General features: G+C 43.7%; 14 protein-coding genes across 14 annotated transcripts in view; 6 read left to right on the forward strand and 8 right to left on the reverse strand.

The window, feature by feature from the left end:
* Positions 1-3471, reverse strand: part of ABHD16A (abhydrolase domain containing 16A, phospholipase) — a 16160-nt gene extending 12689 nt beyond the window's left edge. The window contains exons 1-4 of the mRNA XM_044673862.1: positions 3325-3471; positions 2175-2231; positions 1277-1343; positions 986-1072 (exon numbers count right to left, since the gene is read on the reverse strand). Of these exons, the coding sequence (XP_044529797.1) occupies positions 986-1072; positions 1277-1343; positions 2175-2231; positions 3325-3456 (343 nt within the window). The 5' untranslated portion in view covers positions 3457-3471. The remainder of the gene's footprint in view (positions 1-985; positions 1073-1276; positions 1344-2174; positions 2232-3324) is intronic.
* A 14713-nt stretch (positions 3472-18184) lies between these two features.
* On the forward strand, positions 18185-22877 carry LOC123245482 (lymphocyte antigen 6 complex locus protein G6f-like). Its single transcript, XM_044674383.1, has 6 exons — positions 18185-18248; positions 19239-19568; positions 19864-20127; positions 21824-21970; positions 22255-22318; positions 22468-22877. The coding sequence occupies exons 1-6, from the start codon at positions 18185-18187 to the stop codon at positions 22490-22492; spliced, it is 894 nt and encodes a 297-aa protein (XP_044530318.1). The 3' UTR covers positions 22493-22877.
* A 6797-nt stretch (positions 22878-29674) lies between these two features.
* On the forward strand, positions 29675-30730 carry LY6G6D (lymphocyte antigen 6 family member G6D). Its single transcript, XM_044674384.1, has 3 exons — positions 29675-29729; positions 29864-30004; positions 30507-30730. The coding sequence occupies exons 1-3, from the start codon at positions 29675-29677 to the stop codon at positions 30728-30730; spliced, it is 420 nt and encodes a 139-aa protein (XP_044530319.1).
* Positions 30731-31619: 889 nt separating this feature from the next.
* LY6G6C (lymphocyte antigen 6 family member G6C) lies at positions 31620-34571 on the reverse strand. The gene is made up of 3 exons (XM_044673866.1): positions 34505-34571; positions 32829-32939; positions 31620-32540 (listed from the first exon to the last, which is right to left on the reverse strand). The coding sequence occupies exons 1-3, from the start codon at positions 34554-34556 to the stop codon at positions 32338-32340; spliced, it is 366 nt and encodes a 121-aa protein (XP_044529801.1). The 5' UTR covers positions 34557-34571; the 3' UTR covers positions 31620-32337.
* A 771-nt stretch (positions 34572-35342) lies between these two features.
* MPIG6B (megakaryocyte and platelet inhibitory receptor G6b) lies at positions 35343-37175 on the forward strand. The gene is made up of 5 exons (XM_044675263.1): positions 35343-35400; positions 35773-35964; positions 36217-36307; positions 36744-36912; positions 37071-37175. The coding sequence occupies exons 1-5, from the start codon at positions 35343-35345 to the stop codon at positions 37173-37175; spliced, it is 615 nt and encodes a 204-aa protein (XP_044531198.1).
* A 302-nt stretch (positions 37176-37477) lies between these two features.
* On the reverse strand, positions 37478-41102 carry DDAH2 (dimethylarginine dimethylaminohydrolase 2). Its single transcript, XM_044673865.1, has 7 exons — positions 40874-41102; positions 39600-39949; positions 39363-39462; positions 39155-39228; positions 38355-38474; positions 37979-38128; positions 37478-37778 (listed from the first exon to the last, which is right to left on the reverse strand). Exons 2-7 carry the CDS (start codon positions 39897-39899, stop codon positions 37662-37664), a joined length of 861 nt encoding a protein of 286 aa, XP_044529800.1. The 5' UTR covers positions 39900-39949; positions 40874-41102; the 3' UTR covers positions 37478-37661.
* Positions 41103-41543: 441 nt separating this feature from the next.
* CLIC1 (chloride intracellular channel 1) lies at positions 41544-47478 on the reverse strand. The gene is made up of 7 exons (XM_044673868.1): positions 47464-47478; positions 47163-47241; positions 44546-44655; positions 44101-44226; positions 43863-43969; positions 43178-43359; positions 41544-41963 (listed from the first exon to the last, which is right to left on the reverse strand). The coding sequence occupies exons 2-7, from the start codon at positions 47199-47201 to the stop codon at positions 41802-41804; spliced, it is 726 nt and encodes a 241-aa protein (XP_044529803.1). The 5' UTR covers positions 47202-47241; positions 47464-47478; the 3' UTR covers positions 41544-41801.
* A 5639-nt stretch (positions 47479-53117) lies between these two features.
* Positions 53118-71877, forward strand: MSH5 (mutS homolog 5). Its single transcript, XM_044672232.1, has 25 exons — positions 53118-53184; positions 53876-54014; positions 54144-54267; positions 54582-54662; positions 54897-54959; positions 55210-55331; positions 55529-55638; positions 56105-56140; positions 56399-56481; positions 57115-57160; positions 63627-63765; positions 64272-64334; positions 65483-65611; positions 65972-66044; positions 66408-66517; positions 67137-67217; positions 67501-67588; positions 67775-67964; positions 68102-68228; positions 68637-68786; positions 68956-69030; positions 69275-69418; positions 71217-71354; positions 71486-71559; positions 71652-71877. Exons 2-25 carry the CDS (start codon positions 53889-53891, stop codon positions 71761-71763), a joined length of 2484 nt encoding a protein of 827 aa, XP_044528167.1. The 5' UTR covers positions 53118-53184; positions 53876-53888; the 3' UTR covers positions 71764-71877.
* A 671-nt stretch (positions 71878-72548) lies between these two features.
* SAPCD1 (suppressor APC domain containing 1) lies at positions 72549-74340 on the forward strand. The gene is made up of 4 exons (XM_044675912.1): positions 72549-72665; positions 73021-73161; positions 73676-73759; positions 74067-74340. Exons 1-4 carry the CDS (start codon positions 72549-72551, stop codon positions 74172-74174), a joined length of 450 nt encoding a protein of 149 aa, XP_044531847.1. The 3' UTR covers positions 74175-74340.
* A 112-nt stretch (positions 74341-74452) lies between these two features.
* Positions 74453-85158, reverse strand: VWA7 (von Willebrand factor A domain containing 7). Its single transcript, XM_044673188.1, has 17 exons — positions 85106-85158; positions 84356-84604; positions 83181-83462; positions 82777-82873; positions 82253-82363; positions 81601-81796; positions 81309-81478; positions 80455-80567; positions 80097-80213; positions 78440-78616; positions 77580-77712; positions 77245-77397; positions 76842-76934; positions 76447-76736; positions 76009-76148; positions 75206-75377; positions 74453-75046 (listed from the first exon to the last, which is right to left on the reverse strand). The coding sequence occupies exons 2-17, from the start codon at positions 84587-84589 to the stop codon at positions 74864-74866; spliced, it is 2661 nt and encodes an 886-aa protein (XP_044529123.1). The 5' UTR covers positions 84590-84604; positions 85106-85158; the 3' UTR covers positions 74453-74863.
* Positions 85159-85629: 471 nt separating this feature from the next.
* VARS1 (valyl-tRNA synthetase 1) lies at positions 85630-105282 on the reverse strand. Its single transcript, XM_044676902.1, has 30 exons — positions 105202-105282; positions 104010-104439; positions 102411-102545; positions 102075-102213; positions 100673-100797; positions 100493-100577; positions 99968-100068; positions 99653-99780; positions 98981-99145; positions 98464-98545; positions 97051-97170; positions 96794-96902; positions 96620-96714; positions 96028-96118; positions 95520-95644; positions 95195-95298; positions 94941-95099; positions 94740-94830; positions 94226-94331; positions 94056-94126; positions 93708-93833; positions 93113-93217; positions 92590-92658; positions 90343-90421; positions 90026-90153; positions 89505-89660; positions 88419-88625; positions 88180-88291; positions 87644-87969; positions 85630-85786 (listed from the first exon to the last, which is right to left on the reverse strand). The coding sequence occupies exons 2-30, from the start codon at positions 104397-104399 to the stop codon at positions 85718-85720; spliced, it is 3798 nt and encodes a 1265-aa protein (XP_044532837.1). The 5' UTR covers positions 104400-104439; positions 105202-105282; the 3' UTR covers positions 85630-85717.
* A 10972-nt stretch (positions 105283-116254) lies between these two features.
* LSM2 (LSM2 homolog, U6 small nuclear RNA and mRNA degradation associated) lies at positions 116255-121320 on the reverse strand. The gene is made up of 5 exons (XM_044672522.1): positions 121194-121320; positions 119687-119754; positions 117054-117084; positions 116842-116901; positions 116255-116746 (listed from the first exon to the last, which is right to left on the reverse strand). The coding sequence occupies exons 1-5, from the start codon at positions 121194-121196 to the stop codon at positions 116621-116623; spliced, it is 288 nt and encodes a 95-aa protein (XP_044528457.1). The 5' UTR covers positions 121197-121320; the 3' UTR covers positions 116255-116620.
* A 4154-nt stretch (positions 121321-125474) lies between these two features.
* Positions 125475-128140, reverse strand: LOC123245130 (heat shock 70 kDa protein 1-like). Its single transcript, XM_044673885.1, has one exon. It carries the CDS (start codon positions 127746-127748, stop codon positions 125820-125822), a length of 1929 nt encoding a protein of 642 aa, XP_044529820.1. The 5' UTR covers positions 127749-128140; the 3' UTR covers positions 125475-125819.
* An 880-nt stretch (positions 128141-129020) lies between these two features.
* Positions 129021-131503, forward strand: LOC123245132 (heat shock 70 kDa protein 1). Its single transcript, XM_044673890.1, has one exon. It carries the CDS (start codon positions 129233-129235, stop codon positions 131162-131164), a length of 1932 nt encoding a protein of 643 aa, XP_044529825.1. The 5' UTR covers positions 129021-129232; the 3' UTR covers positions 131165-131503.
* Positions 131504-137854: the final 6351 nt, after the last annotated feature.

Raw genomic sequence — 137854 nt, forward strand, 5'->3', positions numbered from 1 at the left:
GATAAAAGTCTTGGTTCATGGGAAAATAAAGAGAAGCTGATCTTATCTCACCTTTTAGTTCTTTCCCACAAGTATTTCCTTCTTTCTGACTTCTTCAGAGTCTGTCTGTCTGTCTGTCTGTCTGTCTCTCTCTCTCTCCCTCTCCCCCATGCTCAGGTCTCCCTTATCTTAATAATTCATGTGGCCCTACTTATGCTAGATTTCTTCTTCCTTTCACTGTCAAATTTCTTCCTCGACTTGACTACTAAAAATTTGGGTTTTCTAATTTCTGTTTATAAGATTGCTGCTATCCTAGTTATTAGTACCAAAACCTCTTTGATGAATTTTTATCACTTCCCTTTGAAATGTCACTTGCATTCATCCATCTCACTCTCTTCTATTCCATCACTCCAATTCAAGTCTGCATCATCTCATCATTACAACAATCTTCTAACATCCCCCTTTAATTTATCACATTAATCTTCATAAAGTATTATTCTCATCATTAGTCTAATTAATAAAATCCAATCTGGACTTTCAAGGGCCTTGTATAATCTGATCCCAACCTACTTTTCAGGCTTTATTTCACATCACTTCCCTAAAAACACTAATCAAACCAATATCCTCATTGTCTCCTAAATGTATCATTTACTATCTTACCTCCAGTAATTCATATTTTTTCCTGGGAACTATGATGTCTTCTTCTATCTCTTCCATTTATCTAGATCCTTTCCATCCTCCAATTCAAGTTCTATCTTTTCTGAGAATCCTTAGTTAAAATCTCTAAACAATACCTTCATCATCTGTACCACTCATTTTACATTTATTATGAACTACCTTTTACTATTATCTTTTCTTTCACATATATTTTATCTCCCCAAATGAGCTCTAACTTCCATGAGGGAAGGATCTCACCTTGTGTTCCTCAGCATCTCTCTATCCTTCCCCTCCCCTGGCCTACCACAAGGGCTGAACAATAAATATCTGTCTTTTTTGGATCACTCACCTCGAAGACAGGCCACACCTGCTAGTAGGAGTAGCAATGTCCCAGCATAGTGAGAAAACGGCACCACCTTTGACATACATAAGTAACCTGAGAAGAAAAAAAGATCTGAGTTCAGGCTCTGCCTTCTTTGACTGCTCCTCCCCTCTCTCTTAAGGCTAACTTGGGACATTTGCTGGCCATTCTGGGGAGTATTACCCATATTTACTAACAGAAGGAACACCCTTCTACTCCCTGAGACAAGCTTCTCCATACCACCCCAAACCCCACCCAACCATTTAACCCCACACTGACCTTTCCTGTACAAGTAGAAGAAAGCCAGAGGAGAGGTATAATAAGAGATGGACCAGAGGACTGAGGCCTACAGTAGAGAAATAGACAATCAGCTTTTTTCTTTCACTTTGTTTTGACTATTCCCCCATTTCCAACTCTGGATTTTGACCAATCTGGAGTAAGTCAGGTATATACTACATTCCATACTATCAGGAAAAGAATGGTAGAACAGACCATGTTGGGAGCAGGGGGAAGAGGCTGAGTCGTGAGCTTTCTATATCAGAAAGTATGTTCCATTTTGCCAAAAATGCATTCTTCCTAGAATGATTAAAAATGGTGATGAGAAGGCTAAAAGATACTGTGCAAACTACCATACAGAGAAGTCAAAAAGTTGGAGGAAAGGAAAATAAGACATGGAGTAAAAGGGTAAAAAAGGTAGGGATAGAGAAGTGTATTGGGGGGGAAGTCAGCCAGCCTTAAGAATATCATCTGCTCAAATTCAAATGGCAAAGCCTCTCTTTTTCTATCATTTGTTTGGGTCTTTTCCATCATTACTACTTGAAACCATTTCCATTCTGGTTCCCAAATGACAGTGTAAATGATGACATGGGAACCCTAGTGGAGGGAAGAACTGTCATAGAAACAAAAGATGCTTAGTGGCTGGAGGAGATAGATCTATGGGGACCATAGTATTCAGTACTTGGGGAAGGTCCCAACTGAGAGTAAACATGTTTTCCTCATGACCCAAGCTGTGCCCTGAGAAAACTGCATGGCATACCAGAAGGTGAGGAAGAACTCCTCAGCTGAGGCTCTAAACCATTTGCTCAGAACTTAATCAGGTATCTAGCCTGGGAAGGGGTTGATAGAGCATAAAAAGCAACTGGGTCTGGAGAGGAAAGTGTACAGAGGCCCAACTCACCATAGCCAGGATGCTGTCAGCATGTTTCTCCAGAGCCCGGGGCTGATAATAGGACTCCTGCAAAAATAGCCCAGTCAGGGACCTTTCTTCTACCATTTCACCCCCATTCCAGTCCATCCCACTTCTTTTCAGAGCCTCAGGCCCCTATTCTCCCATCCCACCCCTCAAGGAGCTCCACTCCTCTTTCGACTCCCAAGCAGAGGGTCTGCTCTTCCCCAGAGAAGACCCCTCAAGATCTGACTCCCCTTCTCTGTCACCCCAATCCAAGGAAATAGGAAATAAAGAGATAAGACTGAAGAAAGCAAGGAATGACTTTTGACCCCTTTCACTGAAGTCTAGGGAATGGATGAAACCATGGGGGGGGGGGGACGAAGGGGGGACTAAAGGGAGAGTAAAAGATATCATGGAGAAAGCGGAGGCTTTTTATGAATTAAGAATATAGACTTTGGGAAAGCCTGAAAATATGGGCGAGATTGTAAAGAGACCGAGTGTCTGTAACAGTGAACGTAATTAGGGAATAGATATTAAAAATTCTCCCCCACTTCTGGAAATAGAATTGCCCTGTGGGGCTCTGTCCAGCTGAGCGGGAAGGAGGGGGCCACTGGGCAGAACCAACACTGCGATGGGGGGAGTGGTACCGATAAGTTAATTCAAGGAAATCATTTTGAGAACGAAAAGTCGGAGTGGAATAAAGGAAAAACACTGAAACGGAATAGGACAAAGCGACAGCTCTAGCAGAGACATGCTGAATTTTAGGGCCTCTCCGTTTCCCATTTCTACAACATCCTTGCAGGGTCTTAGACCTCGTAGCACCTGGGGTCCGGCGTGAACATGACAATATAGATGGGTGGGGGTGGAGATGGAGGTGGGGGGGGGATGGGAGGGGGACACATTTAAAAAAGCAAACAAGACAAATGAGAAACAAGAGAGAAGTGAGTGGATGGATGGAAAGGGAGAAAGGAAGAAAGGCTCACACCTATAAGCACGTAAGTTACACAGGAAAGACCCAGGTGCGCAGTACTTGTGCGGAAATAGGCAGGCTAACAAGCTCCCCCCAATTCCAACTATGGGTGCTTCCGGGGGGCAAAAGCAGCAACGGGTTTGGGCCATACCAAGACTCCAGCCGGGGGGGGAAGAAGGAGAGACTCACCCAGGAGCCAGCTGGGGAGGTGGTGATGGCAGCTGGCGTTCCGGGAACGCTAGCCTGGGCCCTTCCTGGGTCCCTCTCCCGATAGACCCGGTAGAGCCGGGGACCTAAGACGCAGCTCAGTAGCTTCGCCATCACCCCGGCCCTAGCCGCTGCTCCTCCAGCGGCAGGTTACTCCCCACCCCCCCAGTGGCCCCGCCTTCTCCCTAGTCTCTTGGGTGTTACGTACTTCCTTACGTCACCACGTATAGTACTGGCGTCCCCCTTAATCGCTTGAGCCGGGACTTATTTATCAGTTCTGGGAAGGATTTCACGCTACCTTATTTTTTCTGGGCACAGCTGACAAGGTAGAGAGGGAAGGTTTAGGAAAAGACCGGACTTGACAGCCAGGATTGAGCTTGGAGCCATTCAAATTCAGTAAGCAAAGTATTAAGTAGGGCTGTGTGCAAATCACTTTGCTATTGGCACTCTGATGGATACAAAATTTAGGTTAAGCCCGGCTGTGTACGAAGCACTTTACTAGATGCTGGGAAGGATACAAGGTTTAAATTAGCCCGGCACTGTGCAGAACTATTTGTTGCAAAGAATACAAACTTTAGATTAGGCACAGTTTCTGTTCTCAAGTACTCAGACATCCAACGCTTAGACTGCTCTTCCTTCTCACCTCCCCTTGAAACTCTCCTGTAGCCTTCAAGATTCAGCTCAAGTACCATCTTCTACAAGTGGTGTTTCCCACTTGGAGTAGATGAAATATTTGGTTCTACCGAAACATTTAAAAAGTAGTAGATAGGGGGCAGCTAGGTGGTTCAGTGGATAGAGAGGCAGGCCTAGAGACGGAAGGTCCTAGGTTCAAATCTGGCCTCAGACACTTTCTAGCCGTGTGACTCTGGACAAGTCACTTAACCCCCATTGCCTAGCACTTACTGCTCTTGTGCCTTAGAACCAATACACAGTATTGATTCTAAGAGGGAAGATAAAAAAAAAAAAAGTAATAGTGACTGAACAAAATTGTGGAATTGAAGAAAGAACCATGAAAACAACAGTTGTTGGGTGGGAAAGATAGAGAACCTTATCTGAAAAATTTGTAAAAGACAGATGAAGAAATAATTTCTACTAACAAAAAGCTAATAAATGAGATTTAAATAGCAAATCTTTCAGGGGGAAAAAGCAGCTACTTGGAGAAGCACAAACTAATTGACATCATAATAAGCAGAAACTTCCAAATTATTTCCAACTAATGAAGACAAAATTTTTGGAATACTCACCATCCCATTCTCATCGCAGAGATTTCCGTTTAGTTTATATCAATTTATCTTTGAGAAGGAATGATTCACAGTTCTGGTCTCAATACAGTCCAAAGCAAAAAAACAAATTGGAGGTTGAATTTGATATACTGTTAAAGCTTTCAAAAACTATAACAAGGATAAAACTTGGTTGACAAAGAATAGCTGAGCATCACTCATTTATTTCACTCTGTTCTGATAACAAATTTATGTGATACTAAAAATGCTACATAAATTTTAAAAAATTAATCTATTTCAAATCATATATATGCATGACAAAATTATTTCCTCTTATATTAAATATGGAGTATAGGTATGCTTACTGAAAGTCAAAGTGTACAGAGGACATAAAAAGTGGAAGACCTCTTTTACAAAAAGTCTTTCTTGGGACTCCCTGGCAACTGGTGTCCTTCCTCTCTTCCATAGGCACCTTTTGTTTGTTTTGGTATATACATATTATTCCCCCCCCCCACCTTATTCCTAAGGCTTGCCACTCTGCCTGGAACATAATTAATTCATAAATGCTTGTTAATTGGTACAGAGGTAATTAAATCTATTCAAATGTAACTTGGGAATGTACAGAGCATTTGAAAACTTGTCCTTTCTGATGTGGGCACAGAATATGAGAATGGCTAAGCACTGAGGGAAGGTAGTACATGTAGATAATGTAGCAATCTCCTTCTTGGCACTGAACAAAAAAAGTGGATGACTGGATGGGTCTTTAAAAAGGAAATGACCTCACCTTTTGGTGTTCTTCTCTTCCAAAGATCATAAAAAGAACTGTTAGAAGTCACTTTTTGTGAAAGATGGTAAAAGGACAACTTGTTCTCTTCTACACTTTTGCATCCATGCTGCAGTGGGCACATGGCAGCTAAAGCCCTCAGAAATTCTGATCCTGGGGTTTGGGCTGATTTTTTTCTATTTTTTTTCTTTCCTGATCTTAGATAAATGAGTACCAATCATATACTTAGGTAAATGAATATCAACATTTGCATGAAAATGTCCAAATTTGGATGCTTGTGGGTTAGAGAGGTTCTATGGTCCCAAGTCCTTTGGTTGGATCTTATTAGCAAGTGGCAAAAGGAGTCTGGAGTGTTCTTAGAGCAGATGACCGTCATGGAGAAGATGAATCCAAATCCCTGACCAACATTGTTCAAAGACACGGACCAGTAGTTGTTTGGGTGGACAGGGCAGAACCAAAGTGAAATGTAGAATATCTATTTAGTAGTTCCACAAACTGCTTCAATTCCAATGTTTATGATTTACTCTTTCTGAAGATTTTAACAATAGTTATATTACTGATTGCTTAAGTTTTATCAATGCATGATGAGTCTTTTGTGTCTTTTAGCATTTCTTGCGTGTAGGAAATAAATACCTGTCACATATCTGATTTATATTGTGATTCTTCCTTTTGCAGAGATCCTAAACTTGAGCCAAAGACTGAGCTGTACGAAGAATTTCTCAAGGGCACTGAAGTAGGAGTGTAAAAAGCCAAAGAATATGAAAGAAAGGAGCCTAATTAATTTCAATAGATGCCAGGCTTCTCCAGGATGAAACCCAGTATAGATCACCATGCACTGAGTCCACAGCAAAGGTATTCCTTAATGGAAAAGAAGATTGCCCCATCCTCCCTGAGCCCATCATTTCTATTTTCTGCCTCTTACCATCCTTGTATCTGAAATATATTCACACTTTTTTTTTATTCTTACCTTCTATCTTAGAATTGCTACTAGATTGGTTCCAAGGCAGAAAAGCAATAAGGGTTAGGCAATTGGGTTTAAGTTATTTACCCTGAGTTACACAGCTAGGAAGTGTTTGAGGCCAGATTTGAAATCAGGACCTCCTGTCTATAGAACTGGTTCTCAATCCACTGAGCCACCTAATTGCCCCTATTCATTTTATTTTGCTCAATTCTATTATCTTCTGCCTTGAAACCAATCCAGTAGCAATTTTAAAACAGAAGGTAAGGGTTAAAAAAAAAGAGTGAATATTCTCTAGGCACAGGGATGGTAAGAGGCAGAAAATGGAATGAGAGGAACATTGCCAGCTAGTTTGGCCGGAATGTAGAGAGTTTGGAAGGAATAAATGTAGAATAAATCTAAAAGGGTGAGGTCATCACATAATACAATGTTTAACATATATGCCATGTTGTCCATGTTTAGCAATAACAACCCCTCCTGGGTTCAAGGAAGATGGGACAATCTTCTTTTCCATTAAGGAATACCTCTGCTATAGACTCAATGCATGATGTTTAGTACTGGGTTTCAGACTTTTTCCAAAAGAATTTGTCACTAGAGCTCTGTTCATCTCAGGCAAAACTTTCATTAGGGTTATTAGAGAGAGGTGGCTTGGGCTTATAGTAGTGGAGTTGCTATTGCTTTTTGGGAGTAGATCTATCTTCCCCCAGAGTAGTGGTGGATTTTAGAGGAAAAAGGAGGAAAAGGTCAAGATCCCTCTACCCCATCCCCTAGGCTAGGTTGGATATCTCTATACAGGCAGAAACTGATAGAATTCCTCCTGATGAGTATTCATTGGAGGGAGACAAGTGCCCCTAGCCTTGGACCATGGTTCTGGCTGATATCATTTAGTGGTCAGGGCTTCCAGCCCCCATAAGCATCTTTGGCTTTGGATATGTGCAGGTACCTGGACCTGGGCCTAATCTGATGTCATTTGGTGCCTCACTCAAAGGTCCAAGGGTTCCAGCTCCCATAAAAGCCCTTGGCCTTGGATATGTACAAGTACCTGGACCTAGACCTAGTCTGATGCCATTTGCTACCTGACTCAAGGGGGCCCACCCCCTATCACTCTGAGCCAATCCAGTTAAGTACCCTGAGTACATTCATTCTTCACCTCCACCTATTGGCATCCTTCAAGGTTTGGCAAAAATGCCCCCCACCCCCGGGGGATGCTTTTACATATCCCTAGTTATCAATGTCTTCTCCTTCCTCAAATTATCTTCCCTTTACTTAATTGTATATATTGTGAATACTCAGTGTGGCATAAGTTCCTTTTGCTCCTAGTTTGATGTCTGGCACTTAGTAATCAGTAAGTTAACAAACACTAATTCAGTTTTTACTATATGCTGAAAGATGGAAAAGGGGGGTTTTATAGTTGGGTGAATATATTAATATTTAAAGGTGTGGTCACCAAGGAACTGAATAAATACCAATTCCTAAAATGATTTTAGTAATTTATTTACAAAATATAGGAGAAAGTGGAAGTAGAGAGATGAGAAGAGGGTAGAATAAGAGATCTAACTTAACAAACTAGATTTGTATTCAAGTCTGGGTTTTACTCCAGCAGGGCTCCAGAGGCCAAGCCAGAGAGGCTAAAAGTCAATTAACAAGGGGTTTAGTCATCAGGGCTTCTCCCAATCAAGGGCCTCTCTGGAGACTAAGGTAGTCAGCCTTCTTCATTCACCACGTGTAGTTCTAAGAGAGAGATTTAAGAACAGTCTCACCAAGATCTCAGGTCCAGCAAGCAGCATCTCCAACTCATCCTCCAACTCCAAGAAACAAACAAGACTTACAGGAAGTTGTCACTCCCTTTTAAAGAGGCTTCTTTTGTGTCACTTCCTATGCCTTCCTCTTAGTTTACGTGTCCATTCGCAACAGATGCTTTTCTTAGGACTGCCCAGGAGGCAGTCAATAAATTTTTATTCCTCATTCACTCTAGCACAGGTGGGTCACAGACCTGCCAACTTGTGAATTAAGTGGGGATGTTCTCACCTTTGGTAATCAAATCTAAAGATAGACAGGGAAGATTTAATTTCATTATCACAATGCCAAGCACTGTGCTGAGTGCTGAAGATACAAATATACAAATGGCCTTTTTCCTCAAGGAATTAATATTTTGCTGAGGAGACAACATGCCAACAAATGTGTATATGTAAGATTATATAGAGCATGAAAGGTAATCACAGAGGGAAAGATATTTGTAGTTGTAGGGAACTAGAAAGGCTTCTTGCAGAAGGGAGAATTTGGACTGTTTTTAGAGAAGAGGAAAGGGTAGAAAATATTCCAGGCCTGTAAGGACTGCAAGTGAAAAAGAATGGAGGGGACAGCTAGGTGCTCAGTGGACAGAGAGCCAGGCCTGGAGGCAGGAAGTCCTGGGTTCAAATTTGGCCTCAGACAATTCCTAGATGTGTGACTCTGGGCAAGTCACTTAACCCCAATTGCCTAGGCCTTACTGTTCTTCTGACTTAGAACCAATACTTATTATCAAGTCTAAGACAGAAGGTAAAGATGAAAAAGAGAGACAGGAAAAGAGAAAGAGAGATTGAGAGAGACACAGAGAGAGAGAAGATGGAAGATATCGACTCCAACCACAGAGATCTGTCTTTGGCCCTATGTTGATTTTATTAGTGATATGAATGAAAACATAAATGTCATGTTTTTCAGATTTACAAATAACCCAAATCTAAGAAGAATTAACAAACCGAGATGATAGTCAATATTCTTCCAAAATCATTTCAACAAACTAGGATAGTGGAATGAATATAATAAAATTTTGAGAGGCCAAGTTCCACCAGGATTGAACCTGGTCTGCATGCATGAATCCAGTTAAGGTCAAACATACCTAGTTCTCTCAATCAAAAATGTAATCTCTTTTTCTCCCTCTCTCTGGCTCTTTAATTCCCTCATTTTATAGCCCCAATGAGATTCATCTAAAGCTTAGATTTCTTTAAGGTCTAGGATCTGCCCAAAAAGGAGTGAAATGGAAAGCTATTCAATATACAATGTAAATCAAGTCTAGGACAGCTAATTTTTTTCCTGCACAGCAAAGTCATTAACAAACATTAAAAGAAATGCTCAAGGAGCAGCTAGGTGACTCAGGTAAAAGAGAGCCAGACCTGGAGAAAATCCTGGGTTCAAAACTGGCATCAGATACTTCCTGTTTGACCCTGGGAAAATCATTTAACCCGCATTGCCTAGGCCTTACTGCTCTTCTGCTTTGAAAACCAATACTTGGTTTTCATTTTAAGATAAAAGGTAAAGGTGTTTTTAAAAATGCTCAACACATGAGACATGTGTGTTAACAAAGACTTAAGCAGCAGTAGTAACATATAACTATGGTTATACTTTGCTTGTTGAAAACCAGTTAAACTCTACAGTCATTTACTCTTGAATCCCTTTCCCACGTGTTCTATTGCTCATCACACCCCGAAAACCCCAATCCTAAATTACACCTATCATCTGCTTCCTTCAGTCTTATTCACATGCTGCTGCATGAAACATGGAACCAAAGAAGTCACTAAACAATGATAACTAGATACACTATAAATTATTTTATCTAGTTTTAATTGACCTTCAAGGCAGTAATGCAATATTACTACTCCTCTCTAATGGATTCACTATCCCACTCTCTTGGACAGCTAAGTGGCACAGTAGATAGAATACTATGTTTAGAATCAGAAAAACTCATCTTCCTAAGTTCAAATATGGCTTCAGAAACTAGCTGTCTGTCCCAGGACAAGTCACTTAACTCTGTTTGCTTCAGTTTCTTTATCTGTAAAAAGAGCTGGAGAAGAAAATGGTTATCACTCCAGTATCTTTGCAATTTTAACACCCTTCTTTTCTCTCCTCAAGCCTCCCATAATACCTTTCCCCCTACCATCTTAGTTGGAGACATTACTTCATACTCCACCCCCAAAATTGAGGTTATTTAGTAAGAAAGTCTTCAATCCAATCTCTGATGATGAAGTAGTAATCCATCTCTTGTCATAGCCTGCAGGAAGCCATCAAAGTTCATGATGTTTGCACAGCTCGCAAGAGTTTTGGAACCCTCATAGCAGGCAACAGAAAGATGGTAATTCCACTCAGATTCCCCTATGTGACTCTTTTCTCACTAACATTCCCTTTTATTGGAATTATTGTAATCAATATCTCTAGCAGCGGGAACATATAGAGGAACATCATATGCCATTACTAGAACCCTCACAAACCCCCTACAAACTCCTAGGAAAAGCCCCACCTTTATATGTTATAATACAGAAATTCCCCTAGAAGTCATTTCACAACAAACCAGCAAATAGTGAGTTAATGTTAAAGATTTTAAAACCCTAACTTAGGCCTCTCACTCCCATACACAGGTGCTTGCAAAAACAGGCCAGAATAGTCTCCAAGTTTCCCTCCTCCCTGATTCGGTACAGTATACATAAAAGAACAATGAGTGAAATTTGGAGAAATTGTCTCCCATGAAAAAGCCTGTACTTTCCCACCACTGTAGCCCAAGAGATACGTCAAACACACCTAACACATTGTCTCTAAGAAAAGATGTATTGTGAGAATGGATTTCCATGCCAACTTTATGTGTGATCTCAAAGCATATAAAATAAACATAACCCAAAAGCTGACCAGAGCAATCTTTATGATGCCTGGCTCTGGCTGAAACCCTGATTGCTCTCATTCGTCTCAATCATGTCTCTGACACTGCCCCACCACCGAGATTTTCCTGGACCTGTGGGAGTTTTTTACTCCTGCAATAGCCAATCTCTCCAAATGGACCCTTGATCCCATAGCCTCTTATCTTCTCCAGAAAATTATCCACTTTTAATCCCTACTTTCTTTTTTCTTCTCTCCTTATCTTATTATAACTCCTATTTGCTGCTTGCAAACATCCCTGTCTCCCCCATACTTAAAAAACACTTTGATCCCACTATCCTCACTAGCTATCATCCTATATTTGTCCTCCTTTTCTCAGTGAAATACCTTGAGAAAGCTACTATTATTGGGTGCTTCTACTTCCTCTCCTCTCATTCTCTTCTAAACCTACTTCAATCTGTCTTCTGTACACATCATTCATTTGAAGTTGCCCTCTCCAAAGTTACCAGTGATCTCTTCATTGCCAAATCTAATGGCCTTTTCTCAGTCTTCATCCTTTTTTACTTCTCTTTAGTTATTTGAAACTGTTGATCATCTTCTCCTTTTGGATACTTTTTTATCTTCAAACTTTTGTACTGCTACTCTCTACTATTCCTCCTCCTGTTTGTTCCTTCTCTTTCTCCTTTACTGCTTCTTTATGCATGTTATGTTCATGAACCAATGATGTCCTCCAAAAATACCCTGGGTCCTCTTCTATTTTTACTCTATACCATCTTATTTGTTGATGTCATCAGCTCCTATGGAATCAATAATTGACTCTGTGCAGATGATTGTCAGCTGTTCTATATATCCAGCCTTGCTCTCTCTCCTAAACTACTTCATACTTCAATTCATCCCCGACTTAGCTAGCAAGGTGATTTTTCTTTTTCTTTTTTTTCAAGGTGATTTTTCTAAAGCATAGGTCTCACTGTATAAATGGAGATTTTTGAACCTTGGACTTCATCCCCCATAAATCCTTAGTTTTCCCAAAATTCCCTTCAATCTCCTGCACCTCCATGTTTTAGTGGTCACGTTATTGTTTTATGGTTGGCTGTAACTCTGCCCTCTCTCTCTTTGGTTCCTGGGAGCAAGCAGGTTAGTACCTTTTAGTTAGTCTCTTTTGTTAGTTTATTATTAATAAATTATTTAATATATTGCATATTAATTTTAATTTCCACATCACCATGTCACTCTCCTCCTCAATGACCTCCAGTGTCCCTATTATCTCCAGGGTCAAAGAAAAATTACTTTGACTTTTATTTCACTTTTTACTTTTTTATTGTCATGCAAAACACACTTTCATATTGGTCATTGTTGTAAGAGCAAAATAATACATAACCAAAACCCCAACATAAAACCAAAAACACACTGATGTGAAAGATGATTTTAACAGTTCTTTCTCTAGAGGTAGATAACATTCCCTGTCATGAGTCTTTCAGGATTGTTCCGGATCATTGCATTTCTGAGAGTAGCCAAGTTTTCACAGATAATCATCTTCCAATATTGCTGTTATTGTGTACAATGTTCTCCCAGTTCTGCTTATTTCGATCTGCATCAGCTCCTGCAGATCTTTCCATCTTTTTTCTGAAATCATCTTGTTTATCATTTCTTATAGCACAATAGTGTTCCCTGACCATTTGTTTGACGTTTAAAGCTCTTCATAACCTGGCCTCTTGCCATGTTTCTATGCTTCCCTCCACACATTCTATAGTTCAAATCCTGCTTGCTATTCTTCACCCATGACCCTTCACCTCCAATCACCATACTTTTGCCCTGGCTGCTCCCCATGTCTGGAATGCCCAGCCCCTTCATCTCCATCTCTTAGAATTCTTGGCTTTTCTCAGCACTAAGTTCAAATATTATATTCTCCAAGATGTCTTTCCCAGCTACTAGTGGCTTCCCTTCTGAGATTTATTGTTGTTGTGGCTGTGATGGTGGTAGTGGTGGAGTTTTCAATTGTGTCCAACTCTTTGTCACCCCATTTAGTGTTTTCTTGGCAGAGATCCTAGAGTGATTTGGCATTTCCTTCTCCAGCTCATTTTGTAGATGAAAAAACTGAGGTAAACTGAGTGAAATGACCTGCTCTGTCACCTAGCTAGTGTCTGAGGCCTGCTTTGAACTTACTGCGCCACCTAGCGGAACTTCTGAGATTACCTTCATCTAGTCTACTCCAGTTAAGTAAAGCACTTTGCAAATCTTCAAGTAGAATATAAATGTTAGCTATTATTGTTATTATACATCCCATATGTAGCCATTTACATGTGGTGACCCACATTAGGATGTAAGCTCCTTGTGTTTTGTGTGACAATACAGGTATAACCCAGATTGAATCGCTTGCTGACTCTGGGAGAGGGGAGGAAAGAAGGGAGGGAGACTGTAGAACTTTGGAAAACTGATGTGGAAATTTGTGATTACATGTAATTGGCAATAAATAAATAAATAAATGAGCAAGCAAACAAACAAATAAATAAATGAGCGAGTTCCTTGAGGGCAGGACTTGTTTTTGCCTCTTATTTTTTTTATTATCTTTTATTTTTATTATCTATTTATTTTCTTATTTTTTAATTATCTTTTGCCTCTTCTTACTGTGCATAGCACAGTACCTGGCATATTGTACGTAGTAATTAAATTCTTGTTAATTAACCAGGAAGGTGATAGTCCCATTGTCCTCTTCATTGGACAAAATTTTCAATTCTTAGCACCACTAGGACTTTCACAAATCTGAATGGTTCTATAAGAGGGAGACCGAACATAGAGATCTTGAAGGTTAAAGTAATGGGAATGTTTAAGTTGGGAAAAAGAACTGTTACATAGAAAAGAGGTTAAACTTGTTTCATTTTCATCCAAAACTAGTAGCAAGGAATAGAAATTGCAGAGGCAAATTTCAAATGAATATTAAGGAAAAACTTTCTACCATTCAGGATTCCCCCAAAGTATTAGAGGTAACAAATTCCCATTACTTTAGGCCTCCAAATGAAAGTTAAACAAACACTTGTCAGAGAAGTTTTAAGTAGAATTCCCTTTTCAGGTACAGGATGGTATAGGAAGTAGTGTGGACAAAGGTATTCCAGGTATAGGGATTGGGATAAGAAAAAGAAAAGAAAGGGAAAGACTAGTGTAGTATAGTTTTGTTATTATGGGAAGTACATGAAGGAAAGTAGTATTAGACTAAGGCTAGAAGTTAAACAGAAATATATTAAAAAGACAAAAATGAAGCAAAACTTGCCTTCAAATAACATACTTTAGGGAGCATCTGGGTAGCTCAGTGGATTGAGAGTCAGGCCTAGAGGCAGGAGGACCTAGGTTCAAATCTGACCTCAGACACTTCCTAGCTGCGTGTCCCTGGGCAAGTCACTTGACCCCCCATTGCCTACCCTTACCACTCTTCTGCCTTGGAGCCAATACACAGTTTTGACTCCAAGACAGAAGATAAGGGCTTAAAAATAAATAAACAAACAAATAAATAAAAATAACATACTTTTGGGTTGGATCCAGTTTGGAAATAAAAATAGCATTTAGTTAAGCCCCTAAATTCCAATGCTAGGGATTAAAGAGAGACAGAAAGGTCCCATATATACCCCAAATGATTTAAAGTATTGTTTCTAATGGCAAAAAAAAAAAAAAAAGCATGGTAGATGCCTCTGTTTCCTCACCTTTGAAATAAGCTAGAGAAGGAAATGGCAAACTACTCCAGTATCTTTGCCAAGAAAACCCCAAAAGGGGACAGCTAGGTAGCTCAATGAATTGAGAGTTAGGCCTAGAGATGGGAGGTCCTGGGTTCAAATTTGACCTCAGACACTTCCCAGCTGTGTGACCCTGGGCAAGTCACTTGACTCCCATTGCCCACCCTTACCACTCTTCCACCTAGGAGCCAATACACAGAAGTTAAGGGTTTAAAAAAAAAAAAAAAGAGAGAAAACCCCAAAAGAGGTCACAAAGAGTAAGATACAACTGAAAAAACTGAACAGCAAAAATAAGTAATGACAAAAATACAGATAAGCCTGATAAGACACATAAACTGACAACAATTGAAGTAAGCAGAAACAAAAAGATGACTTGCACAATGACTTCTAAATAACAATAAAAACATAAACCTTAAAACTGAAAAGTGTTTAATTACAAGCAACTCTGAAAGACTTAAGAACTATTTGACACATTGACCCTCCATGATTTCAGAGGACTGATAAAGCATGTTACCCTATATGTTTTTAGGATAAGGCCAATGTATTTTTTTGCTTTGTTTTGTTTTTAGAATCTATACTGGGTATTGGTTCTAAGGCAGAAGAGTGGTAAGGGCTAGGCAATGGGAGTTAAATGGCTTGACCAGGGTCACATTGCTAGGAAGTATCTGATGTCAAATTTGAACCCAGGACCTCACATCTCTGGGCCTGACTCTCAATCCACTGAGGTACCCAGCTACCCCCAGTATATGACCAATGTTAGAATTTATTTTGATTTATTATGTATATTTGTTTCAAGGATTTTTTTTTTAATGGAGAAGATAAAAAGGAAAGAAAATTGACTTTTGTTCAGTAATTTTTTTTAAGCAAGAAAAGGAAAGCTGTAAGTTAGTCTTTGGGATACCTCCTGCAGGATTCTGGGAACCAGTGGATATCCAAACTAGGATTTTTGCCATTATTATGTTCATAAGAATGTCAATAAAGCCATAATTTAGCTGTGTGACCCTGGGCAGGTCACTTAACCCCAAAAGTCACTTAACCCTTATTGTTCTTCTGCCTTGGAACTGAAATTTAGTATTAATTCTAAGACAGGAAGAAAGAGGTTTTGGTTTTATTCTAAAAAATAAAATTAAAATTAAAACTTGTAAGGAAGAGAGGGAGAAAAAAATTTAAATATCAAAAACATTTTGAATAAAAAATTTTAAATAGCATTTAGATCTCCACTCTTCAGAGAAACTCTTAGGGAACAAGAGATATTCCCAAGAAACAAGTCCTGACCAGTTCATTTTATTTTTCTTTCCTAAGAAAAATTCAGAGACATAGAGGGCTGGAGCCAGAAAAAAAAAAAATTAGAAATGACCTCGTGCTGATAGAAAAGTGAGAACTGATAGAAAGTGAGAACAAGAACAATATACACAGTAATAGCAATATTGTACAATGATCAACTATGAATAGCTTTAACTATTATTAGCAATGCAAGGATCCAAGACAACTCCATGAGATTCGTGGTGAGAAATGCTATCCACTGCCATAGAAGGAACTGATGGAGTCTGAATACAGATCAAAGCATATAGTTTTTCACTTTATTTCCTTCATTAGTTTTTTCTTGTATGTGTAATTTGTGTCTTCTGTTACAAAATGACCAATATGGGAATATATATTGCATGATAGCAAATGTGAAACTTGCCACCTTGGGGAGAAAAGAGGGGAGGCAGAGAATCTGGATTGCAAAATGTCAGAAAATAAATATTAAAAATTGTCTCTACATGTAATTGGAAAAAAATACAATAAAATATAAGATTTTTAAAAAAGGGGGGAAGCTGGGTAGCTCAGTGGATTGAGAGTCAGGCCTAGAGATGGGAGGTCCTAGGTACAAATCTGGCCTCATACACTTCCCAGCTGTGTGACCCTGGGCAAGTCACTTGACCCCCATTGCCTAGCCCTTATCACTCTTCTGCCTTGGAATCAATACACAGTATTGTGTATATAGGTAAGGGTTTTTATTAAAAACAAACAAACAAAAAGATTTAAAAAGAAGAAGAAAGAAAGGAATTATCTAGTCCAACCTCTCATTCTGAAGATAGAGAAAAGGGAAATAAATTGCCCAAGTGATTCAGCAATTGAGTAAATTGAGAATAGGTCAATGAGAGAGTAATACAGAGTAGAGATAAGCTGTTTGTCCATTCTAAAGGTAAGATATGATTATTGTGCCTCTGGAGTGTTACTCTCATTCAGAGGCTGTCTCCATCATAATAATTGCAACTTATCCACCATAAATACATGTGTATTTCAGGACTCTTTGGCATTAAAAATATGTGCTTTAATTTAAAAAAAGATAATTTTAAAAAGTGTCTCTTATTTTGCCTATGTGCTGTATCAAAACTAGTTGCCTGTTCCTAGTCCAAGCTCTGCACAGGCTTGAGAATCTTTCAGTATAGGATAATTATCTATCTACTGCAGTCCTTTTTGGGTTACAGAAAATGTTCAAAGGACTCCTCTTTGTTTCAGTAATAATGATACTAATGATGATGATAAATAGCCTGCCTTTACATTTTAAGTTTGCAAATGTTTTAAATATATTCTCATTTGATCTTCACAGCAACTCAGAGGCAGGTGCTATAATTATTTTTTATTTAATTATTATTATTTATTTAATTAACATTAAAAATATTCCCATTTTACAAATGAGGAAATTAAGACTGAGAGATTCCATGACTCATCTAGGATCACAGAACTACTAAGTGTTTGAGATAGGATTCAAACCCAGGTCTCTCTGGATCCAAATCCAGCACTTTATTCACTTCTAAGATACTATTCAGAGGAAGCATAATATCGTTGTCATTGTTGTTTTTAAAATAACCTTTACCTTCTGATACTACACTGAGTATTGGTTCCAAGACAGAAAAGTGGTAAGGACTAGGCAATTGGGGTATGACTTGTCCAAGGTGAGCAGCTAGGAAGTGTCTGAGCCAGATTTGAACCCCAGAACCTTCTGTCTCTAGGCTTGATGCTCTATCCACTGAGCCACCTAGCTGCCCCAACAACTTTTGAATGTTATTTTTTTAAGTCAATGGTATTCTAAGAAACTAAAGAAATTTATTCATGCAATGAATAATATTTATCCAATATCTAATATGTGTAAGGCACTCAGATAGGTTTCAAACCAGGGATCTTGTATCAGACCTAGTTATATTCTTATAAGGATAGAAATTAGACCATAAAATGAACTTCCAAGCTTGAGGGAAGGGAATTGTAAGAGAGATTGTAGCCAGTGTAGAGAGGAAGCCCAAGGAGTCCATGAAGGGCTGGAGGGACAACCCCCCCCCCCAACACACACACACTCACACACACCAGAGAGGCCACTATCCTCTTATCTCCAGTGGACAGAATAGCTGTAGGTTTGTTACTGGTTGCCTTCTCATCCCCATTTGCTGACCAAATCATCCCAGCCTCTGGAACTGAGGTCTATTATCTAGCCCCTATTTCTGTCTTAGGGCACCCATCTCTCTGCGAAAACATTCTGGTATAGACACTCCCTATGGCTTGCCTACTCTTTTACTTCTCGTTTCTCCTACTCCCATTCATCCCTCTGATCTCATCAGGTAAGTAGTGGCATGAGAGGCAGAGACTTGAAAATGTTTCCAGGATTAGGGTCGAAGAAGGGTTGGAGAAGGAGGGGTGGCCTGACGTTAGTGAGGAGGTCTTCACTGCCCGCAGCAATAAAAGAGAAGCCCCCATTACTACAGCCACACCCCACATCTAGCGATAAAATCAGGTCCAGGAGGCTGTGGAAACAATTAGGGTACAGGGCATAACCATTCTGATCCAAGAAGAGTAGGAGGGACTGCCTGGGGGCAGAGTGGGGGAAAGAAAAAGAGAGCAACTCAAATCTCTTTATCTTCCACTCTGTGGCAAACTTGTCTCCCGTGATGACTCTCTTTTAAGTTTCCTTTAGTTCACTCATCCAGTGTTTTCAGACTGCTTTTGGAAAAAGTCTTGAAAGGAAATATCTGGATCAGGTTTGGCCCATTTCCCTATTTTTTCCCAGTCTCTTTGCATAATTCTATTCTTGGGAGAGGGAGATAAGAAAGGAAAATCCATCAATTTTTGCCTTTCTAGCTAGAATTTGGTTATATCCCCCACAACATCTTTACACCTATATAAGGAAGAAACTTTTCTATTCTCTCCTCCAAGTCCATCCTACAACTTGAGGCATACTGTCCCACAGATAATAATGATGATGATGATGATGATGATCTAACATTTATATAATGCTCACTATGTGCCAGAAATTGTGCTAAGTAAGCGCTTTACAGTTATGACCTCATTTGATTCTTTACAACAGTTCTGGAGGTTATCTTCATTTTACAGATGGGGAAACTGAGTCAAACAAAAGCTAATTGACTCATTCAGAGACACATAACTAGTTAAGTGTCTGAAACAAGATCTTGATAAATCTAGACCCAGTGACACCTGGCACAACAAAGCCTAGGAAGGAGAAAAAGAAAAGAAGTAGGGCAGTCAGGTAGGGGTGGGGTGGGGTCTGTTCCCTCTTCTTGGACTAATCTCTACGATACCTCCTTCTTACACAGATGATATCTTGTCCTCCTATGTGGCGCTCAGGGAGTCTGTGGAACTCCCGTGCCCTGAACCACCTACCTTGTATGGAGATGAGATGTTATCGTGGTTCCGAAGCCCCGTGTCTGGAGCCCCTACTATCCCAGTGATCCGTGTCCAAGTGACCAAGAGGGGAAACGAAGCTAGGAAGATCTTGAAGGAAGTCAGGCTAAGTCTGCTGGGGAATAATTCCCTGTGGCTAGAAGGGGCTAAGGAAGAAGATGCAGGACGGTACTGGTGTGCTGTGCTCGGCGACTATGCCAAGTATCAGAACTGGAGGGTGTACGACCTCTCTGTGATCAAAGGTGAGAGGGACTGAGAAAGTCTCTTGGCTATGGGAAGAAGAGAGGATGCAGAGGGCCAAGGTGGGTCTCAAAGGAAACAGAGAGAGGGAGAGGAGAAAGAATGTGATCTTGAAGACCCGCGCCAGGATCCTCTCTCATCCCGGTGATCCCTTTCCCTGTGAACCCTGGATTCTGAAGATGATGAAGAAAGCCAGGCAAAACGCTGCTGGCTGTCTGGGTTGTTCCCTGTGGGTACAGGAGGAGCTTGGTGAATACAGGTAATGTAGTGGGTCTTTTTTTTTTTTTCCCCCAACAGGCTCCCAGCTATCAGCAAAGACTATGGATGGTTCTCTCTGTTCGATCCTGGTGTGTTCGGTGGTCTCAGCAGGGTTTCTGGACTCTGTGATTTGGGTGGAAGGGAAAGGGAAAGTCAAGGGGAAGATGGAGTCTTTCAAAGGAAAGGATGCCTCTCTTCTCATGGTGTGTCCTCTGGAGGGCCCCTCAGAGTCTCGTACCCGGAGGACCAGGAGCATCCGTTGTATTTTCCCCCAGAATAAGGGCATCAGTTTCAACTTGACAGGTGAATTTGGGGAATGGGAATAAAATAAAATAATAGTTCCCATTTGTATGGTTCTCTAAGATTAAAAAAAAAATCCTTTCCTCTCAATAACTGTGTATAATAGATAGTGATATAGAATTGTATTATTACTGTTATTATTATTGTCAACCCATTTGTAAGAGTATTGTTGTTGGGTCATTTCAGTCATGTCTGACTTTCTGGCCCTATTTTGGGTTTTCTTAGCAAAGATACTGGAATGCTTTGCCATTTCCTTCCCCGCCTCATTTTTACAAACAAGGAACTGAGGCAGAGTTGAATGACTTACCCAGGGTCATCTAGCTAGTGTCTGAGGTAGGATTTGAATTCATGAAGATGAGTCTTCCTGATTCTAAGCCCCAGTGCTCTATCTACTGTGCCACCTAGCTGCCCATGATAGTGTAAAAACTGGAATTGTGATCCTTAAAGTTATTATGAGAATAACTCATAGAAGGGAAAGGATGATGAAATCCAAGGACTTTTTAGTGGAACAGTCTGCAATCTAAAATTATTAAATGCAATGCATTTTTGGAAGAGGAGTAAAAAAGGAAGAAAATAACCCTCAAAATATTTTCAGATGGAATTGCTGTTATAGAAGGGATATGTGTTCACTGAGACTAGAATGGCAGAAAAGAGTGATGTCATAAGGTTAAGTGCAGCATAATCCATTTCCAGAGATTGAAGAAGAACCATGGAAAGGAAAAAGAAACTAGCCACTTATTTCAGGAAGAAAGGATCATAACAGAAAGTTTTCAATGGGATAGTGTGAGATAGGGGGAAAGGTAAAATTAATTTTCATGTACTATTTCCTTACGAAAAGAATTGGCCCTTGTTATTAAGAAGTTGGGACATAATAGGGTTTTTCTCTTTGAGATTGAGGTGCAAACAGTAGAAAGTGTGGAGACAGGTTGTTCTAGTCACACCTGCAATTTCACAGAAGGTAGAAGTCTTCTATTGTGAGAAGAAAAATAAGGTAGTGGAAAAAATATGACCCGGGATCCTAACTAGCTGTGTGACCTCAGGTAAGTTATTTTACCTTTCTGATATCCTCTGTAAAAAGACAGGGTTGGAATAAATGAAAAGATCTCTGCCAGTACTAGAATTCTGTAAATCTGTGCTATTTAGGGGAGCAATTCCCTAATCAAAATGACCTATTTTTATAAGGAATATAATTTGGAATGAGGATGAAGGCCTTTCCATTGGCTTCCACACATCCCTACCTGACCCCCACATTCCTCATCCTCATCCTGAGTTCACATTCCACTTCAAACACTTACTAACTATTTGATCCTGGGTAAATCACTTAACCCCTTTCAGCCTCAGTTCCTCTATCTATAAAATGGGGGTAGAAATAACACCTATAATGCCATGGTTAACTGGGAAGGGAGATGCACATACATACCTGGGAAGGGGGAGGAAATAAGAAGGTGACATTAAAGGGCAGAGAGAAGGAGACTAAGGAGCAAAGAGAGAATGAAGGAAAGAGAAGGGCCAAGAGAAAGAAAGACTGAGAGGGCAAAGAGAACTGAAGAGATTAAGAAATAGATGGATAAGATAGAAATAACACCAAATAGAAAAAATATGAGATTGCTGCAAGGATCAAAATAGATAATGGTATAAAGTACTTTGTAAATCTTATGGAGACAAATAAAATTATTATTATTTTCTTTTTTGGTTGCAGCCTCCCCAGATGCCCTTCCTGCCCACTGTGTGGTCTCTGTGTCCTGGGATATCCAAAAGATTCTGTTGCTGCTTTGTGTTCTGGGGCAGGGGGTTGCCATCTTGGCCCTGGGAATAGTTCTCTGGAGACGTTGGAACCAGTACAGAGGTTTGTCCACCTTCTCCAGTATACACATGAACAAACGCAGACACATACGCACACAAGCACCCACCCTGAAAGAAGATATATTGGCAGAGAAGGAAGAGAAAAGGCATTTGGACAAAGATAGAGAAAGGGCTCTGGAACCCCAACTTTTTTTTGTTCCTTAGCCTCTAAACTCCCCATAATGTCTGATTGTAGGAGAGAGTGGGCAGTAAGAGGTGACCAGGAGTACATTTCTGATATGTGTGTATAAAATTCTCATGTCATTTCTTTATACTCCTTTTTCCCAGATGACTCTACTCATTTCAAGCCAGAAACCCAAATTTATGAAAATATTCATTTGGCCATCCCCAGGTAAGGAAGGAACTGGAGGACCTGATGTATTAGTTCCTAATATAGTGGGATGAGGAGACAAAGACCCCAGGTATTAGAAGAAAGGAGGGTTTGCTAGTAGTTTATTTCTCTATTTTTCTTACCCATCTTCTCCTTCCCCTATCTCTCAGCCCACCTGCTCCCAGGACCATGTGATATCTATGAGAAGGGATCTGGAGGTCTCCTTGGAAACCCAAGATGAAAGGAAGCCCTGTTACCTCATCAAAAACTTGGGGGCTTGGGAGATTGTACTATCAACCATTCTTCTTGTCTCCTCTGGAGAGAGCTGTTGAAGGGAGGGAAGAGAGGGAAAAGGATGTTTCATAAATGAAATGATGTTGTTATTTGTCTCTTAGTGTACACCCAAGCCAGTCTCAACACGTCGGGGAATGCTATGCTGTGGTTACCTGGGAAGGGGAAGGCACATAATGCAGCAGTCAGGAGATAATATTAAAGGACAGAAAGAAGGAGACTAAGGAGCAAAGGGAAGAATAAAACTGAAGGAAAGAGAGGGGCCGGGAGAAGGAAAGACTGAGAGGGCTAAGAGAAGAACTGAAGAAATAAGAAGGAAACTGAGAGAGAGAAACTAATGGGCAGATTGAAAAGAAAAACTTAAAGGTGGACACATCTCACATTATCTCATCCTCCAAAAGTGAGTTATGAGAGAAAGCAAAATTATCAGGTGCTGGCTAATCTCCTAATATTATATATCTAGAGAGAACTAGAGGGACAATTGCCACTTTACCAGAAGGATGGATGAATTCAAGCCATAAAGAGCTTCAGCAAGAAAAATCCCACCAGTTTTGTTCATAATTTCATTCTCTACATACTCAAATATACAAATATATATATATATGTACATATATATATATACATCAACAAACACCTATATGCACCCTTCACTTTAATTTTCCCAGAGAGTAAAGTCCAAACCACAGTTTCTAGAACTGGTATTACCCAGACCCTCTCCATTGCCCATGAATCTCCCAGTTTCCTATCATGTGTCCTCACTCTTCTAGCCACCACATCTTCTGAGGACTTGTGGACCCATGGATTGGATGTCGTGGTTACTCTTTTGAATATTCAGGCTAAAGAGGACAATTTATCCCCTTCCCCCTAGGACTTTAAGGGATAGTTGGCCACTTGCCAGCATCTAGGTTAACTCAGGCTCCAAAGACATTATCTCCACGATACCGGCTCCCTTTCCAAAGACAACTCCCTCATATCTCTTTCCCCTCCTCCTCCAATGGAAAAACTTGGACTGGAAGTTTGGGATAGGGTGTGGGGAATGTGACACCCACCTTCTGTAACTCCTGAGGACCTCTAGAAAAGAAGAAATGTGCAGAAAATGAAACTCCCCCTATCTCATGATCTCACCCCATGGAAAAGCTCTCTTATTGCTGTGATTTAAATTCTGTCCTGGGAGAGAAGGGGAGAAAGATACTCAATGACTGGATCTTGCCCCCCACCCCCTATTTGGGGTCCACAGCTTAGAGTAGAGGTTCTTAGGCTTTATGGGTCTCTGTATTCCTTGACTTTCAGTATACTTTCCCATACTCCTTCCTATTCAATTTAAAAGGAAATAAATTCTAGTGTTTACCCTACATGTATAAAGGAGAAATAAAGTAGAATAATTTCAATAATATGACATAGTTACCTACCGATATTCCCCATACCCCTTGACAAGCTTCTCCCATGGCACTTCCGGTACACACATCCCAGGTTTAGAGTTTCTTTGACCTTCATCACCCTACTCCCTCTTCCCCAGCTTCCAAGTTACCTGAACCCACAGGAAGTGACTTAGAATGAGGAGAAAGGGGAAATGAGGTCCCTTTGAATTGCAATCTCTGGAACTGGAGAAGGGAAAGGAATTGGATTGTGATATCCTCCCTTTTTCAACATATTCTCAATCCCTTTCCTGCTCCCCCCAAAAAATTCATCTCCCACTACTGAGAGTTCTGCTAGCTGCTCTAAGCCCAGAAGTCATTTACCCTTCTGAAAACTTCCTCAGGATATATATGGTCTCTCTTTATATGGCAGCACCCTATCCCCTTTTCTTTCTCCTGCCCAAATCTTCCCATTACTACCTTCCAAACCTCACCCAGGCTCTCTACCTTTATATACTGACCAAATGGATTAAGTGATTGAATAATTGATGTCTTTAGTAATATCTATAGAAATGGGAAGGGTGCAGAGTATTTCTAGGTTTCTGAGGGGACGCCCTTGGGAATATCAAGGGTCTCAAGAAATGCCTTAGGATAGGGGGTCCATAAGATTATATAGAGGGATACTATAATAGGGAAATAGGAAAGCAGATTTAGCCAGGCAGGCTGACAGGAGCTGTCATTCCAAACATTCTTTTCAATACTACTGCCTATGAGGAAATAACAATGCTCAATATGTATGCACCAAGTGGCATAGCATCCAAATTCATAAAGGAGAAACTGGCAGAGCTCAAGAAGGAAATAAATAGTAAAATCATACTAGTGGGAGATCTAAATATTCCGCTGTCAGATCTAGATAAATCAAACCAAAAAATAAATAAGAAAGAGGTAAGAGAGGTGAATGAAGTCCTAGAAAAATTATATTTAATAGATATGTGGAGAAAAATAAATAGGGACAAAAAGGAATACACCTTCTTTTCAGCTGCACATGGTACATTCACAAAGATTGACCATGTAATAGGGCATAGAAACATTGCAAACAAATGCAAAAGAGCAGAAATAATAAATGTAACCTTCTCAGATCATAATGCAATAAAAATAATAATTAGTAAGGGCACCTAGACAGGCAAATCAAAAACTAATTGGAAGGGGCAGCTGGGTAGCTCAGTGGAGTGAGAGTCAGGCCTAGAGACGGGAGGTCCTAGGTTCAAACCCGGCCTCAGCCACTTCCCAGCTGTGTGACCCTGGGCAAGTCACTTGACCCCCATTGCCCACCCTTACCAATCTTCCACCTATGAGACAATACACAGAAGTACAAGGGTTTAAAAAAAAAAAAAAAAACTAATTGGAAATTAAATAATATGATTCTCCAAAACCAGCTAGTCAAAGAAGAAATCATAGAAACAATCAATTTCATTGAAGAGAATGACAATGATGAGACATCCTACCAAACTCTGTGAGATGCAGCCAAGGCAGTACTCAGGGGGAAATTTATATCCTTGAGTGCATATATTAACAAATTAGGGAGGGCAGAGATTAATGAATTGGGTATGCAACTTAAAAAATTAGAAAGTGAACAAATTAAAAATCCCCAGATGAAAACTAAATTAGAAATACTAAAAATCAAGAGAGAAATTAATAAAATTGAAAGTAAAAGAACTATTGATTTAATAAATAAGACTAGAAGCTGGTATTTTGAAAAAAAAAACAGATAAAATAGACAAAGTACTGGTCAATCCAATACTACTGCCTACTAGAATAGGATGACTGAAACTGAGATCAAATGGACTAAAGCTGAACTTGGCTCAGTTTAGCTCTAGTCCTTGGCAGCACTAATGACCACAAGTTATATAGAAATTCCCTTCCCAATAAATAGTAGGTAGTCCAAGAAAGCAGCCCAACATCTCTATCTTTAGAAACATAAAGGGAGTGTGGATCAAAACTAGAAGAGGAAAGAGGGAGAATGAGCAAAGTATGGATTGAGGGCAGAGGAAGTCCCTGGGAGTAAGGTTGGGTAAGTTTGACCACCTATGCTTACTTCTCCCACAGAACCTGAACAAAGCTTCAAGTCGAATAGTGGAGCCAATTGAGCAGGTGGAATAGAGAGTCCAGTTGGGAGAGTAGGTCTCAGACTACACAGGACAGAGAAACAGACAAAGGGTTGTGGGAGAGACAGCACAACGAAAATATAGAAAGGAAGAGAAAGACTTACAGGGGAAAGAAACAGACATAAGTTCGTCAATAGAAAGTCATCATAGTATTGAAGGATTTAAAGATGGAAGGAATCATTGGAGATCATTTAGGCCTAGCTCCTCATTTTTCATTTGAGTTATTTGAGGAGATAGAGAACAATTGAGAGGGAGGAAAAGGAGAGAGAGGAGAAGGAGAGAGAAAGAGGGTGTGAGGAAGGAAGAGATATCAAGGAGGGAAGGAGGAAAAGAAGGAGAGAGAGAAAGAGGGTGAGAGAAAGGAAGAGATGTCAAGGAGGGAAGGAGGAAAAGAAAGAGAAAGAAGATATCAGAGAAATTAAGAATGATACAGAGATAGAGAGGGAGACAAAGACTTGGAGATACAGAGAGATAAGGAGACACAGATAGAAAGAATGGAGAAAGACATCTGAGCCAAGACAATTTTATTAACAACATTTTACTTATAACTTGGAACTTAATAACTAGATTTTATATAGCATTTTAAAGCATTGTGCATGTTATCTCATTTGATCCTTCTAAAAACCCTGTGAGACCTATTTCTCTACCAGCTCACTTTCCTTCCCAACATAGGCATGAGGGTGACTGTATGCACAGATACCCATTCATCTCCTGGTTCTCACATCTCACAGTCACCTACTTCCTGCTTACTTAAATAACCAAGGCCTAATATCCTTCTCCCCTCTTCCAATACTACTTTCACCCATCATTTCAAAGGTTTCCAGGTTCATTGCTCCACAGCTAGAGAAAGCTGGGGAGGGGAGAGACTAGTGGTATATATGGAAGCAATATGGCTCAGCTCTCACCCACTATTCCAACAAAAATGAGGAAAGAGCACTGAACCCAACAGTGATCTAGTATTTCCAAGGAGAAACCACTATGAGTCATTTTTCTAGCTCATGTCAACATAAGGAGATAGGCAGAGGAGCCAGGAAGACCCTTACAAAACTTTCTAGCTTCTTGGCCTGAGCTGTCCCTGGGGTCCTTGAAGAATGCAGCATTCAATGTATGAGAAAAAAAAAAAAAAAAAAAGCAACAAGACCCAGAGAATACAGAACAGGAACAAACAAGATCCTAACATTCTCTCCAAAAATGGGGAGAGGCTAGCCCTAGCATCAAGTTCCAAGGAAGGAAGGAAAAGAAAGAAAAAGAGAGAAAGAGAGAGAGAAAGAAAGAAAGAAAGAAAGAAAGAAAGAAAGAAAGAAAGAAAGAAAGAAAGAAAGAAAGAAAGGAAGAAAGAAAGAAAGAAAGGAAGGAAGGAAGGAAGGAAGGAAGGAAGGAACAAAGGAACAAAGAAAAGGAAAAAGGAAGGAACAAAGAAAGAAAAAGAGAAATATAATAGAGAGCTACCATGGAGCCAGAGATGCCCAAATTAATTTAATTTAATTAAAAAAAAAGAGAGAAGAAAGGAGAGCACTAAAGTGTTTAGTAATAGATTCCCAAAAATTAGAATGCACCAAAAAAATGAATATACTACATGAAAAATAAGATTAGAACAATGTTCAAAGACTGAAAAAATGTACTTTCACAAATCAAAAACAACTGGTCCATAAAATGTTTCAGAGAAAATTTCATAAAATATCAAACTACTTTGAAAGCCACAATCCATCTCCACCTATGCTTTTTTAAAAATTAAAATAAAAATAAAAAGCCTGAGTACCACAGGTCAAGAAATCATGACTGAAACTCCAGGACAGAGTAAAAATACAATGAAAATCACCACTTACCTCCTGAAAGAAACCCTAAAATGAAAATTCCAATGAACATCATAGCCAAAACCCAAAGCTTCAAGGTCAAAGAAAAAATTTGCAGTCATCCCAAAAGATTTCAGGTATCTGAGATCACACAAGATTTGGCAGCTACCACCAAAAACAAGAAGGAAGGAAGGGGATTTCAAAGGTCAGAATAAGAAATCTCTGAATCTGATAGTAGTGTATCATCATGTGTCCTGGGATCCTCAAAACTTGGAAAGTCACTGGGTTACATTGGAAGGAACAGACAGATAAGCCCTGTCAGAGTATCTGGGAGAGAAAAAGCCTAGTGTTTCCCACATTCCTGCTCCTCTTAACCTGGGCAAGCCCTTTTCCCTCCCTCTATACTATATATTCTATAATATAGTCTATATTCCTCTTTCCTCTAGTCTTTTACTCTAATGATATTGTCTTCTTTTCATATTATCTATCCACCTCAGGTATAAGTATTTTTTTCTTTCTTCATCTGTCATTTTTACCTTAATTTTCCTTCCCTTTGTCTTTCTCATTCTGTTCTTTTTTTCTCTCTCCTCTTCTCTCTTCTCTTCTCTTCTTTTCTCTATTACATTTCTTTCTTTCCCATCTTGCTTCTTTTTCATTTTTCCTTCCCTTCCTATAATTTCCTTTCCTCACCATTCTTATCTTCTTTCTTCTTGTCATCTTTTTCCTTTTTTGTTCTCTTTTTCCTTGCCCATGTCTCTTATCATCTCCTCTATTTTTCTTTACTCTATCCTCCCTATACTTTCCCCTTCCCTCTTTCCTCTCCTTACTCTTCCTTTGTGATCTCTTGCTGTTCTTCCCACTTTTATTTTCTCTTCTCATTTTGTCTTACCTAGTACTCGCATCTCCTCTTTATTAATATTTTCCCCTTTTTCATTTTATGATTATGTTTGCATCTTCCTTCCACCTCTCCTCTATTTTTTCTCCCTCCCTCTTTTAATATATTGGTACTTCTATTAATCTTTTTCTCACATTGAATTGAGATGTCCCCTAAATGTCTCTAACCTAAAGATATATGTGAAGAATGTGGGAACCTTTGGGAAGGTTATTAGGGTGTGTGGGGTGGGGTAGGGAAATGACCCCACCCAGCCTCAGTTTCCTTTGATTCATTGGAGCTTCTATGTTTCTAAGTTAAGCTATAATTACTCCCTCCCAGTTTTACTACTATGAAAGAAAGAGTTAAATCATTGTTTTGTTTGGGGGAGATGGAGTTTGTGGAGAGACTAAGTAGAAGGATACAGAATATGGAAAGCTTAGGAGACTCAGTCAAGGGACACTGAGATCTCTTTTGGGATTGGGAAGGAAGGTGCCATTAATCAAGAGATAGGGAAGGCAGGGGCTTACAGTGCCTAGCACATAGTAAGCATTTAATAAAAGTTTCATCTAAAAAAAAAGGTTGAGAAAAGGCATGACTTTTTAGCAGAAGGATGTGAGGTTGGGGAACACTGAGATCTCTGGGAGACAAAGAGCTATCTGGAAAGGATTGGGGTGGGTATCATAGGGGCTTTAGAAGATGCTAAGGTCTCCTTCAAGTGATTACAGGCCCCACCCAAACCCTACCTGAGGCCCCCTGGCATGATGAGGTGAGGCATGACTCTGCCTCCTTTTTTTTATTGCCCTGTAAAGCCCAGCACCAGGGGTATGTATATAAGCCACTTGCTTTGTCGTGGAGGGTGGGAGGGAGGGAGGAAGAGAGACTAGAGGAAAAGTAACAGGATGAATTCTGAAATCTTCTGGATCCTGCTAAGTATGCTGTTGGGGAAGACCCTAGGTGAGGAGGGAGATCCAAGGATATGGTTCTCCCAACCCCCTACTTTACCTCTTCCCATCTCCCTGTCCCTCCTCTTTTCCCAAGGACTGGGGTATTTGGGTCCCTAGCTCACCTTTTCCCTGTCTTTGGGTCAGGCAATCGAATGCGATGTTATGACTGTAGTCCAGATGGTCCCTGCTCTGAAACCATAAGGACATGTGGGGAGGGCGAACGCTGTGGATTCCTGGAGCAGAGACTCCACCAAGAGAAGGAGCAGATCAAGTTTCCAGGGAACCGTGAGTCTGTTTCCTCTTTCCACCCCCTGGAGAAGGAACCCAACTCCTAACTATTCATCTTCCCTTGAAGATCTAAGCATATATATATTCTTATGCTCCAAGATCACACTGCCTTTTCCTTCCCTTCAAAAAGCAAAGAATATGATAAATTCATTTAGACTTATTAGAATTCAATCTTTCCCAAGAGATATGGGGATTGGGATGGTGAGGGGACTGATCAAATTTTAATAGAGGCAAATCCTTAAGCTAAATGAATTAGTAATCTGATTCGGGAATTTCAGGCATAAGCTGGAAAATCAGGCAGACATTGAGTGGGGTGGCCTATAACAGGACTTCCATACTACCCTTGAAATCACCTCAAGTACACAATCCATTCATTTCACCTATATAAATCATTCTTTAGCCACTTGTAAAGAATAGTCTGGAGCCAGTTTATCTCCCCATCTTCTTTTCCTCAAAAATAAATCTCCCGACTCCAAACAGTGCTTGTTCTGTCCTACAGCCACAGTCACCCTGGTCCATCACCGCCCTACCTGTGTAGCAGTCCATCGATGTGAACAGGAGGAAATAGAGTTGGTGGGTGGTGTGCCCTACACCTCCCACAGTAGCTGTTGCCATGGTGATCTCTGCAATGGTGCTGCAGCTACAATGGTTCCTAGCATGGCCTTGTCTACTTTGGTGGTCAGCACCCTGGCCTGGATCCTTCCAGGACTATGGGGAGGGTAATGCATTGCTCTATGGGCAATGGAGTGAGTGGGGCTAGGATGCCATCTTCCAATGTCTATTAAACTCTACTGACTGATTTACAGCTGAGTCGAAAATTCACATTGTGTGATAGAAGTCGGGGAGAAATATGAGGGAAGAAAATGGAAATAGGGCTTGGAGGCCTCAGAAAATGATCACATCTCAGCATCCAGAGACCCTAAGAGATGATGAGGGCACCTAGAGGGTCTCAGACTCCCTAAGACAAGGTATGTGGATGGTAAGAGAGACTCTGAGTGCTCAGTGAGGGTGATGGAGGCCTTCCGAGAGCAAACAATCTGGGTCTCTTCTTACATCAACACACACACACCTTAATAAGGCAAGTTTGTTTGGAACTCAAGGAAGACAAAAACAGATAGAAGGGGCTTCTATTAAGGACATATTTCCCAGGTCTGAGACCTTCTCCTAAAAAACTAAGCCAGTCTCAGAGTTAATGAAAAAAGTGGTGGTACTGGGGAGAACTTTCTACTAGATTCCAAGGGGATAGTAGGGGATTGCCCTCACCTCATTCTAATCCTTCCTACCCAGCTGAAATATCAGGCCAACCCCTGAAGCTCTAGGTGGATAGTTCTCCATGGGTGTGGTCCCCATATGGTGTGTACAATGTGTTCCCCCAAACATTAGGTCCCTTGTGCCAAATCTCCAGGCAATGTAGGGAGGAATAGGCCAGAAAAACTTGTCAGTCCAGCTCCTCCCTTCCCCACCCCAATCAGAGAAATTCCCTGAGGGAGCATCAGGGATAAACACCTGGGTGTGCACCCAAGGTTATCAAGAAGTCCAAGGTATGAGGTAGTAATGCCAGCGTTTAGGGGGGCACACCTGGAATCTGTGGATAATAAAGTACAAGATTTTTTTTGAAATAGACATTTATTCCAAGGGAGCTGGGCTAGAGTGAGGTTAAGGGAGTAGTACCTGTTGCCAGGGTTCAGGGAATCAGACCCTACCAAGAAGGGTCATCACATGCCTCCTGGAACCTATATTGAGGACTGTATAAGAACTCCCACTTCAGATCCAGACTTCAGCTTCCCTCCTGAAGAAACCCTGGTGGGGAAGAGTCCTAGGTAGATGAATGGAGGTAGGTGAGGGGGGAGGTAAGAAATTGGAGAGAGACAATTCTGGGAAACTGGGGAAGATCTGGGAGGCATACTATAATAGAAGAAAGGATAGCCTGAATTCCTTGATTCGAGATAATCCCTAAGAGCCATTACAGCTTTAACATTCTACAGTTCCCTGACCATGAGAAAAAAATTAGAAAACTCATGAAAGAAAGGAGTCCAAAGAAAGGTCATTAATGGAACTACATGAATCATAGCATTTAAAGATGGGAAAGTTAGAAATTACCTAGTCCTGCCCTCTCACTTTTACAAAGGAGCCCGAGGCCCTGAGAGTCCAAATAACTTGTCCAACAACACACCATTGTTAAGAGAACCAGGACTTCTCACTCCAAATTCAGTGCTATTTCCACAACCCTAGAATGCAGGAAGGGACTCTAATGGAAGCAGGGATAGGAAGGAGCTAAGAACAGAATTAAGTGAGAATGGGATCTGAAGCTGGGCAAACTCTGGGGAGTTTCAGTGTAGGAGCCAGATGCCAAGGCCAGCAAAAAGGCTGAGGAAGCTGAGGTTCTGCATTGGAGAAGGACGGGGTGCACTGTTGCAGGAGTCTCTACTGCAGCAAGTGGTGTTGTAGGTTATCTCATTGGTCTTGTTAATACCCGGTCTGCAGGGTTTTTTCTCTGAACCACAGTCATAGTTGGAGTAAATCCACATCCTACCTGGGGTGGGAGAAAGATACAGAAGATTAGCCAGAAGAGACTTTCATGCTACCCCCATCTTCTTTACCCTCTTGAACTCAGACTCAAAGTTCTGCCTTTCATTCTCCATCTCTCTCCTTTTTCCTCTCTTCTCCCTATTGTTCCTAACTAGTTCTTTCTGTTAGTCTGATTATCAGCATCAGTCTCAGCCTCTTCTCTTCCCTTTTGCCATTTACCATTCATCCCACCTCCACTCCATTTTCCCTCTCAAGGGAGTCCTTTTTTTTTTTTTTTTTTTTTTTTTTTTACCTAGATAAGCATCTGTGGTCATACACTGGTGTCCATCTGCCAATTTACAGGATTTTCGATCCATACAGCCAACCATAGGGAACTTGTAGCAGGAATGACAACGAATATCAGCTGAGAAGATAGAGAGTAAGAAAAGTTCTGGGGAAACCAAACTCAGATTCCTGAAGGGAATGGGAAGCTAAAGAGAGGCAAATCATGCCCTGGCAACTCTACTGTGAATTCCTCACCCTGACTGTTCCAGTGAGATAGAGCCTACAAAAGATATTAGGGAAGGGTTCTCAGCAGGTGTGGGGGTTGGAGCTGCTCCTTTTGAAAAGATCTGCGCCTCTTTGTTAGCATCTGTCCCCTTTACCTCCACCCCTGCCCTAGTGGCTGAGTCAGAAGAGGGACAGTACTGCCAAGGAAAACAGAAACCAAGGGAGGAAGAAACAGAATGAAGACCCACCATCAGGGAGAATGGGACTGGAAAAAGAAACCTGGAAAGTGACATGATGGGGGCAGGAGAAGAAGAGACCACAGGAGAAGAGAGGGAAAGATGGGACTGGACACTATGAGAAGAAAATAGGATGGAAATTACAGTAAGGAGGGGATAGAAGGAGATAAGGAAGAATTGATATGTGGGATACTGTAAAGGAAAACTAGAGGGAACTGGGAAGGATCATTATTGAAAATAAGAGTTGCAGACAGAACTTAGAAATTGGTCTAGGTGATGATTGTCTTCTGGGGATAGTCAAGGGAACTATGCCTTGGAGTTGCCAGGAGAAAAGGGAGAACAGCTACCTTCAAATTCCTCATTCTGAACTGCCCCACAATCTGAAGAATGGAATTGAATGGAGATAATCACCTAAGTAGTCCCTTAGAATATTCTAGAAATGGAAGCAGAGTAAACTCAAAAATCTTTGCCCAAGCTCTACTCCTCAGCTAATTCCAGGCTTCTGATGAGAAATTACCTCATTGGGGTGGGGTACTTGGGAGTCTGATACTTAGAGAGGTTGACTACCTGGATCCCACGCTGAGCAGGGAGTATGTGAAATGAAAGCCCACTTGCTCCCCACCCAAAAAATGATTTGACTCAGGTATCCCCCTCCACAACTATGACAATATCATCCAGAAGGGTCCTAGGTGACTGAGAATCTAAAAGCTATCTCAAAGGTCCTTTTAGCCTCAATATGGAGATAGAGCTGCTCCAAACGTAGGCATTTGAAAAAGTGTAGGGGGGAGTTCCAAGGAGAGAAGGGGATACAGGGGAAACAGCAAGGGTCAGGAGAACCATTTATCTTGACCCTTCAAAAGGTGGTTGCTAGTTCAGGAAAGAGATAGAAAGGAGAACAGAGAAGAGATACAACACTATCTACCTAAGAACTAGAATAAACAGAAGAATTGGAGAACTTGGTCCTTGAGGAATGAGAGTTGGAAGAGGGAGGAAGAGATTTGAGAACACCAGGGAACTAAAATATAAGATATCTAAGTCTTTAAGAGGAGTGTTCACTGGAGATTGGCCAGGAGAGCAAGGGGTTTGGGGGGGCCTGGATCCCTTGAGCCTTAAAAAGAGTGCTAGAGGAAGGGGAATGGAGATCCGGAGCCTGAGAAGCTTAATGCCTAGATTCCTAAGCAGAGAGGAATGTGAGAGCTAGGGATGGAAGCCAATTGGACACCTGGGTCCCCATAGAGCTCACCTGAAGCCCAGCAGACCAGAGCTGAGAGGCTGAGGAGCAAAAAGACATTCATTGTAGTGTTGTTGGAGATGACAGAAGCAGATAAAGATTTCCAAGGATCTCTTGGAAGGGTGAGAAACATTTGGGATTTATAGTTATAAAGGCCCCTCCCCTTCTGACCCAAGCAGCACCTCCTTTCTCAGTTTCATCTGATTGGGGAGAGAGAGTGAGGATGGAGAAAGGGAAGTCCAAGACTGAAGAAATGAGGAAGCCCTTCTCTCTCCAAAAAGATTTTGGGGTCCAAAGAGTGGACAAAATCCATCTACAAGTCAGAAATGTTTGTCCCTCCATCCTTTTACCTTTTCAAGAGAAAGAAATAAAGGGGAACTGTGCCATCATCAAAGCCCACTGTGATGTCATAGTTCCTGGGGCAGTATAGGCTTTGGAACAACACCCAACAGGGTGCAAGCTGACTGGTGAAGGAGTGAATCCAGCCCAGCCCTAACCCCATCTTCCCTTGGAAACGGAGTGCCCAGCTGCTCCCCCCACCCCCCAGCTCCTGGGGTCCACATCAATTCTGGTGTGGACATCTGCCCTGATAGTCCCAATGTGGGAAGCTTTAGGGTCTGTAGGAAGGGTGAGGAAGGCAGCAGTGAGGGCTGAGCCTGAGAGATGAATAAGAAAGTTAGGCTACCAAAACTCCCTTTGGGATTGGATGTCCAGGAGACTTAATCCCCGCCCAGTCCCCCTTATCTGTGTCCCCCAACCCAGCAACTGCTCCCTGTCCCTAGCCTACTTCCTTCCGGTCTCTCTTGCTGACTCAGCTTCCCCCCATTTCTGTCCCACCAGATGCCCGACCATGATCCTAGTCCTGGGACTGTTGCTGCTGCTCTCAGGGACTGGAGGGAACTTGGGGGGTGAGCAGGGTTGGGTAAGAAAGGTGAGGATCGGGAGGGGAAATAAGAACTGGAGCGGGTAGGGTCGTCCCCTGAATCTTAGGAACAATCCAAGAACAGGGGAGGGAGAGGGAGAAATGCCTGAGTTCTCCATGAGAACGGGGTTTTGGGAGAAAGACCTTTGGTGGAAGGTGGAACTCTAAATCCCACCCCCACCCTAATTTTCCGCAGTTCTTCTGGAGGGACGCCCAGGAGATCGGGTGATTATTTCTTGCACTGGGGTCTACCACGCAACTCGCTGGGCTTGGGCTCCTAGGTTCCCCTACTGTGTGGGCTTGCCTCGGGGCCGCCGCCCTATCTTGTGGGCCTCCTCCTCAGGAACTCCCACCCTAGCCTCCACCTCCCCCTTTGCGGACCGCCTGCGTGCAGTGGACCCCAACAGCATTGAGCAGTTGGAGCTGCGCCTGGCGCGAGGAGATTCCGGGACCTTCTACTGCATGGGAATGGGAGGCCGCCGTGAGAGCAGTACCTCGCTCAAGGTGTTTGGGGACTTGACGGCTTGCCGATCCTCAGGCTCCACGTCGGGTGAGTAGGGGACAGGTGACCACACCACGGTTTGTTGGGAGAACGATCATGATCCTCCCGGGTGAGAAAAAGTATTTGTTTTGGCTGGTTGTGTATCCCCTGCGCCTAGCACAAGGTCGGGCACCTAATGATTAATCGAATGAATGGACAGAGATGGCTTTAGTCCTGATGTGCGTTGGTTGGGAATAAAAGAAGGGTTGCTTGTAAAGGGGACTTCTAAACGCCCTCTTTCGATTCTTCCCCTCTCTTTAGGGGCCTCCTATACTCTGCTCCTGTATGCTCTGCTGGGCGTCGGGTTGACTTTAGGACTGGTGGGGCTGGGGATGGCTTGGAGACTTCGTCAGTAAGTGCCAGGAACTAGAGGGTGGGAAAGCCAAAAAGGGCAAGAGGCAGGCCCGGAGGTGAAGAGCTCGAAAACTGAAGGGCGGGGTTACCCCAAAGTGAGGAGGCAGAAGTGTTGACAAAAGGGCGGGGTCAAAATTTGAGAGGCGTTAGAGTCGTGAGTCAGAGGCTAAAGCTTGGCTGGGGATGAGGGGAGGGGGTTGGAGGAGGAGGGAGTTGGAGGAGGGAGAAAGACCGAGGGGGAAGCCCTGACCAAACAATCAATAAAAATTTATTAAGATAACTGTGGGTTGGAGGAGGTGACATGTTAGATAGCAGAAGCCTTCGTTTTGAGATTTTGTGCAAGAAATTTAAGGAAATGGGGAAATGGATTGACTAAAGATAAAGGAATACATGTTGGTCAGAGCCCCAGATTTCCCTTTCCCATCCCTTTCTAGGATGGCCTTTTCTGAGCCAACCAGAACCATCCCAGAATACGGTGAGATTATTCCCTCTCCCCCAGCTCTGCCCCCATCCCCCCCCACAAAAGCTCCTCCAGTGAACCCCGAGACCCAGAGTCCGTGGAAAGAAAAGCCAGAGAAAAGAGAGGACTCAGATGTAGAACAGGTAAGGAGTGAGCTCCGAAGATGGTACAGTGAGGGTACAAGGGAAAAAAAAGTGGGTTGAAGGGAATGTGCATGAAAAGGGCCAGACGCCTGAATCCCCAACGGGAGTATAGTCTGAATGATGAATCCCTGTTTTGCATCCTGTCCTCTTTTCTCTAGAACCTTCTCTACGCGGATCTGGACCATATTCCCCATAGAAATCCTAAATGGTTGCACTCCAAAGTCCCCAAGGAAACTGCCACCATCTATGCGGTCATGGTTTGAGAAGACCTCATCCCAACATATTCAATGTGGTACTCCCAACTTTCCCTGCTACGTGCCACTTTCTCACCCCCAAAGAGTCATCAGGAGCTAATCTCGAACCCACCTGGGCCTTGGAATACTCCCTGTTCCCTACAGTTCTCGAAGATAGACCTGAAATCTAAATTCCACCCTTTCCCCAAAATGGCCTTCCGGGGCCAATCCAGCCTCGCCCCACCTTGAGTCATTCCACCCCACGGTCCTGCACCGAACAAGACTAGCCCCGTACCCAACCCCATCTTCCCTAATCAGACACTAACACACAATGAAGTCTAAAAGGTTAGTTCCATTTTATTCTCGGGGAGAGGACCAGCGCCTTCCCTTTTCCCTCTGCCCTACCCCAAACCCTTGCTCCTACCTCCCACCTAGCTTCTATGCATCATCCTATGAGTAAGCTAACCCTCCTCTTTCTATTCTCTCCATTTTCCTGTTCCCGCATTTGGGGGTCTCTTAGCTGTGGGGGCGGGTGCTGAGGACGAGGCAAAGGGAGCTGAGCCCTGCCCCAGCCTTCTCTAGCTCCGAGCAAGACACAGGTACGAGAGTTACATCAGGTAGTTTCTGCAGCACCTAGGGGAAAGAGGTGGGGTTAACGGTAAGCCCCGCCCACCCCTTACCCCATAGAGCCCAAAGCTCCCGCCTTCCACAGCCTAGCAATTCCAGAAATCCCACCCCTCTAGACTTGGTGCCTTATTCCTGCTTATCCCTTTCCTCGAGCCCAAGAAATGTTCCCTTCCTTTTGGGCTTCTGAAAAAACGCCACCTTCTCACCTCCTGGCTGTTGGGCAAATCTCCACTCCCACGGTGCAGCAAGAAAGGGGAAGCCCCAGGGAGGCCAGTCCGCAGAAACAAGCAATCCGCTGCAGCGTCATCTGGGAGAGTCAGTGAGGCATAGGGGTGATCGGTCAGCGCTGCCATTGCCTAGGGTACAAAAGGAAAAAGGATATAGAATTCGGTCCCTAAATTACCAGGCTTTTCATCTCCTACAACAGCCAAAGGACAGGTGGTCCGGGTTATTTTCAGCAGTTTCATATTTGTGTCCACCACGCGCATCCCCATCCTGGTATACAAGGTTTCTCACTCTTCCAATAGGCTCCGCTCCCGATCCTCACCTCCCGCCCACCTGTTGTTCCCAATCCCTCCTCACCCTCACAGCTTTCTGGGCTGCTTCGCTACTGCCAGCGACCACAGTGCGGGGCCCCCCCATTCCGCAGAACCCCCGCAAATGGGAGGGGCCTGAAACCGGTACTGTGGAGACTGCAAAGTCCTAGGAAGAAAGATACACGGGGCGGGGGAGGGGGGGAGGGAATATGTATTGGAAAGGCAGGACTGTAAACCGAGTCCTCCCTTGTTGGGCCTAAAATTCAGCGTGACAGACTAACTGAACTATTATTTCAGTAAGCTGCCTCCTGAATATCTTCCTGAGTCTCCTGGGCAAGAGACTTCCTGACCCCCTGACCCCAACACCCCCTTGATGGATGGTTACCAAATGCTTCCTGACCCCCTGACCCTAACATTCCCCCTTGACGGATGTTCCCAGACCCCCTTCTCCAGAAACCCTATAAAAACCCTTGGCTAAGAAATCCAATGAGTCAGTCAGGCTAGCCTCTCTGCCTACTGACATTGTTGCTAGTAGATAAATGAGCCTCTTCTTGCCTACTGCATTGTCAGTGTGATTTCTCCGGCCACAACCGAATCTGGGCCAAGTATTAAAATTTGGGTCCAACACCCTGAAACTCTATAGCGGGCATATTCCGCTCCGTTCCCTTCTGCCTTGCCCTTTGCCGCTCCTCCTAACCCCGCTCCACCCCCGCCCCCTCCGGCTCTTCAGATTATCAATCCTTTCACTCCAGGCATCACCCCTCCAACCTCCAGTTCTCCAGTTTCATAGCCCTTGGACCACAACCCCCGGGGACTCTGTTTTAGGGATTAATCAATTCCCCTCACTCGAAATGTGTCGGCAACAATTTCAGCTCCTCGGTGATTGGTCCACTTAGAGAGGCCCACAAAAAATTCACGGCCTGGAAGGAAGAGTTCAAAAGAGAAATCTATTTCTCATCTCCTTCTCTCCATAAGAACTTTGGTGTCCAGGACCCTGCTCTCCAGGGCACCCAAGCATACTGTCCTTCCTCTCCCCAGTCCCTCCAAGCTCCACCTGTGAATAGCACATCTGTCCCATCCAGTGTGGCATTCTCGTCTTTGATCTCCACAATCCGAAGCCCCAGATCCTGTAGGGCTTTTCTGACCCCATCAACCTAGGATGGGGGAAGAGAATTTCAGCTTTAAGATCCTAGTGTTCTGCTACTGCAGCCCTGCCCTGCCCTCCTGAAAACTCTGCACCTCGACTTCTCGTTCTCCCTTTCCCGATCCACTCTTCCTTTCCGGTACTCACTTCTGGCCGCCTGGCAGGACTCCAAGGTCTAGTGATGAGGGCTGTATCCCCGTGCACCACAGCTATGTCTCCTAGCAGGGGTCCAAAAGGCAGTTGCTCCTCGGGGGGCAATTCCAATAGCTGAAGTCCCAGGCGCTGCCTCAGTTTCCCTCCCAGCACCCCGTGCTCTCGCTGCGCCTTCGCCAGGTCCAGGGGTGGGAGATCAACCGCCACTCCTTCCCCCTCTCTACCCAGACTTCCTGGGACCCCCCGGATCAGAGCATGGGAACATCGGCCCAGCCCCTCCCCTGGGGTCCCCATCCCCACTACACACTCTTGCTGTCTCGCTCTTTAATCGTTTTTAACTTCACCTGCCAGAAGGGAGAGACAACCAATTGAGAAAGATAGGGAAGGGTAGGGATTTAAGGATTTCTGGGTCTCCAGCCACCCCCTCCTGGCTTTCCATCTGTCATCTTAATTCCACTTTGATCCGACAGAGCCTGCACTAGGGAGAAAACTGCGACCTCTTCCTCCCTCCTCGACCCCCAAACACCTGTTGTCTTTTCCTCGGTGCCTCCAAAAACCGTTTCCCTCCTGCCCCCCCACCATATTGTAACCCTCTCCATTAGCCTCTCCCCTCCCGGTCACCGCTAGGATGCGCTCACTCCCTAAATATGAGACGGACCCACCCCCTTAACCCTCCGTTATTCGGTGATGAAGGGGAGACTCCAAGATCAAGATGCTTAGGATTCAGAAGGAAGTAAGGGCTGCGCGGGGTGGGGAAGGGGAGAGGAGAGGAAAGGCACGAGATGAGTTGGATGAGTTAAAGGAAGCGAAGACTAGAGGAAGGAAAGGAGCAATTGGAGGCTATGGAGTTAATCTTCTACCCCGAGGGCCGGTCATGCAGCCCTTAGTGGACCCCAGTATAAATCAAACCGAATCCCACGGGACTGGGAGAGGTCCGGAATGAAACTAGAAAGGGCGGAGAAAGTGGGGGTGGGGGCAAAGCATAGTTTCCGACAATGATACTTAGTTCTCCCCTTAATCGAGCCCCCCACAAATTTTCTCCAAAAGAATCTTCCCTTCCCAGTCCTGGGATTTCAGGCGTTTGGCCTCTCGACCCGGCTTACTTTAAGGTTCCAGGCATTAGACTCCTCTACTGCCCATGCCCTTTCCCTTCAGGACCCCAGATGTCCGTCCGTTCCTCCCCCACCCCTCCAGGACTATCGTTTCCCTTAAGATCCCAGTCAGTACTTACTCTCCCGCTCCCCAGCCCTGCTAGTCAGGTCACTCACCGCTGGCTGCCTCACCCCGCCCCTTCTCCCTTCCGACAAGGTTTGGGGGTCCCCTCCCCCCCACCAAGTGCAGGGAGTGAGGGGGAGGGGAATTCAAGTCTGTAGGCGTCGGGAGGGCTGTGGCCTAGAATTGGGGTGAGGGTCCCCCGAAGGTTCACTGGGAGCAGAGGGGTGGGGGCGCGGCGGGCTGGCGGCTTCGGGGCATTGTCTGATCGGGGACGGGCTGGACTCCGGGAGGCCACGCCCCTACCGCCCCTCTAGACCACACCCACTCCTCTGGGGCTTCCTTCGCTCCAGCCCATAGCCACACCCCTTCCCTTTCTGGATTTCTCCTTTGGCCCAAATGGAGCTCTCCCCAGATTCTAGATTTGGGACAAGTCACCCCCATCCAAGGTTTCCTCATGCCCCTGCTTTGCCGACCACACATTTCAAATACAACCTGAACAAGAGAGATGAGAAATTATTTCTCCCCTTCACAAACTTTTGACCCTCCTGGCTTTTACTTCAAAATACCCTTCTGGAACTCAAGGGTTCTGCCTCCCAACTCTCACAAATAACAGTTTTACTCCTTGAATCTGTATTGACTTCCCTCAAAACCTCAAAATACATCTGTCCTCTCCTATCTGATCCAGGCTTCCAACCCCCCAATGCCCAGTTAGGAAAATATCACTATATTTTGATTCTGTTTTATTAATGAAATACATTTTCATCCTATCCCCTTCAAAAAAAACACAACAAAATGCCACTCATTTTCTTCCCCGTCCCATCCCCAACAACCTTGTCTACCCTCCTGTACTTTATTTCAAAATTCGCTGTCCAGTGGCTATCTTGAAGTGTGTTCATTGGGCAGCCAATTCCATGGAGTGGTTCTGAAAAGCCATTTGTGAAAGCAGTAGGGGGTAGGGAAGGAAAGAAGCTCTGTCCATGGTTACTTTAGGGCTTTGGCTACTAGCTCATAGGCCAGCTCTATCTCCTCTGCATCTGGACAAGTAGAGGCAAACTCCTCTCTGGCATAAGCATTACGCAGGTATCTTTGCAACCCTCTGAACTCTTCTGGGATAGAAAATCCCCGATATTTCTTACATACAACCTGATGTAAAAAGAGAGAACAGAAACAAATACATTATTAGCTAGTGTTCAGTATTGATAATGGAGGTCCACTGTAGATTTCTCTTACTGCTCAAACACTCTAAAATGTTTAACATCTCTTATAGAATTCATTCCAAGTTCTACAACCTGACCCCTCTTCTTTACTACCTCCTTGCTCAACCTTCCACCCATGTCAAAGTACTATAAGTAGTCCACTCAGCTATCCTGACTTGCTCACGTAATTTACTTAAAATGCCTTTCCACAATTTTTTTCCTCCACTCTATTGACCTAATTCCTACACTTTAAGGCCCTGCTAATCAAGACTTTATTATGAAATTTTTGTCAGCTCAATTAAAAATGAGATGTTCTCTAAACTCCATCCCTAACATTCATTTAATATTTCTTGTAAATTGCTCTTTGTGTGAATGTTCTATCTCAACTAAATTGTAAGATCTTTGATGGAAAATATATATGTGATTCATACATCAACTGCTGCTTAACTTATATTTGTCAACTGACATTGGGCTTCTCTTTTAAGGAGGCCAATACTATTGAAGATTATAACAAAAAAGAGTAAGTCATTCATATTCCACCAGGGGGAGCAGATTGATATTGCTAAGGGAAAGATGGAGGTTAGACCTCAGAGAGGAGAAGTTTCCAGAAAGAAGAGATATCCTCTATTTAACAGAATGAAGGGTAGTCCTACACAAGGGAACACAAGACAACTTCAGTGGTGATCCCAGGACTGATGAATCTTTTTTATGTCATGGATTTCTTTAGGAGGTTGGGCCCTTCCTCAAAAATGTAAATGTATAAAATAAAATACAAAGCATCACAAAGGAAACAATTATAATAGTATCAAAACATAAAAAGATTTGTGCAATATCTTATATGTTTATCTCATAGGTTATCTCACAACACTATAAGGTATTCTTATCCCCATTTTACAAGTGAGAAAACAGACTTGAGAAAAGAGATTTGAGACTTGCTCAGGATCACATAGCTGAGCTATCTCAATTGAGCAGAAATAAGAAATGAATGTCAAGACATACTGAGTCCATATATATACCATTATCAGCTATTCTGGAAAGTCACCATCAAGGAGATACCTTGCTGGAGATGAGAGGGGATGTGGTCCTTTTGAAGACGGTTGTGGTGAGAGTTCACCAAAAAAAAATTACCTTGGCAAATTCTTCCTTCCCCTGGCAACCTACCTGTACAATATGGAGCTTGGGCAGCAGGTTGCAATCAGCCAATGTGAGCTCATCACCATCCAGAAACTTTCTGTGGGAGACACCCTCATCTTCTGCACTTGTCTCATCTATTTCCTCAGGAAGTGGTGATGTCAGATAGTTGTCCAGAACCTTCAGGGCTTTCAACAACCCTTTCTCCAGGTCTATTGAATAATTAGGACCAAAACAGTGAGGAAGTTCTCTCAGAAACAATCAGGACAGAAAATAATATAGGCCAGGAGAAAAATGAGCGACTGCCAATTAGAAGAGGCCAGAAAGAAGTCCAGAGAATGAAGCAGTTTATGATAGTCAATTAACTTGGTCCAAATGCCTAATTATGGAATGAACCATTAAACACGGGTTAGGACCAATAGAACAAGGAAGCCTGGGGTAACAATCATGGAGATTCAAAGGGCTGAATTAATGAAAATGGAAGGAGAGACAGGTACCTATAACAGAGATTTTATAACACAAGGTTAGGAGCAGAATGTTAGTCATTCACTGATCCCTAACTTATAAATCATTAGTATTCTTTTTCTTCTTCTATCCTCTGTTTTCCAACCTTTGTTCTCCTGAGGCATCTAGGTTCTCCCAGAATCTGACATTGCCCATCTGGTTCCCACATTCCAACCAGACAGAACCCAGGCCTCCGGCCCTTTGGACTTACTGGCATTGAGTGCTGGGTTTGAATTCTTGATATAGGCAGAAAATTTGGCAAAGACATCCAGGCCAGCTGTGTTGGATTCTGGGTTCTTAACTGCCAACTTGGGGTACCTGAGATCAGGTGGGAAATGAAACAATAAGATATCCAGACATCCCATCCCAGGCATTTCAGATTCTCACTACTTCTCTCCACATTCCCTTGAACATTCTGCTCTTTTCCAACCCAGGTCCTCCATACATACCTAGGAGGGCTCAGCACTGCCTCCAGAAACTCTTCAATCTTGTTAGTGTCTGTGTGCACTTCTGTGCCATACAGTAAAAATGGAAGCTGACCTCCAGGACACAACTTCTGTACTGTCTCTGTTCTCCTGCAGTAGGAACCCAGGCATCAGGGGAATGGGGAGGTGGCTTGGGTTTGTCAGAAAATCAAAGTCTTAGGATGGGGAAGAAACTAGAAATAAGAGAACAAAGAGGGGAAAAAAGGTAAGAGGAGTGGGGAGATCAAGTCTGGGAAAGAGAGAAGATTTTAAAGTAAGAAGTTACTTCTCAAGAGAGAAATTCAGCATAGCAAAGGGGGGAGAAGGGTGAGATGAGGTATAGAGAAGGAAGAATAGAGAGCAGAGCTAGAGAAAGGGCTAAGTGAGGAAAGAAAGGGTTAGGCAGGAATGGGTAGAAGCAGGTTCTCACCTTTTGGTGTCTACAGTGGTGACATTGAAAGTGACACCCTTAAGCCAGAGCACCATGAAAAGTCTTTGGGAGAAGGGGCAATTCCCAATCTTGGCACCATCGCTGCCAGCCTGAAATATATCCCCCCAAAAGTCAGAAAGGGCTCCTTTAGAAGAGCCAGGACAAGGCCTGGGCAACAAAAGGTATTCATGAGGGGCACTCTTAAATATTACTCTTAATAAATACATGTTTTTTAATGACAGAAAAATCTTTTCTCAGCACATAGGGATTAATCTCATGATAAGTTTTTATATGGGTTATAGTGAAGGCTCATAAATATCTGGTAGATTGTCATCAGGGAGAGAGGTAGATGTTGGCTAGGATGACATCTTCAAACATTCTAGGTGTTTCAAATGTCCTAGCATCACAGAATGCTAGAGCTGGAAGAAACCTCAGAGATTACTTAGTACAACTCCTTCCCTTGAGGGGAAATGATCTGTCCAAGGTCACAGAACTAGAAAATATCAGAGCTGGAAAATGAAGCTAAGTCTTTTGAGTCTTAAGTCCAGTAGTCTTTCTACTATACCATGCTTCTTTCTAATATAAATACTGTTTCATCTCTGCCTCCACCTTTGCTTACTGTATTTCTGCCCAGAAGAATGTTGAGATAGTAGATTTGATTCTCAAGGAAGCAGGGGATGGGGAAAGGAGAGCTGGGACTTGGTGCCCAATGCCTAGTTTTCTATAACTCTTCTATTACCATCTATGCAGCTGGGTGTGGAAGAAGGGGTCCCAGTTCAACACTAGGGATGGGCAATTATGGAGAGGCCATCCAAAGGGGCAGTACCCTCTGATTGGCAAGTGGTGACCTCATCCCCCGGGAACTCCCCCCTCCCCACTAGACTGAGGGTGATTCATTTCTCTAAGTCTCCGGTCTGAGCCCACTTCCTTCCTGGAAGGAGGGAAAATAGCATAATTTCTGAAGCCTTAGTAGCCTAAGGCTCATGTGACAGTCCTTCTCTTTCACTAATTTTCACTATATATATATTTTTTTTAAACACCACATAGGATCCCTTAGTCTCCAGATCTACAGTCCTGGGGACAACTAGGTCCTTAGTAGTTTCAACCAGATCTCAAACTGAAAATAGCCCCTGAGGGTGGTATGAGAGTAGGGAGGTAGGGACCACGCCTAAGCCAGCACTTCACCCTTCTTTTGGAGGTGAGGTAGAGGAAAGACACAGAAACTGAGGCACAGACACTGAAAGGAGGGGGAGGGGGCAAAGACAAAAAGAGGAAGTGGAGAGATGGAGGAAGGAGAGACAAAAGAGAAGGAATGTAAGAGGCAGCAGAAGATCAAATGAAAGAGACAGGTCACCCATAAGAGACAGAAGGCCGGGTTTGGAGGGAAGGTAGGTTGGAGAAAGGGTGGGGAGAAGCAGAAAGGAGAGACTAGCTGAAAAGGGAGGGGGAGGAAAAGAAGGGGGAAAAAAAGAGAGAAGTCAGTCTACATGGGGAGTAACACAGAAATGACAAAGAGAAATTCGTAGGGGAAGTAGGTGGGGAAGACATTGTGAGAGAACCCCAGGGTGGGGTGAATGGAGAGACAGATCAGAGGAAGAGGAAGAGTTAGGAGACATATTAGTAAGGGAAATAGCCCAAAGTCCAATTCTCACCTTGATACTCAAACATTGGATACTATTGGGGGGTCAGGGGGTGGAGAAGAATTTTCTTAAAATTACTAAACCTCTAACTTCACAGGGAAGGGAAAAAATGAGATCGAAGTCTTTTCTGATCTTCTCTTTCATCAATCACCCTCATTTCTCCCTTTTTTTTTATTGTCCCATACCTCACCTCCTCCCTCCTTTCTCCATAAGACTATTCCCCTAAATTCTTTGCCCTCCAGCAAGGAATCTTATCACCCCCTTTCCTTTTACTCCTCAATTCCTATAATTGCTGTCACCCATTCCTCCTTTCCATTTCTCCCAGATCCTTTCCCTCCCCAAGCCTATTTCCTATTAATCCCTTCCTCCACTCTGCCTGGTTCTTCTTCTCCAATCTTTCTCAAGCCTAAAGTCCCCACCTTCTTCCTTCCCTAAGAATCACCCGGTGCCACCACTTATTTGCTTACTTCTGTCTCCCCACTCCATGCACTCCTATATTTCATTTCCTCTTCCCAACTCCTCATATCCTTTCTAACCTTTAGGAATATGGGGGCAGGGTGGGGAGGCATATTCCCGTCCATACTGCAGAATATTCTCTTCCCCCCACAATCCCCAGTTGTCCAAAAGGGCACCTCTTTCCTCGGAGCCCAGATTTGCTATCTACCTCTCAACATGTCTGTCCTCCCAACTCTCCTTCACTCTCACGTTTTCGGAGAATCTCCACTTTTACAAACTTTTCTGTTTGTTGATGAACCAGAGGGATCCAAGGCTTCCCAGTGCCACTTTCCATTCTCTACCCCACCCCTCAAAAAAACCCAGCCCCAGAGGCTCCTTGCCTAGAGGCAAGTCCAGACAGGGATTGGAAGGAAAAGAGAGCGAATGGACCTGGGGAGGGGGAGTGGGAGAGAATGGAAAAGCGCAGAGTTGAATTCCTTGACATGTGTGAGGAACAGAAGGACAAGACACGATGTTCTTACCTTGACGAACAACTCGACCTGTGCCTGTTCTTCAGCCATGGCTGCGACTGGGACCAGGAAGCTGCGGGTGCTGGGGGAACTGGGAGGGGCCGAGATTGGAGGGAAGGTGGGTTGTGAAGTTTGGGGAGTTTTTCCCCCCCAATGTCCTGGGACTCTCTCCCCCTCCCCCTTAGCTCACCAGGAGACACGCACACACAAACACACACCAGCTAGGTCCAGATCCTCCCCCACCCACCATTCACCCCCAGCTCCTCCTTTACCTTTCCCCCGCCCAGGCTAGAGCTTGGAACTGATGACTCACCAACCAACCCCGCCCAGGAGAGGGGGGGGGGATGACTCCGGGAATTTGGAGGGAGGGGAATCCGGCTCCCAGAGAGGGTCCAATTTGGAGGAAAGGGAACCTGGGACTAGGCACTGGGAGCTCCTTCGAACCTGGGGCTTCAGCTCCTAGACCCCTTCTTGTCTCATTTCCTAGATTGGTGAAAAGGAGAGAAATCTTGCTTTTCTCCCACTCCATACATGTAACCTGACACCTTGAATTAGGGAGTCTTGGAGAACTGGGGTAGAGGCATTTTAGGAAGTGAAAGGGGAGCTTCTTTCCACTACATCCCTACACCTGTCTCAGCGCTGGGTGGCTGGGATTGTAGTCTGGGTCATAGAAGTTAGAACAAGACACTGGGTCGAGGTAGGCTGGCGGAAAGGTAAAGCATTCCTGCAGAGTGCGATGGAAACAATCGGGGACCCCTATGTTGAGGGGATCAGGCAGTTGAGCTACAGGGTCCCATCCCAGGGAGAGGATCCCCTCAAAGGTCTTCTCCTCTTCCCTTCTCTGCTGCTCAATCAGTAATCCTTAGTGTTGACTGGTTGCCCAGGGAGAAAGGATGATGGAGTGAGTGGGTAGGGTACATAATTGCTTGTGTTGTAAAAGTGTATGTGAATCCTGGAGTTTGCTTGACTGATTCCACACCGGGTCAAAGTAAAAAATCAGACAGATAAAATGAGAAAAGGTAACAGTGAAGAAGAGAGAAGAAAGATCTTTTTCCATCAAAGTATAACTATGGGATATTCTGGAGTAGGGTGGGAGGGTGATGGTAACAGTTTACATCCTTTTGAAATAGACTATTTCACAGTGTTGCCCCAGAGCCTGTCTTCCTAGTACATGCTCCCCTGCCACCATCCTTGGATCCCAGTCTTTGGAGCTCCCCTTCTTTCTTGTTACTTTGCTAGGCATCCCATTTCCCTTTTCAGTGCTACTTCCTGTTATGCAGAAGTAGGCAATCTTGGTAGTGAGGAGGGATAAAGGGTGATAAGGTGATAGAAGGAATGAAGGGGATAGCTGAGTGTAGGGATGAATGGGTTGTATGTAGGAAGGTAAGGGAATGAATGGGAGTATAGGAAGGGCTGCTCAAACAGGATAGTCACTGAGGCTTGAGACAGAGGGTACTGGGAGGAAATAGGCTGGGTTCTTCAGGCAGGGAAAGTATCTCTAAGGTACAAGAGGAATTGGGCCAGTCAGAAATGTTTAGATCTGGCTGGAGGGTTTTCTCTTGTTAATTTCTAAGATCCCTTTGAGGGAGAAGTCAAAGGTTCCTCCCTGCCAGTGAAATAGATATCTGCAGGAAGTCTCAGCTGGGCACTTCCTGCCCAAGATGGATGCCTAGGTTTCCCTCAAGAAATAAAGAAAATAATTTCTTCCCTCTTCAGCCTTTGCCTTAATATTCAATACAATGATTCACCAGAGGCTTTGTGTAGGTAACAAAGGGGATTTATTCATGTTAGAGGTAAGCCAAGGGAAAGAGGGTTTCAGGGTTTGTAGCTGCTGCTAGGGAGAAAGCTGATGCTGGGGGAAGGGACATAGGAGATAGAGCCTGTCTCTCTCAGTCAGGAAGGCTTCACTGCCCTGAAGTAAAGTATTAATCAGATCATTAAATAAGGGGTGGCTTGATTTAGGATGTCCTACTTGCCTACAGAAACTAAACCCACGAAATCCAACCACCAAAACCACCCTTCCTCCCAGGGCCCAAAGGGAAATTCCAGGGAAATAGCAGGGATGTAGATGGAGAGATCAGGGAGAGGTCCAGAGAAATCAGGCTAAGTCCAAATGCCCCAAAGACAAAGGCACAGGCCAAGGCAAAGCCAAAAGCCAAAGCCAACAGACAAAAGCCCCTCAGCTGGAGCTTCAGGACTATTTATAGCCTTAGGCTCCAACTGTTTTTTGTGAACATTCTAAACTTCTAACTGCCTGGGCTGTTACAGTTGAGTTTGCAAAAGCAAAAAAGCTATTGCTGCAACCCTGCATTACATTCCCCAAGTGGAGAAGCTCACTCCAGGAAGGAAGAAAAGGCGTTAGAGGAAGAAGGAACAGAGGAGACAGGGAGAAATGTGGATGTATCAGGCAAGAAACCAACAGTTGGTGGCTTCCTCTGGTTTAAAGATGTCCCTCCTCTGTTTTTCCTAAGCTTGAAGAGCACTTTGTATTCTTTTACCAGCCAGAAAGAATGTGTCCCTGGATTGTTGTTCTAAATTAAAGGCACAGGGACCAACCACATTGTTTTAGAATATGGTTTAGACTGCTTGTGGATGATGTCCAAAGTTTGCAATTCTTTCCCAAGAAGAAGGTGGAATCACATCACATACTCTTAGGTATTTGCCCTCCAATAGATGACCCCAGTTAGGGGCAGTGAGGGAGTAGCAAAGGAATGGGGCCACATTCTGGGCTAAAACAGGTCCTGCCGCCTCTTTCATCTCCCTTTCTCCATCCTAGCCTCCCCGACCTCCAACTAGCAAAGCAGCTTCAACTGTCTTTATCATCAATATTGTCTTTGGCCTGCAGCCTTGGGCTACTAAACTTCTTCTTCCTGATAGGCAAGTAACTGCCATTTCTCCCTGAGTCATCCATTAAAGTTTCTTGAATTTGAGGGTAGAAGGCTTCCCCTTTATATTTTGTCATCAGAGGCGAACCCATTTCCCACCTTTCTGGACACATCTGTTCCCACTTCTTTTTTTCCTTATTTCTCCTATGTTTCTGTCTGTCTCCAATTCTCTGTCTCTTATCTGTCTGTCACCACACACAGACACACGAAACTTCTTCCCCCGATAGAGAAACAACTACCACCCTCTCCATGGGCCATCCATCAAAGTGCCATGAGGGTAGGGGGTTTCATCTCTAAACTGTGCCATCAGAGGCAAATCTCATTTCTCATGTTTCTGGATATATCTCTTCTCCTTCCCCCCTCCCCCCCCCCCCCCCCGCCTTATTTCTCCTATGTCTCTGTGTCTCTCTCTGTACATTTTTCTCTTTTTCTAATTCTGTTTCTCTGTTTTCTTTTTCTATCTCACAAACCTTCAGCACATATTTGAAAAAATGTTCTTCCCTTTTTCCCCAGTTTTCTCCCAGTTTCTACTCTTCCCTTACCTTTGTATAAATCAGTACTAGTAACTGCAAACCAGTCCTTAATCTATCCTCACGCCCATTTGAGTTGATCTGCCAAGGTGTGGCCCTCTGCCCATCCCCCCATTTGACATGCCTTAGCTCTGGTGCCGGCCTCCCACGTGTTTCCACAGTGTTATTATTGCTCCATAACTTTTGTAGGGTAACCATTAACCCAGGTCTCCTAACTCCCACCACTCTCCCTCTAGGGGATTTTCCTTCCACTAGTTTTTTCCCTTAGGCATTCCAGATTACCCAAATGCTCACACACTTCCCTAATCTCCATCTCTTTCTTGGGGGTCATTTTGGCCAACTATTTTTTAAAATTAATTTTTATTAGTATCTTTTGTTTTTACATTACCAAAATTTCTTCTAATATTGCTCACCTTCACTTTCCAGAGAGCTATCCCATATAACAAATAATATTTTTTAAATATAGGAAGAAAAGATGAAAAAACACCTAGAAAAACTGGTTGAAAAAGTCTGAAAACATGCTTGACCATTGTAATTTTGCAACATTCACTTTTGAGTGTTTTGTGTGCTTTTTTCCACTTACATAGTATTGTCATTATGTATATTGTTTTCTTGGTTCTACTTATTTCTCTCTTCATCAGATCATCCAGTCTTTTGATTATCCTGCAGATGACAAATTATAGAGGAAGAAGAGGACTTCGAGGGAATGTTTAACACCTGGTTCTCTAAAAATGCACAACATACTTTAAATTTAATCTGCATTATGAACATTTTCTCCATCACTTTCTTAAGTCTATACAATCAACAATGCAAGAAATGAGAAATCAATAAAATAACTCACTGTATCATTTGCAGATTTCTAAGGTAAAAATGCTCACACTGAAAATTAACAATCATCTCTTAGGCTAGCTCCAGCACACTAATGTACCTCACTCAGAATATAGGGTAGTTATTTTGGGAAGGAGTATCTGGGTGGAGTGGAAGGGATCTTGGGGATCCCAAATTACAGTTTAGCTTTAAGGGTGTCTTCTATGGAAGAGGTATGTGATATGCTCTGTATTGGAAAGGGACATCATGTGAATGGTAAAAATAGGAGATTTGAAGCAGACACTTTCATAAGTCATCTAACTTTGTCAGAGGGGATGATCTTGCTTTTGGAATGGGTTTAATTTAGCTATCGTCCATAAAGACTAAGTTTGGCCCTAATGCAGAAAAATAAGAAAATGCCCTTTCCTCCCTTGTTCAAGAATCAGACTCTGTTCGGTTATTTCATTTTTTCCAGCTACTTTTAAAAAAATATTTCTTTGAAGTTAAAGAAATTACATTTCTTTTTTATTATAAGGGATGGCTCTCTGGGTAGAGATGAGGAGAGATATTTGGACATGATGGCACAGTAAAACAAATTATGTCAATAAACAATAAAAAGAATGGCAAACTCATTTCTAAGGTAAATTTAACATTGTTATAAACAAGAAGTGCCCTCTTTTTTGTTTTTGTTACTGTCTCTTATTTTTATTCTATTCTATTTATTTTTTAAATTAAGAAGCTTTTATTTTTCCTCCTCACCACTGACTCCCCCTTAGGGGGAAAAAAACAAAACAAAACCTTAGAACATATATACATAGTCAAGGGAAAAAATTACCAGGTCCAAAAATACATATCTCCTTTCAAGCATCTTGAGTCCATCAGCTCTCTGACAAAAGGCAGGAAGATACTTAATGTGCTTCATTCATTGATGTTCTCAAATTGTATGTAGTTGGTCTCTACTTCGATCAGAGTTCTCAAGTCTATCAAAGTTGTCTGTCCATGTATTGCAAATTTATAAATTGTTCTGACAAATCTTCCTAACTTTCTCTCAAATCATCCCCTTCACCATTTCTTATGGCACTATGGGGACCCTCTTAGTTCACAATTCTTTGCCACTACAAGCATTTTTTTTTTTTTTACATAGAGGTCCTTTTCTCCTTTCTTTGATCTCTATGGGATATAGGCCTTATATTGGTATTGGCTGGGTGAAACGGTATATACGTTTAGTGACTTTGATGACATCAAGGTTTATATGTTTTAAAATAAACCCAGGAATTTTATTTTATTCATTCACTTATCCACTCACTCATTAATTTATTACCTGATTAATTAATGTATATATGTATTGTTTATCTATTTGCCATAGGAGTTTCCTCCCTCCCCAGGGGCCTCTGCCCCTTTAAGAATCCCCCGCCCCCTTCTCAGCTTTCTAGGCCTCCGCATACATCCTCCATTCCAACTCCAGGCGACTCCCTTTCCCCACCTCCCTCCACCTCGAAAAGGCGGGAAGTTCGAAAGCTGAGCTCGGCCCCCGAATGCGGAACATCCAATCAGCTTTTGGCCTTGGGTCACGCGCCTCCGTCTCCAAGCCTAGGAAGGCAAGAACGAACTCTTCCCACCTCGGCCCAGCCCAGAGAGCTTCCGCTCAGACTCACCCCACCCAGCAGGCCTGTCCCTCGTTTACCCCACCCCCGGTCCCGAGTGAGCTGCGCGTGCGCAGCGGATTATAGCGCTGAGTAGCGGGAGGAGGGGACCCCTTCCCTCCGAAGGTTCCGAGATAAACTGTGGGTGTGGTCGATACCCGGAGGAAGGGTAGGGAGGTCGTAAAGAAGAAAGAGAAGGGGGGGGGGCGGTTTCCCACGTGCTAGTTTGCACTACTTAATATCTTCAATGCCCTTTATTCCCCATCTCCCTAAAATAAACAGATTCCAAAGTCAGCACCCCAGGGCGGGGCCGATTAGGGGCGCTGCGATTTTGCCCCAAAGCCCTGGAGCAAGTCCTCCTCCTTCCTCCCTCCGTGCCATTTCTCGCTGTTCACCTCCCAGAAGGTCTGAACGCCAACCCCAGGCCACAGTTCTGTAGCTGGCCAAAGGATCTGGAGTTCTTGGCGTTTGTTTTGTGACTGGGCAAGTCAATCAATTGTTCCGAGTCTCTTTTTCTTCAGCTGTAAAACTGAGGGGCTTGAATAGATGAAGGCTTTAAGTTTCCTTTCATCTTGAAATCTAGGATGCTCAATTCAATATAGATTCAACATTTATTAAGCACCTGCTGTATACTAAGGGGTTCAGTGCCAGGTTGGGGGAGGAAAGAGAAGATACAAAAATAAAAATGACTTACGCCCTGCCCCTGAGCTTCTGGTACATTAGCTCACACTTTGAGTGTTTCCCCATGCAAATCCACATTTCCACAAAGAGAGGTTTTGTCCAGAGAGACTTTTGGAGAGGGGGGAAGCGGAGTAGACAAGAAAAGGAAGCTCCAGCCCTGCACTTTTATCTTTTTCTAGACCCCCAAGCACCATGGCTTTATTGGAAGCCCAAGTCAGTACCATCCCCCAGGAGCAGAAGGCAGGAGCATCTTCTGCTCCACTCTGCCCCCCAGTCTTCATGCAGGATGGAGAGGAAGAAGAGGAAGAACAAACAGAGGTATTTGGGAGGAGAAGAGGAAGGGGGAGCCCAGGCAGAGGGATAAGAGGGAACCAGGGGCTTGTATTCCCCAGAGGAGAGTTGGAGATGGTGGGACTGTGGAGATGACAATGGGCCCTTCTCTGACAGACCTACCTGTGTGTGCTGTGGAATTCTGGATGCCTGGGCATAACCTACTATGATACCGCTGATTCCACCATCTATTTCTTGCCAGACACTCCTGACTGCGATAACCTCAAATTTCTCCAGAGAGGTGGGAACAGCCCTCTGGAGATGCCAGGACTACACCCATATTCATGTATACATGATAATACCTGCCCTATTTTGTTGTACCCTTCTTGTGTAGTGTATTGTAGGAATTCTTCAGGGAGGATCTCCACCTAGATAACTTTACTGCCTTCCCTCCCCATGTTCCCAGTTCCTAGCTCCTGCCCAGGTCTCAACATTTAACTGGGCTCTTGGGGTGCAAGTAAGAGTTGAGTGCTTTGGCAGAGAGTGGGAGGATCTCTATGCTACATTGAAGAGTGAAGGTCTACTTATTAACCAAGTCTTCTTTCTCCAAACAAGTGGTGGATGAAATCAACCCAAGATCCATCATCACAAGTGCCAAGCAGGATCAAAATATGGCTCAGTTTCTGGGGGGCCTGGGTAAGGGCTAGAGGGAGAACTTTGAGTTTATATGGAAAGGGCTCTATTGAGATTAGGAGTCTGAGAGCCGAGGTTTTGGGGTAGTACTAGTGATGGTGTCTAGGAAAGGACTGATATATCTGGGAGACAACTAGTTATATCTAGGAAGAGTTGACAGAAACTTGGGGGAGGCTGAAGGTGTCTTGTCAGCATTAAGGGGAAAGCTGAAGTCACCTTTCTCTCCCTCTCCTGTAGGCTCGGCTGACCACAAGGAGCAGGAGACCCCTGAAACTGTACTGTTCCCCAGTGCGGATTTTGGTATCGGCCCACCCACAGCTTTTGCCTTGCCTCAATATCTGTCACCTCCACCCTTGTTCTTTAGCTTCTTTTCTTTTCTTTTCTTTTCTTTTCTTTTCTTCTCCATCACTGTCCCCTGGGGTCCCTACCCCCTTCCCTCAGCCCCAGGACCAATCCTTAAAAAAAAAAGTGTTGGATTAAATAATCTCTGAAAACACTATCAGCTTTGACATTCTGTAACTTGGCTCTCCAATCACCTCTATCCCCACAGGTCTAGAGATCAGCAAACAGCGGATCCTCTCTGGTAACTTTTCCTTCATGCCGGAATCCTTGACATGCACTGAGAAAATCCTCTTCCTCTCTTCCATCATCCCATTTGATTGTCCTCTCATGGTTAGGAGGGTCCTTGAAGAGAGGGAGAAGGGAAAGTTGGTCTGGGAGGAAGAAAACTGCCCCTGGGGCACGGGGAACCTAACTCATCCCCAGAAAAGCTCCTCTTTGGGTTCTGCCTAGCATTCATACATGTCTCCACCATGACCTCCCTGGGAACTTGACACCTCTCCCCCTGCCTCTGATCCTGCTCTTACTAGGTACGAGCTCTAGGAGGGTTGTTCAAGTTTTTGAATCGAAGAAGAGTCAATGTGGAACTGGAAGATGGTAGTGTCAGTGTACCAATTCTAGGCTTCAAGAAATTTGTCTTGTAGGTAACTCACCCAAAGTAGGGGTAGGGGGCAGGGAGGGAGCAAAAGCCTTGGGGAAGGTGACAGAGGACAGGGTTATAGAATCTTAAGAGTTTTGCAAGGGATCTCAGAATCCACCTGAAGCCACTTATCCCTGAGCAGAAATCCCCTGTCCAGCATTACCACCTGAAAACAGGTGTGATCCATCCCCTACTTAAAAGCCTCCAATGTTGGGTGGCTCATTATTTCATAATGGCACTGCCTTTTTCACCTTTCTGTAGCTTCTAACTTTTAGGAAGTTTTCCTGCATAGACTTTGGGAAGGATGACAACACAAGGACAACATAGAAAACACATAGATGATGAAAGGAAAAATAGGGGACACACAAGGGCCAGAAAGTGAGGCTTCTGCCTAAGATGACATTGAGAGAAACTGGAGTCCCTCTGGTCTCACTTGCCTTCTTTCTGCTTTCTTTCTTCTCTTCAGGACAGATCTAGTGAGCATAGACCAGGACACATATAGGTGAGGACATAAAGGGACAGAAGGATCTTAAGGGAAGGAAAAAAAGGAGGATTAAGTCTCTAATCCTCTAAGAAGCCTAATGAAGCTCCTTTCCTAACCATGGGTCTGTCTGGAGGAGGAGGGTAGAAGGGATTTATGAGAGGTAAATAAATATATCTTTTCATCTTTTCCTTAAGGGAAAAGAAGGATCCCAGGGTTCATTGTCCCATCCCCACCTATATAGAGATTTCAGCCCCTTCGATTTTACCTTCCCCACAGTGTCCTGCAAATATTTAAGAGTGAGATCCACCCATCTGTGTACAAAATGGCCAGTGGACTGAAGGAAGGACTCAGTCTATTTGGTAGGTGGAGGCTCCTTCACTTCCCTTCCAACCTCTGGGCATTCATTCTTTCACTCCTCCCACCATGGTTTTGTCTGCTCTTTGTTTGTGTGCACAAGTCTAGTGCCTAGCAGCTAGCTGGGTGCCATTTGCAAGTTGCTCATTATGTTTAGCAGCCAGTTTCTGGGCTCCCTTTGTAGGAGTGTTCCTGTATTGGTACTTCTCCAGATTTTGTGTTTCTTTGGAGGGAGGCAATAACCTTGTGTTTGGCTAATATACGTCCTTTCTTCATCATCTTTGCTTTTTTGTTTACCACCTTCTGGTAATATATTCTTATTCTCTTTTATCCGTGTTCCTTTTCTGTATAGAGCTCTTGTCATTTATGCATTTGCTATCTTTATCAGATATGTGAAATTCTGTGATTGTGTGTGTGTGTGTGTATACACACCTCGCCCTGCCCCTTTCCAACACCCTGTAATCCTGGCTCTGGATGTGGCCTGGCACCTGGCACTAGCTTCCTTTGTGTCCTAAATCCGGGAACGCCCCTGAGCATGCCTCACCACCACCAGGGCCCCAGGCACCGATGCCCCAGCCTTAATCTCCCTGCTGGGTCATGCCCCTGCTTGGCCTGACACACCCACTCCTCTTTCTCAGGAATTCTCAACCGCTGTCGATCCAAAGGGGGTGAGAAACTGCTCCGGTGAGTCTGTTAGAATCGACATACCTTATAGCCTCACAATTTATAAGACATATTTACATCCACTATCATACTTTTTAAAAGTTAAAAAATGTTCATTTCTGTGGGGGAAAAAAAGTGAGCAACTCTAGAAGGCTACCCACTGAAAGGCCCCAAAGGGCAGTCTGGGAAAGAAGGAGCTCCAGTCCCCTCCAGCTGTGCTGATCAGCACCCACAGAAAGCAGAAAGGGTGGGAGAGATAGCACCACCTTGGCTGCAGTTTCTGGACATGGTGAGGGCTATTGGGCGAACAATGTGCATAGAGCTAGGAAGGGCAGGATGATTATCCCTATTTCTTTTCATAAAGAAACCATGATCTAGAAATTTCCACTGACTTTTTCAACGTCACCCAGTTAATAATCATCAAGGCTGGTACTGGAATGCAGGCTTCTTTCTCTTCAGTGATACACTGAATAACTTATGTACAAACGAAAACAAAACCACACCATAATATACCTACTGAGCACTTACATGTACAAAATGCACAAATACACATGGAGGAAATGAAAAATACATGTAGAACATGCCCCCAAAACACCAAATGAACATACAAACATATACAATAATATCATACATAAATACAAACATGGTTTATACTAGTGACACTCATTGTTGCACCCAGACTTATACCATCCACCCACAAATGGTTACCTGTTTCTTCCCTTGTATGATGAGGAAATTTAGCAAATCTTTAAAGTTTCTTAGATCATTGGATGACCTGATAGTAGGTAACATTTATATAGCACCTACTCTGTGCCAGGCACTATGCTCGGCACTTTATTTTAATCATCACAATAACCTTGAGGTGCTATTATTATCTCCATTTTACAGATGAGGAAACTGAGGCAGACAGATTAAGTGAGTTGCCCAGGGTCAAACAGATAATTGGATTCAAACTCAGGCCTTTAAGACTCCAGCTTCTGGGCACTCTATCCACTATACTTCTTGGCTTACCTCAGAGCCAAGAAAAACGAGTTCAAGTACCTTCTCTGATATATACTGGCTATATATGAATCCTGAGGATATCAGTTAGCTTCTCAGTGCAATAGGTCAGCAATGTCAAACACAAGGCCCGTGGCCTGGGCTAGCAATACTCCTGAGTGACCCAAACCAGATTAAAATGTAATTGGGGGTGCAGCTGGGTAGCTCAGTGGATTGAGAGTCAGGCCTAGAGACGGGAGGTCCTAGGTTCAAATTTGACCTCAGATACTTCCCAGCTGTGTGACCCTGGGCAAGTCACTTGACCCCCATTGCCCACCCTTACCACTCTTCCACCTATGAGCCAATACACAGAAGTTAAGGGTTTTAAAAAAATGTAATTGGTAAGAATTCAACAAAATAAATAAAAATACAAAGTAAAGCAGGTTAAATGTGATTTTTGAAGTTAGTATGCCCTCACAGGGATCTCTTAGTGTTAGTGGTCCTTGTTTCTATTTGAGTTTCATACCACTGTTCTAAAGACTTGAAGTTGCAGAGAAGGAATTTTTTATACCAGGGAATTCTCTGTTATTGAAATCACAGGTTCAGTTTCTCTCCCTGTTCAGTTCTGATAGTCTGCATCTGTGAGTTGGGTGGCAATTGAATTAATTCATATATATTTAAGCACTATAAGATGGATCATAGATCCAGAGCTGGAAGGGACCATGGAGACCATTTATTTAAGTTTCCTTCTTCTTACAGAATCTAAAGGTCAGGAGGCAGCTAGATGGCACAGTAGATAGAGTGCCAGGCCTGGAGGTGGGAAGGTCTGGTTTTAAATATAATCTTAGATACTTCTAACTGTGTGACCTTGGGCAAGTCACTCAATCCCAATTGCCTAGCCCTTGCCCTTCTGTTTTAGAGTTGTTATTAGGACAGAAAGTAAAGGATAAAAACAAAAGAGAACAAATCCAAAACTCAGGGAAATTAAGGGACTTGCCCAAGGTAGTAGCATCAAAGGTGGGATTTGAGCATGGATTCTCAGAGCCTTTCCACTCTACCCCTCTACTTCTTTGTCATGCAATAGTTACAAAACACTTTTCTCCCAGTACTTTAAAGTAGGCAGCCCCAAAAGTTTTATGTTTATTTCTCAGATGAAGAAACTGAGGCCCAGAACTAACAAATGTCAAACCTGTGATTGAAACACAAGACTCTACTGAGATTTATTCCACTACAACATTCTGCCTCCCTTGATACTCAAAATGAGCCCTTTAGGGGCAGCTAGGTGGCTCAGTGAATAAAGTGCAAGGCAATCCTGGGTTCAGATCTGGCATCAGACACTTGCTAGCTGGGCAAGCCACTTAACCTTAATTGCCTGCTCTTCTGCCTCGGAACCAAAACTTAGTATTGATTCTAAGGTGAAGAAAAGGATTTAAATAGATGAGCCCCCTCACAAATTGGGTAACATGATATCCAACCCCCTCTCCAATGCCCAAGGGGCAAGTTTCTGATCTCAACCTAATGTGTGTGGTAGACATGCCCTTTCGGACAAACCAGGTTTCAATTGGGGTCATCCTTCCTCTTCTTTCCTCTATCCTACCCTTTCAACCCACATACGAGATAATTGGAGACTCTGGAACTGAACTTGAATAAAAGCCACCAGTGAGGTGGCTATTATCAGAGAGGCCATAGTGGACATTACTAGCTATGAGGCTTTGGACAAATCACTTTCCCTCTCTGTTTCATTATCTATTAAAGGAAGAGGTGGGGCTAGATCATCTCCAAGGCCCTTTCCAGTTCTTAAGTCCTAGGGCTCTATGATCCTATTTAACATGAGCTTTGGTATGTGTACAAACACATCATTCCATAACCTGATAGAGTCTCCAACTTCATTCGGCCAGGCTTGGACACCCAGAATGACCCATAAAAACATGTACATTGAAACACTCCAGCTACTGACATTGTGAGATCTATCCAGCTGCCATGACTTTTCCCCCTACTTCATCCCAGCTTTGGCACAAGGATGGTCTTGATCTCACCATCACCCAGAAGGTTTCTGTGATCAAAACCCCCAAAACCCATTGTGGTTTCGTTGTTTTTTCAGTTATGTCTTATTCTTCATGATTTCATTTGAGTTTTCTCGGCAAAGATAGTGGAATAGTTTGCCATTTCCTTCTCCAACTCATTTTGTAGATGAGGAAAAAGAGACAGAGTTAAATGATGTGCCCACAGTCCCACAGCTAGGAATTGTCTGAGGCCAGATTTGAACATAGAAAGAAGAGTCTTCCCAATTCTAGACCCAGAGCTCTATCCACCTCACTACTGAGCTGTTAAAGCTTTTAGCTTGTCATAATCCTTTATTTTTCCATCTTCCCCTCTGCCTTATTCTTAATTCTACTTTTTTTTTTAAATCCTTACCTTCTGCTTTTGAATCAATAATGTGTATTGGTTCCGAGACAGAAGAGTGGTAAGGGCTAGACAATGGGGGTTAAGTGACTTGTCCAAACACACAGCTAGGAAGTGTCTTCGACCAGATTTGAACCCAGGACTTCCTGTCTCTGGACTTGGCTCTCCATCCACTAAGCCACCTAGCTGCCCCCTTCTTGCTCCTACTCTTAAGCAGGACTTTTACTTCCAATTCCTCCAGTTCCTCAGCACTATTCTATCCTACCCTTCCTGCTCTGTTTACTCTCCTCTCCCTTCCTAGTCTTGATGCCTTGGTGAACCAGATCAGTTCTCCACTATCCTTTACCCTTAAAGTCCTTCATTCCCTTGTCCTGTCACTGACTATGCCTAGTCAGATCTCAACCCTGGATTCTACCTGCCATCTACCTCTTTCATTTTTATTTTCCTGGATAGAACAGGAGGAAATCAAGAATATGATGAACACAGTCCATTTGAAATTTACATTAGCTTGTCTCAACTGGACCTTCACTACAGTGAGCTAGTCTTACTAGTGCTGGATAATTGATTCCTTATCCCACTCATCACAGTGGCTACCCCAAACATTTTATTTTCTCTTCAAACCTTTAATACCACTTCCTACCCAAACCCTCTCTGAAGAAGACTTAGCTTCTTAAAAATAAATAAAATTAAAAAAAAATCTAGCTTCATACTTCAGTGAAAAAATTGAGACCATTCATAGAAAGCTTCCTCTTCATCTTAGATTCTTCCAACATGCCTCAATTATCTCCTTAGTCCTTCTGTATCCTTGGTCTCCTACATCTTCTACACTTTATTTTTATCCATACAATCTCGTTTCTCTCCTGAAGCTTTAATGCCTCCCTATGTACTGATTACTTCCCTGCTACCCAAAAACACCCCTAAGTATCTCCCAGCCATAAAACAAACCAAAAAAAACTTTCCATGCCTGCTATGATAATCCTGTGTCTCTCCTCTCCTAATTCCTTTAAAAAATGTATCTGTAGGACAGCTGGGTAGCTCAGTGGAGTGAGAGTCAGGCCTAGAGACAGGAGGTCCTAGGTTCAAACCCGGCCTCAGCCACTTCCCAGCTGTGTGACCCTGGGCAAGTCACTTGACCCCCATTGCCCACCCTTACCAATCTTCCACCTATGAGACAATACACCGAAGTACAAGGGTTTAAAAAAAAAATCTTAAAAAAAAATGTATCTGTAATTGGTACCTCCACATCCTCCCTCTCACTCTCATCTAAATCCTCTGCAGTCTGACTTGTAGCATCATCATTCAACTGAAACTGCCCTCTCCAAAGTTGCCAACAGCCTCCTAATTGTCAATCTAATGGTCTTTTCTCCTGATATTTCAAACAGAATGTCCAATGATCATCTCAAATCCAGCATGTCCAAAACAGAACTCTTTGTAATTCCCTGTAAGCCCATCCCTCTTTCCTATTACTATCAAGGATACCACTCTCCTTCTAGTCTCACTCCTCTTTGAAATTTTGGTATCTTTCTCTGCTTTTTTCTGCTGAACATATCATGTATAAAATTAGTTGCCATATCTTGTCACATCTATTTCAGAATAGACAATATCATTTCCAAGGCAGAAGATTAGTAAAGGCTAGGCAATTGAGGTTAAGTGACTTGCCCAGGATCACACAGCTAGGAAGTGCAGGAGGCCTTTCTTGATTCCTACAACTGCTTGGGCCTTCTTTTCATCTATTTTGTATTTATCGAATGTATACTGGCTTATAGAGAAGCATCCTGGCTCAATAGATAAAGAGCTGGCTAGGAAAACCTGGTTTCAAGTTTCATTCAAGTCCTGTCTTCATCATCTAGTAGGTGTATGATTCTGGGCTGGCCACTGAACCTTTAGAGCTCCAGGCAACTCAAAGTTCAGGGAAGTTGCTGATCTGCATTGGTAGAAGGAGTTTTCTCACCTGACAATTCACAATATCAATTAAACCACAAGCCCCAGACCCCATCCTTTATGTTAATTTAAAAATGTTATTTCTAAATAATAATAATAATTTTTTTTAAAAATGTTTCTTCCCCTATAATAGAATGGAAGCTCCTTGAGAAAATATTTTCATTTATTTGTATCCTCTGTGCCTATAGGTCAATGCCTAATAGATGGTAATTACTAAATAAGTGCTTGTTGAGATAATGGTAAATGTCACCCACAATAATCCGCAGAAAGACTTAGATTCTTAGACCTTGGTCCATAAAGACACAGAGTGATACACATACCTACAAATGTAAATTGATAGTATGACAGAAATATGTCAAGATATGCTATAGATGTATTTATGGGGGGCAGGCCTGCAGTTGGGAGGACCTGGATTCAAATTTGGCCTCAGGCACTTCCTAGTTGTGTGACCCAGGGCAAGTCTATTTAGGATTGATTCTAAGATAGAAGATACGGGTTTTAAAAAGAAGTACAAATAACCTTTCAGAGCTTGCAGCATTTACATAAACCCACACAGAGCACTATATGATATTGGGTCACAGTTTCCTCATCTGTAAAATCAGGAAAGTTGACCTAGCCTGGCATTTCTGTCCCCTTCTAGCTCCAAATCAAAATGGCAACTACATTACAGGGTTGCTGCAAGGAAAGCTTTATAAATCCCAAATTAAGATTTAATTATGAGTTGCCATCTGTTGTAGTATTTCCTTTGCTTCTTGGAATTAGCAGTCTTAGCAGCTAGGTGGCTCAGTGGATGTCTTGCTGGACCTGGAGTCAAGAGGACTAGAGTTCAAATCTTACCTCAGATACTGGCTAGCTGAGTGCTGCTTGGCAAGGCATTTAATTTCACTTTCCTTAGCAGTAAAATGTAGAGTATAACAGCACCTACCTCACAGGGTTGTTGTAAGAATCAAATGAGACAATATTTGTAAAAACCACTTAGTTCAATGCCTGGCACATAGTAGGTGTTATATAGGTTCTTTCCCTTCCCACTGGGAATGTTACAGAACCACAAAAATACTCTTTAGTACATTGTCACAGTGACCCACACTTTTGTAACATTTGCTTTTTGAGCAAGTTGAGAGAGGAAAAAAAGATACCCTTGGCCTCTCTCCTACCTGTATCCCAGGCTGTGGCTGATGCGGCCAACCCAAGACCTGGAGGAACTGAATTCCCGTCTGGATGTTATCGAGTTTTTCCTGCTGCCCCAGAACCTAGAGATGGCACTGACCCTACACAGACTCCTGAGCCACATCAAGAACGTGCCTGTAAGTCTGAGTGCAGAACAAAGCACGTCACCTTAAACTTTATTTCCTCCATGCGTTTGTTTGTTTTTTTTTTTTTACTATATGTGTCTTCTGTCATGGCAAGAGCAATATGGAAAAATGTATTGCAAGAAAACCCTGATGTAGCCTATATATCAGACTATTTACTACCTCAGGGAGGGAGAAAATCCAAATCCTAAAATGTTAGAAAACAGTTGTCAAAAATTGTCTCTATAACTTAACCCCATTGCCTAGCCCTTACTACTCCTCTGCCTTGGAAACAATACATAGTATTGATTCCAAGACAGAAGGTAAGGGTTTAAAAAAATTTTCTCTATATATAACTTGAGATAATTAAGTAATTTTTTAAAATGTGCCTGTAAGCCAAGCTGCTCAGGGAGAGGGAAGAGAAAATAGCTTAAGGGGCGAGGCTAGGGCTACCCTGGGAGTGTGGGTACTGGGGTCCCTTTAAGGAGAGGACAATGACAGGCACCTGGGTTTGTCTGTAGCTCATCCTGAGGCGCATGCTCCTATCACACACCACGGTCAGTGACTGGAGGATTCTTTATAAGGTAAGGATCCTGCCTTCCCCCATTCCTGGGTGACTCTCTCTGCTCCCACCTCATCCCCCTATTTAGAGGGTCTGGAGAAGCTTCCAGGTGGAACCCTCAGAGGGCTGGCCCTCCTACCTTCCCTAAATGTTCTGTTCCTTCTTGTTTCACACTGTTGTTCATGCTCTTGTGTTGGAGTTGGAAGGCCCTCATTTGCCTATTCAAATCTTCACCAATCTTCTAGGCCTAGTCCAGGTTTTTTCCCCATGAAGTTTTCCTCAACCACCCTTGTTTACACAGATTATAGGAATATGGGTTAGGAAGGGCCATCTAGTCCAATTCTTTCATTTAACAAATGAGGAAATTGAGGCCTTAAGAAAGGAAGAAACTTCAAAAAGTCTCCTAAGGTCTCCTTTTCCTTCCCATTTGATCTCCTGCTGCATTAATTATACCATATGGTATAGTGACCCATTGTTCTGGGCTTCATATACTAAGATCCTACTCCTATGCCTCACCTAACTGGGGTCATACAGCATTGCCAGAGAAGCACAAACCCTACCAGGTCATATCAAGCTAGAGACCAGGCTCTGAGGTTGGATTCACCTAGATTCTCTCTAGAGGCTTCTGTACCCCTCCTAGAAGTGATCCTTCCCAGAATGTACTCAGTGTCTGCTGTTTGAGAATCAATGTAGCAAAATTTAGAGATGCCTTTTCAGCCATAGCAATTGTCCAAGATTGTTTATTGAATCATTTTGGGGAACACCCATACTAAGGATAAAAACCTTAAATATATTTAAATATTCATGTATATTGTTAGTTATATTTCTCCAGCCAAAATGTAAAGTCCTTAGAGGCAGGGATTGTTTTACATTCTCTCCCTGAAACCCCTTAGTAGGAAGAGCTCTTTAAATATTTATCCCAAATTTCTATCCTCAAGCCTTTCTCTTTGTAGCTTTTCCTTACTTAAATTCAATTTCTACCAATCTCTGATCTCCTAGGCATCACATCCAGAGTCAGAGCTCTTTCTTTATTTTTGGGTATATATCTTTCTTCATGACTTATTTCTTCTTTTTTTTTTCTCCAACCCGGACTCACTTTTTTTTTTCTCAGTATCTTTCTGGGTACCCTAGAAATGTAAAATGTGATTCTTCTCCCATTCTCCTTTGCAGACAGCATATAGTGCTCTGGGCCTTAGAGATACCTGTCGATCTCTGCCTCAGTCCATTCAGCTTTTCCGGGATATTGCCCAGGAATTTTCTGATGATCTCCACCACATTGCCTGCCTCATCAACAAAGTAGTGAGAGAAAAATATTAAAGGGCCTTATTCCCCTTTGAGAACATGGCAGAGGGTTAGGATTGGATGGTGGCATAAGAGAGGAATAATGACAGAAAGTGAGGCAGGATATTAAGGATGAGTTTGTGGGGACAGAGAAGGATATGAGCTAATGAGAAGGGATGGGAAATCAAACTAGGAGATGAAGAGCAAAAGTGGAAATAGAATGGGATTGCAAGAAGGGAGGGATTAGACTATAGAATATTAGGATTCATCTGGAGGATGGAGAAGAGGGACAAATCTAGGAAGACCTGAGGCCTGGGAATGGGGGGAATGGTTAGTAGGGTTGGGGCTGTCGTGACTAGATTAGACTTCCCCATCCAGGTGGACTTGGAAAGCAGCATTGCTGAAAATAGATTCACTGTCCGACCCAACATTGATCCTGATATTGATGAGAGTGAGTTTAGAGTGAAAGAGGGGCCTCATCCTCCTTGAAACAGATATGCTTCCATCACAGGATATTTATTCTTCTTGAAAACTCCCTCCCTAACCCTCTCCCATACTGTGGATCTTATGGTTCTTCAAGGGGAAACCTGAAAAAGGATGTACAGAGAAGAAATCAGTATTTATTTTTTGCAACAGCAAATATTAGTACTAAGTACTTAAGATGTGCAGAGCTTTGTGCTAGATGCTGAAAAGGGATATTCAGATTAGATAAAACAAGGATTCTGTCCTTAGGAAGTTTATAGCTCTGTCTTCATATCACAGAAGATGCCTGGTAAGAACATCTGGGCCATTTGGTTGTCACTACTTTCTCTAGAGAAACGGAAGCTGATGGGACTCCCCAGTTTCCTCACAGAGGTTGCCAGGAAAGAGCTAGAGACTCTGGACAGCCGCATTCCTTCATGCTGTGTTCTCTACATCCCCTTGGTAAGAGAATGAGGATTGTGGCATCTTTATAGTCATCTTGACATTCTCGGGCAGTGGGGTACTGGTTTTCCAAGTGGGAAAAAAATACACCAACACACTGTTCAGTTTAATCTATATTACTGACATTTTCTCCATTACTTTCTTAAGTTTTAACAATCAACAAAATAGTAAATCATACCCTGATTTGTAGTGTTTGCCAATTTCTGAACTGTAAATGTTCACACTCAAAATTAACATTGGCTTATGCTATTTCAAGATGGCTCTAGTACAACCCTGCTTTTATGGAACATAAGACTTCTGGTGGATTTTAGATGGACCCAGAGGCCTCTGGGGGAACCTAGTGAATACTAGAGGAAACATTAGAGTCTCTAGGGGAGAAGTCCTTGGAGTTCACCTTGGTGAGCGAGAAGGGTCAAGTCCTAGAATAACCTCTAAATTTATTTGTTTCATGGTATAACCTCTGTCACATTATTTACCACCTCAGGGAAAAGGAGAGGAGGAAGGGAAGGAGAGAATCTGATTCACAAAATGTCAGAAAGCAATTGTCGAAAAGTATTTTTGCATATAATTGAAAAAATTGTTTAAGTTTTAAAAAATTTGTCTTCATTTACCCCTCCAGATTGGCTTTCTTCTCTCTATCCCTCGCCTGCCCACTATGATAGATCCAAGTGACTTTGAGATTGTTGGTCTAGATTTCATGGTGAGAACCCAGTTCTATTTGGGATAGGGCTGGGATGAAAGAGGTGAGTTAGGGACCAAGGCAGCCCAATTTCTCAGCCTCAGCCCAAAGTGGTGGACCTCCAAGACTGAACTTTGTAAGCTCTAGAACAAAAAGGAAGGAAAAAAATGTGGGAGAGACAGAGGATGTTTGGGGAAAGGAGGAAGGAGATGGGAGAAGGGAGAGAAGTAGAAAAGAGAGAAGGGGACCCCTTTGAGAGAAGGGATGTGAGTACCGCTGCAGGTCCAAGCCACAGTCTCCTTAGTTTTTGTCTGAAGAGAAGCTACACTATCGAAGTGCCCGTACCAAGGAGTTGGACTCTATCCTGGGGGACCTTCACTGTGAGATAAGAGGTGAGTAAAGGAGTGGGTGGTATCTTGGGAAATCTTCCTCTCTCCCTTAACTGGCTGCTTCTGTCCATCAACACTTCCCCTATCTGACCCTGTGTTTCCATGCTTCCCTTCTCTGTGTCTCTTGGTCTTCCTCACTCTCCTCCACTCCCTTACCCTGCCCTCTTTGGCTCCCTGATCCTTACCCAGATGGAGAGATGATACTGATGCACCAGCTGCAGTGCCAGGTGCTGTCCAGGGGGGCAGTACTGAACCGAGTGATAGATCTTGCTTCTCGCCTGGATGTCCTACTGGCCCTGGCTGGGGCTGCCCGAGATTATGGGTATTCACGGCCCCAATATTCCCCTAAAATCCTTGGGGTGAGAATACAAGATGGCAGGTCAGTACTAGTTGTTGGAGTCAAGATGGTGTCACAGGGATGAGTGAGCATTAAGGCTCCAACATCACTGACCCATGCACATCTGGAATTAGGCAAAAAATAGGCAAGATAATTAATGTTACTCTGGCTGCCTCCAGACACCCATTGATGGAGCTGTGTTCCCGAACCTTTGTACCAAACTCTACTGAGAGTGGTGAGGATGGAGGAAGGATCAAGGTCATCACAGGACCCAACTCATCAGGAAAAAGCATCTACCTTAAACAGGTGGGGGGATTCCTGCCTTATGATCTACCACCACCACCACCATGATCACAAATATGTCTTGGAGCTTTCCTTTTTTGTGTCCTGATCTGTTTCTGGTTCTCTTTTTGTTGGCTTTAATTACTATCACCTAGTTCTCCTGAGCATAGCTACTCCTTGACTTCAGAATGTCACAAGGATATTAGGTCAGGGATCTTGGGCCTGGGGTAAAAGAGTGGGAACAAACTGTTTAGTTCCCCCCAACAACACCTTAAAACTTTGTCCATTTTTTATTATCCCATATCTCCCCGAAATCCTTCAGCTATCTTAGCCTTTCCCTCAGCCACAGATCCTGTTCTATTTCATCCTCATTCCTCTGTTCTTCTACCCAGCTACTGTCCCCGCTACACTTCTTTCTTCTCCACCATCCAGATAGGTCTGATTACATTCATGGCGCTAGTGGGGAGTTTTGTGCCAGCAGGCAAGGCTGAGGTTGGAGCTGTGGATGCCATTTTCACCCGAATCCACAGTCGAGAATCTGTCTCCCTTGGTCTCTCCACATTCATGATTGATCTCAACCAGGTCAGAGGGAGCAAAGAGGGGGGCGGGGGGGGATGCGGAATCTCCTCCCTGACAAAACCACTCAGTATATGAGAGACATCCTCTTTGAGCTCAAGGGAGGGATGGACTTACTTAATGCAGAGTCTGGAGAATGGATGAAATGAATCCTCTCATCTCCATCTCTTGCCAGGTGGCAAAAGCTGTGAACAATGCTACTGAGAGGTCCCTGGTCCTCATTGATGAGTTTGGGAAAGGAACTAACACGGTGAGGCAGGAATGACTGGAAATAAGGGAGGAAGAGGAGGAATTGGGAGGGAGTGAATGGGAAAAAGAAGGAAATAGAAAGCCACATAGAACTGAAAGGAAAAAGCTTCCAAGAAAAAGAAGAATAAAGGAAGTTGAAATTGGGACTGGGGAAAGACTGAGACCAAAGCAGGTTAGAGAAAGAAGGAGTATAGATCTAGACATGAACTTTTATCCCTATTATGCTCTCCTACATTTCTTTCCAGGTGGATGGACTGGCACTCCTGGCCTCTGTTCTCAGACACTGGGTGTCCCAAGGGTCCAGCTGCCCCCAGATCTTTGTTGCCACCAACTTTCTGAGCCTAATTCAGCTGCAGCTGCTGCCCCCTGGGCCCCTTGTACAGTATCTGGTGAGAATACCAATTTTACCCTTCAGATGAAAGAAAACATTTTCTAAATCTAAATTTAGAACCCTAGTTTGGGAGCTTTCTAAGAGCAATGATCATCTTTTCTGATAAAATGAAAGCTAAGGGTGGGAAATCTTTCATCCATTATCTTACTTTGGGCTTTTCAAGGGTAGGGACTTTCAGACCAGGAGCTCCTTGAGGGCAGGGAAATGTGTTGCCTCTTTCCTTCATCCCTCCAAGAAGCAACTCATTAAGGCAACTAGATGATAGTGGAAAGAGAGCCAGACCTGAAGTTGTGAAGACCCGGGTTCTTATATGGCCTCAGACACTTCCTAGCTTTGTGACCCTGGGCAAGTCACTTTTAAAAATATATATTTTACTTTCCCAGTTAGTTGTAATAACAACTTTCAACATATGCTTTCCCCAATTATAAGAACCAAATTACCTCCTTCTTCCTTCCCTCCTGGAAATGGTTAACAATTAGATAGGGGTTATCTATGTATTATCATGCAAAACATACTTCCATATTGCTTGTTGTTGTAAGAAAATACTCATATAAAACCCAAACCCTCAAATAAAAACACAAAGTGAGAAATAGTATGCTTTGATCTTCATTCTAACAGCAACAGTTCTTTCTCTAGAGATACATTAACATTTTTTGTCATAGATCCTTCAGAATTGTCCTAGATTGGTGATGGCAAACCTATGACATGCATGTCAGCACTAACACAAGTAGCCATTTTCGATGACACGAGGCCACATACAGAGAAGTATGGGGCCACATGCCGAGGATGAAACATTTGCTGTAGTGTAGTGTAGACACTCTGCACTATATATAACAATTCTACCTATATTAATTTACCTATTTTGGTTTATTTAGTAGTTATATATTACAATTATACATTTTTGTTATTTAAACTATAAATATCGCAAAATTATGGTTTTTTTCTCGAAGTGACACACCACTCGAGGTATGCTTGGTTTTTTGTTGAATTTTGACACACCAAGCTCAAGGTTGCCCATCACTGTCCTAGATCATTGTATTGCTGAGAGTAGCTAAGCCTTTCATAGTCCATTATCCTAAAGTATTGCTGTTGCTGTGTTCAGTGTTCTTCTGGATCTGTTTACTTCACTCTGCATCAGTTTATGTAGATCTTTCCAGGTTTTTCTAAAATCATCTTGCTCATCATTTCTTATAGCATAATTGTATTCCATCACCATGTATCAATTTGTTCAGCCATGTCCCAATTGATGGACATTCCCTCGATTTCCAATTCTTTGCCACTATAAAAAAGAATTGCTAGAAATATTTTTTATACAAGTAGATCTTTTCCCGCACCCCCACTTTTTTTAAAAATTTAAACCCTTACCTTCTATCTTGAAGCCAATACTGTGTGTTGGCTCCAAGGCAGAATAGTGGTAAGGGCTAGGCAATGAGGGTTAAGTGACTTGCCCAGGGTCACCCAGCTAGGAAGTGTCTGAGGTCAGATTTGAACCTAGGACCTCCTGTCTCTAGGCCTGTCTCTCAATCCACTGAGCTACCCAGCTGCCTCCCCACCCCCACTTTTTTTAATCCCTTTGGTATACAGACCTAGTAGTGATATTACAGGATCAAAGGGTATGTACCATTGTATAGCCCTTTGAGCATAGTTCTAAATTTGGACAAATCATTTTACCCCAATTGCCTAACTCTTAAGGCTTTTCTACCTTGAAATCAGGATTTTAAAACAAAAAAGAACTCATCCAGAACACTCAGAAAAATAAGGTATACTAGAGATTTTCCATTTTTCTCTTCCACAAGACCATGGAGACCTGTGAGGATGGAAATGAGCTCATCTTCTTCTATCAGGTCCGAGAAGGTGTTGCAAATGCCAGTCATGCCTCCCACACAGCAGCCCAGGCTGGACTCCCAGTTAAACTCATCACTCGTGGATTGGAGGTAATGGAACATAGCATCCAGCTCCTTAATCTTATAGCTGTCTCTACTCCTTTCTGGGACCCAGGCATCCAGTCTCTAAAACCTTGGCTCCTGCATCCTAACCACCCTATCTTTCTCCTTTCCATTCCCAGGTCTCAGAGTTGATTAGAAATGGAAAACCTATCAAACCTGATAAAGGATTGTTAAAGGAGAATCAGATGGAAAAGTGAGCATCTAATCCCAGCTTCCATGTTCCTCAGTTCTCTCTCCCGTAGGAAACCCAAACATACTCTTCCTCCAATACTCTCTCCTCTTTAGTTGCCAGGGCTTGGTGGATAAGTTCCTGAAACTGGATTTAGAAGATCCCAAATTGGACTTGAGCATTTTCATGAGTCAAGAAGTTCTACCTACAGCCTCCTCCATCCTGTGATCAGCCCTCCTTTCTCCAGGATATCAAGTGCTCTTCTATCCCTTCTCAACTCTGGACTCCCATGCCCCTAACTCTGGCTTTTTTTCCCTGGGGGGAAAACTATGTTTTGGGAATAAAATGGATAATTTGGAAAAGGCATTGCTTTCCTGGACCCTCCAGAAACAAGAAGACAAGCAGGAATTGAAGCACCCACTATCTCTAGTGGCCCTTGTCCCAGATCCCTTAAATCATAGAACAATAACAAACTCCTTTTGATTGGCCTTATGGATAACTTGGTAGAGACCTAGCAATAATATATCGCTTCCTAGAGGCCGGAAGATAAGACATTGCTGGGAATCTGTTAATTGATGCTTTTGGTCCAAATTGAACCCAGTAGTTGGTTATTTAGTGAGTAGGACAGGCATATGGCTTAGTAGGGAAAACCTGGGGCCCCAAAATGAAGAAATCTGGGCTCAGGCCCCCATTCTCTCACTGACTGTGTAACCATGAGTCAGTTGTTCCCTTCTCCATACCTCAGTTTCTTTATCTGTAAATGATTTCTCAGGTTCGTTCCAATTCCAATATTCTGTAATTCTATGAGATCCTTCCAATTCTAAAGCAGAATGGCCCCCACAGAACTAGAAAGCTACCAGGGAGGGAAGGTACAGCCAGAGGGAAAGAATGAGAGACAAAGGGGAGGGCGGTGCGGAGGCAGGGGGGTGGAAGGGCTGTGCCCTCTGGTGGGTGGGGCAGTGCCCTGGCCTGCCATGTGAGTGCTGGTCTCTGACCTCCATCTACCAAAGGCCATGGGGAGTGAGGAGCTTGGAGGCTCCAGGGTCTCTGTGCAAACTCCTTACACTGTCTTGTTGCTGCCACTAGAGACCACCCGCCAGGATCCTGGAGCACTGAGCTTCTTCCTTTGGGTGAGGTGGGGGAATGAATGGGGAAGGCATGCCTCTCAGGGACCCAGACTTCCTGTCTTTTCAGGTTTCACTGAGCCCTGGGTACCCAAAGGAGCCTTCCCTCCCCCAGAGCCACCCCCCATGCCGGGGTCTTGGCTGGCTAGTTCTGGCTCTCCTACTCAGTAGCCAAAAAATGAACATTTCCGAGGACGGGAACAAAGAGTGATGCTCAAGGGCCAGCCCTGACCCCCCAATCCAGAAGGGAGCCCAAGAAGCTTGAGGGAAGCGGCTTCCCCCAGTGGGAAGGGAGAGCCAGGTTTCTGGAGTCCTGCCGGGGAAGGCTGGTGACCCTCTTGTACCCCGGGGCCTCCCACAGCTTCAAGGGATGCGGGCCATCGAGAGGGAGCAGGATGCTCTGTGGCAGGGGCTGGAGCTCCTAGAAAAGAGCCAAGCCTGGTACAGAGGAAGTCTGAAGGAGGCTCACAGGTGGCAGCTGCATCTGGGAACCCTCGGTGAGGTAGGAGGGCAACAACAGGAAGGGGGAGGAAGGAGCCTCCCCAGGATTCCTGGGAAGGAAGACGTTAATGGAGCTCTCTGAAGGGGATCGGACCTTTGTACCCAGCCGCACTGAGGGTGGTGAAGATTGGTCCATTGGAGGGGGGATGGGGAGCACATTAGGCTAGTCCATCGGCGGCGTGGGGGACATTGGGCTATTCCATTATCCTGGGGGAGTACCGAGGGTGACCTGGGGTAGTCAACCGAGATCCCCTCTGGGGAGTCGGAGGCTAGGGAGAGGCCAGGCGGGTTTCCATGGGGCCGGAGGTCTAGGAATGGTCAAAGCCCTACGAGGGTGTGCCCGAAGGAAGAGAGTGTGGAGGGGGAGAGGGCGGGGATTGGTTCCAGGACTGTTTCTTTGTGACTGGGACAGGAGACAATGGACTGGAATATTTTACCCTGAAGTGAGAAAAGGGGGAGAAGCGGGGGAAAGAGGAGGGGGATGTGCCATCTTTCTCTCTCTCTTCCCTCCCTAGAATTTCCATTCAGAGTCCAGGGCCCCCCTCTTGGCCCAGATCCAGAAAATGAACAACTGCCTGAAGAGTCTGATACAGGGGAAGGTGAATTAGGCTTTTCTTTCCTCGGGAGACTTGGCTGGGAGACAGTTGAAGCTGATTTTCCCCAATTTTCTGCACTTTCTCTGGTTTGTTCTGGCCTGATATAGGCTGGAAAGAGATGCTGACTGAACAGAAGTATGGCTGCTTCTGAGAAGATGAATGCAAGCCGGCCAGGGGACAAAACCTCCAGCCAATGGGGGGATGGGGCACTGGGGAGAGGGGGCTGGTTACATGTGACAACCCCCCACACACACGCACACACTCCAAAACCATCACACACCATTCTCCACCTTCTTCATCTCTTTTCCAGGACCTGCTAGGGCAGCAAGAACACACACGGGTGGCCCAGCTTCCCCAGGGGGGAGAAGCTATTCATTTGGACCAGATGAGAAGACAGAGGGGTCCCACCCTAGTCTAAGGCCCTCTTCCATCCCTTCTAGGACTTAAGGTCCCCACTTTGCTTTATGAGAGGAGAGACAGCTGGAAACCCACTTCTTCTGTCCCAGACTCTTGTCCAAGTTTAAATGGCTTTGTCGTCCTACATCTCAGGCCTCACATGGGAAAGAAAAATAAACTTTCTTTCTAAACCCTCTCAGATGCTTGATTTCTTTTAAATCTCCCCAGCATTCCCAAAGAAAGCAATGTTATTTATTGAGTTTAAATCATTTATTTAAATTATTAATACTAATATCCTGTCATCTTTTCCTACAAAAATAAAACAGAAACCAATTCAGGCCCCAAATGAATACTTCCATAACAAACAGTCCCTGGGTTAGAGAGAAAGAGATAGGAGTGGTGGGGAGATAAGGTAACAAAGCTAAAGCCATTTTCTCTAAAAATAAGTCTTTGGTTTGATTCCCAAAAGGTTGTAAGGGAGAGGGGAAAATAGTGCATTTGGGGGAAAATCTTTCTCCCCTCTGGCTTCCCCCTCCTGCCCAAATCTCACCTGAAAAGAAACAAAATGAATGCTACAATTTGAGGGAGAAACTCCCACCTCTGAGGCATAGAGGAGAGGAATGGTTTAGGATCCCTCCACACTAACAGAGTCATGGACAGAGCCTCCCTTCCCTACTGGGCACCATATCTGGGGGTGTGGGCGGGAAGGTATCACCAGGCAGCCATGCCAAGCAGCAGCAGCAGCAACAGCGCCCTCATTGGCCCCCACCAAAGGCCAGCTGCCAGGCTTCCCTCGCTCCCACCCCTTTGGGGCCCCAGAGTGGAGTTATGCAGGTTTGGCCTGGAGATGTTCTGAGTTGGCCTGGAGGAAAGGCCACGGTCATCCAGCTGCTCCTGAAAAGAGAAAATAGGACAAAAGAAAACACATAGGGTGAAAAAGTCAGAATGGAATTGAGCTTCCTTCCCATTCACCCAAAGCTAAAGTCTAATCCTTTGTGGTTGCTTCATGGCTTCAACCATCCAAAGGACTTGTGAAGGGCAGGTAGGTCTCACCTGGTGGGGTGCTTGCACCAAGAGCTGGAGGAAAGCATGTGCCTGGGGAGCTGGACTGTTGGACTTGGCTTTTGCTGTCACCATCACTGTCACTAATGAGTCCAGTGTGGCTGAGCCCGGAACCTGTAGCCACAATTGGCCCCAGGCTGACTCATTCTGCCCCACATTAACCCTGTAAAATTGGAAGTGTTTTGTTCACTGCTCCTTGTTTGTTTTTTAAACCCTTACCTTTCTGTCTTAGTAACAACTTTAAGACAGGAGAGCAAGGGCTCAGCAAATGGGGCTAAGTAACTCACCCAGGGTCACCAAGCTAGGAAATATCTGAGGCCAGATTTGAACCCAACTCTTCCCAACTCCAGGCCTGGCTCTCTATCCACTGAGCCACCTAGCTGCCCTGCTCACTGCTCTTTTTAAAGAGATCCTAGGAAATATGGAAATACATACTGCATGAAAGCACTGGGATAATCTATATCTTACTATTTACCCCCTGAGGGAGAGTGGGGAGGGAGGAAAGACAGAAGGGAGAGAAGCTGAATCACAAAATATCAGAAAATAATTGTTAAAAATTGTTTCTATATGTAAGTGAAAAAAAGGAAAATGTAATAAAAAAAGAAAATGGGGGTGGGAAGAGAGAGATCTTAGGGGTCCCTTAATAAAAGCAACCCAAACTGAGAGATGGAAGCTCAGAATTAAGGGAGGGCTCTGTGGTTCAGTGAAGTAGGTAGGGTTGAGCAGACTAGAACTGACAGTCAGGAAATCAGGGAGTGATGTTTAGAACTAAGTCTTCAGGGGCAGATAGTTACCTAGAAAGGTTGGAGGTGAAAGGGAAGTTGGGGCTGACAGAAGCTGTAATGATGAGGTCCCATGGTCCTGAGAAGCTAGCGATGTGGAGACTGAGCAGAGCCTGGTGGCCTGGGCTAAGAGGGTCAGAAGGACCACTGAGCTGGAGAAGGGAAGTGAGGAGGGCTGGGTTATGGATGGAACCACATCTTCCCATCCTCTAAAAATTCAGTTCATAAATTCATCACTAGAGCTGGACAGGACCTTAGAAATCAAGTCTGATCCTCTCATTTCAGAGATAAGAGATCATTCAGAAAGGGAAGTTACCCAGTTCAATTCACAAATGTTTATTAATCATCTACTATGGGCAAGACACCACTCTAGGATACAATGATGAAAAGTGACAGTTCCCTCCATCTTCCTCCCTTCCTTTCCCTTCTGTAATAACCTCCAAAGCTTACCTCAAGAAGGACAGGAGCCACAGTACAAGGCTGAGGGGCTACTCTCTGAAGACTGGACTGCCTATCATCCTGGCCAATCAACTCCAGGAAGAAAGGTCTCTGGGTGAGGAGGAGCTTGGGGTCCAAGAGAGCAGTGAAAACTCCCCGTTCAGGGGCCCCCGTTGGCTCTAGGGCCACATGGCCCAACTCTCCACTCTCAGGGTCTCCCCGAAGGATAACATGAGAGAGATTCACATTGGGAATGCCAGGAACCAATCCCATCACTTCAACTAGAAGAATGGTATGGAGACCTGGAGTGGGAACAAGAGCAGAAAGGAATGTGAAGAGAGAAGAAAGATGACTATAGTTTTCATGAGTCTCTGAAGCCTGAAATAGGAGTAGAATAAATGTCATACCTGCAACAGGTTGGCTTAGGGGATAAAGGCCAGGATGGGGTCCATTCTCAATGGGAATCCCAAAATAGAAGAGAAAATCCAGGGAAGTCTTAGCTACAGGAGGAGAGAAAGATATGAGCTACTCTTTTTTTTTTTTTTTAAACCTTTACTTTCTGACTTAAAATCAATACTGTGTATTGGTTCCAAGGCAGAAGAGAGATAAGGGTTAGGCAATGGGGGTTAAGTGACACAGCTAGGAAGTGTCTAAAGCCAAATTTGAACCCAAGACCTCCCCTCTCTAGGCTTGGCTCTCAATGCATTGAGTCACCCAGCTGCCCCATACCCCTACTTCTTACCTGCTGTTTCAATCATCTCCAGAGGCTCCCATGTTTCCTGCAGCCCCTCCCCATAATCTTTTCCTTACCTTTCACTCTTACTCCAGGTATCCCCTGTGCTGTGATTGCTATTTCCCAGGCCCCAACCTCAGGGGGGTCATTTAGGTTCACTGTCCAGAACTGACCAAAGCTTTGAATATGACCCAGAGGCCCACAAGCCTGATGGATATCCTGAGAAATACCTGGAGGGCATAGTAAGGAGACAATTTATTTCTATCTTATATACAATACAACCTCCATCTCTAAAGTGGAGGCAATAGAAGACCTTTTAATCTTTCTTTGTCAACCTGAGTCAAGACATTCTCCAGCCCAGATCTGCACCCATTTATCTCCCAGGCCTCTTTTCTGCCTTCTACACAAGTACCCGTGGGGTCTGATATCCTGAAGGTGTTTATCTCTCCATGGAGGTGGATGATGAGTCCATGAAGCAGCTTGTCCACATGGAACACGAAAGGCCCCTTGGTGGGCAGGACAGAAGGCACCAGGGCTAATGTCACCTTGAGGTTGTGAGGGAGAAACATCCAGAGGGATACACAGAACAGGGAGGGAAAAGAACAGAGTGATTGAGTGACAGATGGAGAAAGGGGTGGTGCTAGGACACAAAAAGAGGGATAAGAGATAGAAGAAGGGGAGGGATGATGTGTAGGAATTTATGAGATTAGATTGTCCCCAACCTCAACGTTTACTTTCAACGCATAGCCCTAGAGCAAGAGATAGTAGACCAAAATGGTTGTTATTTTTATGGTGAGTGGAAATTGGGAACTTCTAGAAGAATCCAGATGGCTCTGTAAAAAAGTCTTCCTGCCAGGGGCAGCTAGGTGGCTCAGTGGATTAAGAGATGGGAGACCCTGGGTTCAAATCTGATCTCAAACTCTTCCTAGCTGTGTGATCCTGAGAAAGTCATTTAACCCTCATTGCCTAGCCCTTTCTGCTTGATCTTCTGCCTTGGAACCAGTACACAGTTTTGATTCTAAGACTAGAATAAGGTAAGGGTTTAAAAAAAAAAAAGTCTTCTGCCTTCAAACTTCTAAAAGGCAATATTTTCAATGGGATCTAATGTTTTTATATGTTTTAATAATGAAAAGAAATGGGAAATCTGGAGGGAGACCATGAAACAATACTCCCCTCACACAGGATTTATTTGTTGTTTCCCTCACTCTCATTTCCTGGGTAAGCTTTATCAAGTCTCTATTTCCCCATGTCCAGTATTCTGAGGCTACTCACCATATCCATCATGCTTTCACCCACCACACTTGCCACGCTCTGAATATACTGGTCCTTGGTAAAAATAACTTCTCCCCCTGAAGCCATGGCTATTGCCTGATATGGTTCAAACCGCTTTGGGGACAGGACCTCTCTTCGAACCCTCCTTGATGGGTCCTCTGTCACCAAGAAAGTCACCTGTGGTCAGAGAGGCACCAAGTTAGTAGGCATACTCTTATAGCATTTGCTACTATGAACTCATATTCTGGAAGCCTGTAGCCTATCTCCTAAGCTAGGCTAGGATGTCATGGCTGTTGTCACTGATGACTTGTTACTAGTTTTCCATTTGCCAGTTATGCTGAGGAGGAGTTTGGGACTTCAGCCTCATGGCACTGGAAATTCTCATGCTCTAAAACCATGCATTGCTGTTGCTTGATTCTCCTGGTATGTTCTTATGGTAAGGTCCAATTACAATATCTCCCAAGTTCCTTAAGGCTATAGATCATGTCTTCTGTCGTCACAGACTCCCTCCAGCTTCCATAGTTTCACACACACACTCATACTTTCTCCTGCTTCCTGCTCTGATTAAGTGATGGGAAAAGCTTTCTGAGGGGTTGATTATTCTATTTCTAAATTAATGCAATTAACTTTAATTGTATGGGAGGGTTCTTTCTATTTCCTCCCTTAGTTGGCTGGAGGAAGGGGAAATATCCAACTAGCGGAATGATAACTCAGTAAGGGGGGGGGGGACACCAATGAACAACAGTCATTGGATTAGGAAACTTCCCCAATTGGCTGAGGGTTAGCCTAGGATTGCAGAAAAGTCTAGTGAGCTTTATATTCAACACACTACTCTATAGCAGATCGAGGGGATTGTAGCTTCATAGAATGGATTAAAGCTTTTCAGTTTTCTTTAAATACTATTTTAAATTATATTTCCTTGGGATATAACTTCTGATTTTGTACGGCTGCTTTTCCCTGGGAAAGAAACTCTGGAAAACAGACTGGAGTTTGAGATGGGATGAAAGAGGAAAAGGGAATAGATATCACAAAGGGAGCTAATATCACAGTCAGGCACATGGAAGAAGAACAGAAAAGGTCATTTAAGTTTGAGTACAAGAGAGCTCTGAACCCCCAAAGCCAAGGAAGCTCAAGTATATTTGGGATCTAGTAACAAAGGAAGTTGTAGCAAGCAGTGAGAGATAAAAGGCCAGGGAGCAAAGGGGAAGTTTTAGTATCAGCTTCTGAGAAGAGCTGGTCCCCAGAGAAGTCAGTGGCAAGGTAGTAAAGCCAAGGGATGGGTTTCTCACAGTTTAGTTATAGGATGTTGCATAGGATGAGTCTTTAATACATGTTAAGAGTATATGCTTCAGGGGCAACTGGGTGGCTCAGTGGATAGAGAGCCAGGCTCCAAGTTGGAAAGTCCTGGGTTCCAATCTGACGTCAGACACTGCCTTAGTAGTATGACCTTGGGCAAGTCACTTAACTCCCATTGTCTAATCCTTAGTGCTCTTCTGCCTCAGAACTCAATATTTAGTCTAAGACAGAAAGTAAGGATTAAAAAAAAGAAGGCAAACATACTTCTTGATATTGTTTGTTGTTTCTAAGTCTCCTGCCAGCCTCATTTCCCCAAGTGGGTTATTAACATGGGGTCTCTCATTGCTTATGGGGTACCTACCTTGCAGTGCTGCTTCTGGCTGAGGGCCTCTACACGATTGGTGAGATAGGCATCCTTGGGGGAGGCATCAGTGAAGACAAAGATGTCTGAGAACTGGGGTGTGTGGAGCAGGGCCAGCTGGGATGGGGAAGAGGGAGAGCAAAGAATTAAAAATCGAGTAGGAGAGAAAAGCTAGAGCCCTTTCCACTCAAGGAAGAAGCCAATCACTGAGCAAAGAACAAAGGGCTAAGTTATGGAGAAGAAGGGTTCTGTTCTTGTTTCCAAGGTGGAGAAGGAGGAGAGAGGAAGGAAAGAGAGCTCTGAGGATAAGGATGGAGAGGAAGGAGGAGGAGTGGGGGAAACTTAAAGAGGGAAGGACCTCCAGGGCTGACAGACACATCTCAGGCTCATCTCCACCCCCTAGAGCATGGATCTCATTGATCTGTTTCCAGAAGGCATCAGAGTCACTGGTCTTAAAGACAGGCCCAAATCCTGAAAAGAAGAAAAGGGAGGATGAAGTAAATGAAGGAAAGCAGCTGTCCCAACCCTACTTAAATATTTTTACAATAATTCCTTATCCCCAGCTAAAAAACCCTCTTTGTGCCTGGAATGGGGAGGAAATACAAATCGAAAAATACTACCATTTTGAAATCATGTTAACACGAACATCTCAAATGTATATAATGCTTTATGCTCCTCAAAGAACTTTCATGTCCTGTATCTCATTTAATCTTCATACAACAATTCCAGGAGGGAGACTGGGTAGATATCATCTCTTTCATTTTACAAATAACCAAAATATGACTTGGGGAACTGGATCATTTATTTGTCTGGGGGTCACAAGTTGTTGTCGGAACAGGACTAGATCTCTCAGGGTCCAAAATAGAGAACTGTAATGGGGAGTAACTGATGACTGCTGCTACCCCTCAGAACTCTGACATAAATGAGGCATGCTGAGTTCCACAGCAGATTCCACTCCAGCTCCAAAAACTAAGCAAACTGGAAATGACTAGTTGTCATTTAATCCCCTTCCCCCCTCCCAAGACAAGCCCTTACTGGTTTTATACCATCCAGGTGCTCACTCTCCTAAGGATATGCTGCCATTTTGGAAAGAAGGGGAAGGTCACTACTCTTGGGCTGCCACAGAAAGGGCTATATTTTATAAGCAGAAAAAAAATGGGAGGTAGGGGTATAACCCAGGATCTCTGCCCTCTGCCCTGGGGCCACTGTTACCAGGATCATGGAAAGGCACAAGAATGTAGTGGGTAGGCTCCATGGGGCCACCACGACGTTGGTCAATGATTCTCCGAGCCTGTATTTTGGCTGCATTAATTTCTTCCCCCATACTGCCTGTAGTGTCCAGGACAAAGCTCAGGCTGGAGGCTGGGGAGATTTGCAGAAGTCTGGAGGGTGAGGAGGCCCCAGTGAGGGGCCTAGTCCTCTGACCCTCACCCCCTTGATAGCTCTCACCTCCCAAGATGAATCAGATATTCAAGTCACCTCCCCACACTCCAATGCTGCTCACCTGGAAAACCCAGAATCCCCTAGGCGGCCCCGGAGGAGGTTCAGAGCCTGGATGGAGGCCTGGAGAGCAAGCTGAGCTGCTTGGGGGTGCAAATCATGGTGTGGTGAGAAAGCTGGAGATGTGCTATCCTTATTGATGCCCCCTCGGGGGGTATCATGGCTGCTCTGGTCAAAATGGCCCCCGTGGCTACATTTCCCTAAATTGAGGAAAAAGGTCAGACAGATAAGGTTGGAAACAAAAGCCCCATTCCCAGCATCTAGCCCTACTTTAAACTCCTCAGGGGTCAGGAATCTTATTGGGAGCAATAAAGCCATTTTGTGGAATCCAACCAAGAAGTGAGAATTGGTTATCACTCCAGTAACCCTGAGGCATCCCCTCATCACCCAACTCTACCTTATCCACATTGTGAGCAAAAAAAAAAAAAGCTACTCCCAGCAAGATGCTGCATGATTTTGAGAAACTAGAGCAGGAAGGGGACTACCCCTCTCCACTCTCCATCCCTTTTATTTTCATTCATCAGTCAACACCCCCACACCCATGACAACTCTAAAATTATCCTTCTTCTAAGTCTATAGAGGAAGTGGAGCTTTACTGAGACTAGTAATAGAAAGTGAGTCTTTGGGGAAAAAGGGGCCCCTTTTGGTAGTTATACCTGGAGGTTTGGGGGGCTCTGCCCCAAAGTAACCAGAAGTGAGGAACACGGAACCCAGTAAATTTCCAGGGCAACTCAACTCTTCACAGTCAGAGCACATCGGGTCCCCAACTAAGAAGAAAGGTTTGCCATGGTGGGGAGGGTGAGGTGGTGATGGGACAGAAAACAGTGAACTCCCCAGGTCCCCAATATTTTTCCCTTCCCCTATTTGTCTAGTATCCTCTCTTCCACTTTCCAAGAAAAGGGGAAAAAAACTGACAGAAAACTTAATTGGTGCCTCCATATTCTTATTGGCTGGACAAGAGATGAACCTGGGGATGGGATACAAGGTAAGTTCTCCTCTCTCTCTGGTCTCCTGACCCTCAACATAAAAAGAAACAGAAAAAGACGTGAGAGGCAACATGGTGGGATGGAAAAACTTGTGACTTTGAGCAACTCAAGTACTTTTACCAAGTAGATGAGTTAACCAAAGTGACTCTTGGGACTTACTACCCCAGTCCAGATGGTATGGCTTGTACTCATACCCTGAGCCAAATTCTTGAGCTTCCGTCCAGGCCACAGGAGGTCAGGGTGGGGCTGCTGCTCTCCCAGCTCCACCCAATTGCTATGGCTGTAGAAATCCTGGTGGTAGAAAGAGGTCAATTGTGGCCCATTCCCTTCTCCCCAATTTTAAATTCTGACCTTCCATTTCCTGCCCCATCTTATTGCTCCTGTTGATCATGAGTACGCCACAGGGACAATTCCCAACCAATCTCACTAGTGACTCTCAATTTTCCAGTTCCTCTGATGATAAGCCTCTCCTGGGAAGTGCCACCATCTTGGAAGAGGAGACATAGGAAGAGGTCTCAATTCTCTCCCTCATTCTGAGTTTCTCTTCACTCTTATTAATACCTAGCCTAATCTTTCTCTTCCTTGGTTTCCAGCCCACCTGCAAGGCGTGTAGCATGGCTCCTAGGTGTTTTCGGGCCAGAGGGTATTCTAGGGCACGGGCAGCACTGAGGGCTTGACGAAGGCTCCCCACAAGGTGGGCACGACTCCCAACCAGCTGTTCTGAATCAAAGTGCATCTCTGGGTCATTCCTGGTCACTGAGAGGAAGTCCTGGGCTGCATTCGCACGAGCCACCTCACCCAGGGCCGCCCTGAAGCGTCGAGATAGGGTCCCAAGCCCAAAGTAAGCGGCAAAGAGGTCATCAGCCAGCAGTGTCCGACCCTGAAAAGAAGAAAAGTGTCTGGGGTTTAGGGATCTAGAAAGAACCCCACTGTAGAGCACAAGGTAGAGTGACAAGCATCCTAAAAAAATAATGTCTCTGCCCTGCAGAGGAGCCAGGGAGGTATAGACAGAGCTCTGTTCAAAACCATGAAAACAGGAAGACCCATCATTCCCCAGAAATCAGGGCTTCTCAAATTACCTTTTAGTTTACTTATCTTTGTCTTCCTGAGTATTCTTTGAGGGCAGGGCTTATTTTATCTTTATTCAGTCAGTCCATATACATTTATTAAACACCTTCTATGTGCCAGGCACTGTGCTAAGCAAAAAAGGCAAAATCAGCCCCTGCCCTCTAGGCACTCACAATCTAGTGGGGGAAACACCAGGCATGCAAAGTGCTGTATACAAAGAAGCTATATACGTGATAAAAGAGAAGGCCCTAGAATGAAGAGATGGGGAAAGGTTTCCTTGTAGAGGGTGAGGTTTTTAGCTGGGATGTGAAAGAAGCCAGAGATATCAAGAGATAAAGATGAAGAAGAAGAAAATTCCAGGTCTAGAGGAGAGCCAGTGAAAATGCCCAGTCTGGAAATGTCGTGTTAAGGAGGCCAGTGCGGCTATGTGTAGTAGGGAATGGTTCCCCACCCCCAACCTAACACATTGAAAACTTTGGGTCTCAAGAATGTGATCAGATATTTAGAGCTGGAAATAGATTTTAGAGGTCCATCTCATATGTGACTTGACCAAGGTCACACATTTGGCAAGGAGGGAATTTGAATTCAGGTCCCAACTCCAAACTTTGTATTGTTTCCATTTAGTGGGGATGCTTGTCCACTAAATAAATGTTTGTTGAAAGGAACAGAGGGTTCTGCTGCAAGCAGGAACAAATGGAGTCTTACCTGGAAGTCCTCCAGGCGGAGAGGATTCCTGCCAGGGGGTGGCCTTTCCAAGAAGAGCTGCAGGGTGACATTGAGAGCAGCTTCCTCCGTCAGGTCCTGGTGGGTGATGGAACTGGGGGCTGCCACCAGGCTCCAGATGTTGGGGAAGAAGCCAGATACTGGGGGAAGCCATGGTAACAGCAAGAGTAGGAGTATGGAGCCCAGGCAGGGGCAAGGCACTTTGTCAGGGACCATGGCTGAGACATGGACCTGGGGGAGGTCAGGGTCGGGGACAAATACACAGGACAAGGTGTGAGTCTGTGGGGTCCAGCACCAAATGCCCAAATTCCTGAGGAGAGGGACAGATGGAGTGGAAAGCTGAGCTGAAGAAGCTCTTTCCTCTCTGGCCAGCTCTAGATCTGTTTCTGTCTCCTGGGCATCTGCCTTCTCCAGCCACTGCCCCCCCCCCTTATCTACCCCAGCTTGACTCCTCTGCCTGGTCACCAGGACAACCACACAGGCTAGGCGGCTTGGGCAAACACACCTTCGGGGAACTGGCCTCCAAGGACCTCTCTACTCCTCAGGGACCCAGGCGTCTGGGCTCTCTTCCCTCCCCGGGACCAACAACCCCAGGGGCTGCTTTCTGGGCTCTTTCCCCGAAGGGGCCAGACACCTGACCTCGCCCTCCCAGGTACCGCCTTCCTCCATTTTCCATTCTCAAGGACCCAAGCGACCCCCACCCCACATCTCCCCTCAGGCCCCCAGCCTTACCTGGTGCCTGGGGTCTCCTCCAGAACAGGGACCCAGGTCAGGAGGCAAGCAGTAGTGTGTGTCTGTCCTGGACTTTAGGTCAGAGTTATATTTAACCCGGGGAGGGGGTGGGGCAAATCAGGGAGCAGACGTAGGCCCAGGCACCCAGAGGGTCCCCGATTGCGCTGCTCCCCAAATCCAAGGAAGCCCAGACGGGGGCGCCATGTGCAGAATGGGAGCTGCCCCTCCCAGACCCACCCCGCTGCAGTGCAGAGATGAATGGAGCTCAAAGAGCATGAGTCAGGGCTGGAGCCTGGCCACGGCTGGACCAAGTTGTACCTGCTTCACTCCCCTCCCCGTCATGTGACCCAGACTTCTGCTCCTCAGCCTTGGACCACCGTCCTCAGTATCCTTCGGGGGCAAAAGCATCCCGTTCTCCTGGAGCTTCCCAGGTTTCAGGCTGCAGGCAACACCCCTCCCACTCTGGGGAATTAGGTATCTGCTCCCTGCTCCCTCTGGGGACCTCATTATACAAAGAATACAGGTTTGTGCCAAAATATTTTATTGCTGCAGCGTCACCCCAACTCCACCCAATCATGGGAGGTCAGGATGGTGGGGAGATGTCTCCAGGTCTCACAGCATCTTCTCAAACAGGGCGATGGCTTCATCTACCTTCTTCAGCTCTGCCTCTGTCTGCTGGAGCTGGGGAAGGGAAGGGGAAAGAGGAATGGGTGAAGGCCAAAGAACCAAAGGAGATTCCCCTTGTCTCAAAAACCCCCTAGCCCTGGAAGGATTCGGGGAGAAGATGAAGAGAAAAATAGAAACCACCAAAAGAAATGGCACAGGGACCAAACCTTGTTGTACTCATTTTCCCAGCAGCCCGGGCTTTCCCATAACCAATTTCCTGCCCATTTTTTTTTTAGGTCTAACCCCAACTGGTCTCTGTGGAGCCTCACCTACTATGGAACCTGTCCCACAGTGTTCTCTTCCCTGTGCCATCCCTTGTGTCTCCTCTCCCCCCAACCCCCAGTACATTCAGGCTGTACATTTAATTACAAGCTTGGACTGGAACATTTTCTGGAGAGGCTGAAGCATTGTACCAAATGGATATCACTGTCCACAGGGGTGCAGGCTTCTTGAAGGAAAAAAGGACTTCCAACCTCACCATCCCCCCTCCTTCCCTTCATATATCAGGAGCATCAAGAGTATTGGTGTGGACATGATTGGGGATGTAGACCCAAAACGATCACACCAATGCAACTATCAATAATATGTAAATAAGTCTTGAATGATCACACATGTTAAAACCAGTGGAAATGTGCGTTGGATATGGGGGTAGTGGTGAAGGGGAAAGTAAAAACAAGAATCATGTAACCATGGAAAATTTTTCTAAAAAAATAAAATATTTAAATTAAAAAAAAAAAAAAAGAGGAGTATTGGGGGGGATCAGGGGCAACAGGTGAGAGCCAAATGGAAGATGAGACACAATCCATTCAGGCACATATCATGCCTTTACCTTAATACACCTGTATAAGGGAAGGCACTTGAGACAGCTGGGCCTGAGTGTCTCTCTGAGAACTGGGGTTTCTCATGGGAAGGTAGAGATAGGTGCCTCCCTTATGTTCCACAGACAGAGACTGCCTTCTTTTCTTTCTGCTTTCAATGTTACTGTTTGTATTATCTCCCCAAGTAGATTATCATTATCCAAAGGGCACCCACACAGAGAAGCTAAGGTATCCTGCTCTCTCCAGCTCCATGACGTAGGTAGTATATATGCAAGGTTTACTTATGACTGATGGACCAAGTCCATGTCCACTCTGGGAAATGGAGTGGGGTAGCATCCCAGGAAACCTCATTACTCCTACCAAGTCGTCCCTCATATCCCAATGTTGGGCCTCCTTTAGAAAAAGAGACAGCACAGGGCTAACTCTGTCAATGCTGGCTTCCCTGTAAGCTTGATGAAAGTGCTGAGCCTTCAGGTTCCTCATCTATAAAACCAGGATGATGCTTTGAACTTAACTTCCCAGAGGACTGAGTTGTAGAAAGGGGACTTGCTACTACTGTTGTTGAAATACTTTCCTTCTCTAGACATGTTTCCTCATCTACAATGTGAGGGATCCTTCCTAGATTGGATCTTTTTCTGTGTGTATTAGATGTTAGTGAAAGAGCCCAGACAGGAAGAGAAGGCCCAAACCTCCCACCGCTGGCATTCATGCCAAGAACCTCAGGACAATAGATGAAGGCTTGGGAAGACAACCTTCCTGGTTCTCTTACAGTTACTGGCAGTAAAAAATCCCTTAGGAACTGGCAAAGAGCTATGTGTTTGATTATGTTACAGGAAAGCTGGGAAAAACTTTGGAAACTGCATCCTATTCTACTATGGGCCCTGAAGGGGAGAACCTTGGGTACAAAAATAGATGTTGGTAGCCAGGAGGTAGCAGACAGGCCAAGAATAGGGCCATAGGCCTTTTACCAAGAGGGAATCTAAGATAAACCAGCCTTGAACCCTGAAGTAGGGATTAATGTGGGGTGGAAAAGTGCCACCAAAGACCCACACACCTTGGCCTCCTCAGACTCCTGAACTTGGGAGGGAACCTTGGTGGCGTAGTCGGGAACAGCCCGACGCTCCCGAAGCCTCTGGGCCTGACGTTCAGCTTCCCCTCGCTTGGCCCGAAGCTTTGCCAACTCTCGGGCAGGATCCACCAGCCCCTGAAGCTGCAGGTGGACAGAGCATCGGTCAGAGGCCAGGCCCACAGCGCAGCCCTGTGGGGCAGGGGACCCAGGCAGCAGGACATTCACAGCCCCCGTGTTGGAGAGGGCTTGCACATAGCCCGACACTGCAGAAGCTTGTGTTCCTGTTGCTTCATCTGTCACTTCCAGGAAACCTGTGATGGAGAAAGAGGGAAGAGGTGAGGCTAGATGCTTGTACATTTAATCAGAGGGACGTGAGCAAGAGCTGGCAGAGGGACCAAGAAAGGGGGGTTGTATGGGGAGCTGGACACTCTAAAGTAATAGGGAGTACTACTGGTAGATGGGATGAGTGCCAGGGGTCCTGGAAGTGATGGAGGTAAAGGAAAACATGTTGGGTCCCTCACACTCAGGCTGGCTCCGGGTAAGGTTGTAATCGGCTCGGAGAGAACGAACAGCCCGGGTAATGCTGAGCGCCAGCTCAAAGGCAGCCTCGGCCTCAGGATCCTTCCAGGAAAGCTATAACGGGAAAAAATATTCATGAGACAGAAAACAGAAGATAAGCCTTCAGCTCTCCTTGCCAGCCCCGCTTCATGCTCCCCACCAGGGCCCCACTCCCCCTCAGGGCTCTAGAGTCAGTTCAAACCTCATCAGGCTCTGGGTAGGGGGTGACGCAGAGGCTGGGTGGTGCCTGGGGACCCCGGCGGGGCAGCCGCTGATACAACTCCTCAGTCACAAAGGGCATGAAGGGCGAGAGGAGTCTCAGGCCCACATCCAGGCAAGTATAGAGAGTCTGCCGGGCACTCTCTGCTGCAACTTGGTCCTTCCCAGAGAGCACAGGTTTCAGGCACTCCTGGGGAACAAAACAGACCAAGCCTGTCAGATTTGGAAGGATCTCAGAGATTACCTAGTCACATCTTTTCACTTTAAATATGAGAAATGAGGGGCAGTTATGTGGCTCAGTGGATAGAGAGCCAAGTCTAGAGATGGGAGGGTCCTGGGTTCAATGTGGCCACAGACACTTCCTAGCAGTGTAACCCTGGGCAAAGTAATCCCATCTAGCCCTTACTGTTCTGCCTTGGAAGCAATACTTGGTATTCATTCTAAGACAGAAGGTCAGAGTTTTAAATAAGAGAAACTTAAAGAATAGGGAGAGGAAGGGATTTCCCTAGGGTCACAGTGAGCCATGTATCCTGATATTCAGGCTCTTCCTATCACATGCTATGTCACGTATCACACCTGTGAAACCCTGAGCTCCCAAATAAGCCTCCAAGTACAATGACAATGTCTTGGTGAGAGCCAGTTATAGCTTTCCTTCTCCTGGAATCCCAATTCTGCATTGGCCCAGTCCAAAACTCCTTCTCTTTCCTGCCCCCTTCACCTAACCACCTCTTATCTTTTTTAAACCCTCACCTACCATCTTAGAATCAATATTTGTGTATTAGTTCTAAGGCAGAACAATAAGGATTGGGCAATTGGGTTAAGTGACTTGCCCAGAGTCACCCAGCAGGGAAGTGTCTGAAGCCAGATGTGAACCCAGGATCTCTGCCTCTAGGCCTGGCTCTATCCTGAGCCACCTAGTTGTTCCCTGTCCTTTTACTTCTGCAGGCCTCAGTACCAGTGAGAGATACTTCCTGAGGTCAGATGAAGCTTAGAACACCCCAAATGGTGTTCTGGGAAGTAACACATCTCACTCTCCCAACCAAGATACATCCCAGAACCCCATCCTTACCAGGTAGACATTGCAGAGGTCATAGAGCCAAAAGCTGTACTGGGCAGTAGTGACGGTAGGGAAGTCATAGGCATGGAAACCCTGATGGCTCAGCCCTACAGCTTCACTCAGGCGGCTCCTGATCCAGCGGTCAGCCAAGCTCTCCTGACTGCTGGCCTGCAAGGAGTGATGGTGGGGAGATGAGCAGAAAGAATGCTCAGGGACAGAGAATGAGTCAGAACAGCATGCACATTGGGCTACTAGCACCTGCTGAAACTGCTGTATTTGGGGTCAAGCCTTCACAGAACCTCATCTCATTTAAGTTTGGCCTATGGAGGATTCTATTCAGTATGAGGTAAGAAACTACATAGACTCATAGAATCTTAAAGAATTGGTTTCAGTGGGTTTAAGGTGAGTTGAAAGATTAGCTTGTGAGCAGTCTGGCTGTCCTGTATTCTTTTTTTCAGAAACCTCAACACACCCAAGTATAACCTAGTACCTAATTCAACTTTATCTGAGGAGAGCCCCTTAAGGTCCCTTACTTGGGGAGTAGGTGAGGGTATAAATCCATCTCCCAGTGCCCTAAGGGCAAACTTGGTGGCATTCCAGAGTTTGTTACAGAAATGTCGATATCCAAGGATTCGGTTCACATCCAGGTTAATGTCCCGACCTGGGGAGATAGAAAAGAGTGAGCAAAGGAGGAATTGGAATTCAGTGCTCCCACCTGCTGGTGTCCTGTTCATCACCCCCCTACCCCCACCCCTATAGGGACCCAGAGAAGACTGCAGGAGGTCCGAGGGCAGACTTAAAGCACATTCTGGGAGGGCAGAGAGGGTTGGCTAGGTTGGTGAGGTCATACCCTGAGATGTGTAAGCACAAAGTCCAAATCTGAGAGCATCTGTGCCGCACTCAGGGATTCCATTGGGGAAATCGGCCTTCTACAAGGGGAAATCGGATTGTCAGAGAAAATGGATCCTTATATACCCCTGCAAAAAGCTCTCATTTCTTCTTCTATTTCAAAGTGGTAATAGATTCAGAGAGGAAAGGAAAACTGGCCTTCACTGTCCCTCACTCTGGACTCTATCCTTTAACTGCTTCTCAAGACTGCAATGTCCCTCCCTCTCAAAGCATCCCTTCAAAATTCCATTTAAACAGCACCTACACTAAGTACTTTCTGATTTCCTTTCCCAAATACCTTGTCTTTTATTCCATGATATTGATTTGTATTTGTTCTCTTTATATTTATTCCGTATATCCTCATCTATGTAACTGCTGTCTACCCGACTGGAAGGTAAGCTCCTTAGACAGGGATTGCTTCATTCTTTGTATCTGTATCACACCAATGCCCACCCAGTACACAGTAGGTATGACTGGATGGCTGATTAGAGGCTATCTAATGTGATACTGGAAATTTGGGGTCCTTGGTCTTAATATCAAGATCTATGATATAAACTTCCTATGGATGTTTAAGGGCCTTAAGAACTACATTTCCCATGATTTAATGGGCTTTCTGTCTTACATGGTGATGTGCGCCAACATAAACAGAAGCTTAAATAGGGAAAACTTGATTGGTACTCTCTCTTTGCTATGGAGCTGCCAGGTGGGCAGAGGTAATGGCACGAGATTTTTGAATTAGATCTTATCAGGTACGTGGCTTAATTACAAATATGAATTACAATAAACCCTTAATATTTTTAAATATACCCTTCTATATCAATTTTATTTCTAACACTAGTCCATCCCCTTCAATACCTAGAGGTTACGTGACTAGTGCTCTTGTTCACAGGGCCAATAAATAATTACATGGAGTTTGTCATTATCCATTTCTTTTGGCCACAAGAGCCAGCATGCAGGAAGGGCCCATAGACACTGGGGGTTTACCCAAAGATAAAAGGTGGAGGCTGAGTCTCATTCCATTGGATGATCAGTACCTGCGGGAGTAAAAAACTCCCACAGGTCCAGGAAAATCTTGGTGGCGGGGTAGTGTTGGCAACATGATTGAGACAAATGAGAGCAATCAGGGTTTCAGCCAGAGCCAGGCATCATAAAGATTGCTCTGGTCAGCTTTTGGGCTGTGTTTATTTTATATGCTTTGAGATCATATAAAAAGTTGACATGAAAATCCATTCTCACCACACATCTTTTCTTAGAGACAATGTGTTAGGGAGTTAGGTGTGTTTGATGTATCTCTTGGACTATAGTGGTGGAAAAGTACAGGCTTTTTCATGGAAGACAATTTTTCCATATTTCATTCATTGTTCTTTTATGTGTACTGTACTAGGGAGGAGGGAAACTTGGAGATTATTATGGCCTGTTTTTGAAGGCACCTGTGTATAGGAGTGAGAGGCCTAAGTTAGGGTTTTAACATATTTAATATTAACTCATTATTTGTTGGTTTGTTGTGAAGTGACTTCTAGGGGAATTTCTGTATTATAACATATAAAGGTGGGGCTTTTCCTAATAGTTTGTAGGAGGCTTGTGAGGGTTCTAGTAATGGCTTATGATGTTCCTCTATATCAGGGGTCGGCAATGTATGGCTCTTTCTGCAGGAGCCATAAAGTCAATTTTTTTCAGGCACTGTTACAGGAGCGCACACTGTGAGCACTGTATGGCTCTCACGAAATTACATTTTAAAAAATATGGCGTTTATGGCTCTCATGGCCAAAAAGGTTGCCGACCCCTGCTCTATATGTTCCTGGAGCTAGATAGAGATACTAATTACAATAATTCCAATAAAAGGGAATGTTTGGGGTGATAAAAGAGTCACATAGGGGAATTTGAGTGGAATTGCCATCCTTCTGTCACCTGATGTGCAGGGTTCTAGAACTTGTGTGAATGTCATGAGCTTTGACAGCTTTCCGCAAATACCCAACTCCTTTAGATTCCAAAGCCAGTACTCTATAGATCCACTATATCACTCTCCTTCTCCCCCCCTTTTTTCCTCCTATGGTTTAATACTCTCAAACTCCTTCCCATTTCTATCTCCCTGAGCCTTTGTTTCCTCTATCTCCTCAGAAGATTCCACATATATAAATATAAATCCCAAACCCATCCCAATTTTTTCAGCAGGCACATGCTCTCCTCCCCATCCTCTAAGACCCCATACCTGCCCTTCCTTGGCTTTCTCCATTTCATTGGGGTCAAGGTTGCTGTTCAGTAACTGGTCATGAAGTCCCTAAGTAGAAATGACAGAGTGATCAGAGAAACTTGGCACAGAGGGTACAGGAATTCCCCTAGAACAGGGATTTTAACCTTATCTTTTGTCACTGATTCTTCTGGCAGTCTGGTGAAGCTCTTCTCAGAATAGTTTTTAAATAAATAAAATAAAATACCTAGCGGGCAGCTAGGTGGCTCAGTGGATTGAGAGCCAGGTCCAGAGACAGGAGGTCCTAGGTTCAAAACTAGCCTCAAGATACTTCCTAGCTGTGTGATGCTGGGAAAGTCACTTAAACCCTGCTGCCTACCACTTACCATTCTGTGCACATACAGGTACACATGTCTACTTATTTAGGTACTAGCCAACTAGCTAAACCACATTCACAGACTCTAAATTGGGAGATTTTTTTTTCCCCTACATTCCCTAAAATCCTATCCACTCCATTTTCCAGGCCCTGGATACCTAGCCCTACCTGCAGGGAAAGCCCACTGATGACATCCAGGGGGTCAATGACATTGCCAAGTGATTTACTCATTTTCCGTCCATGGGCATCTCTGACAAGGGCATGAAGATAAACCTGTGGGGACATTGGAAAGGGGTAAGAGAAAGGAGGTAGAAAGAAGTCCCTTGCGTCAGATGGCTTTTCTCTTCCTACTCCTACCAGTCTTAAAGGAGAGAAATACTGTATCCCCATGATCCTTGACTCAGTTCTCCATGCAGTCTAGCTTAACTCTCCATAAACTTCTGGTGGTCTACTCCCTGGCTTAACCTTCAGACCCCATCCTTTCCCAGGGGTCAGGTAGATGGTTTGGAGATTCTGGGGGTCATGGTGCCAAGAATCCCAATGGAAGTCCTCGAAGCCAATGTCATAGGATAAGGAGGGCTTCCCGGGTCACAGATTTTAGAGATAGCCTTTGTGGAATGGTATTTGTGGGGGAAGAGGGTAATGCTGGCATTGAGGGTTAACCTAGGTTAAAGATGGAACTTCTAGTGTTGGGCAGAGTTAGAGGAGAGGGACCTAGTGCCAGAAGCTCCAATTTAACCTAGAAAAGGCCCATTGTTCCTACCTCTTTGAAGGGCAGCTTTCCTGTTAGCTTCAGACCTAGCATCACCATGCGGGCTACCCAGAAGAATAAGATGTCATGTCCTGTCTCTAGCAGGGTTCCTGGATAGAATATACTCAGGTCCTCTGTCTGAAGGGAAGGTAGAACACAACAGGGTCCAAGGTTTCTGAGGTGCAAAGGTCAAGGACAAAGACAGCTGGTTCCCCTATTTCCCTCATAAGCAGTAACTACCCTTCCATTCTTACCAACCTATGCTCCAAATTTTCAAATCCCAAGTTCCTTTTACCAGAAGCCAGGATTTTTCCCCTACAAGTCCTTTGGGGCCAAGTTTCAGACCTTAATTTTCCATACCTGGTTGGGCCATCCTAAGATGGAAAAGGGGAAGAGGCCAGAGGAGAACCATGTGTCTAAGACATCCTCATCTGGAAGGAGGAAGAAATCAAGGTCAATAATCAAGCCAGAATAAGGGAGTCTGGCTCTACCATAGTCCTCCCCTTCAAGGTCCCCCGTATTCCCCTTACCCTGTGAGAGGCTAATTTTGTCTGGGGACACTCCAAACTCCTTCGCTGCCTTCTCCCTTGCCTCTTCCTCGTTTCGGCCACTCACCCAATACCGACCATCGGGATCCTAGCCCCAGGGTGAAAAGAAACCTTACTCTGATACTCTCAGCACCTGACTTTCCTTGGATAATACTTATTCTCCTTTCCTTCACTGGAATGTGGGAATCTGCTCTGCCCTAGCTATGGGAACCCCAGACTTCATCCCATCTTCCTCCCCCATGTTTTCATCCTCCTCAAGGACCTTGGAATCCAGATTTTTGTTTCCCTAATTCTTCTCCCAAAAGGATCCCTGTTTCCACCTTGTCAGGTCCCTTTTGACTTCCTTCCCCCCCTTGCTTATCTCCTCCCCACCTCCAGATTCCAGAAGGCTGTCTCTGGGTACATATGTAAGAATCTAGTTAGTCTCAGACTTTCCTTGCCCCCAAAAACCTTCCCTCCCCTCTCCCTCAGGAAACCCCAAGTCCAATTCTTTCACCTCCCCAGGGGGCACTGCAGGGTCATTGACAGTGACAAAGTAGGCTGGGATTCGGTGACCCCACCATAGCTGCCGGGAGATACACCAGTCTCTGGGAAGGGAAGGAGGGAGAGAAGGAGAGAGTGCAGAGTCAGGAGGAAGGGCTCGTTTCCTGATTAAAGCCTTCCCCCTTCCCCTCCTCCAGTTCTCCCTCATATAAACCTGATGTTGTCCATCCAGATGTGCCATATTTTCTGATGGACCTCAGGCAGTATCTTAAGGTCACCTCGGGTCACAGCTGCACTGGCTGCCTGGGCCATCTCCCCGCATCTCACATACCACTGGGGCTTAAGGAGGGGTTCAACTACATCCTTGGATCGGCTACAGAAAGGAGACAAATGCCACATGAGGAAAGACCCTTTTCCTGGAGGTCTGCCCTTCCTTTCCCAGCCTCTAGCTGTAAGTTTCTCTCTTACTTGCACAAAGGTACCACCATTGGATTGTCCTTCACTTCCCGGAACAATCCCTTGTCTTTTAGGGCTGCTAACACTGCCTTCCTTGCCTCAAACCGAGGCAGGCCCTACAAGGAGAGAGAAAAGTCACAGTCAGGAGTCCTAGGAGGACTCACCCCTTCCACAGTACACAGGGTTCCAACAGCCCTCATCCCCAAATTTAACCTTCCTCTATGTCTAGCCCCACACTTGGGGGGCTTTCCTCTCTTCTTCCTTTCTCCCTATGGTTCCTCTCTATGGAGGACTTGCCATCCTCCATCCAGCCATACCACCCCTCAACCTTCCTCACCAGAAAGGGAGGAGGAACATTGATGAGGTTGCCTCGATGGTCCATGATGCTCACTGCCTCAAGTTTGTGCCTTTGCCCCACTTCATAGTCATTCTGATCATGGGCTGGTGTGATTTTTACAGCACCTAGTGACAGGGGAAAACATTGGCATCACAGAGCAGTTGCCAAGAATCAGAGGGTCCTAGCTCCAAACAACTGTAGCCACCTGTACTCTCAGAGGGGTCACTGAAAGAAGAAGCTTTTCCTCCAAATCTCCAGGAAAGCTCTTGCTCTAAACAAATCTACTTTCTCTATTCTCTGGAGAAACAGGGAGTGGAGAAATATCATGGGTGCCCATTCCCTTTATCCCCAAACATATATTCCATGTTAGAATCAGAACTGTATATTCATTACAAAGCAGGAGAGTGATAATCCCCAAACATATAAAGAAGGCTTTCTATCACCCTTGTTCCTGAAAAAGACTGGGGAATAAAACAGTCTATTCCTTCCTAGCTCTCCCCAAACTTACCAGTGCCAAACTCCATGTCCACAAACTCATCAAAGATAATAGGAAGGCTTCGAAGGAGGAATGGGTGCATAACACTCTTTCCCCGGAGGTGCTGAGGGCCAAGGGAGCAGAAGAGAAAAGGTCAGCAACACCACCCAGGCTTGGACCCAAGGTTCCTCCAGTCCAGAGGGGGAGTCCAAGGACAAGGGATAGAACACAGGTAACCTAATGTAGGTCTCAGACTGGGACTGTCCTTAAACCCCCCTCCCCCAAAGGACTTCTAGAGAATGGACCTATATTCTTAGTCAATATTCTCAGCCTTTTCCATGCCTAGGGGAAATTCTACTGTCTGTCCTTCTCAAAACCTCCTCCAGCTCTGTCTTAAAGTAAGCAGCTTTGGGTTTTATGTGAATCATCTTCTCCTCTGAACCCTCATTCTCCCTCCACCCACCCCTCTTGAGATAGGTTCATTCCAATTGCTTCTGGAGAACAGGGATTATTGTGCTTCTGCTTCTGGAGAACAGGGATTATTGTGCTTCTACCTTGTATAGGTGGCCTAGCTAACACACAAGTTGCACTTAATAGAGAGTTGGTGAGAAAATCTGCCCTTTACCTGGTATCTAGGATCATTAGGGTGCACTGCCACAGCTACATCTCCCAACATAGTCTCGATACGAGTAGTTGCTACCACCACCTCCTCATTGCTCTCTGGAGAAAGAGGAGGAAGGAAGACTTAGATTCTGCACTTTATGTTGGAACAGAGAACCCTAGTGTCCCTCGACCCTACCTGAATCTTCTATCTTGTAGGCAAAAGAAACAATGACCCCAAATTCCACCTTCTCCTCATAGCCTGGGACAGAAAGCAGGGTTCGGCCTGAAAGCTCTTTCTTATCTACCTGTAGAGAAACCAGAGTAAAGATGGGGGCAATCAGAAAAGGAGCTTGATATAACAGGAAATGGACTGAGTTGACAAATGAGGGCAATGGAGGGGAGCCAGGAGCTAGCCTGGGGAGAATCAGAAACCTTCCTGGGAATACCACGCACTTCAATGTCAGAGATAGCAGAATTGAGACTACAGGACCAGTTGACGAGGCGGGTACTGCGGTAAATGACACCATCATTATGGAGGCGGACAAAAGCTTCTGTCACAGCTGCTGAGAGTTTCTAGAAAAGGATGCAATGGGAATATAAGGGTTAAAGAGAAGAATCCTTTCCTTCTAGGAAAGAGGTGGGGGAGGTAGCCCTGTAAAAGGAAAAAGAAAACTCTGTTGGGGATCTGACTACTCCCACATATGTTTAGGTTGTTGAAGTCTTCTTTACCTTATGGGCAATGGATTTCAGCTTTACTCTGGGCCTCTTCCCCCAAATCCCCTGTCCCCATCTGTAAGGCTACAACAAGACTGACTTAGAATGAGAGAAGTGTGTGTTTCCTATAGCAGCAATGATTCTATCTGCACATAACAGTGCATACTGTTTCAAGAATACATTTGGTGTGTCTTGGGACACTGAGGAGCCCAGCCTGACAAGAAAAGGTACTGAGACCTGGAACCAGGAGACCCGAGTAGATTCCTGACTTTGCCCTTCTTTGGGCCATGAACAAATTTCATTTAATCTCCCTGAGCCTTAGTTTCTTCATTTGTAAATGTGGGGATTGGATAAAATGGCCACTAAGATCCCTTTCAGTTCTAAATCTATAATCCTGTAATCACTCTGGGCCTCAATTTCCTCATCTATCAAATGAAGCAGGTAGACCAGATGATCTCTGAACTCTCTTCCAATTCTAAATTTTACAATCCCAGGAGGAATGGAAGACAAAAGGCAGGTCCTTGAAAACCAGGCAAAAGTCTGGACTTGATGCTACTGCCAAAAAAAAAAAAAAAAACTAACCCATGAAAAAAGGCAAATCTGGGGAAACCCCTACTACCATGGTGCTATGGGAGAATCCTGATTGCAATCTTTTTTACCAGGATTAAAGACCCTTTATTATTAGACCTTGTGCTTTTTTTTTTTTTTTTTTTTTTTTAAGGAATATCTGCATAGGCTAACATTGCATTATCCCTTACTGTTTCCACTATACTTGCAGGCTCCTTCAGGAAACCCCATGAAGAAGAATACAAGAGGTTGTATCTAATAAATAATACCTGTGGGTGGGTGGGTTGGTTAGTAAGAGACTGTGCCTTCTCCTCGTTATCTGGGGTCACTAGGATACATAGCCACAGCTACTTGTCTCAACATGGTTGCCACTGCCACCACCTCCCTTGTTCTTGTAAGCCCCTTAAAAGCAAGGATAATATCTCCATTTTTCTCTCCCTGCACGTAGCTCAGTGATGAGGGCACAGAAAGCAAGACTGAACATAAGTAAGGACTGAATGATCCACTAATGATGCTGCTGGGTCATCAAACCTAGGGAATTCTTAGTTCCTGATCCTAATCCCCTGGAACAATCTCTTTACTTACAGGGTCCATGGTGAAACAAGCTCGATCCCAGTCCAAGGAGCCCCCAAGCTTCCTTAGCTGATGGTAAATTCGGTCTCCCTTCCTGGGAATAAACGAAGGAAAAGCTTTGGAAAAAGGTTGGTCACTGCCTCACCTTAACTCACTAACACACTTTTACACACTCTCATATTCTCTCTCATATTCTCTCTCATATTCTCTCTCATATTCTCTCTCTCTCTCTCTCTCTCTCTCTCTCTCTCTCTCTCTCTCTCTCTCTCTCTCTGTCCTTCTCCCTCCTTCCCTCTCTCTCTGTCTCTGTCTCTCTCTCTCTCTGTCCTTCTCCCTCCTTCCCTCTCTCTCTGTCTCCGTCTCTCTCCCCATCATGAAATCAATAACAACTGAGTCCCCATATCATTGACTTGGAGTAGGGAGAATACAGGTCATCAAAGTTCTTCTATGGAAAGAATATGGAGGCAGATACTCCTCCCTGACCGACATTCCATCAGTGCAAAAAAATGGATGAGTGTTGTGCACTCACTCATTTTTCCATTTCCAGACCTCTCGAAGGAAGGCCTCTCTACCAAGCTGGTGTCGGCTCATCCCTCGTTCCCGCCATAGTTTCTTCTCCACAACCACTTGTGTGGCAATACCAGCATGGTCACAGCCTGGATTCCAGAGAGTTGTCTCTCCTCTCATTCGGTGCCTAGAAGAGTTAGGGTGGAGTGTGGAATGTGATATTTTAGCAATTGTACAGCCTCATTAGGAATGAAAAGAGTCAAGAGACCAATAAATAGACTTGGTAATATTGACAAGGCAGGGAAATCCAGAAATAGAAGACAAGTGGACCAAATAGAAAAAAAAGGGTGATCAGAGGTTGAAGGTAGATTAGCCAGACTGCATCAATACCTATCATAGAAGGGACCCTTCTAAACTACTAGGAAAAAAAAGAATACTATTATAAAGATCCTGAAGGCTATTCCAAAAGGGGTAAATAAGAACTAACCCAAAGGATCGACAAGGGAAGGAAAAGGAGACAATGGACAAAGAAGCCAAAGGGAAATAAGGGGAAAACAGCTAAACCAGTGAGGGAAGAAAGGGGACCATGAAGGAAAACCAAAGGAGCTGAGAGCTAAAAGGAGACTGGAACTGGAGGTCCGGGAGGTCCAGGGACCATAGAGAGGAGTCTTAGGAGGTAAGAGAAGGGACTCACCAGCGGGTCAGTGAGTCCTGGATGGCGTTAGTGAGGGCATGACCAAGATGCAGGGATCCTGTCACGTTGGGAGGAGGTATGCACATCATGAAGATACCTCGAGGATTAGGCTCTGCCAGACTAGCACGCTAAGAGGGACAGGAAGGAATGTACTACTTACAGATTTTCCAATCTTCCTAGGCTCTGACTACCCCCCAGCCAACACTCACCTCTTTGACCCCAATATCTAGCCCCACAGTCCTCCGTTCTCTCTTGGTCCTCCTCCACTTTAGCCCACATTCCTCTAAAGGAAACAACATCCAGCCATATGCTTACCCCATACTCTGGTTTGAAGAATCCTTTATTCTCCCACCATGAGTACCATGCAGCCTCAACATACTGGGGGCTATAGGAGTCAGGCATGGGGCCACTGACATCTAAGGGGGAAGAAGAAAGTCAGCAAGGTCACGATGCAGAATTCAGAGCACATGGGGGATAGGGAGAAAAGAATGTAACTTCTCTGATTTCAGTGCCACAGGAACTCTCTCCTACTAGCAATGCAAGTCAGCAGCACTCTGCAACTTATAGGCTTATGAGAGCAGCAACAGGTAAAATGACTGGCCCAGGATCATATACCAGTATGTGTCGAGGGCAGGCCTCGAATCCAGCCTTCCTGAATCCCAGTCTTCCTGAATCTGAGTCCAACTGTCTCTATACTATGACATGTTACTTCTCTTTATCCCCAGATAAAAGGCATATAGTAGAAGAGATATAGATTTGGTTTAGGAGTCACAGGGAGGACAGCACCAAAAAGATCAAACAGGGATGCTGCTGTGTCTTTCTCCTCCCCCTGCTCAATACCTTTTTTCTCCCCTGGTGGGGTGGGAATGTCGTAAGTTATGACCCCAGGGTCCCGTTTCTCTTTCTTCTCAATTTTCAGCTTTTTCTGTATGGAAAAGAGAAGATGATTCAGAATCTGTCCTAGGGCACCCTCCCCTCCCCCACCTCCATCTTCTACTTCCTTTTCTCCCAACTCCTCACCTCCCCAGGGGGTGGCTGATGCAGCTGGTTCTTTTGCTTCTGTTGAAATTTCTCTAGTTTCTCCCGCTTCTTAGCTTCCTTTTTCAGCTGGGCTGCAGTTTTGGGGGGCCCAGAAGCCTCAGTGCCTGAGAAAAAAGGTTCAACCCTCTAAGAGCGTTTGCAGAAAGTAGATTCTTATTTCAGAAAATATCAGCCTAATAAGATGGTGAATCTATTATGGGTGTCAAAGATGGCATGCAGAGTGCTCTCTGTGGGCACTCAGCTACCCTACCCTCCACCCCAGGGGGGTTCATTACTAAAAAGGCAGAGCTGCTCCCTTCTCCCTCTCCATCATGCCTGATGACATTTTTTTCACACTCTACCCAGCAGCCCAATGGGAGTGCACAAGGGGTAAGGTGGGTGGCTCACAGGCTGCAGAGCTGGAGGGGAAGAGAGTGATCAGACCACTCCCCTCCCCCTCTCTACACAAGGTGAGGCCATTCCGATGCCCAGCAGCCCAATGGGAGTGCTTCCTCCCTCCCAGGTAGTCTGGGAGTGGGGGTAGGGGGTGGGAGGGGAGCAGGGCCCGGCACTCTGTCTCTAAAGGGTTCACCATCAGTGGCCTAATACCACTTTTTAAAAACCCTTATCTTCTGCCTTAGAATCAATACTGTATATTGGTTCTAAGACAGAAGAGTGGTAAGGGCTAGGCAATGGGGATTAAGTGACTTACCAAGATTCACATAGCTGGGAGTGTCTGCAGCTAGATTGGAACCCAAGACCTCCCATCTCTAAGGCCTGGCTCTCAATCCACTGAGTTACCCAGCTGGCCCTCCTAATACCATCTTGATCATCACTTCTTCCTCTATGCTTTGACTATTTCACCTCTTGCTCAATTCCTGTCCTTGAATCTTTTTTTTTAATGTTTACCTTCTGTTTTAGTATCAATTCTAAGACAGGAGAGTGGCAAGGGTGAAGCAATTTGGGTTAAGTGACCTGCCCAGTGTCTCATAGGAAATGTGTGAATCCAGATTTGAACCCAGATCCTTCTGACTCCAGGCCTGGTACTCTGTCTACTGAGCCACCTGGGTGTTCCTTATCCCTGAATTTTCACACCACTTCTCTCTCCATCTTCTAGAACTCCAATTCTCTACAACTCCTCTCCCATTTATAAGCCAAAAATAGAAAGTGAGCTTTATAGAGGATGGGAATTGGATATCCTTGAAAAAGCTTCATAGAATAGTAGAGAGAACAACAGATCTAGAATCACAGGGCTTGGGCAGTTACTTAATCTCATTGGGCCTAAATTTCCTCATTTGTAAAATGAGAGTTACACTAGATAGAGCTTGTAAGATCCTTTCTAACTCTAAATCTAATTCTATGATTCTTGGTTCTACTCTGCTTTCTCCTCTGCTATCCTTACCTGGTTGCTGTGGGATAGGCCGTATCCCTGAGCACAGGGACACTTCTCCTAACACAGCTCGAAATTCTGGTTGCTGGACGCATGTCATGAACCAGCGACTCACATTACCCCAAGCCCAGCGAGCAGGAGGGTCTAGAACCTAGGTAGGAAAAGGTATAGTGGGCTGGATGAAGGAAGGTACAACTTACCCCTCTACTCAGCCAGACTACACAGAAATTCCCTTCCTTTGTCTCTGCCCACTGCTCTGACACTCGACCTTTTCATTCCACTCTTTCCTAAGTCTGGTCCCTTCCTTTCAACCATTCCTCTTCCTTGGCCCACCCCAGGGCAGCTTACATAGCGGAAGGGAAGCAGAAGGGCTGTAACAGCTGCCAGGTCAGCCAAAGTGGGGGCTTCCCCTGCCAAGTAGGTATGCAATCTCAGTCTCTCCTCCAATGGGCCCAGTGCCCGTCCTAGGGCTCCCAAAGCTGCCTGAGAAGAAGAAACAAACAGGAGGTGAAAAGGGAGGTAGTCAAATCTGAGTTCAAATCCCATTCAGAATACCTCAACCACACTGTTCAGTCTGGTGACTTTTTTAGTCACATTCAACTCTTCATGACCTCATTTGGAGTTTTCTTGGCAAAGATACTAGAGTGATTTGCAATTTCCTTCTCCAGCTCATTTGACAGATGAGGAAACTGAGGTAAAAAGGGTTAAGTGACTTGCCCAGGGTCAAATAGCTAATAAGTGAGGCCTGACTTAAACTCAGGAGGACAAATCTTCTTGACTTCAGGCCCAGCACTCTTATCTACCCCAAGTACTCAATCCATTGCACCATATAGCTATCCTCTCGACCATTGGCAAGTCATTAACCTCTTTAATGTTTACCCTAGGTAAAATGAGCCTAATAGCTTAAAACGCTCACAAAACTGTTGTGAAAACCAACTGAGATAATGTGAAATAATTAAACACTGAAATGCCACTGTCAGCTATTATTATTTTCCTTCTCTCCTCCAAGGATTCATTCCCATTTTAGTCTCATGCTATTAATTCCCTTCTTAATGCTCTCCAGAAATCAGACTTCTCTAATTCCATACTCTGATCTTAGTACCTCCTCCCCTTTTTTTTTCCTCCACAACTCCCTCATCACTTAGTCTCTCCCCTTGTCCTTCAAATTAACTTTTACTCATGATTTTCAATTTGTCTCTCCTCTTTTGTCTAATTCTAAAATTCCATTAACAAGCCACAATAACAATAACTATGACTAAAAGTTTGTTCATCTGTGGATGAACAAATGTGGAATTTCCATACCATGAGTGTCTGGTCCAAATGAAATCATAAGTCTTAGCAAAAATTAAAAAAATTTGGGGGCAGCTGGGTAGCTCAATGGATTGAGAGCCAGGCCTAGAGATGGGAGGTCCTAGGTTCAAATCTGGCCTCAGACACTACCCAGCTGTGTGACCCTGGGCAAGTCATCACTTGACCCCCATTGCCTACCCTTACCACTCTTCTGCCTTGGAGCCAACAATACACAGTATTGACTCCAAGATGGAAAGTAAGGGCTTAAAAATAATTAATTAATTAATTGATTTAAAGGTTTATATTTATAGAAGGTTTTAAAGTTTATAAATCAAGTTTGTGTGTATGTGTGTGCACATACATACATAAATGTAAAATCCTTTGGGCCTCAAAATAATCCTATAAATCCTCTATAAGTACCACTACTTGAATAATCTCTATCTCAGAAAGGTGAGATAATGCTTGAGGTCACACCATTACCTTACCTTCCTTTCTGAGCTAGGAGAAGTGGTAGTTCTGGGACTCTCTAAATCTAGCATTCTTTTTCACTCCACTTGTCTCACCATCTCCTGTTCTTCCCATGACCCACCTTTAGTTTTTTAAATTTTCTTATTTTCCTCTCATCTCCCTAATTTCCTCCCATGACCTCCTCTTCACCTGAGGATCTTGAGTTGGATTCCGAAGTCCTAAAGCAGGTAGTGTGGCCCCACAGGCAGCAGGCACAAGTTCTCCATCAGCATAGCTGACCCACTGCTGGACAAGAGTGGCTCCTCGGCTGCCTCCAGGACCTCCCATCCCTGCAGGCCACAGCAGCTGGGCAACAGCTGCTGCTCCCCATACCCTCAGGCCCCCTGGTCCCTGTTCCAGGACTGGTAGACGAGGTGGGGGGATGCAACTTCCACTGGTAGGGGGTGGCTGGAGGCAAACACGAGGCGGAGGCCCTCCCCACCCAGGGCCAGGTCCAGATTCTCCATATCGAGCAGCAATAAGGGCCCGAAGGCTAGGGAAGGCATCAGGGTGAGGAGACACATATAGGATGGACATCATCCCTGTGTGTGGCAGTTTCCTCTGCCACACTTGGAGAGACCTGGGAAAAAGATAAAGTAATAAGACTTAAGGGGAGGGCAAGACATAAGGGGATTTCAAAGAAAACAGGATGGGGACCTAAGAGTAAATGCCAGACAAAACTTTAGGCTATCGTACTCATCAGGCCTTATTGCCAACTTCCCACCTCCTACAGAAAAATGAAAAGGTAAAAGGATATGATCTTGGAGGAGGCGCAAATAATGAAACAGTAGGCATGAGGGGAAAAAAAACTGGGTTTGGTCGATATCAAGGATCCATTCGATCCTATATCTCCTTTTAGGTCCCAACTGTCCCCAGTGATAGGGTAGAGATGGTGATGTTAGAAAATTGGCTTAAATCCCATCTCTGGGATTTCTCCTTGATGGAGAAAGATTTAGAGGGGAAGGAATGGATAATAAGTCTTTGTGAGGTGGGGTGAGGGAAGGAGTCAGGATGGTGATCATTTCTCTGGAGGAACCAAATGTAGGGGAATTGGGGCTATTTAACGACTAGGCAACGAAGGGAGGAAGGGATGAGGGAAGACTATTTGGCAATACTGTGGTAATCAGTTGGGGTCAGGGATAAAGGAGAGGAGGGGATGACAACTTCATCTCCAGACCATGGGGAGGGTTGGGCCAGGCCAGGCAGAGCATCTGGTGGGCAAGGGGATGTGGATGGATGGGTGCGCAGGATGGCCTACAACTTCCCAGCTGTCTAGGCTGGAGAAGGGCCTTAGGAGAAAGGAAGCGGCTGACCATGAGCTTCAGGGATGGTAGGGCCGTACCCTGTGGGGGCGCGGCGGCAATAGCCCGGGGTCCTCCCCGGCTACTAGGGAACACCAGCTCCGGCCCAAGCAGCGACTTCCTCCACGTGTGTCGTCGCCTTTGTGACAGACCAGCACTTCCGGGTTCTTTGGAGGACCCCCGGGTTCATAGCTGTTTGATCTGGTGCCTGATGGAAAGAGAACCAAGATCCTGGTAGGATGGGGATGGGGATTGGGCTGGGGCAGGGGTGGCGGTGGTGAATAGGCCTAGAGCCCGGAAGGGGACCCGACCCTCTTTGGGGTGGTCGTGGTCGGGGATTGTTTGAGGCGGGGATAAGGGGGGTGGGACGGGCGTCGGGTCCTGAGGGTGAGGCTCAGGATCCGGCGGCCTCCAGAACAGCCCAAGCCTCAAGGTGTGGGAGGGGGTGGGGCGCTCATTCAACAATCGCCCGAGGCTGGGGCTTAGACCTACCCTGGTGTCCCGTGAGTCCCTCATTCAGCCAGAGTTGTGGGCTTCGGTCTAGGTGGACCCCCTGGCCTACAATATACCCTCCTATGCGGGCAGGTTTTGGGTTTCCTGGTCGCACAAGTGGACTCCCACAGTAGGGAAAATTATTAAGTAAAGCTCAAGCATTCAAATCAGTAAGAATTCATTAAGTGCCTAACATGAGACACTTTAGGGATACAACTACAAAAAAAGAAGATATTATATTCAAAATAAGTGCACAGCGATGGGGGAGTGGTGGGAGGGGAGCAGCACTACCAGAGAATCAGAGAGGTCTCTTGAAGAATCCAGTGCTTGAGCTGAGACACTTAAAGGGAGTTTGGTGGAAAGTCGAGAAGAGAGGTCATCTCTACCAAGATGAGGGGCATCTAGTGCAAAAGTATTGAGCGGCTCCAGCGGGGAATGACCAGGAACATCAGCTAGCGCAGTTTGAAATGCTGAGTGCATGGGGGTGGAAATAATGTGTTAAGCATGGCAGAAAGGAGTTGTTACCAGATTGTGGAGGGCTTTAAATACAGGGAAAGAATTTTCTCCTACAGTTGTTGGGGAGACACTGGTTTCTTGAGCATCTACTCAACATATGATCCTTTAGAGTTTTCAGTTTGGCAGCTGTGTGGAAGATATACTGAAGTGAAACAGTGGATCAGGGCCAATTAGGCTACTGTAATCATCCAGATTTTAAAAAGACTGTCTGAAAGGGAAGGGTCAAGAAGCATTTATTAAGGGACAGGTAGGTGGTTTAGTGGATAGAGAGCCAAGCCAGGAGAAAGGTGTGAGTGTGAAATCCCCTACTACCCCCTTTTTATGAGTATAATAGTATTAGCCTTTATGATAACACAGATAATAGTTTGCTTCTTATGAATTACAAACATTAGCTAAGAAAATACAGTTTAAGGGCGGTATCAAATCTTGCTGACAAGCTTTTTGACCTTAAGCCTGAAACCCAAAAGTTCCAAACAAGCCCACCACACTCTGTTGCAAGATCCCAAGATAGGAGGTAGAAGGGCTGCCCTTGGGTTCAAATGTATCTCTGGTGCAAATGCCAGTCATAAATGTCATCTATCTAACTGCTGTATCCCAATTGTCAGCAGATAATAATAGACATAAAGTTACCACTCATAGTGATTTTTTTATACTTTCTGGCTTATTCAGCACTTGCACAATCTATCCATGTAAAATTTTTTGTATTCAGTCTACCTTTTAAGACAGAATGTCATCAGATTACTATGTATAAAAAAAGTCCATCTCCTTGACCAGGGTCCAGCTTTATTGGGAAACTGGCCTCCTCTCAATAAACTTATTATTTAGCTTAAGAGTTTTGTACTGGTATGATACATTTTCACCACAAAGGTGATCCTGGGTTCAAATGTGGCCTCAAATACTTCCTAGCTTTATGACCCTAGGCAAGTCACTTAACACCAATCACCTAGCCCTTATGACTCTTCTGCCTTAGAAATGAAACTAAAGTATCCTTTTTTTTTTTTTTTTTTTTTTTTTTTAAAGCATCTACTATAAGGCAAAGTCATTGTTCTCAAGAAGCTGTCTTGGGGTGGGGTGTAGAGGGAGGAGACTACAGGCAAATCTCAGAGGAAGGAAGGCACTAGAGAAGCACTGGGAAAGGTTTCTTGCAGATGGTGGGACTTTAGCTAAGGCTTGAAGGAAAGGGGGGAAGCTAAGAGGCAAAGATGAGCAAGAAAAGAGTGCATGGGAGACAATCAGGGAAAATGCCAAGAGTTGGGAGGAGTGTGGTATTCAGAACAGAAAAAAAGCCCTCATCACTAGATCACAGAATTTAGTTGTTTTTCAGTTGAGTACAACACTATGATCCTTTTTGAGGTTGTCTTGGCAAAGATATTGGAGTGGTTTGCCATTTCGTTCTCGAGTTCATTTCACAGATGAGAAAACTGAGGCAAAAAGATTAAGTGACTTCCCCAGGGTCAAACAGCTAGAAGTGTCTGAGGCTGGATTTAAACTCAGATCTTCCTGACTCCAGACCCATGTCAACCGAGTTTTTAGGAACTCCAAGTTTGCCCCTGTCCCTTGGGAAAATACCTTAAGGGGAGTTCCGGACTGACCTTTGTCAACTTGAAATCTGGAAACCCCAAATTTGTAGCAACCTGATATAGGGTTTCAGTAATAAATGAATCATGAAGATATTAAAGATGTATTCAAATGCTGACTCTAATGAGCAAAGTGCTCATGGACCAGACTTATGGATATATTTTTTTCTTTTTTTTTTTAAACCCTTACCTTCCATCTTGGAGTCAATACTGTGTTTTGGCTCCAAGGGAGAAGAGTGGTAAGGGTAGACAGTGGGGGTCAAGTGACTTGCCCAGGGTCACACAGCCAGGAAGTGTCTTAGGCCAGACTTGAACCCAGGACCTCCTGTCTCTAGGCCTAACTCTCAATCCACTGAGCTACCCAGCTGCCGCCTTATGGATATATTTCTGATATTTCACATGATTGATTTCTGAATCCTTGAATTGGTTGGGTCTTAAATTTTGTGAAACTTAGAAATCAAGCTTCAACTTTTATCTGCAGTTTGAAAGCTTGCAGACTAGTTCTAAAGCTGTTTTGTAATATCAAAGACTTACATTTGCATTTGCATAAGCTGGTGCCAGGTCCTGTGGTGTCCCTGATACCTGGTGATCCATTGTGTTATCATCTGCTCTTTTGGTTTTGTCATTAACCTGTTAAAATTTCTGATATGCTGACTGGTTTGATTCACATCCTGCAACCCCCATTCCTATAGTCCTCAATAAAATCAGTTCAGCTCAGTCATGCTCTCTCTCTGACTATCTGAGGAGGAAGAGCTGACCTGCTGAGACCATGACAAAGTTTTGTCCTTGTGTTCCTTTTCTCTCTCTCTGCTCCTTCTATGGCTTACTTTCTTTAGCCCGTAAGTTTAACCCATTACTTTCCAGCTTCCATCCACAGGAGAAGCCCAGGGCTGGAGCCTTCCCTTTTGTATCCATTGTAAAGCATCAGCCTCTCCCTAATAATCCTGTCTTGGACTTCTCTTTTCCCAGTAACCATAGTAAAGCCAATCATTCATACTTCCCTGTCTTCAGTTCACCGGGAGGTATATAAGTTCCCCAAATTCTATTATGCTTCAGAGGACGATCTGGCATGGTTATCCTCTCAGAATGGCAGACTCTGTGGTGGTCAATATAGACACTTTCTCTTTCCTGAGTAAAGATTTGGTATTTTTGACTACTTTAGTGGTTCTGTTTTTTTTCCAAGCTAACACCCTGTTTGACTGAACAATAGAACTTAATGTACTGTCAACTGGAAATCTAGAAACCCCCAAGTTTAGTTAGCTTGAAACCTGGAGACCCCAAGTTCGCCCATTCCCCTGAAAATTTGCCTTGAAGTTTGTGGAAAGCCATTGAGAGAAATAGGGTCCATAATAAGCATTTTTATAAGGATCCCATCAAAGTTGATGTAGTTGACAGGGTCATACATTGACTCCCTTCAATCTGAAAGGATCTGGTCAGGTGATGGATGGGGTATCTGAGATAAAAAGCAGGACCCCTCCCAATGGCTCCCTTTTATTATTGAAAACATATCAATTTAATTTTCTAAAGTCACTCCAATTTAAAAGAAAAGGGAGAGATGTTGGAAGCCACTCAGAGAAATAAGGTCTGTTAGTATAATCTATGGACCCCATCAGGACCAGTGTAGTTTGCAAAGTCTCTATGCTGGTTTCTGTGAACTGAAAATCAGGTCCCAAAACCTTTGGCCCCTCTCTATGGCTCCTTTTATTATTGAAAACATATCAATCTAAATTCTCTAAGACAGCTTTAAGTTCTATAGAAAGCATTTAAAGTACTCTATAGTAAACTAGCACTTAGTGAGTTAACAGCCTTTTTTCACTCAGCAGAGTAAAATTGCAGCTGTAGGTATACCTCTAACTGCTCCAGGCATCCCAAGATCACAGAGTGGCAAGTTCAGGCAAAATTCCACTTTTAGATAAATTGAGGCTCATTTTTAACCTTGGGACTTTTTCTCATCCCGCATTATCTTCATGAGAAAATTCTTTGTAAAACTATATACCAATGATGAGGTAATTCTGTGTCTGTGCAGCTGTGAAACTTCTTTGGGCTTTGAGTGAAAAGGGGTTTTTTGAACACTGTATATAATAAAATCTCAAGTTCATTGCCAGGCGAAGGAGCAGCCATAAACTGACTTACAGAAGGTCTCCAGTTTCATTATTTCTCACCTAAACTGTCCCCTTATCAGATTCTTGGAGCTGTTGGATAGCTTTCAACAGAGGTTGTTCTGACTCACCATATCAAACTGAATCATAGACCTTAAAAGCATTTGATTTAACCAGTTTAGGTGGAGTTAGCCAACCTAAGAATATGCTAAATACCCTTTTTGTCCTTGTAGTTTCTCCCATTGAGTCAAAGCCCTTTCCCAAGTTAGCCCAGCCCTTATCAGGAAGTTTCCCTTTAGTATCCATGGTAAGTAGTCCACTCCCTGACACTCTAGACTTCGGCTATGGTTCCTTTCCCAAGAATGTATCCTCTCAGTGTAGTTTGGACACTCCCATTTCCTTGTAGCCATAGTAATGGCAATCAATCATATTTCCCTGTCCCTCAGTTCCCCAAATTCTTTTGTTCCTCAGAGACATTATTTAGCATGGTGATTTCTCCCAGGGATACCTCCCTAAAGTCCTAGGGTGTAGACCCTTAAAAGTTTTTAGTGCCGGGCTCTGTGAAGTGGCTGAATATTGGACCTATCCCTTTCCTAATCTGCTTTTTTCTGACTACTTTCATAGTTATATGTTATTTCCAAGTTAACAGTACTTAATGATCCCAGTTTAGATAGGACTAGTATCTATAATCAAATCTTAAGTACCTTTTTTCTCTTAGAAGTTTCTCCCATTGTGTCAAAGTCCTCTCCAGGAAGTCCAGCCAAGGGCTGAACTCTTTCTTTAGTACACACTTCCAGGGGCAGAACCAAGATGGCAGAGTAAACCAGAGCAGCTGTGTCACCACAGAGTATCCTTTCTGAGCAAGATTAAAGTATCACCACAAAATGAATTCAGGAATGAAAGAACCAACAAGGAGACAGGATGAAACAACTTTCAAGAAAATAAAAACCTAAAAGGTAGGCAAAAAACATCTGGGGCACTAGGATGAGAGGAGAGCAGAACCAGCAGAAGGCTCTAGGGAAGAGCAAGCCACACACCCCACATTTGCTGTCATAGGTTTGGAATCCAAGATCAAGCCAATTTTCAGATGCTGAGATCCTGCCCAGGCAAATAGTGGTACAAGCCAACTCATATCCCTTGAAATTTCAAACCTGTGGAGAAGTCCAGAGTCCCAGCCCAGGGCAGTCTGCACTGAAGTGGGTTGATCCTTGTGTAGCCAGGGTAAAGACAGGAATCCCAGTTATGGGCTTGGAATGAGGACATAGTTCACAGTTTTGGGTGAGGACACAGTTCACAGGCCTCCTTCCCCCATCTTTTTGCCCAAAACTAAAGTCTGAGTTCCAGGAGCAATCAAGGGTGCAAAGATGTGCCTGACTGGATCAAGTACACAGTGAAACCAAAAACATTGACTCTATTTGCCTGGGGCTAAAATTTGATCAGCCCCTGACCAGGTCAAGTTCAGAGTGAGATCAAAAGCTTAAGCCCAAAACTGAGCTGAGCAAGTCTTTAAGCTATCAGCATCTTAAGGGTCAATTGAATCAGCAGGGGAAAGGGGTTCCCAGAGCTTTCATCCCTCAGCCCATTACATCATCCTCCAAGAACTGAAACTGGCAAAAACCCAGAAAATAAGCTGAGAATAACATCAAGGAAGGACTGAAGTTTAAAGAGCACCCCAACTTCCCAGAAAACAGAGCTGACCTATAATTAGATAGGAAAAATGAGCGAACAACAAAAAAAGTACCTAACTAAAGTTTTATGGAGACAAAGAGCCAAGACAGACACAGAAAGGGGACAGTGAAAGCAAAGGAAACACACCCAAAGTCCAAAAGAAAAATACGGATTGGACACAGATTCTGGAAGAGTTCAAAAAAGACTTCAAAAACCAATTAAGAGAGGTAGAAGAAAAGTGGGGAAGACAAATGAAAGTGATTCAAGGAGAAATGAAAATGATATAAGAAATGGGCCAACTGAAAAAGGAGAACAAAGAAAGTGATACTTGAGCACAAAAGTGGATGAGATTACCAAAAGCAGCAAGGGTCCAAGTCAGAGTCCTGGGATAGGTATAAAGCACTTACTAAAGCATTATGTGCCAGGCATTGTTGCTATGCTCTAAGGATTCAAATACAAACTTGACATTTACATTCTCAAGGGGCTTACATTCTAACAAGAGAAAATATATTAGAGTTGTAATGTAATATGTAGGGGAGGGGGAGTGATATAACCATTTATTAAGTGTTCAGTCTTCTTCATTGTGTCTGACTCTGGGTTTTCTTGACAAACATACTGGAGTGATTTGCCATTTCCTTCTCCAGTTCATTTTACAGATGAAGAAACTGAAGCAATTAAATGACTTGCCCAGGGTCACACAGCTAATGAGGTTGGATTTAAACTCAGGTCTTCCTGACTCCAGGGCCAGTGCTCTATCCACCATGCCACCTAGCTGCTCCAATATACCCCATAGCAGAGCAAAAACATGGATAAGCCTCCAAGAGACCTAGGGTTCAAGAAGTAGAAAAGTAAGCAACAAAGCAATGTCACTGAAAAATGGGGAATTGAGTATCCAAAAGAAGGTGGTAGCCAACAGGATCAAATGTTAGAGTTCAAGTATGAAAACTGAAAAAGGGACTATTGGATTTATCCATCAAGAGATCTTTGATAACTGGAGAAAGCAGTTTTAGTCTCTAAGTCAGATTACAAAGTGAAAACTTAATTGGAAATAATGTGTAGCCAGCTTTTTCTGAATTTGGCTGTTAAAAGGGTACTCCTTAAGGGGATAGTTTTTTAAGAATGAGGCAGACCTGGGGTTCTTTTTAGGTTGTTAGCAGAAGAGTCAGCAGATAAGATGAGGTTAAAACTAAGATAAAAAACAAGCTATAAGATGAGAAATCAAAGTCAGATGCAGAAGGTTTGGTATTGGCAAAGACACCTTTAGCTTCTGAGACTACTGGCAAAGGACAGAAGAGAGATGATACCACGCTGACATGAAGGATCTGGGAAAAAGGAGCTTTCACCACCCTAAACCAATGGCTAGATACCTGAGCACAGATAACTGGGAAAAAATCTCTACAAGTTTTTCTTATGAAGGATTTATATACAAGATATATAAAGAACTTAAGAACTGAGTCAAATTTATAAGAACTCAAATCATTCCCCAAATGATAAATGGTCAAAGTTCAGATGAAGAAATCAAGGCTATATATCAGTGGTTCCCAAACTTTTTTGGCCTACTGCCCCCTTTCCTGAAAAAATATTACTTAGCTCCCTGGAAATTAATTTTTTTTTAATAGCAATTAATAGGAAAGATAAATGTAACTGTAGCCATCACCGCCCCCCTGGATCGCTGCAGCACCCACCAGGTGGTGGTGGGGCCCACTTTGGGAATTACTGCTATATATCATCTCATGAAAAAAATACTACAAATTGCTTCTGAGGAAAGAAATACAAATTAAAACAACCTTGAAGTACCATCTTAGACCTATCAGATTGGCTAATATGATTAAAAGGAAAATAATAAATGCTGAAGAGGATGTGGCAAAATTGTTCACTAATGCCCTGCAAGTGGAGTTGTAAACTAATCCAACCATTCTGGAGATTGATTTGTAACTATGTCCAAAGGACTTTAAAACTATGTGTACCCTTCAAATCTAGCAATAGCACTACTTGGTCTATATCCCAAAGAGATTTTTTTAAAAGGGGAAAAAGGACCCATTTGTGCAAAAATATTTATAGCAACATTTTTTGTGGTGGCAAAGGAAAAGGATGTCCATCATTTGGGGAATGGCTGAACAAGTTGTGGTATATGATTGTAATGGACTTACTACTGAAGTATAACAAAAAATGTAAAAGATGAGCTGAGGACCTTTGTGAACTGATGCAAAGGGAAGTGAGCAGAACCAGAACATTGTATACAGTAACAGCAATATTATACGATGAACATTTATAAATGACTTCACTATTCCTAGCAATATACCAATCCTAGAAAATCCTCTTGAACTCATAAAAAATGCCATCTGCTTCCAGAAAAAGAACTGATAAAGTCTGAATGCAGATCAAGACATACCAAATTTCACTTTAATTTCTTCATTTTTGTTTAAGTTCTTTTTCACAAAAGGACTAATATGGAAATCTTGTTTTATACTATTACACATGTAAAATCTGTATTAGATTGCTTGCTGTCTCAGGGAGTGGAAAGGAGGAAAATTTAGCCCAAACTTTAAAGAAAATAAAGGTTAAAGTTTTTTTTCCATGTAGTTGAATTAAAAATAAAATATTAGTAAAGTAAAAAACTGATTCAAACTTAAAAGATTAAAAGCCATTCCTCATCAGACTGAACAAAAAAGATGAATAGGTAGTTTTCAGAGGAAGAAACCTCTTAGGTTTTCATCAGCCACACTTTTTAAAATGCTTCAAATCATTACTAGAGGCAAATTTAAGAAATTCTGAAGTTCCACTCTATATAGCAGAATAAATTGAGGAGAGGAAAATGACAGATGTTGGAGGGGCTCTTGGGAAAACAGCTATATCAGTACACAGGTGATGGACTTGTGAATTGGTTCAGTCATTTTGGAAAGAAATTTGGAACTATGTCCATGAAGTTACTAAATTGAGTATTCCATTATTTGGTCCAGCTGTCACTACTTGTCTATACCCCAAGGAAATTAAAGAGGAAAAAGGTCTATGTATATATAAATATTTAAAGCAGCTCTTTTCATGGTAGACAAAAATTGGAAACAAGTTATCCTGTATCCACTGCCATAAGAGGAACAGACAGTCTGAATGCATAATGAAACATACAATAGCTTTCAAATTGGTATCCCTGACACCAATTTGAATCTCTCCATTCCACAATCTGTCTTCTGCATAATTAATGAACTTAAATTTCTTAGATGAAAAGTCTTACCATGTTGTTCCTCTTGCTCATGAAGCTTCAATAGTTGTCTATTACTCTTAAGATAAAATGCAAACTTCTGTTTGCCATTTAAAGCCTTTTAAAAAACTATCCTATTAGGGAAGAGCCAAACTCATTGGGGCAAATAAATATATGAGAATATTATTGTTCCATAAGAAATTATGACATGTACAATTTCAGAGGAAATTGGGAAGACTTCTGAACTGATGCAGAACTAGAACAACTTATATATGATAGCATTATAGAGAGCAACAACCTTGAAAGATTTTTAAACTCTGATCAATGTGAGGATAAACCAGGAATCCAAATAATGAAAATGAAACACCCATTTGCCTCCTGACACTGAGAAGAGGCACTTAAAATGAAGATGGTCTCAGATACTCACTTAACCTCCACTACCTAGCCTTTACCTTTCTTCTGCCTTTGAACCCATACTTAGTATTGATTCTAAGACAGAAGCTAAGAGTTTTAATAAAAAAATAAAGACAGGCTTACATTTCTGACATGGCTAATGTGGGAATTTGTTGATGTTTTGAAGGTTTGGTTATTTGTTTTTTTTTAATTTTTTAATTTGGGATGGACAGACTAATTTTTAAATCACTTGTTTCTTGAAGGATAAACTAAAAATTAAAATATAATCTCTAAAAAAAAGGGAACTTTAGACAAATAGTCTTAATTTTATCAGTGAAGTTTATGAAGAAAGCAACATCTTCTATTTACAGGGAGGAGTGGTGGTGGCTTGAGAAGAGGTTTGGAAAAACTGTTTTAGGAAATTTGATAGTTGTATCAGGAAAATTAAAAGGGCTAGCACATACCTGTGTACACCCAGTTGATACTGTTTAGGACAAATATAGTATGCTAAGATTTAACCTGAAGAGTAGCCCATTCAACAGTCTTATGAAGGTTCCCATAATTCAACAACTAATAAGTATATAATATGTAATGTCTTGCTAGGAAAGTCATTCTCTGACTTCGTCAAGACCATAGGACCATAAATAAAAAGCTGAAAGAGACCTCAGAAGCCTACTTCAACCTTCTCATTTGACAAATCAAGAAACTGAGTACTATGGAGAGAACTAAGTGCTTTTGCCTATGGTCACAAAGTTGGGGAGTGGGATTTGAACTCAAATCCTCTCTCTACCATACCAGGTTACTTGGAGGTAGTGGTACAATGATAAGAGCACTAACTCTAATGTCAGAGAACCTTAGTTCGAATTCCACCTTTGCCATTTACTACCTGTTACCTTAAGCAAGTCACTTAACTTCTCTGGGCCTCAGTTTCCTCATATGTTAAAAGGAGCAGTTGAAACTGGTTGGCTCCTGAGATCCTTTCAGCTTTGTGAATTACTATTTATCTGAGGCCAAGTGGGAAAAGGGATGTAGACAAAAAATAGCAGGGCTGGCCTGGAAAATATTCTCGTTTCTTTTGACTGCCTCCTTCCCTAGAAAGTGTAGTAATTTAAATACTCTCAACCCCATCTTGAAAGAGACAGACGATTACTCCAAGGTTGAAATTTTATTCCCGATGCGGGACAGGTTCTTTTTACTCCCCAATTTGAGATACATCTCTACCCTGGGGAGACAGTCCCATTACCTTCCACCTACTTTTCACCTTTCCAGCAAGGAGAAAGGAATGAGGAGTTTGGGAAGAGGATAAGACAAATGCTTTGTGCAGCCCTCTTCCCCTCTCCCATATCCATCCTTCTTGTCACTACAGGAGATAACTTTCCTACACTATCACTTTTCCCAACCATTTACTGTCATTCCCCTTGTCCCTCCAAAAAAAACCCCTCACTTTAAAAAAAAAAAACAGGATTCTGAGCTGGGGTGGGGGTTGGGTTAAATGTCACACAAGTGGTAGCAGGGATCACTGTTTCTGCTGCATAGCCTCCTTCCGAGCTGCATCCTGGAGGAGCTGGGTATCAACTTCATCTGCTGGCAGCTGCACATATCTGACCACAGAGCCCCGGATAAAACAGTTCTTCACAGACAGCTAGATGGAAGGACAAAGAGAGAACCAGCCTTCACTGAGAAGCCTCTTTCCCAGACCCTGCTGTGGCCACTCCCCTTATTCACCCTCTCACTCACCATGTGAGGATATTTCTCTGGGTCTGTAACACTGATATCTGTTAGTTTGATGTTGAGATACTGGAGAAAGGAGGAGACAGACACACCATTAACACTGAAATCAGGAACCAAGTATTTAGTTTCACCCAAGTATCTAGTTCCAATTCCTTCCTTCTATCCCTCACATTCACATTTCCCTTAGGGAATCTAATATGAGGCCCCTTCTCTCTCACCTGGTCCACAGAGTGCAGGGTCCCACAGATGCTGTGAAGGGAGAAGAAGAATTCCATTAGTTAGAACCAAACTCTTCCTGGGCAAAGCAGGATCCTTTCTACTGACTCTATATTCCAGCCAATTTCATGCCTGAATTAATACAACCCCAAATGCCCCAAAAGTACCAGACTCTGTTTCCTTTTTTGACTGGTAAATCAAGGAAGCTAAAGGTGTTGTTTACTTCAATTTTAGAAAAGAGCATTTAACATCTCTCATGCTATTCTTGTGTGAAAGATAAAATAGACATTAATGATTCTATGTCAGCTTGAAAGAAGCTTCCTAGCAATGTATTTGGTCATTTTATCTAGTGACTTGGGAAAAGGCCTCAATGTTTACTATATTTACAAGTGGCACAAAGTTGGAAAGAACAGCTAGCAAACTAGATGACTAAAAGTCAGGTCTTACCACTGAATTTACTACAGTGAAATTTAATAGGAATGATGTCTAATTTTAACAAATCAACTTTAAAAGCACAAGATGGGGGAGGCAAAGCTAGACAAAAAAATATCTGAGATGCCTTTAGTGGACCTAAAAGATTAGTGTAAAACAATCTTGAACTGAAAGCCATAGTCAGGATAGAGAAATAGCACTGCTGTCTTCATGCCTGATCAGACTATACATATGGAATAGGGTGTTGAATTCTGGGTAACCATATATTAGGAAGGATAGTCATTGATAAGTCAGATGGTATTCAGAAGAGAGGATCCAGATAATCAAGGACCTCAAATGCTATGGGAGGATCACTTAAGGAAATGAGGGTATTTAAAAAAAAAACTGAAGAGAAGACTTACAAGTGGGGATATAACAACTACTAAGATTTGAATGGCTGTTACAGGAGAAGATTGATTAACCTTGTTCTAATTAGTTCTAGAGGGCTGAAATGGAAGTTGCAGAGAGGCAAAGTGAAATTTGACACAAAGAAAAACTGAGCATTTCAGAAGCACCTTAAAGTGGACCCAGGAAGAAATGAGACTCTTTTCCAGGAAATCTGTGAGCAAAAGCTGGATCCACTATCATGGAGTACATTATAACATATTTGATGCTTATTTAGGTAGTCTGCCTATGGCCACTTCCTCCTTACACCAATCTATTAATACATTACATCATTATACACAAGAGTCCTTAATTGAAGGGAAACCTTTTAAATATGGCTTGTTGTGAGTATACCAAGTCTTCTTTTATTTATTCTTGGGGGAGGGAGTAAAGACATGATAACTTGGTACCTGTAGAATAGTAAAAGAATGGATTCATAAGGAAGAGCACTGAAAGGCCTCTTCCACCCCCAATTATACCTTATGAGTTCTTCAGTAAAGGAAAAAAGTCCCTTAGAATAGTCTCACTTTCAGTGGGTGCTGAGATTTTATGTAAACACTGAGGGCTGTTACATAGAAATGACCAAATGATACACAAAACCTAGGTAGAATATAAGAAGGTAGGAAAATGGAGTGTGAGGCAAAACAAGGCAAATTTTACCTTCACAATTTTGCCTAGGACTTATTCTATCCTCTGTAATGAATGGCCTTACTCCACATCCTGGACTCTGTACAATTAAAAATTTGTACTCAATAACAAAAATGTCAAAAAGTAAATGAATTCTTATCCATATGACTCTATCCAACAAAAATTTATTTGCATAGGGGCCAGGTTGAAAAGAGATTTAAATGCCAAAGAAAGAACTTTATACATGGTCCTGGAGATAATAGAAAGCCACTGAAGGAGTGGCATTAATCCGAGGAGTAGAGGAATTATATGATCAGATTTCCACTTCAGGAATACAATTTTTGGTAGCTGGGTGAAAGACGGATTAGAGTCAGGAGAGACTTGAGAAAAAGTCAGCAAGTAGGCCAGAATGGCACAGGAGAGGTAGGAAGGTGGTAAAGAGCTTTAAATGTTAAACAAAGGACTGTATATATGATGCTGGAGCTAATAGGAGTCTATGGAGTTTGGGGAAGGAGAGGACTATGACATGGTCAGACCTATATTTTAACAAAATCACTTTAAGAAGAACAAAAATGAAATCACTTTTAGTAGCTGTATGGAGAGTAAACTGGAGTGGGAGGAAGAGAATTGAGACAGGGATAAATTAGAAAGTTACTGCAATAGTCTAGGAAAGAGATGATGAGCGTTCTGCTCCAGCCAGACCCGACTGGCTGTCTTCTGAAAATACTGTGCTCATTGGACCTCTACTCAGTCTTTCACCCTGCAATCTCTTCTTGGTTCCCTAAATTCTCCCATCTCCATATCTCTCAAGATCCACATCCTGAGCCCCAAGCCACTAAGGACCAATCTCTATTAACCAGTGATTCCTACAACATATATTTCATATACCAGTAATATATAACTGGTAATATATTATCTGGTACTATTTTTTAATCTGTCCCTTTTGCAAGACTGATAAGCCCATCTGGACAGTAAAGCTTAAAAGTTGGGATTGTGTCATTTACTCTTATATTGTGCACCCATGCTCTAACATAATTATACAATATTAATTAAAAAGCCTCTTTTTTTGGACAAAAGAACTTGGTAGAAACCCAGCAAAGTTGCCTTTTTCAGTTCTGCAGGAGGACTCTTCATTTGCTCCAGTGCCCATTACCTCAAGTCATTCTTGAGTTCCACGACCACATCTTTTCCCACAAGTGACTTGAAGAAGGAATAGAAGAGCTGAGGGAAGGGAGAAGGAGGGAAAAAATCATATGGATATAACGGGGACAATTTCCCATTTTCCATTCACTTATTAGTGAATTCTTTCTAGAACTTCCATTTGGGGGAAGAGCCCAGATGAGCCAGCCCTCATTTTCTGGCCTTAACCACAATTCTGTCTGTCCTCCCCTATCCTCACCTCTTCTGGTCCCCCTTTACAGGTAGTCTTCCATCATTAGAATTAAGCAACTTGAGGGTAGGAAATACCTTTCTTTTTGCTTATATTTGTATCCCAGATCAACTGAGTGCCTAGGAAATGGAAAGCCCTTAAACATGCTTGTTTCATTTGATGCACCCCCCAGCCTCACCACCATGGCCTAACTCTTGCTGCTCTTCTGTTTTAGAATCAATACTAATTGATTCTAAGACAGAAGGTATGGGTTTAAAACATACACACACACACACACACACACACACACAAACACACACACACACATTCTTGTTGAGTGACTGACTTCCCCGAGATCTAGTCCAATTGTGTAGTGATATAGAAAGAACCTAGCATGTAGCAATCAGGAGACTGGGTTCTACTCCCAGATGTGCCAGTTACTAGCTGTGTAATCTTGGTCAAATCAACTCCAATTATCACACCTGTAAAATAATAAGCTCTTAAGGGCCCTTAACTGCAGAATTCTATGTTCTGTGGTTCTAATGGGTCCTTTTAAGAACATCATCCTTTGTCCTCTCTTAGACTCCACACCAGGAGTATTACCCTGGCCCTAAGGACTACCACCCTTTAAAATAATAATGGGCAAGTGCCTTCTCAATTATCCATTATACAGTGTCCCAAGTCTTAGTACTGTTTTGGACTAAAACTTTTGGGATACTTCATCCTATTTCCTGTGGGGGAGAGGGAGTATCTAAAGCCCCCAGAATGAATTCTGTGGCCCATGTGGATGGAGCCTCAGGAAGGCCTGCCTTCCAATCTTGCCTCAGACACTTATGAGTGACTTGAGTCTGTGCCTCACTTTCTCATCTGTAAAATGGGGATAATGGCACCCACCAAATTAGTTAACATATAGAAAGCGCTATTGTTACAAAAACAGTACATCTCATAATAAAGCACGATTCACTGGTACTAGATTTAGATTCTGGGACAAATGAGGGTTGGGGTGGGGGGGGTGGGCGTCGGCTAACCCTTCATTTTTAACTGATGCAAAAACTGCGCCGGGGAGAAGGGAGGCTGTGTGTCTGGTGTTTCCCCATAAGATGTGGCAAGAACTGGGGCTCGAATCCTGGGCTCCCCGCACCACCCGACCCCGCACCCGTCTTTGCTTCCCGGAGGAGAGAGTTCGCTGACCGGGAGGCGGGGCGGGGGCACTCGCTCCTCCGCGCCCCGCAACCGATTCAACGGTCTCCGAGGGAAGCGGTACCCCCGTCTGTGACGTCATGGCTCCTACCATGGTCCTCGCGCCGCTGCTCTGTCCCGGAAAGGAGGAGGGGCGGGTTGGCTGGGGCTACGGGGAGGTGAAGGCCGCGTGAGCCGATCACTGCAGCGGGGATCCGAGCTCAGGACTCGCGCTTGCGGGCGCGGATTGAGGGCAGAGTGCGCACGCGCGGCGGGGAGCGGAAGGGACTAAAGGGATCGAGGGAGTTTAAAAAAAAAATGCCCTATACTCAGTTCTGCAGCCAAAGAGAAGAGAAATGGCTCGGAACCTAAGGACTGAGACTCAAGTCTGGCCGGAGCTTGTATCCTCTTACCCAGCTCCAGAGCCTCACTGCGCAAGCGTTGTTTGGGGCAAAGGGGCTGGGGTCTCTAAGGTCAAATTGGTTAATGAAACATAATCTAGAATTGTGCTTTGCTTTGCTGTTAGGAAGATGAGAAAGGAGATTAGATTATATTGGGTGCTGTGGGAAGAAAACTGCATGCTAAGAACTAATATTATCTCAACATTTATGTGCCTTATGTTTGTAAATAACGAAGAATCCAGATAGTTTTACATATATTAGCTCATTTAATCTTCTTGAGAATCCTGTCAGACGCAGTGCCCGTATTATCAACCCTATTTTATAGATGAGGAGACAGAAATGAGAGAGTTTTTGTCTTGTTTAAGCTCAGATTGCTACTAATGGCAGAGCTAGCATTCCAGAAGACATTCTGGGATCTTTTCACCACAAACAGGTGACCCATAATAGTTCACGTTTTAAAATATAACTATTAAATTCTGTCCTGAAGCTTCTCACTCCATACTATTTATTTTGGTGATCACATCAACTCCTGTGGATTCAATTATCATCTCTATATTGATGATTATTAGATCTATTCATCCATCCCTAATCCAGACCTACAATTTCTCATCTCTACTATTGGACACCTCAAAATAAATGTTCAATTACTTTTTTTAAACGATGTCCTTTTGTAGTTTTTTATTTTAGTTTGCATATAGAAAGTACTATTATTACAAAAATAGTACATCTCATAATAAAGCATAATTCATAGGCACTAGATTTAGATTCAGAGATGAATGAGGGCCATAATTTTCCCAAGTATACCTTCCCCTCTTCCTCTTACAGTCATTTCATATGACAAATGTTTTTTTAGGACAGAAAAAAAAAGGAAGAAGTTAGTATAACTGATTAAGCAAAAAAATCTGAACAGATGCATAATGTGCAACACTCATAGACTTCTGAAGGAAATAAAAAGACCTGAGCCAGATTACAGAGCCAAAAATCTGATTTTAATTTGTTGGCACAAAATGCAGAAGTCAGAGGCCTGCCAGCCATGTTCAGTCTGTGACTAGAGACCTCTTCTTGATGTTGACAAGAAGTTTTATAATCTTTTGACAGCTGCTTAACAGATAATTAACAGGACCATCTGGATATTCAGAACATGTTCCTGAAGTAAAGTTCTGAACATTTTGTTAAAAGGATCAATAGCTTGGTCACCCCTTTCCTCTCCCTTCTTCCTTAGGTCACACAGCCTGACTGGGCGCTAAGTCACATCCTCCAGAGTGTGTGGGCAAGGGAAGGGGAAGTATATAGGCACTTTCATCATTACAGAAGCTCTTAATTCTAGTCATATTTAAATCACTGTCACAGCTAATCAAACTATTATAAAGGAATCCTTATGTGATTAAAAATTATTTAATTAAATTTCCTCTTATACTTTCCACCTTTTTGCAAAAGTGGAGCAGGAATGTCATTTTATATCTCTTCTATTGAGCTATGCTTTTTCTTTATAATTTTGAAATGTTCCTTTTTCGTGGTTATTAATAGTCCATATTTATGTGAATTTCAGAATTTGCAAAGCTCTTTCTGTTATGCTGAAGTAACTAGTCATTGAGGTTCAAGAAGAGCACATGAGATTGACAACACATGGAATGGGACAACTGGGACGCCTATGTAATTCCTATAAGAGAAAAGCATATGTGGACTTAAATTATTATGAGGGAGGGTTTTGTCCTAGTATTCTCTATTGTTCCTCACCCAAAAACCCCATCTCTTAAAAACCAGCCACCACATTTCATAACCAGGGTGTTGGGACAGTTTTATAGGACTGTTTTACATGTCCTAAGCTCATTTCTCAATCTTTAACTTCTCATTCAGACAGGACCACATACGACAATAAAACCCATTTGTATACTATTCAACTCACATATATTTAGACACACACACATAACATGCTAATATTCTGATTAATGGGATTCATGCTTTTTGTTTTTGCATGTATAGTAATAAAGACAGATTGAACTGAATTGTCTTCAACCTTACCTTTTCCCATTTGTGACCAGTGGTTTTCTATAAAAATTCCTCTCTATACATGATGATACACTCTGCATAGGTCTATAAACTCTGGTTGCTTTAATCCCAATGGATATCTTTGATTCTAAAAAAACTTGTCCCCCAGCTCCTCCTCTGAAAGAGGCCAAGTAAAAGCATCATTTTCTACTGGTTGCTTAGCTGTTGTCCTTCAAACTTGAAGAGGACCAAAATGACAACATTGATTATATCTTTTGACTGGAATATAAATTGGATTTAAGTGAAACAGAGTTGTACAAGTTTTTAGCTTTACTCTTTCTTCTAAAGTTATATAAATCTGGTGGTAAAACAAAATTCAAAGACAACTGGTGATAACTCCAGATTCAAAGGATGTTCTTGGCTTCTTCAACATTTAATCAAGCTCTAAAAGCTCCATAGTATATGCTTCAGCTGCCTTCATGGCCATTGAAACAAATTGTTCTCATCCATTCTTCTGAAGAAGGAAGGCTTCACATGCCTGGGGTGGACACCCCCTCTAACTCCTATATGTTTGAGGGTGGTTTAACCAGCTTGCCTAGAGGGTTTACTGGAATGTGGCCACTGTGCATGCTACAGTTTTTAAATCATGTGAGAGTTGAGTGAATAATGAATACCAAAAATGGAAAGTTACCCTGAAAAGGGCTCAGCAAGCCCTCACACAAGGTACTAGTTTTTTCTGAAGCCCCACACTCCTCTACTACTGGTACCCCAATTTCAAAGGTTCTCTCCCCCCAACTTCCTTGTATTTAACTTGTTGGCATATATTTGTACTTGACATTTTGCTTATATTTACATATGGATATTACCTCCCCCCCAATGTATGCCTTATGGAAGTAGGAGCTATTTATTCTTGTATTCCCTGGGCCTAGTACAGCACATAGTAGGTGATTAATACTTAATTGAAAACTCCTCCCCCTATTCTGTTCTGGAGCTTCTTCTCACTCTGTATTATTTGCTTTGGTAATTATATCAGCTTCTATTCAATTATCACCTTATGCTGATGATTGCTAGATCTACTTATCTAGCCCTAACCTCTCTTCTGACCTCCAGTTTCTCCCTTTCAATTTCCCATAGGATATCTCAAAATATGTGTATATTATGCATCTTAAACTCAAAATCATATCCAGAATATAACTTATCTTCCTCCCCCTGCCCCCAAGCACTCCCTTCTTCCTAACTTAGTATTGCTTGGAAGTATAAGATTGTATGTCTAGTTTGAGGAACAAATTAGTAGCCCAATTTTGCCATAACAGGATATATGAAAAGGAGTAATGTGAAATAAGGCTGGGAAGCTAGAACAGAATCACTTTGTGGGGAATCTGAAATGAAGCAGTTTGCATTTTATCCTCAAGGCAATAGGGAGTTCCTGAAGTTTTCTGAGAAGGGGAGTATCACACAACCAGAATGATTGACTGACTATTAGAAAGTATTAGAAAGTTATCCACCTGAAATAGGAAAGTTTAGAGCTAATTTGGATTGAGGAGTGGCCAGTAGGAAGAGATTAGTCCTTTTTGGAACACACTGAATATTAGAAATACTGGTGGCACATTTAGATACATACACTCCACAGGGAGGTGATAACAGGAGATTGGGATTCTGGCAAGAAAGCGATGCAAAGAGAAAAGGAGGACCAGGACAAATTTGAGAAAATTTGATTAGAGAGCATAAAATGGAAGATAATTCAACAAAGGAGGCAGAAGAAATGATCAGATAGGAGAAATAGCAGAATGCAGAGTCACAGCACTATTTAGAAATAAGTAGTCAACTACATTAAAAATTGTAGAGAGATCAAGAAGAATTAGAACTAAGAAAAAAATTAGATTAAAATCTTGGCTTGATTAGCCCTATGATCACTCCCAGCAATCAGGCACACAACATCCATCCATCTATTCTGCTTCATTATAACCAGGTATATGTCAAGAGTCTCCAAATATCACACATCATTTCCTTTAAGCACAAATTTATTGAGTAACAAACAACTCAATCCCCCCCGGATGGAAAAGAAAGTCCAGGGCTAGATAAAAATAAATTAACAGAAATTCAAATTCACCTAACTAGTCCAACAAGGGCCTTGCTCTTCTATGAGTACTATTCCAGTGTCCAAAAACAGGATTGTGAGATATGGAAGGAAAAAATCTCCACCAAAATCCTTCTAGGATGGTCAAGGGCAAATGAGATACAGGTGCAGTCAATTTAGAAGGCACAACTGGTGCTAGGGGAACAGGGCAAGAGGCAAGAAGTGGACTAGGGGCTCTTCAGGGCCCCCTAATCCCACATGGAGGAGGCCGTTAATCTACTTCTTCAATAGTGGGGCCAGAGGGGGCTCCTTTGGGAGGAACAAACCCACAAGTGCCTCCCACACCTGGCCCACATCCCTGGTAGAGCTTGGTGACAATAGGGTTACACACCTGCTCTAATTCTTTCCTCTTATGCTCATACTCCTCCTTCTCAGCTAGCTGATTGGCCTCTAGCCAGGAAAGGACTTCTTGGCATTTATCTAGCACTTTTTTCTTGTCATCTTCACTGATCTTTCCCTTTAAGCTTTCTTCACTCACTGCATTCTTCATGTTGAAGGCATAGGATTCTAGAGCATTTTTAGCAGCAACTTTTTCCCTCTGGGCTTCATCTTCTGATTTATATTTTTCTGCATCATGCACCATTCGCTCAATCTCTTCCTTGCTTAGGCGCCCTTTGTCATTAGTGATGGTGATCTTGTTGGCTTTGCCTGTGCTCTTGTCCATAGCTGTGACATTCAGGATTCCATTGGCATCAATGTCAAAAGTCACCTCAATCTGGGGGACACCCCGTGGAGCAGGTGGGATGCCACTCAGGTCAAAACGACCTAAGAGGTTGTTGTCCTTGGTCATGGCCCGCTCTCCCTCATACACCTGGATCAGGACACCTGGCTGGTTGTCAGAATAGGTGGTAAAGATCTGGGTCTGCTTGGTGGGGATGGTGGAGTTGCGTTTGATCAGAGCTGTCATCACACCTCCTGCTGTCTCCAGCCCCAAGGAAAGGGGTGCCACATCCAACAGCAACAGGTCTTGTACTTTCTCTGATTTGTCACCCATCAGAATGGCTGCCTGCACTGCTGCTCCATAGGCTACAGCCTCATCAGGGTTGATACTCTTGTTCAGGTCTCTGCCATTAAAGAAATCTTGCAGTAGTTTCTGCACCTTGGGGATTCGAGTTGAGCCACCCACAAGAACAATATCATTAATTTTGGCCTTGTCCATCTTGGCATCTCTCAGGGCTTTCTCCACAGGCTCCAGGGTCCCCCGGAACAGGTCTGAGCACAACTCTTCAAACCTTGCCCTAGTGATAGAAGTATAAAAGTCAATGCCTTCAAATAAGGAGTCAATTTCAAGATTGGCTTGAGTGCTGGAAGACAGGGTTCTCTTAGCTCTCTCACAGGCTGTTCTAAGTCTTCTCACAGCACGTTTGTTTGGGCTGATGTCCTTCTTATGTTTACGCTTGAATTCTTCAACAAAGTGGTTTACAAGTCGGTTGTCAAAGTCCTCTCCACCCAGGTGGGTATCCCCTGCAGTGGCTTTCACTTCAAAGATTCCATCATCAATGGTGAGAATGGACACATCAAAAGTGCCTCCACCCAGGTCAAAGATCAGGACATTTCTCTCACCCTGACTCCCTTTATCTAGGCCATAAGCAATGGCAGCTGCTGTAGGCTCATTGATGATTCTCAGCACATTGAGGCCAGCAATTACCCCAGCATCCTTGGTGGCCTGGCGTTGAGAGTCATTGAAATAGGCTGGGACAGTGATCACAGCATTGGTGACTGCATGGCCCAAATAAGCCTCAGCAGTCTCCTTCATCTTGGTCAGCACCATGGAGGAGATCTCTTCAGGGTAGAAGGCCTTGTTCTCACCTTTGTAGGACACTTGAACTTTAGGCTTGCCTCCATCATTTATCACCTGGAATGGCCAGTGCTTCATATCTGATTGCACCACGGAATCTGCAAATTTGCGGCCAATAAGTCGTTTGGCATCAAACACTGTGTTCTGGGGATTCATGGCCACCTGGTTTTTGGCTGCATCTCCAATGAGTCTCTCAGTGTCTGTGAAGGCTACATAGCTGGGAGTGGTGCGGTTGCCCTGGTCGTTAGCAATGATCTCCACCTTGCCATGCTGGAATACCCCCACACAGGAGTAGGTGGTGCCCAGGTCGATGCCAATGGCGGTACCTTTGGCAGATGACATGACTCCTTCCCACAAGCTTTGGGAAGGCTAAGGGATGGGTCCCTGTCAGGTTGATTATTGGGCAGTGTTACAAACAGGTCTTCTCAGGGTTGGGGGTGGAGGGTGGGAGGTGTTTTTCCTTTCTCTGAGTAACACCCGGGGAGAGAGGCCAGGCCTGTCTGGGTAGAGAGCCTGTCTCCTTGCACCCCGTCCTACCAGTTTTCTCCAGGATCTGTGTCCCCTTTATCAGGTTCAGTTCACGTTTCTCTTTGGGGAGGAGGAGGGGCAAAGGAGGAGCCAAAGGTCTGGAGGGAGGTCACCTCAGGAGGGCCTCGCTCCGCCCCTCACGTACATTCAGCCTTCTTTCTAACCTCTCACCCCGCTCCTCGTTTCAACCAATTATGGACCTGAGATGCTCCTGAAAGGTCTCTCTCCCTGGCTCCCTGCCTCTGCAACGTTCGCAACGGTCTGAACTGCAGGACCCGCCTCCTTTGCGCAGGGCCAACCAATCACGATCCCCATTAGCCCCACCCTCCCGCCCATCTCTCCTTCCCTGCTCCGCCCAAGGCCCCGCCTCCCGCCCAGGGCGCTGGCTCAGGTCCTTCTCAGGAACCTTCGGGCACTTTCTCTGTCTCAGTCAGCCGCCCCTCCCCCCAACATCCAGGGTCCAATCAGAACCCCCAGATGCCTCTCCATTCCCCTCCCCCTCTCCGTTCTGACTTCTACCTAGAATTTCATGCACCTTTCAAATACTCCCCTCGCTCTCGGCCCTTCCCCTATGTATAACGTTGCGGTTATTAACGTAAACAAAGCCCCAGTACTGCCGCTCCACAGGCCAGGTGGCGCAGCAAATACGTAACCCTCTTTATCCATTTTATTCTCTTTCCTACACGGGAAGAGTAGGCTGGGAGTCTGTTGCCATGGCAACGAAATACAGTGGGCGTCCCCGCAGTCGGCCGTCCAAACACTACGTAAGCGTCCTCAGCTCCGTTAACCTCTGGCTCCCAAGCTCGTATTTCCTAGGGAAGCCCAGAAACATCCCGAAAGTTCGGAAGAGGGGCGGGACACTCAAGATGATTGGTTCGAGTCAGTTTGGGGGCGGGACTGGGAGCCTAGAGGCCGCACCCATGGCGCGAAAAAGCTGGAAAATTCCTAAGAGGGAGGGGGGAAGGGAGAGAGGACACTACCCAATGAACACTATGATTGGCTGAGACATGCAAAAGGTGGGCCCTCAAGAGACTATATAAATTTTGAGCTGTGCAGCTGCTTCTGACAGCTTGCAAACTGGAGAAACTGCGCAACAGAAGCTCTTGTTTTTTCGCGGAAGCTCGAGTGAGACTCAGACGACTGCGGAACAGCCAGAACTATAGTCTCCTGGAAGATCCACAGTAAAGCAGTATTTTTCCATACCTACGCTCCCGCCAGAGGAACAAGTTCCGTACGTGCTGTGACTGCAGTTTCCTGGGCTGAGCTTCAGAACCAGGCTTCCGAAGAAATATTCCAGGATGTCATCTACCAAAGGTACCGCCATTGGCATCGACCTGGGCACCACCTACTCCTGTGTGGGGGTATTCCAGCATGGCAAGGTGGAGATCATTGCTAACGACCAGGGCAACCGCACCACTCCCAGCTACGTAGCCTTCACAGACACTGAGAGACTCATTGGAGATGCAGCCAAAAACCAGGTGGCTTTGAATCCCCAGAACACAGTGTTTGATGCCAAACGACTTATTGGCCGCAAATTTGCAGATTCCGTGGTGCAATCAGATATGAAGCACTGGCCATTCCAGGTGATAAATGATGGAGGCAAGCCTAAAGTTCAAGTGTCCTACAAAGGTGAGAACAAGGCCTTCTACCCTGAAGAGATCTCCTCCATGGTGCTGACCAAGATGAAGGAGACTGCTGAGGCTTATTTGGGCCATTCAGTCACCAATGCTGTGATCACTGTCCCAGCCTATTTCAATGACTCTCAACGCCAGGCCACCAAGGATGCTGGGGTAATTGCTGGCCTCAATGTGCTGAGAATCATCAATGAGCCTACAGCAGCTGCCATTGCTTATGGTTTGGACCGGTCTGGTAAGGGTGAGAGAAATGTCCTGATCTTTGACCTGGGTGGAGGCACTTTTGATGTGTCCATTCTCACCATTGATGATGGGATCTTTGAAGTGAAATCCACTGCTGGAGACACCCACCTGGGTGGAGAGGACTTTGATAACCGAATGGTGAACCACTTTGTTGAAGAATTCAAGCGTAAACATAAGAAAGATATTAGCCAGAACAAGCGTGCTGTGAGAAGACTTAGAACAGCCTGTGAGAGAGCTAAGAGAACCCTGTCTTCCAGTACTCAAGCGAGCCTGGAAATTGATTCACTGTTTGAGGGTATTGACTTCTACACATCCATTACCCGTGCTCGGTTTGAAGAGTTGTGCTCAGACCTGTTCCGGGGGACCCTGGAGCCTGTGGAGAAAGCCCTGAGAGATGCTAAGATGGACAAGGCTCAGATCCATGACATTGTTCTTGTGGGTGGCTCAACTCGAATCCCCAAGGTGCAGAAACTACTGCAAGATTTCTTTAATGGCAGAGACCTGAACAAGAGTATCAACCCTGATGAGGCTGTAGCCTATGGAGCAGCAGTGCAGGCAGCCATTCTGATGGGTGACAAATCAGAGAAAGTACAAGACCTGTTGCTGTTGGATGTGGCACCCCTTTCCCTGGGGCTGGAGACAGCAGGAGGTGTGATGACAGCTCTGATCAAACGCAACTCCACCATCCCCACCAAGCAGACCCAGATCTTTACCACCTATTCTGACAACCAGCCAGGTGTCCTGATCCAGGTGTATGAGGGAGAGCGGGCCATGACCAAGGACAACAACCTCTTAGGTCGTTTTGACCTGAGTGGCATCCCACCTGCTCCACGGGGTGTCCCCCAGATTGAGGTGACTTTTGACATTGATGCCAATGGAATCCTGAATGTCACAGCTGTGGACAAGAGCACAGGCAAAGCCAACAAGATCACCATCACTAATGACAAAGGACGCCTGAGCAAGGAAGAAGTGGAAAGAATGGTACAAGAAGCAGAGAAATATAAAGCTGAGGATGAGGCCCAGAGGGAAAAAGTCTCAGCCAAGAATGCTCTGGAATCTTATGCTTTCAACATGAAAAGTGCAGTGGAGGATGAAGGTCTGAAGGGCAAGATTAGTGAGGAAGACAAGAGAAAGGTACTGGAGAAATGCCAGGAGGCTATTTCTTGGCTTGATGCCAATCAGCTAGCTGAGAAGGAGGAGTATGAGCATAAGAGGAAGGAGTTGGAGCAGGTGTGTAATCCTATCATTACAGGCCTTTACCAGGGAGCTGGGGGTCCCCCTGGAGGAAGCAGTGGGGCTCATTCCCAGCATTCAAGCTCTGGAACAGGCCCCACTATTGAAGAGGTAGATTAAGTGTACTCTCTCTTCCTTCTGTGAATTATATAACAGTTCTGAGATTTGGGGAATTTAGGGAATCTTTGCTTCCATTATGATTTTCCTCCTTCAAACCCCCTATCATGTTTATATATATATGTATATATATATATATAATCATTTAAAAATATACTTATAGATCTCTGTCCTTTTAATAAATGTTTTATTTTCCTTATCCTTTTCCCAAACTCAGGAAACTGCCTCCCTTGCTTAGATCTTACTGTGCAATTCATAGTTTGTTCATAACTCAAATGTTTTCTGTTTTTATTTTAGTAGTTAATGGCTTAGAAAATAGGAAAAATAAACTATCAAAATGAATCGCCAGTGTTTGTCATTTTTTAAAAAAAATCTACTTCTGCCTAATTAATATTTGCTGACTAAAGGTTTGGATGAAGTGGCAATGAGTTTATGCAAAACATGGTCTTTAGTAAGGAAAGCAAATTTTTTGAGGGAAGGATATAATGAATTTGAGGGGAAGGTGTCAAGTCTTTGGATGGGTTAGAAGAAAGATATGAGTTTGGAGGAAGAGAGGGCTAAGGGAAAGACCTTTGAATTCTGAGAAGGGGAATGGGATCTTTGCTAATAAAGGATTTTGAGATAGGGGCAAGAAGATTTTAGGTCTGTTCCCTAGGATTGAAAGGTGACCCCCTGCCCTATGTCTTAGCTTTCCCTTTACAGGAGAATTCAAAGATAGGGTAGATGAGGTAGATTGTTATAACCATTGGACTAGGAATTGAGGGTACCAGTAGTTGATGTGGATGGGAATAACTTTTGGACTAGAGTGAAGGTGGGAATGGCTGAGGGTATGATGGGTAGGTTAGATGGGAGTAATTCTTGTCCGGAGGTGGGAGAGGAGGGCATGAAGGTATAGGCAACATGAAAAGGCCACATCAGCTGACAGGAAAAACACTAAAAATTTAAGAGAAATGATATCCTAGTGTGGGAACTAGAGCCACAAGAGCACACACACAAAAAGACCTTTATTGATCCTTTTCTATTCCCTGTACCTGGGATTAAGGATTTCCCGAGATTCTCTAATCAGTGGTTTTCCTGATAAATTCTGTCAAAGTACCCAAAGCTTTAGGTAGTTAGTGAGGAGGAAAAAGAATGGCAAGAAGTTCCTACGGAACAGAAACTCTATTGTGGATCTAAGGTTTGCAAGGCATTTTAAAAGCCAGTTTATCCAGCCACTTGCCCATATACGGGTGTTGGGCATGAAAGCTAGGATTTTAATTCACATTCTCTGACTTCAAAACACAGGGCTCTTTCCACACTGCACCACAATTTCCTGTATTAAAAACTATAAGCCTTCAGCAATACATCCCTTAGAGGGTTGAAATACATTTATCCTGAGATGACAGAAAGTTTTCCTGTCAAGTTTCTAGCTGAAAACACAGAGAATTAGTGAGGCACATTACTAGTTAGGGAATAGGGATAGAAGTTGTCAATTGTCTGGGTCAAGAGTAATTCTTAAATTGGGAAAGAGTCACTTAAAGCTCCCAAAGCCAAAATCCCAACCAGGTTATGAGGAGAGGAAAGAACTAACTCCTTTGAGTTAGGACATTGTTCTTTGGATTCCCATACAAGCTAGCTGGATCAAGTTGAGAGTTGTTGGAGACAGTTGTAAGTGGACAGAAAGCCAGGCCTGCAGTTGGGAGGACCTAATCTGGCTTCAGATACCTACTAGCTGTGTGATCCTGGACTTGTCACTTAACCCTATTTACCTAGTCCTTATCCTTTTGACTTAGAGTTATCACCAAGACAGAAAGTAAGGATTTAAAAAAAGAGTCGAGCGTTATATATATCGAGGCCTCCATAATTTTCAATCTCTATGTTTTAGGATTTTAAAGGAAAAATCTGAGTATCCCCATAAATGAATATATATTTGGTTTTGTTCCACACATTTATTAGTGTGCCTATTTCATAGTACCTCAGTATGTAAATGTTTATTTCCAGAATCGAGCCCACTCAAAACTTTGAAACACTTCAATTCAAAAAAGTTTAGGAAAATTTTTGTTTCTTTAGATAGAAAATCTTTATGTCTTTATATTTAGTTGAATATAATTCATGAAATACTGAATATTATAAAACATTGTCATTACTAATTAATATAAATTATTAATTTATGGAATTATTGATATGATGTTGATATAATATGGAATATTAATATGTGGAATTTTGTACTACCATGGAAGAATGGACAAAAAAGAAATAGGAAATATTCCCTGTCCAGACAGACTTAAAAAGATTTAGGCAGCTAAACAGGCATCGGACCTAGACAATGTTTTTATTTTACTTAAATTTCTCTTTCTCCCATTACTACTTTGCTGTTTGAAGCACCTACCCAAGAACAAAGATATTTGTCATCTAAATGGCATCTAAGTGGCTACCAGGTCACCGATAAAATTATTTTACATATAACAACTATCAATTCAAGATTAAAGTAAGAATTGCTAAAGTTTTCCTTAAAAAGCTTAATGGGGAGAGAGCAACAATCTTGAAAGTGAGGTGCTACCTCAATCCCTGCTTTTCTAAATTTAGCTGTAGTAGCAAAAGGGAGGGAATTAGGCAAGAATCATAGGAAACACAGCCTTGCCAAGACAACTCCAAAAATCTGTCCAGATATTCCATAAATTAGAGAGAAATTTGAGTTAATAACTTCTTTTAAAACAGGGAAAGGTAAGCCTATCAAATCATTGGCATTTAGGAAAGAGTCATTAGTGTATCTCTTTTTTATCTTTTTTTGTATGTTGTTATACATGATCATTAGGTTATTGGGCCAGCCAATTTAATTCAACATGTAGATCAACTGTAGTATGATTGTTCTAGAGAGTCTACTATCTGGGAAAATATATGAGGTTTTTTGGGGGCTTTTTGGAGATATTGCTAAGAACAAATCTCTTATAGCCAAAATTGTGAAAAGGGGTTTTCTCTATCCTCAGCAGCCAAGCCAGTTGGTGAGAGGACTCTTCAAACTCTAAGCTATTGATGAGCTCCTGGGACTTAAAGGGGGAGGAAGCAGGAGCTGGAATTTAGTCAGGAATGAAGGTTTTAGTAGAACTAGGGAATGAAAAATGGCAGGATGTCTAGTGGAGAGATAGAGCTGGTGACAGTTGTATAGGAGGAGAGGAAAATCATAAAATCACAGAAATAGATCTGGAAATAACCAAGAATCCTCTGAAACAGTTTTGTGCAGAGGGGAGAATTCCTGTGGTCATGACACTGCATGCTGAAGGGTCACTGAACATGGTGTAATGGAAAAGTACAGGAATGAGGCTAAAGACTTGGGGCCTGGTCCTAACTCTGCCACTAGCTTGATATGTGACCTTGGGCGGTTCTCTATAAAATAAAGGTTAGGCTAGATGATTTCTAAGGTCCCATTTTTCTCTGATATTCTTTGATTCAGAATACTCATATGCCAGACTCAATTTAAAGGCCTTCCTTGTATATCAATAACCCACATGAAAAGTCACATTTTTGAAACTTTCCATATGAAATATTCCAATATGAAAATATTACTTTTCTGAAACCTTGCCTTGAAAGAAACTTGCCTTTTTTAAAACTCATAATATTTTGCTTGTGTCTTTCTTATTATGCACAGATGAGGGTCTGTTTTACATCGTAGTTATTGAATAGTTGCATATGTGGCATAGGGAAGTACAAATGACTTGGCATCAGGAGACTTGGATTCAAATCCCAGCTCTGATATTTATTGGCTTTGACTCTGGGAAAATCATCCAATTTTGTTTCCTCATCTTTAAAAATGTGGGTATGGCATCATAATTATTATACTACCTGCCTCAAAGGTTGTTGTGAGGAAAGAGATTTGGAGAAGTGAATGCTTGAGTTATTATGTGTGTGAAATGCTTTGCTCCATGTTGAGACCATGAAACCATTGTTTCAGTCATTCAATGAACTGAGGACTCAGCGAGTTGCCAGAGGTGCAGTCTCTGCCTAAACCACAAGGTGGTGCTCCCAGAGCTCTGAATCTCTTGTCTATTTCAGCAGGGACCAACTTGACCAACCTGACAGATTATCAGTCTGGTCCTTTTGCCCATCCATGAAAAGGGATTTCTTTCTTTCTTTGGATCTTTTCCATCAATCAATAAACATTTATTAAGTGCCTACTATGTCCCAGTGGGCTAAGTGATAGGGACACAAAAAGAGGGAAAAATATTGTCCCTATCCCCAACTAGCTTACAATATCAAATGAGGGAACCAATAGACAAAATAAATATATACAAAGCAAGTTATATATAAACTAAATAGAAAATACTTAACAGAAGGCACCAGAATTATGAGGGCTTGAATTATGAGAGGTGAACATTGCTTCCTATAGAAGGCAGGATTTTGATTGGGACTTAAAGGAAACCAGGGAGCTCAGTCGTCAGAGAGGAGAAGGGAGAGAATTCCAGGCATAGAGGGAAGATCTTGTTTATGGTTGAGAGGAAGAAGATATAAGACTAGAAAAGGTAGGAGGGGGCTAAGTGATGGTAAGGTCTCGAGATCTATTTATCAGTAAGGACACTAAGATCTTTTAGCTCATGCTTCCAGCTCTGTCTCCAGAAGCATGGAGTTTATTATATATATTTCAAGACTCATTTCACACAAAAGAACCCTGCCCCACCCCCCAAACTTTGAAGATGCGCAGAAGTTACAAATTATGTTATATCAAAACACAAAAGGTCTCATTGGCTTCAGAATAGAACAAGGCCAAAGCTGAATTTTGACTAGGTTCTTATCAGAAAGCCAAGTCGGGGAATATTTTCTCAGGGTTGAAATGCCCCTGCTAAGGTTTTGACCTTGGCTATACCAGGCAGCTGCATTCCTGGCCAAAGGGGAAGAGTGTTAACCTCTTAAATTCAGGTTTGCTAGGAACTTAAAGCTTTTCAATAAGGCCACAATACTTTTTAACAAAAAATCACAAGGATCACAAAAGGGGTCAAAAGAAGAGTCTCAGATTTTTATCTATTCTCTTATTGGCTTCCCACAGTGAGGAGCTTTGAATGCCTAACACAGCATTTTGTATTTGTTTCTGGAGTCAATAAGAAACAACTAGAGTTTATTGAGTGTGTGAGGGAGAAACACAATCAGATCTGTACTTTAGGAAAAATCAATTTAGTGGCTGAATAGAGAAGGGATTGGAGGAAGAGATCTGAGGCAAGCAGACCCAGCAGCAGGCTAGTGCGATAATCCAGACAATGAATGATGAAGTGGCAATAGAGTAGTGACAATGTCAGAAGAGAAGTGTGACTATATTGGAGAGAGGTTACAAGGGTGAAGTTGACAGATCTTGGCAACAGATTAAATAAGGAGGTGGTGGTGAGAGAAGAGTGAGGAATTCTGAATGATTCCCAGGTTGTGAGCCTTGAGGGACTAGGAGAATGGTGTGACCTTCTACAATATTAGGGATGTGGGGGTGGAGGTAGAGGGGGGGAAGATAATGAGTTCTATTTTGGACTATTGAATTTAAAATGTGTACTGGACACCCAAATTTGAGATCTCTGAAAAGAAGTTGGAGATGTAAGATTTGGATGTCAGCAGAGGCATTGTGGCAGGAAAGGTAGGTTTGAGAATCATTAGCATAGGGATGGTAATTAAATCCATGGAACCTAATGAGATCACCAAGGGATCCAAGTATAGAGGGAGAAGAGAGGAAGATCCAGGACAGAACCCCAAGGGACACATGATTAGAGGGTGTGATTTAAAGGAGGATCAGCAAAGAAGACAGAGAAGGAACAGATAGGACAAGAAGCATGAGAGAGTCGTGCCCCCAAAACATATGTCATAGAGGGAGAGTGAATCAAAGAGGCAAAGGTGATCAACAGTACCAAAAGCTACTGGGAGGCCAAGGAGAATGAGGACTAGGAAAAGACTATTGGATTTGACAATTAAGAGATCTTTAGTGACTTTGGAAAGAGAGGTTTTAGAGGAATGATAAGGTCTGAAACCAAATTATAAAGTGTTAAGAAAAGAGTGAGAGGAAAAAGAGTGGAAAGACCTATTGTAGATGGCCTTTTAGGGAATTGTGATACAAAAGGCTGAAGACACACAGAATGATTTTTAGCAGGGATTATAGGAAATGAGTCAGTAGACAGGGAGAGATTGGAGATAAGTGATAGAGTGGGACAATCTGTTGAAGGAGATGGGATGGAATGGGATCACTTGAACAAGCAGGGAGGTTAACTTTGATAAGGAGTAAGGCCACTTCATCTTGTAAGACAGGAGAGGGGAGTGGTAGAAGGTACACGAGGGATGGGAGGTTAAGAAAAGGAGAGAAGAGGGAGAATATGGCAAATGGTCACAATTTTTTTTTTTTTTTTTGGTAAAATATGAGTCAGGATTCTAAACTGAATGAGTTGGAGGAAGGAGAGCCATGGAAAGTTTGAGGAGGGATGAAAAAGTTTAGAAGAGCTATTGTGGAGTGTGGGATAGTAAGTTGATAAGGAAGAGATAGTAGGCTTGCCTAACAGCAATGAAGTCCCAGTTAAGGTTATACAACATAAATTTGTAGTGGACTTAGAATTAACTTCATGATTTTCTTTATCTTTGTTCAGTTGCATGTATATAGGTGATGAATGGTAGGAGTGATTTAAGGCAGAAGTGATTTAAGGCTGAATGTGGTCAGTGATATAAGGGGGCTAGAGATTCAAGAGAGGAAGGGTTGAA

Source organism: Gracilinanus agilis, chromosome 4 (assembly GCF_016433145.1).
Source record: "Gracilinanus agilis isolate LMUSP501 chromosome 4, AgileGrace, whole genome shotgun sequence".
Lineage (NCBI taxonomy): Eukaryota > Metazoa > Chordata > Mammalia > Didelphimorphia > Didelphidae > Gracilinanus > Gracilinanus agilis.

Excerpts from the sequence above, each read along its gene's own strand:
- LOC123245482 (XM_044674383.1), top strand. The coding sequence starts at position 18,185 with ATGGCTTGCCTACTCTTTTACTTCTCGTTTCTCCTACTCCCATTCATC. Across the intron at positions 18,249-19,238 it reads CATCCCTCTGATCTCATCAG|ATGATATCTTGTCCTCCTAT; the intron begins GTAAGTAGTGGC and ends CTTCTTACACAG. Across the intron at positions 20,128-21,823 it reads CATCAGTTTCAACTTGACAG|CCTCCCCAGATGCCCTTCCT; the intron begins GTGAATTTGGGG and ends TTTTGGTTGCAG.
- MSH5 (XM_044672232.1), top strand. The coding sequence starts at position 53,889 with ATGGCTTTATTGGAAGCCCAAGTCAGTACCATCCCCCAGGAGCAGAAG. Across the intron at positions 64,335-65,482 it reads ACTGGAGGATTCTTTATAAG|ACAGCATATAGTGCTCTGGG; the intron begins GTAAGGATCCTG and ends TCTCCTTTGCAG. Across the intron at positions 66,518-67,136 it reads GTGTTCTCTACATCCCCTTG|ATTGGCTTTCTTCTCTCTAT; the intron begins GTAAGAGAATGA and ends TTACCCCTCCAG.
- DDAH2 (XM_044673865.1), bottom strand. The coding sequence starts at position 39,899 with ATGGGGACCCCAGGGGAGGGGCTGGGCCGATGTTCCCATGCTCTGATC. Across the intron at positions 39,229-39,362 it reads GACAGATGTGCTATTCACAG|GCCGTGAATTTTTTGTGGGC; the intron begins GTGGAGCTTGGA and ends TCTTCCTTCCAG. Across the intron at positions 38,475-39,154 it reads TTGTTGCCGACACATTTCGA|GACTTTGCAGTCTCCACAGT; the intron begins GTGAGGGGAATT and ends CTTTCTTCCTAG.
- VARS1 (XM_044676902.1), bottom strand. The coding sequence starts at position 104,399 with ATGATGTCCATCCTATATGTGTCTCCTCACCCTGATGCCTTCCCTAGC. Across the intron at positions 97,171-98,463 it reads CTTGTTTCACCATGGACCCT|AAACTCTCAGCAGCTGTGAC; the intron begins GTAAGTAAAGAG and ends ATCCTTTTCTAG. Across the intron at positions 93,834-94,055 it reads TCTTAGGATGGCCCAACCAG|ACAGAGGACCTGAGTATATT; the intron begins GTATGGAAAATT and ends CCTTCCCTTCAG.
- LY6G6D (XM_044674384.1), top strand. The coding sequence starts at position 29,675 with ATGAATTCTGAAATCTTCTGGATCCTGCTAAGTATGCTGTTGGGGAAG. Across the intron at positions 29,730-29,863 it reads GCTGTTGGGGAAGACCCTAG|GCAATCGAATGCGATGTTAT; the intron begins GTGAGGAGGGAG and ends TCTTTGGGTCAG. Across the intron at positions 30,005-30,506 it reads GATCAAGTTTCCAGGGAACC|CCACAGTCACCCTGGTCCAT; the intron begins GTGAGTCTGTTT and ends TCTGTCCTACAG.
- VWA7 (XM_044673188.1), bottom strand. The coding sequence starts at position 84,589 with ATGGTCCCTGACAAAGTGCCTTGCCCCTGCCTGGGCTCCATACTCCTA. Across the intron at positions 82,364-82,776 it reads GCTCAAGAATTTGGCTCAGG|TTGGGGACCCGATGTGCTCT; the intron begins GTATGAGTACAA and ends CTTTCTTCTTAG. Across the intron at positions 76,149-76,446 it reads TGGCTCCTGTCCTTCTTGAG|CTCAGTGGTCCTTCTGACCC; the intron begins GTAAGCTTTGGA and ends TCCCTTCTCCAG.
- CLIC1 (XM_044673868.1), bottom strand. The coding sequence starts at position 47,201 with ATGGCTGAAGAACAGGCACAGGTCGAGTTGTTCGTCAAG. Across the intron at positions 43,970-44,100 it reads GCAGTGCTGAGCCCTCCTAG|GTACCCCAAGTTGGCAGTTA; the intron begins GTATGTATGGAG and ends ACCTGATCTCAG. Across the intron at positions 41,964-43,177 it reads CCAAGCTCCATATTGTACAG|GTTGTATGTAAGAAATATCG; the intron begins GTAGGTTGCCAG and ends TTTTTACATCAG.
- MPIG6B (XM_044675263.1), top strand. The coding sequence starts at position 35,343 with ATGATCCTAGTCCTGGGACTGTTGCTGCTGCTCTCAGGGACTGGAGGG. Across the intron at positions 35,965-36,216 it reads ATCCTCAGGCTCCACGTCGG|GGGCCTCCTATACTCTGCTC; the intron begins GTGAGTAGGGGA and ends CCCTCTCTTTAG. Across the intron at positions 36,913-37,070 it reads AGGACTCAGATGTAGAACAG|AACCTTCTCTACGCGGATCT; the intron begins GTAAGGAGTGAG and ends TCTTTTCTCTAG.
- LOC123245132 (XM_044673890.1), top strand. The coding sequence starts at position 129,233 with ATGTCATCTACCAAAGGTACCGCCATTGGCATCGACCTGGGCACCACC.
- SAPCD1 (XM_044675912.1), top strand. The coding sequence starts at position 72,549 with ATGGGGAGTGAGGAGCTTGGAGGCTCCAGGGTCTCTGTGCAAACTCCT. Across the intron at positions 72,666-73,020 it reads CACTGAGCTTCTTCCTTTGG|CTTCAAGGGATGCGGGCCAT; the intron begins GTGAGGTGGGGG and ends GGCCTCCCACAG. Across the intron at positions 73,760-74,066 it reads AGAGTCTGATACAGGGGAAG|GACCTGCTAGGGCAGCAAGA; the intron begins GTGAATTAGGCT and ends TCTCTTTTCCAG.
- LY6G6C (XM_044673866.1), bottom strand. The coding sequence starts at position 34,556 with ATGAATGTCTTTTTGCTCCTCAGCCTCTCAGCTCTGGTCTGCTGGGCT. Across the intron at positions 32,940-34,504 it reads TCTGGTCTGCTGGGCTTCAG|CTGATATTCGTTGTCATTCC; the intron begins GTGAGCTCTATG and ends CTATCTTCTCAG. Across the intron at positions 32,541-32,828 it reads GACCACAGATGCTTATCTAG|GTAGGATGTGGATTTACTCC; the intron begins GTAAAAAAAAAA and ends CTCCCACCCCAG.
- LSM2 (XM_044672522.1), bottom strand. Across the intron at positions 116,902-117,053 it reads CCCTGCACTCTGTGGACCAG|TATCTCAACATCAAACTAAC; the intron begins GTGAGAGAGAAG and ends TCCTTTCTCCAG. Across the intron at positions 116,747-116,841 it reads CAGAGAAATATCCTCACATG|CTGTCTGTGAAGAACTGTTT; the intron begins GTGAGTGAGAGG and ends CCTTCCATCTAG.
- LOC123245130 (XM_044673885.1), bottom strand. The coding sequence starts at position 127,748 with ATGTCATCTGCCAAAGGTACCGCCATTGGCATCGACCTGGGCACCACC.